The 121,896-nt window shown below is 43.4% G+C and overlaps 3 protein-coding genes and 1 pseudogene across 6 annotated transcripts; 2 read left to right on the top strand and 2 right to left on the bottom strand.

The window, feature by feature from the left end:
• Window positions 1-552: 552 nt before the first annotated feature.
• LOC119251411 (40S ribosomal protein S20-like) lies at window positions 553-1,467 on the bottom strand (annotated as a pseudogene).
• Window positions 1,468-12,211: 10,744 nt separating this feature from the next.
• Window positions 12,212-79,505, bottom strand: TBC1D22B (TBC1 domain family member 22B). Its single transcript, XM_037519619.2, has 13 exons — window positions 79,312-79,505; window positions 66,849-66,905; window positions 57,436-57,743; window positions 55,122-55,301; window positions 54,502-54,572; window positions 52,979-53,107; window positions 51,659-51,724; window positions 47,090-47,204; window positions 35,731-35,837; window positions 34,884-34,959; window positions 32,501-32,628; window positions 32,161-32,256; window positions 12,212-14,422 (listed from the first exon to the last, which is right to left on the bottom strand). Exons 1-13 carry the CDS (start codon window positions 79,365-79,367, stop codon window positions 14,294-14,296), a joined length of 1,518 nt encoding a protein of 505 aa, XP_037375516.1. The 5' UTR covers window positions 79,368-79,505; the 3' UTR covers window positions 12,212-14,293.
• A 105-nt stretch (window positions 79,506-79,610) lies between these two features.
• Window positions 79,611-105,888, top strand: TMEM217 (transmembrane protein 217). 3 transcript variants are annotated; one of them, XM_054698752.1, is made up of 2 exons: window positions 79,611-79,649; window positions 105,109-105,888. In XM_054698752.1, exon 2 carries the CDS (start codon window positions 105,120-105,122, stop codon window positions 105,690-105,692), a length of 573 nt encoding a protein of 190 aa, XP_054554727.1. In that variant the 5' UTR covers window positions 79,611-79,649; window positions 105,109-105,119; the 3' UTR covers window positions 105,693-105,888. The 3 variants fall into 3 exon arrangements, with proteins under 3 accessions (XP_054554727.1, XP_054554726.1, XP_037376780.1); XM_054698751.1 differs by lacking the exon at window positions 79,611-79,649 and adding an exon at window positions 79,688-79,715; XM_037520883.2 differs by lacking the exon at window positions 79,611-79,649 and adding an exon at window positions 79,689-79,719.
• Window positions 79,611-112,659, top strand: TMEM217B (transmembrane protein 217B). 2 transcript variants are annotated; one of them, XM_054698754.1, is made up of 2 exons: window positions 79,611-79,649; window positions 111,754-112,659. In XM_054698754.1, the coding sequence occupies exon 2, from the start codon at window positions 111,781-111,783 to the stop codon at window positions 112,333-112,335; it is 555 nt and encodes a 184-aa protein (XP_054554729.1). In that variant the 5' UTR covers window positions 79,611-79,649; window positions 111,754-111,780; the 3' UTR covers window positions 112,336-112,659. The 2 variants fall into 2 exon arrangements, with proteins under 2 accessions (XP_054554729.1, XP_054554728.1); XM_054698753.1 differs by lacking the exon at window positions 79,611-79,649 and adding an exon at window positions 79,680-79,719.
• Window positions 112,660-121,896: the final 9,237 nt, after the last annotated feature.

Genomic DNA, 121,896 nt, shown 5'->3' with positions numbered 1-121,896 from the left:
ATTTATTTATTTATGCATACAAGAACTGGGGTATAGGTTAGAGGTGTGGGGTGGGGGTGAGAGGATTCACCAGAGACAGAGTGGGGAGCACAACAGGCAGATCTACTGAAATACACTGCTGAGGGGAGCGGTGGGTGAGTCAGGAGAGGTCTGCTGTGCCATGTGGGTAGCCCCCGGCTGGGGATCGAACTCATGCTGCAGTGGCAGCAGATAGCCTCATAGTGCTGCATCTTAACCCCTTGTGCCACCAGAGAGGCCCAAGTTTCACTCTTTCTAATGTAAAGTTTGATGAGTTTTGGCAAGTACATAATGTCTTGCATAATAGTATCATAGAGAGTGGTTTCTTTGCCATGAAAAATTCCTAGGTCTTCAACTATTCAACCTCCCCACCTCCTGCACTCTTTCTGTTTTATTTAACAATGTTTCCAGGAGAACACTCCCAGCATATACATACAGTCCTCCTTCCCTTTTATAGCTGTATATTATTCCACTGGGCAGATGTACCATTGTTTATTCAATTGGTCTTCCCCCACCCTTTTTTTTTTTAACGAGTTATTTATCAGTTTGTTTAAAAGGTTGATTTAAGCCATCTGTGATGGTGGCTTCAACCTCAACTCCTCTCAGTACTGACCGACCTAATCTGTTTAATAATCTCAGAAGGACCATACAGGTCAATGAGTCCCTCATGCCTCCTCATCTGAAAATGATCCCAAGTCTTAGACCCTTCACTACAAGGGATTTTTTTTTTTTTAAGGTTTATTTATTTATGTATACAAGAGCTGGGGTACAGGCCAGAGGTAGGGGGGTGAGAGGATTCACCAGGGACACAGTGGGAAACGGAACAGGCAGACTGACTGAAATACACTGCTGAGGGGAGCAGCAGGCCAGACAGGAGAGGTCTGCTGCGCTATGTGGGTTGCTCCCTGGCTGGGGATCGAACTCATGCTGCAGAGGCTGCAGACAGCTTCATAGGTTGTGTCTTAACCCGTTGCGCCACCAGGGAGCGCCCAAGGGGTGTTTTTTGTAGTGATTCTCAAAGTGTGGGTAGTCATCTGTATTGGTCCTTTCACTTTGAGTTTCTTTTCCTTTGCGCCTCTGATCAAGACGCACACACCTTCTCCAAAGATTTCACATTGCAGCTGGTTAGAATCATTCTAAGTCAATGACTCGCCACCTCTGGTTCCATGGTTGTCTTTCTGGTATCTTTTTTTTTTTAAAGATTTATTTTTATACAAGAACCAGGGTACAGGCCAGATGTGCGGGAGGGTGAGAGGATTACCAGAGACAGAGCGGGGAACAGAATAGGCAGAACAGAATAGGCGAGACAGGAGAGGTCTGCTGTGCCATGTGGGATTCTTCCCGGCGGGCTGGGATCGAACCCGCACTGCAGAGGCTGTGGACAGCTTCACAGTGCAGCGCTCAACCACACTGACACCAGGAAGGCCCTCTGGTATCTTTGAACGCCATGGCTGTGAAACAGTGTTCTGTGGCCTTTCTTTCCCAGATCTGTGGTGAGTGGGAAGCAAGAGGTGGTGGATGACTCCTGCGTCTGAGACCGCATCTCCCACAAAGGGAGCAATGAGTCCTTGTTGATATGCAGTCCTTTTCAGTCTTTCACTAGCACAGGCAGCTCTGCAATGAATTAGTAAATACCACTGTTGAATACCTATTATATGTTTTTCATATATCATTTTACTTAATCCTCATTACTAGTCTGCAAGATATACCCAGTTACTATAAGAAACCTTGGGTTGGGGCCTCCCTAGTGGTGTAGGCAGTTGAACATTGCACTGTGAAGCTGTCCACAGCCTCTGCAGCACTGGTTCTATCTCAGCCGGCTGGTGAGAATCCCACATGGCACAGCAGACCTCTCCTGTCTCGCCCGCTGCTCCCCTCAGCAGTATATTTCATCAGTCTGCCTGTTCTGTGCCCGGCAGTGTCTCTGGTGAATCCTCTCACCCTCCTGCACATCTGGCCTGTACCCCCAGTTCTTGTATAAATAAATAAATCTTTAAAAAAAAAAGAAACCTGAGATTACTGGGTTGTTCAAGGTCTCCTTATCAAGACATCTTTGGGGATTATATTTTATTTTTTATTGTATTTCTGACATTTTTACTGAATGAATGAATGAATGAATGTAACTTAATGAGTAAATGGCAGTGTAGAGAACTGAAGCCAGGGCTGTGAGCCCCAAGGACTGTATTCTGTCCTGCCTAGCAGTGGTCCCTAAGGTGAAATGGCTATCTCCCTGATTGAGGAGAAAAGGAACCATCTGCTTTGGACAACTTGTGAGTTAAGTGCTGTTTTATGTAAACATAGGGTTTCAAGTATAGACTCAGCTATTTCTGATATCTTTAATCAAGTTTATTATATTTTATAAGTACTTATAATGCGTCATCAAGTTTATTATATTCTGAAAGTACCTGTGATCAGTAATTAAGGTGTGGATGTTTTGGAGGTAGTTGAAATTAGTACTACAGGAGATCATCTCATTCCTTTTTGGTGGAGGCTCTGGGTGTTTAACCACCTACATTCTTTTTTGTTTTTTCAAGATTTATTTATGTGGGCATACAAGAACTGGAGTGTAAGCCAGAGGTGCGGGGGTGGGATAAGAGGATTCACCAGAGAGATTGGGGAGCAGAACAGGCAGATCTACTGAAATACATTGCTGAGGGGAGCAGCAGAGGTCTGCAGCGCCATGTGGGTTAACTCACTGGCTGGCCGGGGATTGAACTCATGCTGCAGTAGCTGGTGATAGCTTGATAGCGCTGTCTTTAACCCCTGCGCCACCAGAGAGGCCCGAGCACCTACATTCTTTAATTTGTAAAATATCAGTATCCAGTTCAAATATTTATTACCCACCTGACTTTATTAAGGAGATGGGAGGAAGGAGTTAAAAAGAAGGTAGACAAGAGGGAGTGAAAGAAGGCAGTAGGATCAGGCATCAATAATTGCTCCTTGTTCTCTCACTGCAGAGTTGGTTTGGGGCTATTTATTTTGCAGGTAGTACATGGCATCAAGCACTTAAAACTGGGCTTGGAGTTATTTACACTTAAAACATATCGCTCAGAGTGGGCAATTTTGGAACTACAAAAACCACAAAAATCCCTAACTAAAGTCACCTTTGTCCAGGGTTAGGGAAAGCGGGGCAAGTGGGAGTGTTTGTAGAAATTTGAGCTCTACAACAATCTAAGCTTATAATGCAATTCTCATCACGTTTTTTGGACTCACAAATTTATTGCACCATCAGCTCTGGCATTTATTATTCAGGACTTCTTGAAGTGTGCTTAAATTTATTTCAACTAGTACAGCCTTATGACTCCCATTTCAGTAATAAAAAAGCTATGTTTTGCAAACTCTGGTTAACACTTCAGTAATGAGTCCTGACCAACATTTTAAAACAAGGGAGTACAATGAACAGGTTAGAGGCCGTCATACATAAGGTAAGTACTGTTTGTGAAATGTTGCTCATGTCTGCTTGCGTGTACTGGGTCTCAATGTAAAGTGCCTTTTTTTTCAGGTTGTGGTCCAAAAAGTTTGGATTTTTGGTTTTAGACAAGATGGAGTAAACCCACTATGATCTTTATCTGCCACTAATTACAACGGAAAATTCTAGACAAACTCCCTGAAACCCTGGAAAGTCAACAAGCAGGTAAATTAGGGAGGGAAATCAAAGTCTGAGGAAGCTATCTGTATGGGTTGAATTTCCCAGAATTTCTTCTTCTTTTCTCTCACAGCTCCGATTTGAGAGTTAGGGAGCTTTATGGTAGCAGAGGCAGCTAGAGAAACCTGAAAGAAAATAACTCTTGTTCCTCACACTTCTGACATGAAGTCCTCATTTCCCCTCCAACCAATTGTCCAATTTTTTGATACCAAATGGAAGTCCTACAACTCAATTCTGACACTAACTACCTAGAGTTAGTGCAGACCCCACAAGCTTCAGGTTCCACAGACTGCCCCCATCCCAGGTGCCAGCTGCAAGCCATGTGTTTTCACCTGTACTTCTAACCAATTGGCTACAAATTGCAGGTTCCCATAACCTCTTCCTCAAGTTTGATAATTTGCTTAATAGCACATAGAACTCAGGGAAACAATTATATTTACCAGTTTATTACAAGGCACAGCACGATGAGAAGAGGTAGGTATAGGCAGTGAGATCTGAAGGTCCCAAGTGAGGGAGTTTCTGTCCCTGTGGAGTTGGGGTGCACATGGAGGGCTTCATCAACCTGGAAGCTCTCTGAATTTTTCTGGAAAGAACTTCTTTATGGAGGCTTCATCACCTAGGCATGGTCAATCCTAACTTAATCTTCCACCTTTCTGTCCTTCCTGGAGAGTAGTGGGATGGGGTACAGTTTAAATTTCCAAGTTTCTAATCATGGCATGGTCTTTCTGGTGACCAGCCTCCATCCTGAAACCATGCAGGAGCCCACCTAGTGTCACCTCATTAAAACAAAAGATGTTCCTATTATTCAGAAAATTCCAAAGGATTTAGGAGTTCTGTCTTAGGAACTGGGGCATGGACACATACACACAAACACATGCAAACACACATACATATTATATATGTATTTCCCATTATATCACAAACCTTTCTCTCTAATGGAAAATTGGTTACTGCAAGTCAGAGAATATGGGGGGAAATCCCATTAAAATTTATATTCTCTCTTCCAGACCTTCCCAAGGGCAGGTCTCAATAGTGGAGCAGTAGTGGCAATTGTATGGGCAGCAAGAGAAATACTCATTCTGGCTAACTTACCAGGAAATGGAGCTCCTGTGAGCCAGAGAGTATAGGGGGAATCCGAGAGAGAAGCTAGAGAAAGGGGTCCCCTAAATCTGTGTATGAATCAGCGCAAACCCAAAGCAGTATAGCAAACTTAAAAAACTGAAATGACATTGGAACAGCTGCTCACAGGAGATGAGACAGAACTTGCAATTTGAACCTAACAGGATTGATTGGTTGCATTAAAACCAAGCCAAACCAAACCAATGTTTTCTAGAGCAGAAGTCAGCAATCTTTTTCTGTGAAGAGACAGATAGTAAATATTTTAGACTTTGTAGGCCACACAGTCTATCATAATTACTCTGATATTAACACTAAAGCAGCAACAGATAGTATATAAATGAATAAGCATGGCTGTGTTCCAATAAAACTTTATTTTTGAAAAGTGGAGATGGGTTGGATTTGGCCTGTACACCAGTTTGCTGACCCCTGCTCTAGAGGATTTCAGCAAGACCCAGAATCTCACACATAATATTCAAAATGCCAGGATATAGTATAAAATTACTCAAAATACAAAGGACTTAGGAAAAAGTGATCAGTTTTTCAGTGAAAAGATGATCAAAAGGCAACTCTCTCATCCACATGTGACCATGCAGGTATCTCTCTTTTCCTTTTCTTAATAAACCTGTACTTTGAAAATGTGGGGGAAAAAAAGATGATCTAAAGATGCCAGCTCCAAGATAACTCAGAGTTGGAATTATCAAGGATTTAAAACAGGTATTATAACTATGCTCCACATGGCAGAGTACACTTGGAATGAAGGGATGATGGTCTCAATAGAGAAACAGAAACTATACAAGAACCAAATAGAGATGGTGGAACCCCAAACCACAATATCTGAAATAAGAACTCACTATAAGGGCTTAATAAAATGAACAGGACAGAAAAGGAATCAATGAATTTGAAGACAGATGATGAGAAACTATTTAATCTGAAGGACAGAAAGAGAAAGAAAAGATTGAAAAGTCATGAATAGTCTTAGGGGCTGCAGGGCCGACATTCATATCATTGGAATCCCAGGAGAGGAGTAAGGAATTAATGCAGAAAATATTTGGAGAATTAATAGCAGAAAGCTTCTCAAATGTGATGAAAGACATAAAATTATAGATTCTTGAAACTCAGTGAAAAGCTAAACTCTAAAAAACAAAACCCAGACAACCCATGCTCAGACACATAATTAAACTTATGAAGCCCAAAGAAAATAATCTTGAGGGGCCTCCCTGGTGGCGCAACACTATGAAGCTATCTGCAGCCACTGCAGCACAAGTTCCAGCCCTGGCCAGGCAGGTGACCCACATGGTGCAGCAGACCTCTCCTGTCTCGCCCACTGCTCTCCCCTCAGCAGTGTATTTCAGTACATCTGCCTGTTCTGCTCCCCACCTTGTCTCTGGTGAATCCTCTCACCCACTGCATCTCTGGTCTCTATCCCAGCTCTTGTATGTATAAATAAATCTTAAAAAAAAAAAAAATCTTGAAAAGTAGGCTGAGAAACAATGTAATTTCTCATAAAATTTTAAAAATCATATGATTCAGCAATTCTATTTCTGGGTATGTATCCAAGAGAACTAAAAGCAGGGTCTCAAAGAGATATGTATATACCCATTTTTTCACAACAGCCTAAAAATGGAAGCAAGTCAAATTGACCATTAACAGATGAATGGAAAAGCAAAATATGATATATTCATGCAGTGGGATCTTATCCAACCTTTACAAATAAAGGAAATTCTGATATATGATAAAATGATGGATGAACTTTGAGGACATTATGTGAAGTGAAATAAGCCAGTTACAAAAAAGAAAAATATTGAACTAGGGCCTTCCTAGTGGCACAAGGGTTAAGACGCAACCTATGTAGCAACCCGCAGCCTCTTCAGCATGAGTTCGATTCCTGGCCAGCCAGGGAGCAACCCACATGGCACAGCAGACCTCTCCTGACTCGCCTGCTCCCCTCAGCAGTGTACTTCGGCCCATTTGCCTGTTCTGTTCCCCACTCTGTCTCTGGTGAATCCTCTCACCCCCCCACATGTCTGGCCTGTACCCCAGCTCTTGTATGCATAAATAAATAAATCTTTTTTTAAAAAAAATACTGAACTATTCTACTTATATGAGGAACCTAGAGCAGTGAATTCGCACAGACAGAAAGTAGAGGTACAATATTTCAGTTTTGCAAGATGAAAAGTGTTGTGGAGATGGATGGTGGTGATGGCTGGACATGTGAATGCACTGAATAGTGTTCAGTGTGACTGCACTGAACACTACTGACTGGTACACTTAAAAATGATAAGATGGCAAATTTTATGTTGCATATGCTTTGTCACAATTTTAAAAAAGTGATCTGAGAAAAATGAATTAAATATAGACGAGTGATTTCTCATCTGAACCAGTGGACACATGGAGACACTGGAATATGTCTTTAAATTTCCCAAGGAAAATAACCTCATATTGGGCCTCCCCGGTGGCGCAGCAGTTGAGCGCTGGGTTGCGAAGCTGCCTGCAGCCTCTGCAGTGCCGGTTCGATCCCCGGCTGCTCCCCGGCCAATGGAGGAGGGTCCCGCATGGCGCACAGACCTCTCCTGCCGCCCACTGCTCCCCTCAGCAGTGTACTTCAGTCCTTCTGCCTGCTCTGCTCCCTGCTCTGGCTCTGGTGAATTCTCTCACCCTCCTGCACTTCTGACTGTACCCGGTGCTTGTATAAATAAATAAACAAACAAATAAATAAATAAATAAATAAATAAATAAATCTTAAAAAAAAAAAAAAGAAAGAAAATAACCTCATATAGAAAAAACAAACATAGGAATGAGGGCAAAATAAAGACTATTTTTTACATAAGTAAAACTAAGAAAAATGTTAGGTACCTTCTCAAGAGGAGCACTCGAGAAAGTGTTTCAGGCTGAAGGGAAATAACAAATAAGTGTTTCAGGCTGAGAGAAACCTGGAAATTAAAGAATGAAGGAGGAACATAAATGGTGTCTTAAGCTCTTGAGAGTATGCATAACTACTTGAGAGCAAAATTTATAAGAGTATCTAGTAAAGTTTTCAATGTATGTCGATGTAACTCACACACATATAAATTATAAGAGGGGAGGGTTAAAAAAAGGAGTTCTGTGGTCATAAAGATTTTATACTTTACTTAAAGTGATAAAATATTAACTGTAAGTAGACTGTGAATAGTTAGGTATGTATATTGTAATTCTCAGAGCAACCTGTTTAAAAAAATACATAAATATAGGGCCTCCCCGGTGGCGCAGTGGTTGAGCTCTGGGTTGCGAAGCTGCCCGCAGCCTCTGCAGCGCCGGTTCGATCCCCGGCTGCCAGAGGAGGGCCCCACATGGCGCGCAGACCTCTCCTGCCGCCCGCTGCTCCCCTCAGCAGTGTACTTCGGTCCTTCTGCCTGCTCTGCTCCCCGCTCTGGCTCTGGTGAATTCTCTCACCCTCCCGCGCTTCTGACTGTACCCAGTGCATGTATAAATAAATAAATAAATAAATAAATAAATAAAATTAAAAAATAAATAAATACATAAATATATAGCCAAAAATATATCTACTGCTGAATAAAACAATCCCTTCTTCACAGTTCAGCCAGAAAGATGTGGGTTGTGACTGTTACTCAGTCTTGCTGATTACAAACAGTTGTAAAAGACTTGAGTGTGAATCCAAAATAAGCCAAATGGGGCCTCCCCGGTGGCGCAGCGGTTGATCGCTGAGTTGCGAAGCTGCCCGCAGCCTCTGCAGCGCCGGTTCGAACCCGGGTCCCAGGTCCCACATGGTGTGTAGACTTCCCCTGCCGCCCGCTGCTCCCCTCAGCAGTGTATTTCGTCAGTCTGCCTGTTCTGCTCTCTGCTCTGGCTCTGGTGAATTCTCTCACCCTCCCACGCTTCTGACTGTACCCAGTGCTTGTATAAAATAAATAAATAAATCTTTAAAACAAAACAAAATAAGCCAAATGTTCTTTAGAGGAAAGTTACAATTTCTAAGAGTTCATAGTCTCTAAATGTTTATTCTCAATTTTTTTACTTAAGTCTTTACAAACATTTTTAATTCTCAAGTACAATAGCATTTAATTGTAATAAAGCTTAGTTGCTGGCAAAAAAAAAAAAAATGTATCTACTGCTATTTTAGCAGATATATTAAAGTTCCCAAAGAAAATAACCTCATAAAGAAAAAACAAATATAGTAATGAGGGCAAAATAAAGACTATTTTTTAGATAAGTAAAACTAAGAAAAATGTTAGGTACCTTCTCTAAGACGAGTTCCCCCAGCCAGCCAGGGAGCTGCCCACATGGCGCAGTAGACCTCTCCTGTCTCACCCGCGGCTCCCCTCAGCAGTGTATTTCAATAAATCCGCCTGTTCTGCTCCTCACTCTGTCTCAGGTGAAGACTCTCAATGCACCCCCTCAACTCTCTGGCCTGTACCCTAGTTCTTGTATGCATAAATAAATAAATCTTTAAAAAAATAAAAAAATCCAAATAATCCAAAAAGTGGCAGGAAAGGGTGAAGAGAGAAGAACAAAAACAAAGGGAACAAACAGAAACAAATAAAAAAAGATAGACCTAAATACTACTATATTTATTTTTGTGTAGAAGAACTGAGGTGTAGGCCAGAGATGTGGGGGGTGAGAGGATTCACCAGAGACAGAGTGGGGAAAAGAACAGGCAGACTGACCAAAGTATACTGCTGAGGTGAGCAGCAGGTGAGCTAGGAGAGGTCTGCTGCACCATGTGGGTAGCTCCCTGGCCGGGGATCAAACTCAGGCAGTCACGGTGGGTGAGGCCACTAGGGAGGTCCTAAATAATACCATATTACTAGTATTAGTTGTAAATGGCCTAAATGCACCAATTAAAAATGAAAGATTATCAGATTGGATTATAGAACATGACCCCACTATATCTTGCTGTTAAGAAACTGACATTAAATATAAAGACATTAATTTAAAGGATGGAAAAAAGTTTTGGAAACCAGTGGTTTGAAGAGAAGTTTGGGATTTTCTCTCTCAGATAGCTGGGTTGGGTGGGACAAGTGTGGAGGGGTCACTACTAGACAACCTTAGTGTTCCTGCAGCAAAAGTGTTGCGTCTCCAGCGGCTGACTCCTAGTCTCTCCACTTGGCTGTCAATTCAAGCATGGATTTGCCCACTCATCACCCAGTAGCCATAGCTTACAAACTACCTGCTGAACCAAACTGAACAAAGTTTCTTGCTTCCAAGAATTCTAATTCAGCCTTTTCGGAAATAAGGGGATGATGTTTTGGTTCGCTATAGTTTTGGGTGTGCTCTAACTATTCTGGGAGATTGGCACAGATGAATAAGATTCTGGTCTTGTGGCAATGTTTAATGTTCTCTGACTAGGAATGAATCTCATCTTATCCATGATGAGCCTAGAATCTCTCCTTGATGTCTATGGCAGATTACAAAAATGTCTCCAACCATGAATTGAAAGTGTTGGCATGAAAGGCTTAATTCTGACTCCAACCCTCAAAGCTATAGAGACATCTGACATGCAGACATCTCCAAGACAAGCCTAATACTGTCAACAAGAAGCTCCTGTCTCTAGAAGCAAATGGGATCACTATAAACAGAGGTAGAGCCTATTTAAGTCAAATTGTAGAGATTGAGATTGCAGAAACACTGAATAAACTGGCATAAACCATAGGTCATAGTATGGCAGGATTAGTATGAAAGGTTTCATCAATTTTTTATTTTTTTTAAAGATTTATTTATTTATACAATACCTGGGATACAGACCAGAGGAGCGGGAGGGTGAGAGAGTTCACCAGAGTCAGAGCAGGGAGCAGAACAGGCAGACAGAGCAGTGGGCGTGACAGGAGAGGTCAGCCACGCCATGTGGGAATCTCCCTGGCCAGCCGGGAATCGAACCCGAGCTGCAGAGGCTGTGGAGAGCTTGACAGCGCTGCGCTCAACCCGCAGTGCCACCAGGGAGGCTGTTTATCAATTTTTAAAATAGTGATCAGATTTCAGAGAATGCTTCACTTCCTGCATAAATGAAAAAGAGTATTTGAATGAAGACAAACTCAGGTTAGTTATTTTCTTCAATTTCAGGAACAATTAATGGCCTCAGTCCAAATACTGTCAAGTAGAGATATGGTCTGCATTTTATGGCAAAGTTTAGACTTTAAAGTTAATTGTGAACAGTACTTGAATTTTAGGTCAGATCCTCCCTCCCCTGATATGCTTAAAGGAAAGTCTGCTCTTCATTTTCAAAAGTTCTCATTGTAGAGATTACTATCTCCACAGAATACCTGTTCTCCCCTTCCTCTGTGGCAATAGAGTCCTAATTTTTAGTGAGGCATAAGGCTGTTGGAATAGACTAATTCTCCAACCTCCCTTATAGTTCTGGCCTGTAAGTTGTAAGAGGAGGTATCATGAGGCAGCTTTCTGGAACCTTCCTTAAAATACTGCTGGCACATTTCCTTCATTCTTTTTTCTTTGACCCTCATTTAATACATTCTGTATTGGAGAGTAGATGTAGTGGCTAGGGGTTCTAGCTGCCATCTTGACCATGAAGACCTAGAGAAGAACTCAAGGTTCCTAAAGACTTTGTGAAACAGACTCATAGTAGTCCCTGGTTGCCTACTTCTGGACTTTCATGTGAAAGGAAAAGTAAATCCTCTTGCTGTGTAAGTCACAGTTATTCTTTTACTTTTGTTGTATGTAGCGGAATTTAATTCTAATATAGTTCCTAATGACTGAAACCAAGACATACTCTCAGGGCCTCCCCAGTGGCGCAGTGGTTGAGCGCTGGGTTGCAAAGCTGCCCGCAGCCTCTGCAGCGCCGGTTCGATCCCCGGCTGCTCCCCGGTCACCGGAGGAGGGTCCCACATGGCACGCAGACCTCTCCTGCCACCCGCTACTCCCCTCAGCAGTGTACTTAGGTCCTTCTGCCTGCTCTGCTCCCTGCTCTGGTTCTGGTGAATTCTCTCACCCTCCCGCACTTCTGACTGTACCCAGTGCTTATATAAATAAGTAAATAAATCTTTAAAAAAAAAAAAAAAAGACATATTCTCAAATGAATCCTAGGAAGAAGTTCTGGATGGAGAAATCATTCCAACCTATCCTTTGCAGCTGAAAAATACAATCAACTGCCCTTCTTGAGACTAGATACCAAGAGAAAAACCAACCAGCAACCAAAAGAATATTAATGAAGACTCTAAATGGAGGGCAGATATTTGAACAATTCAGTTTATCTGGTCTGGTGGGAAAACACTGCAGACAACCCATGTGGCCAGCCCTCCTGCTCTTGTTCCAGTGCTCCCTCTCCTGGCCTTGGTAGGCTTTTCCTCTGTTAAGTAGGAGGATGTTGGACTAGATGGCTCCATGTTTCTGTCCAGCATTGAAATTCTAATCCATTTTCTACTCTCCATTAGACGATGTACTCCTTTTGGAGTAAAGAAGTAATCCAGAAAAAGTGCTTAGGACAGTGCTTGGCACATGGCAAGGGTGTCTGTAAAAGTCAGCTATCGGGAACTGTGTTCCTCATTTCTGTAGTTTGCAGCCTCCTTCATGAGTAGGTGCTCAGCAGGGGGTTGCTGATATCCTCTGAGATGGCCTATCTATCTTCTATCGATCCCCTGCTGGCTCTATGAAGGCTGGACCCCCGTACTTAGTAGTGTCAGCAAAATGACCCAAGAAAAGGAGGTGCCTTAGTTTCCAGGTTACACAAATCCATGAAAGAAAAAATCAGCAGTGGAGGAGGAAATACACTATTTATTTACAATGCATTCACTTTTTCCACAATTTCCCATACAAACATAAAAACTAAAAAAATAAAACCACCACTTGGGATCACAAGTGTCTTTCTTTAGTTAGTCCGGTTGAGGGAGGGTCAGATGCCCTCCTGCTCTGTGAAGGAGACTATTGAGGCACACTGAGGGGAAAAGGAAAAGGGGCAGAAGAATGCCTGAGAAACAGCTCCTGATGAGAAATGTAACATGCCGTGTGGGGGGCTTCACTGGCAGAGACCCACTGGGGACACCACCTAGCTTCCCAAGAAGATGACAGCTGTCCCCTACCTCTCCATTACTAAACGCCAAGAACGGACCAGGGTCACACATCTCACGAGCTGTGTGAGGTGAATGGTGACAGTGGGGGATGTGGGAAAGCCTCTCTGAGAAGAGGCTAAACCCCAGGGAATACAGCAAACCCCCTTCCTTGGCACTGAGGAATCAGTCACAGCTTGTCTGGAATACAACGCTGACTTAAAAATGTGAAAACAAAAGCCCTCCCCAGAATGGGGAAACACAGGGGTGAAAAACATGTAGAAGGGCTTCTGCCTCTGTCGCTCTCTTTGGGAGGTGGCAGGGGTGAAGGGTAAGGAGCTCTGTCTGCTGAGGAGGGGGGAGGGAGCAGGGAAGATGCTCCACGAGACTGGGGTGAGAGGGAAGAAGGGCAGGAGAGGAAAACTGAGACACTGATGCTTAGGGTGCTCCAAGCAGCCCCTTATCTGCTCAGCTGCGCGCGCTCTGGCAGACTCACCTCCCTCGCAGGAAGGCACCCAGAAACCAACCCGGAGGTGCTGAAGTCACCTGCCCGGCAACTTCATCTGTGCTAGTGACCTAGATTGCTTTCACATGTCAATGCACATTATAAATATAAAATCATATCTGCTACAAAGAGGACATATATTTGTACAACTTTACCCATATACATAATAACACAATTTACACATCATATCTTGGAGTGGGTCATCATGGAGAAAGGGTTTGGAGAGGTAAAAAGCCCCTTGTCCCGCCCCTGCCCTGATCTTTCTTGAGGGACATTTGTACACTTGGTCACTGAGCCCTTGCCAGCTGGTGGCGATGGGGCCAGTCAGACAGAGAAATTCAGACACGTAGCTAAATGCTAGTGGGTGCGTACACCCACACCCGCACATAAATGCAGGCACACAGACATCTGGTGAGAAAGGAAAAATAAAACTCCTAGCCCTTGGGTGTAGGCCGCTTCCCAAAGTTATAAGCATCAGTGCCTCCTCCATCTTAAAAAGCTGACCCTCGCTGGCTCAGACTAGGGCAGAAGGGGAAAGGCTAGGGAACTAGGGAGGACGGGGTGGGGGGTGGGTACTGGGAGTGTTTTCAAAACATAAGGCGTTTCTTGACCTGTGATCAAATTAAACTATATCACAAAAAGCAAAGGTATCCATTGGGGTCGGGAGGCAAGAGACAGCCAGTCCTTGTAGGGACAAAGCGAGTTGAGACCCTGAGTCTTCCCCTCTTTTGTCCGGTTTCTTTGAAAGGGGCAGACAACCCTGTACCTCCTTTTTGTCCTCTCCCCGAGCTCGGCCCATCCACATGGCATGGAATACTGATAGTGGTCCAAGAGACCCATCCGGAGACATGGAGTGGTGGACAGGCACGCCAAAAAGTTAAGACCTGGGCGGCAGATGTGAGCTTTTTACAGCAGGAGTGGTTCCTGGCCGGGGTCCACGGCTCGCACAGTGGCCACAGTGATCAGATTGCCATCAGAGATGGGGCAGTCGGGGTCCCCATGGGGACACAGCACCTATCGGCGGTAGTGATTTGGGGCATCGGCAAACATGTACTTGAGTCTGTAGGCCTCAGCGAGAAGCAGCCCGATTTCTTCGTTGCCCCAGTGTATCGTAGGTAGGTTTTGTAGCAGCATGAGGAGACCCTGGAATGCAAGACATGGCTTTAATTACCCCGGGACTGCAGACCCAGGTCCCAGCAGACCCTGGAATGGGGCCCTTTTCTCCTGGATCACCTACCCAAAGGGTTTGGCCTCCCTCCTCCCAAGGAGCACACAGCCTTTGGCCTCTAGTTCACCTTCTAGAAGGCTTGAAAAGCCTCTGCTGATTCTCTGATCCACTAACACCTGCCTCTTTAAAAATATTACAGCAAATCACAACAATAAATAAGGGTATTTAAAAGAGAAAAAAAATCACTCATCATCCAAATATACCTCTCTTAATTTTAATGCACTCCTTTTAGTCTTTTTTACATGCATATTTCTTTAAATAGTTGTAATCATAATTATAATTTTATATGCTTTTTAATCACCCCTTTTTACTATAATTTTCATGTTTTTCCATGCAGCCTTCAAAAATGATTATTCTCAATGCTCGTATTCCATCATGTGGCTATATCCTAATTTACCCAGCCATCTCCCATTGGTTACATAATTTGCTTCCTTAAAAAACAAAACAACAAACACCTTTATTGATAAGACTGCTGCCTATCTTTCTGCATTTAACGTCTTTCTCCTAATCCTTCTCTTGTAACCACTGTATTAAGCTGCACTGTTCTCCAAAGACCATTCTCCACCGACCTGTCCAGCTTATTTCCCAATGGACATGCCTCATTCAATCAGTTCCACTCCATGGTTTGCATGTGCCTCTGTGGTTTATTTTATACTGTTTTTTTTTTTTTTTTTCAGTTGGAACACCTTCTTCCTTCTCCTTCCACCTATCTAAATCCTATTCAGTTTGCAAGCCCAGGTCCCTCAAAAAGCCCCAATGAGGTAGCTAATTAAAGGGGATAAAAAATGAATGTAAATGAAAAATGAATGTGAGATTTTAGGTTATCTCTATAACTTAGTTACTCGTGCTGTTGCTGCTGCCTTGTGTTCTTTCTCTGACTCTTTCTGAACTGAATAGTCTTATTTTTTCTGATTATTATAAAATTCCTGATGATAATTATACCAAGACACACAAGCTAGAGCCATAGAGACTGACAGATATAATTACGTATAATTTTGAAATTTCAGTATGTCAGGAGGCATCAAAAACTAAATTAAATATAAAAACTGTAAGAAAAGATTTATAATACCTGTAAAATACAAAAGGTTAATAAGCACAGTCATAATAAAAAAAAGGAGTACGTACAGATCAATAAGGAAAAAGGGAGAAGAATCAAGTAGAAAAGCAGAGGAGTGATGTAAATAGGTAGTGGACAGGATGACAACGGCACCCACATGCTGTGATTTCTCTTACAAGTGCTGTTTTTAGCTGATCTGAACACCGAGCACAGCTTCACAGTTTTCAGTGTAAAGGTCATGCACATCTTTGACGAGAGTTCTTCCTTTTGGAACAGAAACTCTGCTGGGCACAAGGCTACCTCTGCAGACCTGGCTACATATGGCCAATATGACTCAGTTCTGACCAATTCTTTTTTTTATTATTTAAAGATTTATTTATTTATGCATACGAGATCTGGGGTGTAGGCCAGTGGTGTGGGAGGTGAGAGGTTCACCAGAGACAGAGTGGGGAGCAGAACAGGCAGACTGATGAAATACACTGCTGAGGGGAGCAGCGGGCGAGTTGGGAGAGGTCTGCTGCACCATGTGGGTAGCTCCTTGGCGGCTGGGGATCAAACTCATGTGGCAGAGGCCGAAGATAGCTTCACAGTGCTATGCTTAACCCCTTGTGCCACCAGAGAAGCCCAGTTTTGACTAATTCTAGGACAGTGTGACTTCTGGGTTCTGTCCTAAAATTCTCCTCTCCCCTTCCCAGGAAGGGATATGAACAGAGTAGTGGAAATGGTCACCTTGCACTGAAGGATTAAAGTCATACACAAATGGAAGACAGGAGTCTGAGTCCTCACAACTTTAAAGTCAGAATGTTGGCCCTGACCGCTCACACTTAGACTTGTTAACTGAAAAGATGCACCAACTTGTTTTATGCCACTGCTATTTTAGGGACTTTCTTGTACATCAGACAAGTTTATATTTTTCTACCCAATATATCAAAGTCAGAAATGCACATGATCTTTGACCTATGCTCCCCCTGGTAGGTGGACTATGCACACTCTGGGACAAAAGCATTCACTGTACCACTGCCTCAGAGGGTGGGGGAAAGGCCACCAGGGAGTGTCTGTCATTGAGGAGTGGTTAAGCCATGGTCAACATGAGGAAAAGGCAGCACCTGCAACAGAGGAAGCAGGACCACACGTGCCAAGGTGAAAAGATATCTGAGGCATTTTTAGGTGGGAAAAAAAAGCAAGTTACAGAAAGCTAGAGTATGCTCCCATTTAGTGAAGGAGAACCTCCCACAGTATTTTTGCATATGCACACATGTACATACAAGCGTCAGAGGCTAGGTGGTAGAACAGTGGCTACCTCTGGGGAAGGAGACTTTCACTTTTTTCTCTATACTTTGATATCTTCTGAGCTGCTTGTTTTCAATTTTTACCATAGTCTTTGTAAATTACTTGTGTGATAGAATTTTTTAAAATGTTTATTTATTTATATATACAGGAACTGGGGTACAGGCTAGAGGTATGTGGGGTGAGAGGATTGACCAGAGACAGAGTAGGGAACAGAACAGGCAGATTGACTGAAACACACTGCTGAGGGGAGCAGCGGGCGAGTCAGGAGAGGTCTGCTGCGCCATGTGGGTAGCTCCCAGGTTGGGGATCAAACTCGTGCTGCAGTGGCTGCGGATGGCTCCATAGGTTGTGTCCTAACCCCTTGCGCCACCAGGGAGGCCCACAATATTTTTCTAAAGTTCATTTTTTTAAAAGAAACTGTGGAAATTTTGTTTAGTAAAAAGAGGCAGAAAATAAATCACCTATAAAACTTCACAAGAGGTAGCCACTTTTAAACATTTTGGCATATTTCCTTCCAGTCCTTTTTTCTGTACATTTTACACAGCTGAAATATTTTTCCTATATAATTTTGAATCTACTTAGCATTTACATAAGCACTTCTTCTAATATTAAAAATTTGTCGCAGACATTTCAATGGTCAAAAAATTTCCCATGATGTAGGTGGACCATAATTTATTCTACATCTTCCTGTTTTGAGCATTTAATTATTTCTGGTTTCTCATTATAATGAAATTATAATGAGCAGCCTTGTACATAAAACATTATTTTAGATTATTTCCTTGGGCTAAATTCCTAGGAATGAAATTACTAAGTCAAAGGGCATAAAAATTTAAAAGTTGCTTAATATTCATCCAGAAAAATACATTCCAGAAAAATGTTTATTTCCCTAGATCTCCACTTACTGAATACTATCATTAAACAAACTTTGTTAATTGTAATCCCTTTCCCTGAGATCTCCAGGGTTGGGACTGGAGCTCCATAGACTTAAATCAATATAGGGGTGAACCTACAGGAATAACAGCGAGGAAGCAATCAGACTTCTAGCTCCTGTAGTATGTCCACTGTAAGTGAATTAATCAGGCTTTGTACACTACAAGCCTCTGTGGTGATCAGCTGTGACCTTGATGGTGTTGATGCAGAAGGTGCTTGGGATCGCGGGTTTGGGGCAAGTGTGCCTGATTGTGGACACCTGGAGCATGGGTGTGGGTATGCGTAAGTGCACACCTGGGCCTAGAGGCCAGGGCTATAAGGGTGGCGTCACTCAGAGAACAGCCGCAGGAAGATGGCTATGAGAGGACGAGTGACTACAAAAGAGGTAAGACCATGAGAGAATGCGAGAAAGCCCAGAGAAAGTGTAAAGATTTGTGGGGAGGGTCTCCCCTGGTGGCACAGCAGTTGGGTGCTGGGCTGCGAGGCTGCCCGCAGCCTCTGCAGCGCCAGTTCGATCCCCGGCTGCCAGGTGAGGGTCCCACATGGCATGCAGACCTCTCCTGCTGCGCCCGCTGCTCCCCTCAGCAGTGTTTTTTGTCAGTCTGCCTGTTCTGTTTCCCGCTCTGGCTCTGGTGAATTCTCTCACCCTCCTGAGCTTCTGACTGTACCCAGTGCTTGTATAAATAAATAAATTTAAAAAAATTAAAAAAAAAAAAAGATTTGTGGGGAGCTGGGAGGCTCAGTTGCCTGCCTACGGCCCAGGGCCCCTCCCTGTCTGGCCCCTCCCTGCCTCCATGCATGCCAGCCTCCCTGCCTGGGGTACCTGTGTACCTGGTTCCCTGAGAGAACATTAACGCCTGAAAAATCCACTGAGTGCTCCGGAACTCTGCTTTATCTGACTGCCCGAATCAATAGTGAATCTGCCCTGTGCCTGCTGGCACTACATCCATCCTTGCCCCATCCTCAGTGGCTGGCATCTGCTTTCTTGCTTTTCCACCCCCTACATGCTAACACTCCCTCCCTCAAACCGTTGTTACTGAACTCCATTCAATCAGAGCAGGTGCTCAACCAGGGATACTCCTTCAACCCACCCAGCTGCCAACATAACTTAGAAAAAAAAAGCCTGCTTGCAGCTGATCTGAATCTCTCTGGATTGTTCATTTCTCACAGTCACAGTTCTCCCAGGGTTCCATCTAGGCTCAGCTGTATGTCTGCCTCAAAACTTTTTCTTTTAAGAGAACCATCATTTATATCTCAACTTATTTTTAAAATGTTGCCCTTGGCACATAACACCCTTCATGTCCCCTCATCCCCCAATGTGCCACCACCATGAACTCCATGACATCTGGTCCCTTTGCTCTTCTCTCCTGCTTCCTATTCCTTCCAAGTGCCCCCACCCCACCCAATGGAAAATGTATTGCTGCCCCCCCCTTTATCAACATCCTCCTTAGGGTGTCAAATTTCATTGTAAGTTTGGCAGATTCTGCAGAGGTCTCAACCTTTCTTGCACCTACCTCAGACTCTTGTCTGGTGAAGTCAATGAATCCTTTCTTTAAAATAACGCTTTTAATGACATAAAATCAAATACATAGTCAAATTGAAATATAGTTATTCGAGTATTTCAGAAACAAATTTGTGATATTGCAATATATGTACTCTGTTAATAAATTCTAACAAAATGTAATGGCAGATAACTACCTTAATTTCAAAGTAGTAACAAGCATAAACAATGTTTTTGAGACATTTGCAAAACTTAATGCGACAGGAAAATGTATGCAATTAGTGACAAAGAAAGGTACTGCTAATTTTACTGTTGCCTAAGTTCATTACTGTATAAAATGCTAACTTGGAATCTGAGGTCATTAAAAATAAAACCATTTTAACATTCATGTATAGGGACCCCCTAACTTTCAAATGTGGGCCCTAGGTTAAAGTCTCTTGTTTTTGTAGCTTGCCCCTCTTGATCCACACCACAGCCAACACCTAACTCCTCTTATACTTCCCTTTAGAGGCCAGTTTAACCCCGAGTTAACACTAAATTACATTTTAAAACTTATTGAAAAACCTTTCGTACAAATTGCTCCTGTCAGCATAGAACTTTATTCCCATTTTCAATCAACCTGCTAGGTGAGGTCAAACTGCTATCCTATTTCTTGAGAACATACCTCACTCATTCAGAAACAGCCCTGCCTTTCATGAAAGGGGAGCTGAAAGAATGATACCTACTTAACCTCCTCTAGAACATAAGCATGAAGGGCCTCCCTGGTGGCGCAAGGGGATAAACATCAGTATTATGAAGCTATCCGCAACTACTGCAGCATGAGGCTGATCCAAGGCCAGGCAGGTGACCCACATGGTGCAGCAGACCTCTCCTGTCTCGCCCGCTGCTCCCCTCAGCAGTGTATTTCAGTACATCTGCCTGTTCTGCTCCTACTCTGTCTCTGATATCCTCTTAACTCCCTCACCCCCGCATCTCTGGCCTGTACCCCAGTATGCATAAATAAATCTTTAAAAAAAAAAAAAAAAGGAACATAAGCAAGAAGATTCCAGGGCCCTGAGCCTCGGTGAAACCCTTAGGGATTTGAGTGGTGGCCCTACCTGTTACCATGGCCTGCTTCAGTCAGGCTGCCAACATCTGGATCAACTGATGCACAGACCCAAGCCTCATCCCTAGAGTTCTGGACTTTTGTATTCTAAAGGTCTGGGAGGTGGCCCAGCAATCCACTTTTCACACACTTCTGCAATGATTCCAATAGGCAACTAGGTTTGGGGTTTCCACTAGAGAGATATAAAAGCTCTTAAGGAGGGCCTCCCCAGTGGCACAGAGGTTGAGCGCTGGGCTGTGAAGCTGCCTGCAGCCTCTGTAGCACGGGTTCGCCACCAGCGAGGGTCCCACATGGCGAGCAGACCTCTCTGCCTTGCCCGCTGCTCCCCTCAGCAGTGTATTCGTCAGTCTGTCTGTTGTCTGCTCCTGCTCTGGCTCTGGTGAATTCTCGCACCCTCCCATGCTTCTGACTGTACCCAGTGCTTGTATAAATAAATAAATAAATCTTTAAAAAAAAAAAAAAAAAACAACTCTTAAGGAATAAAAACACACTTGGGATATAGGTCTAATAGTGAGGTACCAAGAAAGGAAACCTCTAGATGTCACACAGGGTGACCTTTCATTAATAAATGAAGGTAAATCCGTAAAATGGAATACTCTGTAGCCAACTCATGATTTTAATGTTTTCACAGTTTTTGTATAAGCATGTACCCATGTAAGGTGTAAAAAATAAAAAAGGGGGGAAATGATGATATATACTTTCTTTTTTTCCAATAGATCCTGCCTCAGGTTTATTTATACAAATAGCACAGGAAGCCACCGGTACCATGCGGACAGCAGCTGAGGGGCTGCACCGTCCTGCCCTCACATAGGCAGGTTTTTCTTCTCTGGAGACTTTGTGGTGTCTGGGCTCCTTTAGGAGCCTGTGCCGCAGCTTCAGCCTGGGCCTTGGTTTCAGCCTTGGCCTTCAGCCAGCAGATCCTGAGACCCTGGACCATGCAGCCATGAACACATTTCCTTAGCTTTAGGTGACAGTGTAGGCAAGTGACTGAGCTTGTGACTGCTGCCCTTTGGGATGCTGGTTTCACCTCCTTGGGCTTTATAAGGGCTTTGACCACCTCTGCATGTGCACTCATGGCCTTGGCACTGCTGGCTTGCATCTTCTTCAGGTCCTTGTGCTTCTTAGCAAAGCACGTATTCCTCAGGACCCCGGGGTCTAACACCTTACAAGTCATGTTTGTGGCTGGGGTTTCTCTGTGCCATTGCTGTGCCATTTTGGGGACTGGCTGTACAGGGTGTGGTTCTTGGACTTGGCCATATCTCTACGCAGAGAAGAGCATCCTCTGCTACCCTGACCATCCCTGGCCCATGGCCTCTGCTCCCCCTAGCCACACAGACATCATCCCTGTCCTCCCTGCAGCTTGTATCTTGCCACTGTCGGAAAGGCACAGGTGGCTTCGGATGCCATGCAACCAGCACTCTAGACAATATAGAACATACTTTTGACAATATAGAACACTCACTATATTCTGTAGTGATTCGAGATTAGAAAACAAAGTATACAAAATGGCTTCAGCAACAGTTATATACATACAATATGCATTCATTTATGCAGGCTTGTACAGTGCAGTGTCTGAACGTAAACATAACACCCTCATGTGGTCAGCTTTCAGGAACCTGGTAATTTTTTATTAGTGGTATTTTCTATAATGATTACATGGTCAGGGTAATTACCAACAAAGAGGTGAGTTCTCTAGAAGAGAGTATTCTTTGCTGGATAGGATCTGTAATTTCCAATTCTTCTAGTCTTGCTAGAAACCTCCCAAAAGCCTTGAAATAATTCTACGTAGTCAAGTTAACTTCCCCACTTCCCCCAAGGGCAGTGAGACTTTACTGGGAGAACCACTGCCACCTGGTGGCCTTGTGTGGGAACTGCAACTCCATTATAGCACCACAACAATGGGAAACCCTGCCCAATGCATTGATGTATTTGGATAGAGGTCAAGAAATAGAAACGGAGAAATCATGGCTGGAGGAAGATAGCAATTAAAAAATCAGGCAGTTTAGGGTGAAGAAGGTACACTTTCAGGGCAAGGGACAACTGAATGTTGCAAAGAGCTCACGAGCGCACTAAGCATGACACGCAGTCAGAGAAGGCACTGTGAAGAGACATCTTGTGGGACAAGCAGCAGAGTGTTTCCAAATTAATGCAGAAGGGCAATGGCCTCCATAGGAGAAAGGCTGGAAGTGGCTGAAATATCAGAAAAGGGCCTGGCCCAGGTACCTTCTGAAAATCTACAGATCCCAAAGGAAAAGGAATATGGCACAGGAGAAATTGAAGCCCTATGGGAGGGGGAAGACAACTAGGTGAGGGGGCTAAAGGAGAAGAAGGGATAGCAGGAAATAAGCCAAAAGACTCTGGGAGGGGAGACCCATTAGAGAAAGTCCAAGTAGATGGAATAATTGCAAATGAAGAGGGAGAACATCAAGGATGACAATAATAGTAGTTATCATTTATTGAGCACCTACTATATACCAGTCAGGGCTCAAATGGTTCACATACACATTGCATTAACTCATTTAATTCTCATATCAACTCTGTGAGGTATATATTATCTCCATTTTACAGATGAGAAAATTGAGGCAGATGTTAAGAACCTGCCCAGGGTCACAAAACAGTGCTGGGCTGGGATTTGAACCCAGATAATCTGGTTTTAGAACTTGTAAGTATAACCACTGTAACATATACCACTTGACAGAGTTGGAAGACAGATTGAACATAACATAGAAGAAATTAAAAAGAAAAGCTGTTTGAAGGAAATCTAGAAGAGGTGATTAATTTGTGTGTGTGTGTGTGTGTGTATGTGTAGGAGTACTGGGGTATAGGCCAGAGGGGTGGGGTGGGGTGGGGTGAGTGGATTCACCAGAGACAGAGTGGGGAGCAATGAGCAAGACTGCAGAAGTCTGCTGGGCCATGTGGGTCAGCTCCCTGGCCGGGGATGGCCATAGCACTGATAGAGCTGAGACTTAACCCCCAGGCCACCAGGGAGGCTCCAAGGTGATTAATTTTATTCAGTGGTAATGACCAAGCACAACCAAAGGTAGGACATGTAACAGCTGACAGCAAAAGAACTTAAAAGCCACATAAAATACATGTAAAATAAGGTACTGCGTACCTTATCATTTAGAATCACTTAGCAATATTGGAATTTTTTTTCAAATAGAAAGTGTATTCATGTGTGTAAAAATTTCCTAGTCAAAAAAGTATTTTAAAACACATCCCTCCTGTTTTGTGATGGTGAGTTGGCACGACATTTCCTCTGATCCCAATACAAAATTTTAAAAATGTACTTTTGTGTGTAAACTTTTTGAGAGCAAACTTCTATTCACTGATGTCCCCAGCATCGAAGAGCCTCATGCCTTTGGCAAGCTTCCCCTTGGAGAAGGCTGTGTGGAGTCCCCTCACGGCTTGTTTTGTTTTCATGTCTAGGAATCATACCCTTTCTCATACCAGCTTGCTGTGGAAAAAGGCCTTCTGTTCCCAGGGTTCCCTCTGAACCCTTCTTCTGGGCAGAATTCAAACTAGAAGTTCACTGGATGTCAGCAAAGATGGGGCCCATGCTTGGGCAATGTTCCACAGCCCCATCCTTGAATTCCTGAAGTAGTGGTGAGTGGATGTCATCAGGTTTGAGGGGTTTATTTACATTTAGTTTGTTATTTAGGCCTGGAACATCCCATGGGCTTAGCACCTTTTCATTTAATGACTGGCCTGTCTCCTACAAAAGAAAACTTCAGAGTGGAACTCTCTCCAAGGTTTGCTTATGCAAGATGAAAGCAAAGGATTCTGAGACCAGCTGCTACTTTGGTCGCACTGACTTCCTTGCCAGCTTCATTTTATATATTTAAAGAAACTTTGTTAGTCCTTGGGGTGCTTGTAGAAATCAGTTCTGAGTCATCTGAGGCTTTATTAGTGCCTCTATTTTTCTGGGGTCTCATTTTCTTCCGGGCTCTTACAGAGCTGCTTTTTACAAGATGACTTCAGACTGCAGGGTGACCAGATGCCCATTCTCTCTGATTTGGTACTTTTCCTAGACATAGTACATTACAGTCAAATAGTTTTCAGGCTTTCTGTGGGTTACTGCTTTATTCGGTCTAAATTATCTTCTTTGAAAAATGTAAATTAAGGGTTTATCACAAAATGTAAAACATTTGTTCCTCATTGTCCATGAATTAAGCCTAGGAGTGGGCCAACAGGCGCTGACTTACAACCTCTAGCAGGTGGGTGTTCTCCAAGGCAGCTGCCCCCGCTCCTTATCTGCAAGCTGCTTGGTTGCTTGGTCACGGTGTGCTCTGGGGCATGGAGCCCTGGCGTAATGTGCACGTCCATCTCGAAATGCTGGGGGAGGTTTTGCAGAAGCTCAACCTTGATGGACATTTTAAATGCAGCATAACTGCAGGCAACAAACTACAAAAATCTTACGTGTACAGCTTGATGGCTTTTTACATATATAACCACTACCCAGATGAAAGGCACTTCCTGTGCCCCAGAAGACTTGAGCTCCTCCCCAGTCAATATTCTCCCTGCAACCACTGACCTGTACCAACCCATCAAGTAGTTTTGCATTTTCTTGAATGTCACATAAAATCTTTACTACAATCTTATTTCTGAAGTTATTATGATGCCCTTGAATATTTTCCAGTGACAAAAAACAAAAAAAATAAGTCACCCTGAATGCATGCCCAAGGGTCAAAGATGGGACAATTTGAGCAGCAAAATAAATGACAGTGTCGGGTAAGTCATAAGATAAAATAAATACCCATGAATCTGATATAAATAAATACTTGAATGAATAAATGGGGATGAAGGGACAGCTCTTCCTTGGAGCGGAATGCCAATTAACACAGAAGGAATGATGAGAATAGAAAATCACCGCTAGGCAAACATCACAGCGACTGTTACAGGCGAGAACCATTAAGGAATGTTAAAATTAGCGAGTGGAAGAATGATGAGAAACTGGATAATTACATTGTCTCAAAGTGTCTCCTCAGAAGATACTGATTAATTACCAAGGGGAAGATAGTAAATTTACAGTGAAGCTGGCAGACCCACGGAAGCCAAGAAATTGGGGGCAGCACAGAGCGAGGCCAACACCAGGCACAGAGAAAGGCCAGTGGCCTCTGTGGCCTCCTCCCCAAGAGGCAGGACCCTGAACTTCATCATGACAAAATGTCCAACAACCCCAAATTAAGGAACATTTCACTTGATAACTAACCAGCGCTCTTCAAAAGTTTAAAAAAATTTCTCCGTCATGGAAGACAAAGACTGAGGAATTATCCCAGATTGGGAGCCTGTATTAGATCCTGCTCCAGAAAAAAGGCCATTAATGGGGAGATTGGTAAGGTTCTGTAGATTAATAATATTTTATCAATACAACTCTCCTGACTGGGAAATTGTAGCATGGTTGTGTCAGATGTAAACATGGAGTAGATGGGAGGGGCATATGCAACTCTACTATTTATTATTTTTTCACTTATTTTTAACAGTATTTTATTGAGGTGTCATTTTAGTCCATAGACCGTATAAATCCTAAACATAACCACTTTTTTTGTGGACCAAGTGCTTGATTAAGGTATAGTTTACATATAATAAAGTGTACATCTATAAAAGGGTATAATGGGGAGCAGTCTGGGGTGGCAAAGCATCAGCTTGAGCTCCAGTTGGCTTGCAGCATGGGAGAAAATATTTACCAACCGTAAATCTGAAAGGGGATTACTAGGTAAAATATATAAAGCTATATATTGATAAATGGGTGTATAGTATAGATACACAACTCAAGATAAAAACTCAAACAACTTGATACAAAAATGGGCAGAGGACCTGGAGAGACATTGGAAAGTTGTTCAGTATCGTTCATCATCAGGGAAATGCAGTCAAAACTGCAGTGATATATCACTCCCACGTGGTAGCACTGCTGGTTCTTCCCCCAAACATGAGATAACAAGTGTTGGTGAGGATTTGGGCCAGAGGGAGCCCTTGTGTGTTACTGGCAGGAATGTAGATCGTTAGTCGTTATGTAATGAGGTATGGAGAGTCCATGAAAAAATAAAGATAGCATTACCGTATGATGCAGCCATTTCACTTCCGGGGATATACTGGAACTCTACTAATTTTGCAACATTTTTATAAGTGTAAAAGTATTTTAAAATAAAACTTTTTTTAAAAGATTTATTTATTTATGCATACAAGAGCTGGGGTACAGGCCAGAGATTATGGGGGGGGGGAGAGGATTCACCAGGGACAGAGTGGGGAGCAGAACAGGCAGACAGACTGAAATACACTGCTGAGGGGAGCAGCAGGCGAGACAGGAGAGGTCTGCTGCGCCATGTGGGCAGCTCGCCAGGCAGGGATCGAACTCGTGCTGCAGAGGTTGCGGATAGCTTCATAGTGCTGTGCTTAACCCCTTGTGCCACCAGGGAGGCCCAAAATAAAAAGTTTTTAAAAAGGGTGAAACACACTTTTAAAAACCTGGTTTGAGTGGAATCCTGCCTCTGCCAGTCCTCGAGGCTAACACAGTCCTCGGAGTGCATGGTGGCTCTGGAGCCTGCCTGCTCTCTCAGGCCCTGGGGTGGGGTGCTGTGATTCATGGAGGCCCAGACACCCTCTCTGCTCCAGCAACCTGCACTTGTGCCTGGGACTCCCTGCCTTAGTCAGGCACCAGGATCATAGGGCCCCTCCTCCCCACAGGGACACATGCGGTACAACTGTACCCTCTGAGAGGGAGAGCATGAAAGGGAATCTGGAGGTTGCAGGTCTTCCTAGCAGTGAAGGAGACAAGCCCAGGAGCCAGTATGGTGGGAAATCATTAGGAGGACCCTGGGGGATGACTTACTCAGATTTCAAACAATCAAATATGTGCAAAACATTTACATCGTGAGAAGGAAAGGAAGCAGGTCCTTGCCAGGGAGCAGCACCCTGCTGAATGTAGCTCAAATGCCTTGGAAGTGCTGACCAGGGCCTAATGCAGGAGGCAGCAGAGCACAAGCCACAGATTTCAGGTTTCTACTACTTACTCCCTCATGACCTTGGGCCTAGTTACTTAATGTCCTGTGACTCAGTTTCCCCATTATAAAGACAGGGATAGTAATCACAACCTACCTTTTGGGACTCACAAGGATCAAATAAATTAACCCAGGTAAGCACTTACAATAGTGTCTGGCACATTAAAAGTGCTAAGAATTAGCTATTATTAGACTGAACAAATATTTGACTACTTTGACCTACAAAAGTAATTACATATAATTCAAGCTGATATTATCATCACATTACTACAGCCCAGGCTGGGGGCCAGAATTGCTGAGGGCCCCTTTACTACAAAAGCTCCTTGGCCCAGCTCCACCAGAAGCTCTCTTGCGAGCAGCCCTCAAGCCCCAGAGGACGGGGCATCTGCCTTGACAATACCTGTGCACAGCTGCGCCTCAAGTCCCCTTGTTCAGAGATCTCAGGAAGGAACCTTTTCAATGTGATGCCCTTGTCATCAGGTGTTGGTCCCCTTTCCCAGGCAGTGACCCCCAGACAGCTGCTAGGTCAAGTAGAAGCAGGTGCTTTTCCTTCTGGGGCTTTCACCACAGCAGACCTTCACCCTGGCACTGACACTCCTTTCCAGCTTTGTTTGTTCATCCGGCTGGGCAGTCTCACCTGGGATTCTCACAGTCTGACTTAGGTAAGTTAAAAACCACCTAATTAGAGACCTGGGCTCCTAATGCTCTGTCTTCACTGCTTCCCAGACTTAGGAGTACATGCAGGGAGCAATATTACTGGTAATAGTAAGTCCTCATTGCTTTGAGTACTTATACCAGGTATGCCATCTCAACTGCTTTCCACGTGCTCATTTGTTTCATTCTCACAATAGCCCTTGCAAGTAAGAAACCTAAGGCATAGAAAGCCAAGTTACTTACTTATGGTAAGTAACATAGGAAAGTGGCTGACCCCGGCCAGTCCACTCAGGAGGCTGTAGCTTAACCACTGCTCTTCTGTATAGTTCCTGGTATTGGCAGGGAAGCTGCTGCTTCCCCCAACATCGCCCCCACTAGCTCCCCAGAGAGCTGGCACTTCTTCCCTGCTGTTAAGAGTGACAAGTGGCTGATCTGCTGAAGCTGCCCACTTTTATTGCTGCAGCTACTTCACCTGGTTCCTCTTTGAGTCACTGAAGCTCTCCTTTCTCTCTCCTGGACTTGTTGGACTCTCTGGGGAGCCTGTGTTCTCTGACAGAGCTTCATTTGCAGCGACTTGAACACGAGCGGCCTTTGGCAGTCAGGATGTACGTGCCTTCTTCCCTGAGGCCTCCTACGGCTCCAGTGCCCTCTTTCTACCTACGCCATGCTGCCATCTCCTGAAAGGCCTCCCTCTCCATCCTAACAGTCAGGTACATTTTTTCTTCTATTATTCACAGAATTATAGAATTGGCAGTGGAAGTGAGAGCTTTTGCAGATTATCCAGTTTAATTGTCCATTCTATTTTGTCTAAAGAAACTGGCGAGACCCCTCTCCATGGTAGGATTGAGGTGTTAACACAGCAGCGGATATAAAGCCCACTGTTACGCTGTGGATTACTGCAGAAAGACCCTCATCTATCAGAAAATCAAACGTGCTACCCAGGAAAGAACATCTCCACGTCTAACATAGTTTTAAAGTCATAGATGACGGTCCTGTGCTCTGTCGATACTGTGAATTTCTAGCCATTCCAGGAAAACTTTCACCTCCCTGAGCTAATCTGGGAAGCGCTTTTATCACACATGACAAGGCCCTCTGAGCCTGGCTCATGATAACTAAATTAGACTTCATGCTCTCGATACCCTGCTTCACCTCAGCCACATTATCAAAATGGATAGCTTGCCCCAACACACCGCCATTCTAGCTCCTTTTCCTCATTTATCTTGGGGTGTCACATATGCTGCTTGTTGAAGCTGAGCTTTTCATCAGCGCTGGAGCCTGGCACACAGCTAGCATCTATGTGTGGGAGTCAACCCAGCCACTCTTTCCTTTCCCCCCCAAAAGCCTTTACTTGGGCAAGTCAGGTCCTGTCTTTTCATCTGTCTGCTGAACAGACTTAACCATCTAACACCAATTCCAGAGTGGTGCTGCCTGGGGATCTCATGGAGATGCTGCTGCTCTGAGAACACCACGTTACTAGTCAGAACTCAAAAAAAAAAAACTTTCAGCCATTTCTGGCTCACAACCCCTCCGCGCCTCGACTTGTCAAAGAAATGTGTGCTCATTAAAAAACCCCAAAACACTCTCAATTCAGAAATGTACAAAGCAAGGGGGAAAACAAAACCCACTGCTAACAGCCTCAAACAACCTCCAGGCCTTTCTCTCTATAGACTGTTGAGCCTGGCCATCTAACCCCTTATTTTCCTCTCCCCTTTCCTGGGTCTCCTGGAGGAGTTGACTGGCATTACCCAGCCTAACTCACGCCCCACACCCTTCTTCAGCCTTCCTCAAGTCCTATCACACTGGCTCCTTGCTGCACTCACTGGTCCTGCTCCACCTCTTGCTGCCTTTGCTCCACCTACCTCTTCTTGGTCTCTTCTGCAGGAGCTTGCTTGGCTCCTACAGGGCTCTGCCTGGTCCTCTTCCCTCATCTGTCTACACTCACTTCCTTAGGGATCTCATCCAGCAACCTGGCTTTAAGCACCATCTAGCCAAAGGCTCCTAACCATAAATGGCCAGTCCAGATCTCTTTTTTTCAGTCCAGACACATAGGATTTAATGCCTACTCTACATCTCTATTTGGATGTCTAGTGGCATTTAAAATTTGACAGGCCAGGGCCTCCCTGGTGGTGCAAGGGGTTAAGACAACCTATGAAGCTAACCACAGCCACTGCAGCATGAGTTCAATCCCCAGCCAGGGAGCTACCCACATGGTGCAGCAGACCTCTCCTGGCTCACTTGCTGCCCCCCTCAGCAGTGTATTTCAGTGAATCTGCCTGTTCTGCTCCCCACTTGGTCTCTTGTGAATCTCTTACCCCCCTCCCCCCACACCTCTGGCCTGTAACCCTGTTCTTGTATGCATAAATAAATAAATCTTTTAATGAATTTTTGACAGGCCAAAACTGAACTCCTGATCTTTCTCTGGAAACCTGCTACTACAACAGCCTTCTAAACAGTATAGTCTGATACATCCTTTTCTGTCATACTCTATATCCAACTCTTCAAGAATTCCTGTTGGTGGGCCTCCCTGGTGGCACAGGAGTTAAAGTCTCAGTGCCATAAAGCTATTGCCGGCCACTGTGGCATTAGTTTGATCCCCAGCCAGGGAGCTACCCCACATGGCTCAGCAGACCTCTCCTGCCTGCTCCCCTCAGCAGTGTATTTCAGTAGATCTGCCTGTTCTGCTCCCCACTCTGTCTCTGGTTAATCCTCTTACCCTCCGCACCTCTAACCTATACCCCAGGTCTTATATGCATACATAAATAAAAATAAATCTTAAAAAAAAAAAAAAGAATTCCTGTTGGTTCTGCCTGCAGAATATATCTAAGTTCTGGTCACTTGTCAAACCCCCATCACCACTGCCCAGGTCCAAGCCACCCTCATGTCTCTCCTGGAGGACTATAAAAGCCTCCTAGCTGGTCTCTCGGTTGCCATCCTTGCCCACACTTAAAAGTCTACATTGAAATCAGAGAAATCTTTGAAAATATAAGGCAGGTCATGTCCCTTCTCTGCTCAAGACCCTTTGATGGTTCCCTTTCCACTCAGAATAAAGGCCAAAGTCCTGACAGTACCTATAAAGTCCTCTGTGATCTGGGTCCCTAGTGATTTCTCCAGCCTCAGCGCTTCCCAATCTCCCCCCTCCCTGACCCCCGCAATGCTGCCCCCTCCTCCCATCTCTCTGCTCCAGGCCATGCTGGCCACCCTAGTGATTCCTTAAACAGCCCAGGCACATGCATGCCCCAGGGCCTTTGCACTGGCTGTTCCTGCTGCCTGGACACTTCCAGATAGTCACATGGCTTACTCCCTCCCCTTTCCCAAGTCTTTGGTCAAATGTCACCTTCTCAGTAAGCCTAAATAGACTAATTTATTTGAAAGTACATTATCCCTTCCTTACCAACTAATGATCCCTTAATCCTGTCCTACTTTACAAAAAAAATTGTTGGGGCCTCCCTAGTGGCGCAACAGGTTGAACACAGCGCTGTGAAGCTGTCCGCAGCCTCTGCAGCACAGGTTCAATTCCCGGCTGGCCAGGGAGATAACCACATGGCACAGCAGACCTCTCCTGTCATGCCTGCCGCTTCTCTCAGCAGTGCTTTTGGTCTGTCTGCCTGTTCTGCTCCCCACTGTCTCTGGTGAATCCTCTCACCCTCCCGTGCCTCTGGCCTGTACCCCAGCTATTATCTAAATAAAATAAATAAATTAATTAAATTAAAAAAAATTGTTCATCATTTTCTACTATTCTCTTAAATTTACTTATTTACTATACTTTTGTTTAAGTCTCTCTGACGAGCATGTAAGCTATGGGAAGAGCTTACTCTATGAAAATAGAGTTCTGTATCGTACTTTCCAGCCCATCCTATGCCTTCCCCCATGCCTGCCACATGGCAGGCATTCCACAACTGCTTGTCAGTGAATGGATGAATGGGCACCATGGACTGCCCAGATGCTCCGCAGTCTTTCTGGCTATCTATCTGGGCAGGGCAGCTTTACCGAACATCCTTTCTCCTCTCTTCTGCCCAGCCAGGTACCTTCTGTGGTACCTGCTGTCTGTGCAGCCCCACTGGTGGGTAACTCCTATTCTGATGCTCATTCCTAGCCCAGGCTGAGCTCCTGACACTCACCTGAAAGTCTTCCTCATCCAATATCTCTTTCCTCCACTTGATCAAGAAAGCTGCACACACGTAGAGATGAAAGTGGGAGAACCCTTCTGGTTCAGACTGGGAAGGGAAAAGACAGTTGTTAGGTCTCCGAGGCCTGACATGGGGCTGGCTCTCGGCCTCTCAGCTCCAGCCCTTCTCCCAGGTGGGGACGTGCACAGCACCCCTTTCCTGGGAGAAACAGACTTTATCCCAAGGCAAAGGCAGACAGAGAAGTAGAGAGGTAGTGGGGGAACTTCTGAACAGCGAGGAGCTGGGTGTCTGGGGGAAAGTGTGGGTGCAGAGCTCAGGGATCTCTTCTCACCTGGTATGTGTCCCACAGGCGGATGGTGCAGCGAAGGGGGAGCTCCCGCATAAGCAGGTTGTTCATCCAACGGAAAGCAAACTGTAGGTATTCGACCTCGTACCTCCTGAAGTGATTATGTACCTGCTCTGAAACAGGAGGTGACATTGGCCTCAGGGGTACCACCTAGGGGCTGTGACTCTGAAGGAGTCACAAGAATCCATTTCTTTTCATCCCTCCATCCCTTAACTGGTCTCTGACTTGACAGTCCTTTAATTCCCCCATCTCACAGCAATGCTAACTCAGCCCTGAGCACAGAAAAAAAGGTGTCTTTCCTCTTTCACAGGGCTGCTATGGCCATAAAACACGAGACATAAGGCTCACTTGGCTGCTTGACCTTATTACTCATCAGAGAAGAAGCCAGAATGAAAAAGAACCTTGGGGGTCACCTTGGCCATCCTCTCCCTGGTCACTGACAGATGGCTGCCAGCAGAGACTTAAACACTGCAAATGAAAGAGGTTTCTGACTCCATTCAAGGGCAGCCTCTCCCACCAGTGTAGTAAGTGATTCACCAGGAAGTGCTGTGCCACATTCAAGAGCAACTAGCTCCCTCCCAACTCCCACCCCATGTGTATGTGTGTGTGTGTGTGTGTGTTATTCTAGAACAACCCAAAATAAACCTGATCCCTGTTCTACATGGCAGCCTGTCAAATAACGCTTTGTAGGATTTTTTTAAAAAATCACTGTCATTCTCAATTTCCTAATCTATAAAAAACTTCTGAGGTATGAATGATCATCAGAAGATTTGGAGGGAGGATAAAACGAGAAAATAAAAGTGTTTACAATAGCACCTGGCATGTGGTAAACACTTAACACAATTTTTGAAATAACCAACCATCAAAATGATTATTTCTAGGGAGTAGAATTTAAGGAAGGGGGAGATTTTTTATTTTGTGTGTTTCTGAATTGGTTAAATTTTTGTAATGATAAGTATTATTTCTATAATTCAAAGAAGCAATAAAGCAAATTAAAAAAACATTTAAAATTCCACTCTCCACCCCATTAGGTATTTGTGAGGGCACAGAAAACAAGGATAGGACAGGTGGTGGCAGAGACCTCTGCCCTCTGGAGCCTGACGGATGCCAGCCTCTGTCAGGTAGCTCAGCACCCCTGCTAGCAGCAGTGCATGCCCAGTGACAAGATCTGGGGAGCAAAGCATCAGAGCTGCATGTGAGCCCCGCTATGTGGCTCACAGCTGGGTCAGGGTGATAAGATGGAGGGAAACACACCCGGCATGCCATGGATAGGAACCACTGTAAATACGCAACTGAGCTGGGAAGACTGAAATCCTAAGTCACAAGGGGGAGTCAGAGCAGGTGGAACAAATCAGGGAAGGTTTTCATGAAAAGAGAACGTGGGAGAGGAGAGAAAAAGATATGCAATTTCTGCAGAGGGGTAAGGAGTCGGGGGGGGGGGTGGGCAATGTTTAGGTGAAGCAGGAAACCCATGACTGAGGGAATCAGGAAGTAAGATTTATTAGTTTAGTGTGAGAACTGGTAGAGTCAGCCCTAAAGTTTTACAGCTTAGCTGCTGCATGAGATTCACTTAATAGAAGACTACACCATTAGGTTCTGTGTGTTCTTTGTGAAACCAAATTCTGACTTCTTCCCCTGGGGGGGGCCTCAGTTTCTTCAACAGCCAACAGTAGGGTTTCCCAAGTCGCCTCTTAGTTCTAACATTCCATGATGCTAAGTCAGAACCAAGGAATTACTGTCAGGCTCCTGTGCTTCAGAAGAGCCATGTCTCCTTCCCCCTGGCCCACACAGATCACAGGGAGCTCTGGGAAGTTCTGCTGTGGTGTCAGCCAGACTCGAGAACCTGGCATTAAGCCCAGGAGTCCCGAGTTACATCTTCACATGAAGGGCAAGAGCAGATTACAGACTTGATGCTGAAAGTAATGGAAAGCCACGGAAGGTTTTATAGCAGTAGAGGAAGTGGCGAGACATGACCAGAATGGCGTTTCAGAAAGATGCAGCTGAGTGGTAGACGGCTTGGAAGAGGGCAGATTAGAAGAGGTAAGTCCTTTTCGGAGGAATTCATGAACTCTGGGCCTGTCTGGACCAGAGCTGTGGCTAGTGAAATGGAGAAGAAAGAGTGAATTTGAGGGGAGATGCTGAAGGAGAACTGACAGGAGTTGGTGACAGAAAACTAAGGGGAAAAAAGAACGTAAGCTAAAAGCAGAGTTCCTACCTCACCTTCCTGTGGAGGTTTGGAAGGTGTTGCAGCTGCCAATGGTAGAGGAACCCAGAAATGGTCATGGCTAGGAAGGGCTGAGGAGAGGGCCCTGGCCCTGTGTCAGAGAAGTGTGTTGTTGCTAGAGAATACCCCCACTTCTGAACCTACCATCAATCCGGCTGACAAGCTCTTCCAGTGCCTTGACCTTCTTCTGGATTCCTGGTTGTGCAAAGGTATAGTTATCCTGCAAATGACAGAGAGTCCAGGATGAACAGGGACTCCAAGCCATTGGGCCACCCCCTTCTTCCAACATGTTTATTTTATTTTATTTTTTTTTTAAAGAGGCATGTATTTTTATTTATTTATTTGTTTGTTTGTTTGTACATGCACTGGGTAGAGTCAGAAGCGCAGGAGGGTGAGAGAATTCACCAGAGCCAGAGCGGGGAGCAGAGCAGGCAGAAGGACCGAAGTACACTGCTGAGGGGAGCAGCGGGCGGCAGGAGAGGTCTGCGCGCCATGTGGGACCCTCCTCCGGTGGCCGGGGAGCAGCTGGGGATCGAACCGGCGCCGCAGAGGCCGCGGGCAGCTTCGCAACCCAGCGCTCAACCGCTGCGCCACCAGGGAGGCCCTTCCAACATGTTTAAAGGCACAAACTATTTTTGCAAAGACAGTGCAAGCATTCTAGGGAACAAGGGAATCTGCAGAACAGCAGTGTGTGTGGAAAGCCTGACAGAGCCTTGTACTATAGAGGCAAACCGCATGGTTCGGTGTGCCCAGCAAGAAAGAGGGGCACAGGTGGACCCCAAAGTCAGGATAACGTGGAATATCCTCAGACTCCAGGGGACACTAGACCATTACCTTTCGAAGGCTATAAAGCTAAGGAAAGAGGTAAAAGTGAAACAGAGGAGGAGCCAAGATAGGTGGGAGGCCTGTTTGATGCAGATGGGCAATGAGGAGCACAAAGCCCCGAGGGGAGCTCCTGGACACGGCATGTGGCGAGGGCAGACCCGCTTACCTGGATCCCGTCCAGCAGCTTGCTCATGCACCAAAAGCTGTCGGCTTCAATGCTTCGCAGCATGTCTTGAGACAAGTTGGTCACGTCAAAGTTCTCCACATCCTCTTCTGTAAAACAAAAGGTGAAGAAAGTCCAGAGGTCTTCTCTGAAAAATGGAGAGAGAAAGATAGAGTCTAGTATCTCCAATGGATCTTTAAAGCCAGTGGAGGGCCAGGCTGACCTGATGCCAAGGAACAGGGCTGCCCTCCTCCTCCCTTGTCAGGCGGGCAACTTGTCCCAGGAAAGTTCTTAAAGATCTCATTACAATGCTGAACAGGACATTTCTCACACCAATTCCACTGGGTCCGACATATCATACTCTTCCTCTGATTTGTTCATTCAGTTTTAGAAAAAGATACTTCAGGCTTTATGTTCAGTGAGCTATAACCAGCCCCCTGGAGACAGCCTGGATAAATTCTTTGATTTCAGAAATTTAGTGAGCTGTCTAGCACACTCACATTCATATGTAGTGAGAACAGCAGGGATCAGTGAGCCTCCACGGTTCACTTTTAAGATAGAATCCCCAAATTCTGACCAGGTAGACTCATGGCCTCACCATTCAGAATTGAAGCCCATGGGAGTTACTAGAATTGAATTTCACCCAGTGGGGAATTCCCAAGATGGGCTTTGCAAAACTCCCATCCATTCGAATGCATAAGGAAAAAGAGACTCCATGGACAAATACAGTGGAGAAATGCTGTATTATCTATCCCCATCGTGAAACTTCACAAAGATCACAGCATACAGAAGGATTTGAAGTTTAAAATTAGAGACTTCTATTATGTAGATCTGCCTAACCTTGCTTCTCCGGCATTTCCCCAGCCATGAAGCCTCTTTAAAAGGACCATCTGTTAGCCTCTGATGGAAACCCTGCACTGAGCAATAGGAGTCAGAAGCTGTCTGCTCTGAGATCCAAGTGGAGAGAAGTTAAGAAGCTCTCTAGAAACCTCAAGAAGGAACATGTCATGTGATGATTCCTTCCTGCCAGAGAGGTGTAAGTAGTAAGAAAGTTATCTGCCTAGTAAAACAGACCACCTCACCCTTGGGTTCCTGTATGACCATCTGAGGCCACAAGTGGAAATGCCCAGGGCCCCCAGTTCTGCACCAAAGGCAGTTTTTAACTCAGACCCACAAGCCTGTTTTGCAAACAGCATGTTCTCTGCAGTCCCTAGTGCTGCAGGGACATAGGCATCTTACAAAATGTATTCTGACTCCAGCCCTTTCATTTATGAGAATTATTACAAAAACTTACAACCGAAAATCCTTGGGACAACATGTAGCAACTCTCAGATTCTTATCCTGTATAAACAATGTTTTTAATGAACATTAAGAGCGGTAAAAAAAAAAAATCCAAAAAACAAAACACAAACATCAACCCTTTTGAGGGTGCTTTGGCAAGAGATCTATGATGCTGGGAATAATCTAAAAGTCCAACTCAAAGGATAGCCACAGTTAGTGCATGTAAAGTGCTAACTGGTGCCCAGCACACAGTAGGTGCAATACAGTTTATTTCAGATGAAGTTTATCAGGAATTTATAATGACATGGGAAAGCATGTTTTAAGGGAAAAGAATGAGGTGCAAAATTATTGATGGTAGACTTTCAACTACTGTACATACAATATTTATGTGTTTATATAAGCATGAAGGAAAGACAAAATATATCATAAGGTTTACAGTGCTTATTCCTCCCAGTAGTTCCAGGAATTGAGGAATTTTATTTTCTTTAAGCTTTACTAGACTTTTCAAAATTTCTACAATAAGCATAATTTTTATAGTCAGAAATAAAAAAAATGCATATTATTTTAGAAAAAAAGGCAATCATTGACTACACCTGCATTTTATCACCGGAAAAGTGTTGTAAAACACCACTAAGCCTGTGGAAACTAAGACTCCAAATAAAATATAAAGGTCTATTTGAGAAGCACAATTTAAAAAACTTTCCCGAGAAATAACATCCTTCCTTTTTTCCTAACTTAAATACTTATTATGTGGTGAGTTTTGTGGAGATACCCATTATGTGGATAATGAATATAAATATTATTCATTTAGTTAAATCACACTGGGCTCTAAGGGCTGGCTCTGAATCTTCCTTTTCTGTAGGCTTCGTATTATACCACTAAGGTCCTCTAGCTCACCAGTGCATATGTACCTCTACCACTTAATGGATCTGTCTCCCCAGGACAGAGAACCATTTTCCACAGCAATGCCCCAAGGAATGCCCCCTTCAACCCTGAAGGAGAACTACTCTGGGCCACAGTGCAGGCAGACCACTTTCCAGATGCAGACTCAGCATGCGTGAGGGAAGGGAAGCATTGTCTTTTTCATGAGCATGGCTGTTCACACTAACTGTCCTAGCCCCTCCTCATGAGAACAGGGCTGTAATAAAAAAGTGGAGCCCAAAAGGAAGGTTCGGGACAAAAACTACCCCCACTTCTCATACACATTTCCCAAATGAAGATCCAGAGCCACATCATACTTTGAAGGGTCTTTTCCAACTTGGGCATTCTACAAAGTGGAAACGTGGCTAGGAGCAGGAACCACATATAGCAGAGTAACAAGAAGAAAAAGCTGGGAGGGGCACAGCTGTCACATCCACCCCAGCGACTGTGTGTTTTTTTTTTTTTTTGTCAGACAAAACATGTGGTTAAGAGCATAAATTCTAGAATCAGACTGCACAGCTCAAATCCTGATCTATCACTCATTAGCTTTGGGCAAATGATTTTACCTTCTTGCCTCAATCCCTCATCTGTTCAAGTGATAATATCAGTACCAGTGCCACAGGATATTGTAAGGAAGAAATAAGCTAATATATCAAAAATGTTAATAGTGCTTGGCATGAAATAAGCATTATGTAAATGTTACTAGTATCATTGTTATTGAATGAGGGACAAATAAACTTCTATGTTGTTTAAGCTGCTGTTATTTTGGATCTCTGCTACTTGCAGCCAAAGTTAACCTAATCCCAAAATGTACCTTAAAAATAAGACAACTTTCAGAGCTTTTTATTTCTACCTTTTGGTATTAAGGAGGAAAATCTAACAGCATGAGGTCTCAAGTTGGTAAGATACCACTCTCAGTAAGAGCACACACTCCAAACCTGCAGCTGCAGGGAGCAGAGGAACCAACAGACAAGACGCTGACCCCTTTTCTAAGGCCACAACATGGCTGTTATGTTCCCATGTTCTGCCCTTACACTTGGCCTGCTTGTTAGCCCCTTGCTTTCACAGACAGTGGGGTAGTTCACCAGCATTTCAGGGTGGGAGGAAAGTTTAGTGCTGCTCTTCTGCCTGCTGGGAGGACAAAATTTACACCTTCACTCAAAACCTGTGAGCTGAGTGCACCAGCAAAAAGCAGCAGAGAAAGGGAGACCCAGATGCTGTTAGAAGAATCATTAAACATCCTATTTGAGAAAATTCAACACATAATTGAGCTGGAAGGGGGAAAATTGTGCCAGCAACGCAGTATCGAGTGACAGCGGCATCTCTGGTTGTCATGACAGAGCGCACAGCCGCCGGGACTCTGACTAGAGGAATGAGATCTTAAGGGATATTTTATGGCTACTTAAAGAGGCAAAGCATACAAAAGGAAGAGACCCGTAAGCTCGTTATAAAAGTCAAATTGCCCATTCTGGGCTTGACAAGAACGGGGCCATTTATTAGTTGATAAAATGTACTTGAGTGGCGGCTCCAGTCAACTGTTTATTTTTCTGAGAACTCCAAGTCCTGGACCTAAATCAGCCTCATATGTACATCAAAAACATTGTGACCGTTTTGGGAAGCACCAGTTTTTCCAAAACATACAAGAGCAAACTTGTCTGGGCATTTCCCAGGAACCATCTGTGATGAAAGGGCAATTTCTGGATTCTTTGATCTGTTGGATCAGAATGATTCAGACAACTGGCTGGTACAGAAGGATTCAAGGCACCAGACTGGTCCACCTTTCTATACCATGGTCTCTCGTTGACCTGATTTCTGCCTTTGTTTTTTTAAAAATTGGACTCATAAGAATGATATTTTACCTAATATTTTCCAATCACAAAAGGAAATGGAAAAAATGAGAAAATAAATCTTTCTGGCCATACAACTGAGGAATCCCATGAAATAGGAATTTACATAGATCATCAAAAAGAAAAACCACAGATTTAAGAAAAGTGTGAAGGAATTAATCGGGCCACCTGTAGGGAATAACTTTAAGTGGTTTAAGTACTATGTAAACATACTCTGGTTGTTATTAATTTGACATTTTTTGGGCAAAAAATTGGATGGCAGCAGCAAAGACAAGGACACCATGGTCCCTCACTAACCCTGGGGAGTCAAACCACCTGACAAATGAGTGAGGAGAGTTAGTCTCTTCCAGAGGGAAGGTGGGAGGACAGATTTCTTCTGAGGTTCCCACAGAGCAGAGATACATGGGGAGGTGGTTCTGTTGCACGAGGACCATGCAATATAGAATGCGTGAGAGGAGCTGTGCTGTTTCAAAGACAGAGACACAGCTGACTGTGGAGCCCTTCCTGACACTGTGCCTGTCAATCAGGGTAGTAATTAAAAGGTAAATATTAACCAGGAAGGACGGATGAACTTTGGCTGTACACTAACTCAGGGTGGAGTGGTTAGGTGCACATATGTCGTGATACCCTGGTTAAAGTTAATACTAAAAACTGAAAATTTTCTGTTTTCCTAAGGGTCCTGTATTACACTTACTTTGCAAACAAGAGGTTGGCTAACTCAGCTTCTGGGGAATGTAAGATCCCAGATTATTTGAGCCCAAATTATATGGGTATTCAGGGTATGGGGGTAAGGGAAGGACCAGGTCCAACATACACTTAACCTGCCAGGAGCTCACAGTCAGGCACCCAGTCGTCAAGACACTGTGGAAGCGAACAGGCTCTGGGTAGTTCAGGGCCCCCAGTGCCAATGTCAGCTACCTACAGAGTTCCTCATCTAGGCTCAAATATCTTGAATATGTTGGCTACCTCAATTTCTAATGTTTCACTTATTCCTGGGTTAGATGAGAGTAAGCATGCAGGCCACTTGGCTCACTGCCAGGAATGATCAGCCTCGGTTTTACAGGATAACGTTCAAGCTGTAACTTACATATGGAGACCTTAGCTTCTTCAATAATAGGAAATCCAGCCCTGGACACCTGCCAAATGCACAATGCCATCTAGAGTCAGCTGCAAGTAGCTCAGCTCAGAGCCCTGGTTGGGCTGCCTCCATACAGATCTCTGTTGCTAGGAAACCCTCAAATATCTCACTATCTACCCGACACGAGGCTGGCTCATCTATGAAGATGGGACCAGGAGACATCTTGAAGAAAGGATTAGGGTCCCACATAGGGTGACTGCCAACCCCACTGACCAATTTCCTCCAAGCCAATAGCATTAAAAGGGAAAATGGTGGGCCTCCCTTGTGGCGCAAGGGGTTAAGATGCAAGCTATGAAGCTCTCTGCAACCACTGCAGCATGAGTTCGATCCCGGCTGGCCAGGGAGCTACCCACATGGCACAGCAGACCTCTCCTAACTCACCCGCTGGTCCCCTCAGCAGTGTACTTCGGTCCATCTGCCTGTTCTATTCCCTGCTCTGTCTCTGGTGAATCTTCTCACCCTCCAACCCTCCACACCTCTGGCCTGTACCCCAGTTCTTGTATACATAAATAAATCTTATTAAAAAAAAAAGGGAAAATGGAATATTCATTATGTGATTCAATTTATATAAAGTTTCGAGACAGGCAAAACTAATCTAGGAAAACTAATACTAATATGGATATTAGAAGTCAGTAAAGTTGTTACCCTTGAGGGGGTCAAAGGGAGAAGGGCCAGGAGTAGGAACTAGAAGGCAACACAAAGGGACTTCTGCAGGCCGCAAATGTTCCTTATCTTGATATGCTGATTATTTATGGGAGATTTATTGAGCTGTGTACCTATCATATATACTTTTTTAAATGCATATGATACGTCAATATAAATTTCACATTAAAAAAAAGTACAAAAAGAACGTCTCCTAACAACACTAATGAAAACTCGTCATTACTACAGAAGTTTGTCCCAGTCTCATGTCTGGCTACCGCACCTTGCCAGATAAGGAAGAACAGGATCAGCAAGGTGGCTATCACAAGGAAGGAGTCAGATATGAAATGGAGAATGAAGCCTCCCAGAAACTGGGAACATGGACCTCGGGTAGAATCCACAATAGCCCAGGAGCAAGACATGGAGACAGGGCCCAGGGCACCGGGGTATGTGGGAAGTTATTAAGACTCCTTTTCTCTAAAAATTGAGTATTAACAATCAAAGTTAACAGCATGGCTGACCCCTTGCCTCCTTCAGGATAACGCTCAAGTATGGCTCTGGGTCACTGCCCCCATTCCCACTCTGGTCAGAAGGACACATCCCTGTCCTTTCCTACTACTCCATAGGACCAATCACAGCCCAACAAATACCTTACTAGTTATCAATTTATTGTCTGTTTCTGCCCAGCAGAATTTAAGCACTATGGAAGGGGTTTCTTTTTTGGTTTAACTTACATACAGTAGACAACACATAAGCACATAGTTCTGAGTTTGGGCATGTGTACATCTGTGTAAAAGTGCTCCAGCCCAAATACAAAAGAGTTCCATTACCCAGAAAAACTTACCGTGCATCTTGCCAGTTAATCTCCCATGAGTCAACCACTGTTCTGATTTCTCTCACCACAGAGTATGTTTGAACTCTACTTAAATGGACTCATACAATGTGTACTTTTTGGCATCTGGCTTATTTTGTTCAAATAATGGTTTTTTTAAAGAGGGTTTCTTCCATGTGATTGCATTTATTAGTCGTACTGGCTTCTTTATTTTCAAGTACTACTCTAGTGTATGAATATCCATTCTCCTGTTACTGGATATTTGGGTTGTTTCTGGTTTTTGTCTATATGAGTGGTTATTATGAATATTCTTATGCAAGTCTTTTAGGAGCCATAAGCTTCAATTTTCTAATACCTAGTAGTAGGCAGCAAAGATATTTGTCTACTTTGCTTATGGTTATATCTGCAAGGCCTAGAGCAGTGCCTGGTGTGGTGTGTGGTGCTCAATAAATGCTTGAATGACTGGTAGTCCTCCATCTGCATCCCTCAGTGGAGACAGAACTGCTGAGCTCAGCACAGTACCAGAATGCTGTCATCTACTGCCCTCCAGTGGCCAAGCCCAGCAAAGCTGTACTAATTTTCCCGACTATCATCTTGCAAAGTTACCATGAAATTTTCATTTTTTCACTCATCTAGACATTCCTCTTTGTGGAATTCCTCACTGGACACCAAAATGAAGGCACTGGGAATATAAATATATTTAATATAGTCTCTGGTGTCAAGGATTCAGAGTCTGGTGGCAGATGGCAGGAGGGAAACATAATAATTGATGTGGTGAAGTGATACACAGGAAATCTACAGAGCTATGGAGAGAGCACTATTGGGGTGGTGGAGGCAGAGGGTACCCTAAGGTTTACAGGAAGAGGGGGAGTCTCAAGGGATGCACACAGATTAGCCCACGGGATAAAGACATTTTGCAGGACAAGACTTTAGATTAAAAGTGTCAATTTTGGGTTACTGAGTTTAGGGGGTGAGGCAGGGAGCAGATCACACAGGACCATGCACAACAAGCTAGAGAACCTGGCCACTCTAATCTTTAGGTGATGGGAAGTGCTACTAACAGGTTTTAAGCCAAGGAGCTGCACTGGCAAGTCTGTGTCTGAATGGTGTGGAAGATGAATTTGACAGGGATAAAATCAGAGCTGGGAAAACACAGTTGGCCATTCCAGCAATGCAAGCCTGACCTCGGACAGTTGTAGAAGAACAGAGAGGGAAGCAGACTCAAGAAACATTTAGGATATAAGATCAGAGTTTTATAATCGATTGGATATAGAAGAATGTGAAAAAAGAAACATGTACAATTCCTAGCATTTCCAACTTTAGTGACAAGAAATGCTGCCAACTAAGAGAAAAGGGTAGCTGGTGTGGGGAGGAGTCCATCACTGAATCTGAGGAGCCTTGGGGTGACAAAGATGATCAGTTGTCCACAAATAACCACTCCCCCTTCCTCCTTGGTGACAGAACCCCAAGGGTACCGGTCACCTGGGATTCCCATGTGTTTTCCAGCCTTACTTGCAGATAGGTAATAGACATAAGACTAAGTTCGGACAAAAGAGATTCAAACCCAAGCATTATGTACTTGCACAATGTCCTCAGATGGAAGGAGTGTGTCTTTCTTTCCTCCTCCATATTGGCCGGGATATGGATGTGATGGCTAGAATGCAACACCTATCGTGGATCATGAGGGGGAAACATTAAGCTGAGGATGGCAGAATAACAAAAGGCAGGAGCCTGGAGTCCTAAATACCCTGGAACAGTGCAGGACTCTCACCTCCTGACTTTTAATGTTAGAGAAGGAAGCTTTTCCATTTTGCAAGGTACTATTACTTAGGGTTCCCCATCACATGCAGCCAAGCTTATTCTAACTGATTCCCTATGGCACATCCAACTAGAAATGTCACACAGGGAGGTGGACACATAAGTCAGAGGTCTGGGAAAGACTTCCCTCCTGTGGCTTCCATTGTCCTTAGACTTCTAAACAAAACCTGAAATAAAAATTTTACTGTGCTGCTTCATGCAGAGAGAGAATATTATTTGATACTTAGTGTTTCATTTTGAACTGAAAGAAGTCACCAGGCACAACTCTTCTTTTGAAAAAAGGATGTTTCATGATCCCTGCCTGTCACATGGTTTCTTCATATGCATCACTTAAATAGTTGCTGTTGAGTCTACTTTGATGATGACAACACTACCAGCTCTATTGGGCCATAATATGTTCAGAGCTAGGTCAGTAATATCTTCTAAGCCAAAGGTCTTAGAAAAGGGAGTCTAAAGGTATTCTGCAGTATCAGGGGTCACCGTTCAGAGACTGCATCTCCCCAGGGGTGGCCCTCTAGTACTGTCTTCCCTGGACCTTACACAGCTAGCTTATCCACAGAGGATTCACTTCTATACAAGCAGCTGGCTTCAGCAGATAAAGAAACTGCTTGGTCGTCAACTCGCTATAGACAACTTCTGTTAGCGCAAAGGAAAGTCAGTGTTTTCAACCTTTCTACAACAGACATGACACAAAGTAGGAAGCAAGCTTAGGCGCTGATTTATAAAAGTGACGCAGTGCTTGAGAACAGATAGGAGAGGAGAATTGAAAGGCCAAACAAAGTCCGGACCCCACAGTGTTGTCAAGGCAAATCCTCTCTGCTATGGTTCAGTGAGATGGAGCACTGGGTAAGGCAGCCTGTGAGGCTGCCTAGGATGAAAGGGACAATTGCTTAACCTGTTCCACAGTGAAGGACACCTGAGGCCTCCTGAAGCAGGGAGGACTATCAGAGAGGTCATAACAACCACCTAGCAGCTGCCTCAGTAGGATAAGCCACCATTAGAGAAGGGGAGAAAAGCAGCGTTATTGTTCAGACAAGACAATCATTCTTGAAGATTGTAAAAAATATTGTATCTATGTTCAAGAAAGGCCTGAGGCTGAGGAAGTCTGAACTCATTATTTCATTACAACTTAATTTATATTCATTTACTGTTGAATAGATAAGTAAAACTTGTATACCCACACAATGAAATATTTGACCACACAAAGGAAGCCCTGACACAGGTGACAACATGAGCAAGCCTTGAAGACATGCTAAGTGAGAGATGCCATGCATAAAAAGACCTCATATTGTATGATTCCATTTACATGAAATGTCCAGAAAAGGCAAAACCACAGAGACAGAAAGTAAAGGAAAATTTAGCATAAGATATAAATGGCAGCTAACAAGGTAATTAAATATCCAATCAACTGCAACTCATGAGGATTATTTTTAACTGGCATAATATTGTTAACAAGATTTCATGACTACATTTGGACTTCAAATGTACATTCCTAGGCTCTTCCTTTAATACTACTTCAGAAAAATACTATCACAAGAAGCAACCCCCAAATCCCAATAGCTCAGATGCCTTTAATAAAGCTAAACACACACAAAATTAAGCTGTTTCCAAAAATTGACCTATTAATGTGAGAGGAAAACGAAATGTCCTCTAGTAAAAGCTTATTCATATCCTTTTAGTAGCTAAATTTTAACTAGTTTTGTTTTTGCTTAGGACCATCTGATAGAGAGGACAAGAGTGGTCGTACCCCCTAACTCCCAGTTCTGCCTTGGTTACTGTCACTTCGGGGGAACAGGTATCATTCAGTTGCTTTGACATTTTGATACTGCTTCATGAATGACCAAAAGACATCCCTTTGAGTCCTAGCAGAAAACCTGAATGGAAATGATCCAGTGAAACATTTCTTAGGTCACCAGTCACTCTAAGAGTCCCCATTAGTCTACCACTAATTACCCTCCTACGCCCCTGCAATGACTTTTTACAAAAAAGCACAAAAATCCACCAGTCCTGGAATGTACGGAAATGTTCTAGTCTCGCTCTGCCACTCCTGAGGAGGCAGGAAATCACACACCCCATCTGTGAGGGGTGAGGATTAGATGGATGGTTTTCTAAGACCTTTTCAATGTTCTGCTTCTGAGCCTCCCCTTAACTAAGTGAACAAAGCTTCAGGCCATGACAGAGGGGTTTTTCTTGAGTTTCTGAGCACAAATAATAAAGGAAACCAAACGAAAGGCAGGATCTTCAACTTCTTTTAAGACTCCTGGCTTAAATTTAGGTTGGCCGGAGGAGGAGGGGGTCGTAGAAAACTTGACACAGTAAAATCTAATCACTTCATTCAAAGTGACAAGAACCCAGTGAGATAAGAGATGAGGGGTTGGGGCTGGGCGGGAATCCAGATCCTAGGGTTCGTGGACCATCCCATTACCTTCAGTGTGAGCGGGATTCTGGTAACACAACCTTTCCTCCTCTACATAGCCACATCCTGCTCCTATGATACAGAATGTGAACTCAAGTGGGAAGGCCTAAGCACAGGCTAAGATGCCAGCTTTCGTAAAATGGCAGGCTGGGGGGCTGTGTGAGAGATGAACTCAAAATAATCCTAAAGTAATCTCAACTAAACCAGTAAGCCTCCTGTTCACTGCAGGACATAAATTTGTCACTTTGGTCTTGTGATGGAGCAGGTCTTTTTAGGTGAGATCTGTGATCATCTCAAGAGATACATTCCAGACTGCTACCCCTGCAAACAGCTTAGCTGTGAATTTTAAAGCCGTATCTCTTTTTTAGCAAGACATGCCTACTGGCTACATGCTTGAGAAAAACAAACAGACTGCAGATAAGAAAGAGCAATAGTTTGTTCAACGGGTACTCATGCTTGCTTCTTACCCACATATTCTGAGAGGAAGACGACAAAGAACGGAGTGACCAGGTCATTAATTCCCTGGACATACCCACTGGCAGGGTGTCGGATGGCCCAAATAAATAGAATTCTTTCAAAGATCTAGGAAAATGAGAAAAAAAGACATGACTGTTAAATCACAGGGCTACATTCCATCCCTCCATTTACCTACCTCACCATTTATCTCAGGGCTGCAGAATTTTTTGAAACATTTTCCAATACAGGGGAAAATGAAGCCTATATTGTAAATGCAAAAATACATTTGTTGTTTTCAAGCAGGGATAGGTACTCTCACACTTTATTTATCTTTTCAGTACCTAGTCACTGTGATATAAAATTGAGAAAAGGAAAGGTGACACAAATGGCTTAGAAAAAGGTTGCTGTGGATGTCATTAATTCACACTCTCACTTGTAGATACAGTTTCTCTACTGAGCAAAATATCAGACATGTTCTTTTTTTTTTTTTTTAAAGATTTATTTATTTATTTATATAAGCACTGGGTACAGTCAGAAGCGCGGGAGGGGGAGAGGATTCACCAGAGCCAGAGCGGGGAGCAGAACAGGCAGACTGACAAAATACACTGCTGAGGGGAGCAGCGGGTGGCAGGAGAGGTCTGCGCACCATGTGGGACCCTTGCCGGTAGCCGGGGATCTAACCGGCACTGCAGAGGCTGCGGGCAGCTTCGCAACCCAGTGCTCAACTGCTGTGCCACCAGGGAGGCCCCAGACATGTTCTGATATCTTTTTTTCTAAATCTTTTTTGGCACTACAGGATTTAGAAAGGAAATATTTTCTCCACCATCCTCTCCCTTTTTCCCTGCTGAGACGGAAGGAGATCTCGATTTAGTTCTAACTCAGCCTGACGACGAACTACTGACAGAGTACAAATGCAGGAAGTCACTTCATATATCAGGATGTAATCTCGACATTTGCTGGGGATAGAAAGATAAATAAACCAAATCCTACAGACTCCTACAGCTGGGGATCTGATAACAGAGAAGTCAGCCAGGGCCTCTGTGGGAAGGTCTCTGGGTTAGGAATGTCAGTCACAAGAGGTCAGAGGCCTAGAAAGGGAAGAAAGGAAAGATCTTTATGGCTCTGCTACAGAGTCTAGCCCTGTCCCATTCAACCACACTCCTGTCTGCTTTGATTTGGCCCTCTGTGCCCCACCCACCCCCTGCCCCATTTTCTCTAATAATACTCATTTCCTGGCTTCATCCTGGTGACCTCAATTCCTGGCCCCAACACATTCTTTACACTGCCCTTGACTGAGCTGCCTCAACTCTCCGTGAACCAGGGGCTGCATGTCCATAAAGGAGGTAGATGAGCAGAAGCTTAACAAGAATAGCAGATATTGGGCCTCCCCTGGTGGCGCAGGTGGCTGAGCGCTGCACTGTGAAGCTGACTGCAGCCTCTGCAGTGCCAGTTTGATCCCGGTCGGTTGGTGAGGGTCCCACATGGCGCAGCAGACCTCTCCTGTTGTGCCCACTCCTCCCCTCAGCAGTGTATTTCATCAGTCTACCTGTTCTGTTCCCTGCTCTGTCTCTGGTGAATCCTCTCACCCTCCCACGCATCTGGCCTGTACCCCGGTTCTTGTATAAATAAATAAATAAATCTTTAAAAAGAAAATAGCAGATATATTGTCAAGCGGATCCCCTACAACAGCTGTGAAAACAGCTATCTGTGACATCTGACCCCGGGGACTGAAGATGTCCTGTGCACCAGTACACAGGTAACGGCATGGACCAGATGGAGCCAAGAGCAACATGAGTGACCTGGTGTCTGAGTGTCAGCAGTACCAGGATGCTACAGCCAAGGAGAAGGGCAAGTCTGAGCAGGAAGCTGAGGAGGAGGTGGCGTAGAGCTGCTGGTACTGGTGCAGTGTGGCAGCTGTGTGATATCTTTACGCACTCATAACCTGTCTTGGTCATTCTGTCTCCCTGTGTGCCTTTAATTCTTTTTGCCTCAACATCACATCTATGCAGAAACCACCATTAAAGCATTTTCTTAGTGTCAGAAAAAAAAAAAAAAAAAGGAGGAGGTGGAGGATGGCAGAGATGACAGTGACTACTGTGAATGAGAGTGTGAGGAAGATTAGAGGCCTCCATAGCACATGGGCTTTGGGGCAAAGCGAAGAGGCCCTCTCAAGGGCCAGGTGCAAGGAAAAAAGTCTTCCCAGGGAGAACAACATGAGGGAAATTGTTGTATGGGTTTGCAGTTGGTTAGCTGGTGAGAAGTAGGGAACTAGACATGCAATAAAGGATGTTTTCCAGCTGGCTGACTCTGTGTTCCAGATGGCAGAGGGAGCTGAGAAACACTTCTACTGTCAACACTCCTGCTCCTACAGGCAGTGAGAGCAAAGTCCAGCCTGGAAGTAAGCTGGCCTCTCTGTCTCCCTAAACTTGCCCGCTTGCTCTCTGGGGCCATGAGGAGTGTGTGGCGCCTTCATTAGGCTCAACACACAAAGGGGGGCCCTCTTATATTCTTCTTTGTTGATACATAATCCCTTCCTCCTGAAATCATAGCTCAAGATAGACCCATCACCCACCAAGATCTCAAGGATTCCCTGCCCTCACTCTGTTTCCGCATACGTCCTGTGGGCCTGTGTCTGTCCAGACATCTCTGTTAAAAGCTCCTCCAGTCAGTCCTGAAGGACTTACTAGAGTTTCTCCTACATACTTATCAACCCCTTATGAAAACACAAATGTTTGGTGACTGGGTTTCATAAGGGATGTGCATGGAAGCTAGGTGCTTGGAATCAGGAGACCTGGTATAATCCCTCTAGTAAGGATGGGACAATGCAGATGCATATGCACCAATAAGCAGAGATGCCAAAAAGGTGGAAACAGAGGAGCACCAATCCTGACTAGCAGGGGAGACCATGGAACCTTCACTGCAGAAAAGTCTGGGATACTCTTGCCTTGTAGAAAGGAGTAGCTAGCATAGTCCTTTGAAGGAATTTCCTATACCTCTTCTACTAGTGTGGGTAATTTTGACTTACTATAGCCAATTCTATCCCAAATTTGCAAAGCAAGTCATTTACTATTCAGTAAATGCCTCGTTCTCTGCTCCTTGGTTGGCATTTTATTCTGTTTAAGGTGACTACAGTCTGCTAGACAAAATGGTGCTTCAAGAAAAATTGGAAGACTATAGGTCTGAGTTTCCCTCTTTGTATTCAGATCCAGCTCCTCAGAGAAGCCTTTTAAACAAACTACTTTCCCCATCTCCAAGTTAGGAACAAATGTGCACAAGTAAATGACATGTATCTAAACAACTCCAAATGTTCAGAATTCCTAGAATAAGGAATGAGGAAGGTTGAGCAATGGGAGGCAATGGTCGACACAAAGGGATCTTGACTGGGTTTTAGCTTCCTTTGACCTGAATCTTACAGGTAAAAAAAGGGAGTTACTCTCAAAATCTTTCTGCTATCGGAAAATCATGAGTAGAGACAGTTGTATTTAAACAGAATTATGGAAACAATCTAAAGTCAAATCGAAACTATTCTGGGCATTTTTATCACTCTTCCTCTCAGTTATAAGGATAACTGAAAGCACAATTCAAAGAGCCTTACACCCATGTCCCAGCTGCTGTGAAGTTGCAAAAGGAAATCCCTAATTTCAAGGAGTCTATAGTTAGCTTCTGCTTGAGTCAAAACTAACCTTGCAGGTGCTCACTAACTTATTAGGCCTCAAAATATCACTAATAATTTGACATCTGAAAATATACCCTAAATAATTTAAAACAGGGACTCAAACAACTATTTGCACACCCATGTTCACCGCAGAATTATTCATACTACCTCAAAGAGAGAAGGAACCCAAGTTTTCATCAATAGATGAATGAATGGGTCAACAAGACATATTCTATACAAAAATGGAAGTTTATTCTGTCTTAAAAAGGAAGCAAATTCTGACACATGCTACAACATGGATAAATCTTGAAGATGTCATATTAGGTGAAACGAATCATTCACGAAAGGACAAATATCATATGATCTCACTTATTTGGAATAGTCAAATTCATAAAGACAGAAAGCTGAATGGTAGTTGCTGGGGAGAGTTATTTAGTGGGGACAGAGTTTCAGTTTGGGGAAGATGAACAGAAGTGTTAGAGACGGAAGGTGGTGATGGTCATACAACAATGTGAATGTACTTAATGCCACTCAACTAAATGGCTAAAATGGTAAATTTTTAGTTATGTATATTTATTACGACAAAAAACCAAAAATCACTATTCCCAGCGAGTAGTTAAATAGAGCAAACACAAGACTAGGAATTCTAAGATGTGAGTTCTATCACCAGGAGCCTCAAGACTCTGGCAAAGTCCCTTAACTCTTGAAGCATTATTTGGGCCACAGCTTTGTTATGAAGATCAGATGAGAACGCACAAAAAAAGTTCTCTGAAAGGACCAAAGTTCTGCAGATGGACACCAGGTGCTGTCAAGATTAGCAGTAAACCTGCCCTCGGTTGGGAGGACGAGAGCACTCATCCACGCAGACCGGGTGCCGCCGAGGGATGACGGGTGAACGGCCAAGAACGTTTAGTACTTCCCTCACCTCCTGTACAAGTGGCTGCTGGAACAATGGAATGAGAGGATTCGTCCTTGGAATGTCAATGTGAATCTGAAAAAGAGAAGCCATGTCCAAAAACTCAAATGCCAGTCTGTTCTTTTGAAATTATTTTCTTAAGTACTAAGAATCAAGGCAGTAAGAGTGAGAACACAGTTTAGCTTTGGGAAGAGCTGACTGACACACCAACAAAGAGTCTAGTTCACCTACCTGTCCTCCCTCACTGTTCCATGATCGCGATAGCTTATTGAACAGTGAGGAAATCTCCTTGGATAAACTACCTACATCCAAGAGCAATAGGCTTCACATTCTAAGAGAATCGATTGTTTTTTTCCCTATTGCTCTGGAGTCTATTTTACACTGGGCTAGTATTTATTTAAAAGGTATGATCGAAATATGTACCCTCTTTTGCCTTACTCGTCAACAGTTCCCAAGAACTAGGAGAGCTCTGACAGCTGCGCAAACATGCCAGGAGAGGGAACTAGAGAAGGACCGCTGGTGAGGTCTTGGCATGTAAGAAATGGGGAAGGAACCCGGGGGAGTTGGTCTTAAGAACGGGTGTGCAAGTTCTGACTTCTGTTACCCAAGAGGTCACTCTGGTTGGTTTTGGCCTCAGGACTTCCCAACCGCATTCTAACAATCCTGAGTGTTGCGTTAGCAGAGGCAGAGGCCATTTCAGTTCTTGGGGTTTGTGGTAGATAGCTGCCTGCCCACAGTCTCCTTCCTTCCCACCCCTCTCCAGGCTGCAGGACCACTATGTGCAATGGAGGCGCACTCCCTGCCAAGGCTGCTGATGGCTACAGCTCCCGCAGACATGAAGACAGACATGGATGCTAAACAGCCACTGCACTGCAGGAGGACACAATCCAGAGCAACTGGATAGTCACTCCTGAGTGAGCTCATCTCTCATCATGTGTCCCATCGCCCGTAACACCCCCCAGTCTGGTCTGCGGACAGCAGTGCTGGCATTGCCTAGAAGTGAAGGTCTCACCCCAGGTCTAATGAATCAGAGTCTGTATTTTATCATCCCCTAGCTGGCATTTTATTAAGATCCTAGGTGATTTATATGCACATTAAAGTTTAAGAAGCACTGCCCCTGATCTGGGCCAAAAAAAAAAAAAAAAAATCTATTTAAAATCAGAGCTGCTGAAGTAGAAAGAGGGGAAGTAGTACAGGAAATAAATTTTAATTTCTAACAAGCACACCATAACCTCAAGAGTTGGAAAACTGATAACCCTATAGCACTTCTAGGAAATACACCTGAAGATTGTGACCCGTGAGGAAAACAGCAGTAGGTGATGACTATACCTGTCTGTAGGTATCCTGGTGATGTTCCTCATTCCGAGAGTCATAATACTGCTCAATGAAGCCAAAATACTCCTCTCGCTTCCGTTGCAGGGTCAGCTTCCTCCTCTCAGTGTTTGCGGGGAGATAGCCCTACAGACAGGACTACTAGTCAGATTGGGACAGGAACTAGTTGGATGAACCCTTAATTTTTATTTTAGTCTGAGTAGTGGCTTGGAAACGATCAAAGGAACAGAAGGGACACTGCCAAGAGGACAATGGTAAATCCCTCTTTGGTTCTGGCCACCCAGTGTTTGCCTTCTCCTCACTCAATCAGATCCACATGTGGGCAGATGAAGCGAGGCCAGCTTTCCCAGAGCTGTGTACTGCTGTGACCCCGGGCTGCACTTGGAGCTGCACTGCTGGTACGCGCAGTCCAGAGCTCCCAGAGTTGGCATGGTAGTGCAGTGAATGTGGGTCAGTGGAAGGGAACTGGACCCAAGTCAGGGCCTCTGAGGGCTGCGTGTGTGCAAGGCAACACTTCTGAGACTCAGAGGGAGACGGCTACCTCCAAGGCATGTCACAGAGGGACACCATGGATATGTGTGCTGGATTCGTTCTTCTCCACAGTAACAGTCAGAATTACCAGCTTAGAAAGCTGAATGGATTTGTGACACAGCAGCTGCAGAACCGGATACGGAACTGGCAGCAGCCCCCTTCTTAGCCAGAGTTCCAGGCCAACTTTCATTCTTAGTGTGGTCTAGATCCCACTCTCAAGTCTTACATCTCCTACTCCCCTTTCATTCCCACCATATCTACTGTTACTAGCATTCAAACTTACTAGTAGTGGCAGAGGCAGTAGATTATGTGGCTGCAAGACTGGAGGTCAGGAGCAGTCAAGAGAGACCCTTCCTCTCACAGACATTTATGTAACATTCCAGAGAGAGTGCCTGGAGAGCAGGGACTGTGCTTTATTCATAGTTGTTACCCTCTCAGCACCTGGCACTGAGCCCGGTGAACAGCGGGCCCTCATAAATCCTAACCAGATGAATGAATGAATTTTACATGCTCAGGAAATCCAAGTGTTCCTATTGCAGTGGCTGACACAGTGCTCTGCACTCAGTCCTCAGAAAGCAGGACTAGTGCAGGCTTCCAAAGGAGGCCCATAGACCAACTCTTCACAGTTGTAAAGTGAGTTTTGACCATTTGATTATTCCTCATGAAAAAGGAGTGAAGCACAGGGAATGTAGGCACTTGCCCAAACGAGTGCCAGGATCACCCTGCCTCTCACTATACTTTTCCTCTTTAGTGTTGGGAAAGTAAGATCGTGACCACCGGAATAAGCCTGTGCTCATCTACATGTGTGGGAATAAATTCTCAAGAAGGTGTTCCTTTATGCACACGAAAGAGGACTGCAGTCCCACAGATCTGGCAGTCAGTGGGTCTGGAAAAATCTATAGAGTAAGACTAATGTGCCCAGACTAACCTCATCAGGAAAGAAGGACTGTGTGAGGCTCACGCTTCTCTACATAGTGGGTAGAACTCACCGACAGGAGTCTCCAGGTTACAGGTCGAACCTCCCTGGGAACCCCTGGCCAGCTACACTTCCTCAGTTCATCTGAAAACACATAACAGCTTTGTTGGATTAGCTCTTCCCACAAATGCCCTAAAAAACCTCAACCAGCACTGCCTGGGGCCTCCCACCATTCAAGTACGCGGGCCACTGCCACCATCACCATCCTCCACCATCACCACCACCACCACCTGCCACTGACAAGCACAGGGGGAGGGAAGCCCCAAACAACAGCCCTGAGCAGCACAGTGCCAAGGACACGGCTCTGCAGTAGTGATCCTGTCAGCTCAGAGATCAGCGTTAGAGAAAGACCAGTGAGTGTGGATTTCAGTAAGAATTGCCTTGAGGTTGGGCAGACCAAAGCCAGAAGAATTGCGCTATGGTCTATAGGCCACAGAGTCCAGTCCCACCTAATTTGGTCCCTAATTTCTAGTAACATACTCTGACTTAATACCTGCGGTCACTGCAATGGACACCAGATCAGGAGATGCTGGAAAAGTAAAAGAAGGAAGAATAAAGAGCAACAGCTTTCAGGTCTCTGAGAATTCCGGTCACCAAGAAGTCTCACCTTGCCCAGGGCTCACAGGTACTCACCTAAGTCAGTGTTGTGGCTGGAGAGAAGCTGACGGAATTTTTCTAGGCGAGTTTTCTCCCGGACAGTCATTGGGGGTGCCCCAGAAGCATTCTGGTCAGAGATCCGGGCAACAAGGGGGATGATGGGTCGGAGAGGGAGCGACTGCTGTTTGTGAAGCGGGTTCCTCAGACAGGTATCACCTACGATAATTTGAAAAAGAAAGAGCAGATTCTATGAGCAGCACAGGTTCTGAGAACCTAATACCTGAGTGTTGAAGGTTGGTCTCCTCCGCCTGAGCGTTGGCTGCATGCTCCGTGTGCTGCCTGAGGGTGCCCAGCTGAGGGGCGGCCAGGGCCAGAGCACAGTGCACCCCAGCTGTGCTCCCCGCATCTGCCCAGAAGGGCCAGGTCTTTACCAAACATGCCAAGGCATACAGAGACTCCAGATGCTACAGCAACTCTCAGAACTTTTTTGTTGATATCAGAGGAAAGTCAAATGTTTGCTTTCTACCCCAACTTGGACCTCTCCTTGATGCCTCGTACTGAGTTTGGGCTGTGTCTGCCTTCCTTCCCATGTCAAGGAGCATGAAGGAGATGATGACTCTATAAAGCACTCTGCAAGAAAAGGAGGTGGCTGCTTTCCTCAAGGCCAAGGCCTTCCCTGCTGCCTCAAGGCCTGAGGGGATCAACATCTCTGGCTCCACCCATGCCTGTTCCTGGCCCAATGCGTGCCCTGCAAACCTGGTAAGAAGTCCTGGATCACTCTGGGTGGCTGCAATTCCTCTGCGCTCCTCATTGCCCACCAAAACGAAGAAGCTTTTAATTCTGCTAGGTCACAGATAACCAGAACATGGATTCAAACTTAACCCTATGTGCGGTTCTAGACATTTCTAAAGCAGACAGTGGGTAGGAGAAATAAACCGTATCGGATAACATTTACTGAGTGCTTACATGTATAAGGCACAATTGCTGGTCACATTTACATACGATCTCTCACTTGATTCTTACAATATATGATAGAGGAGACTGCAGCTCAGAGAAGTTAAATAGTTTGCAAGCAAAAGCTAAGACGCCACCTTAGGTCTATCTAACTTCGAAACCCTTAGTTAATTTGTAATTCCAAACAAAATTCACTTTAAATTCTGACTGTCCTATCATAATGGCCTATCTAAACCCAAAAAGTGGTAGTCAGAACAAGAACTAAATGGTTAATACTAACCAATCAGCACAAGTGGGTTTACAATGTGCACCTCTGTTCTCAGTTATTAACAGAGAGATAATCACAGGAGGGGAACCTCATAAACCTCCTAAAGGGTCTCCTCTGGCGTTCAAGGGCAGCTCAAGAGGGATGGTGGGAGGGAATCATCTACCCCCCCACCTGTACCCTCAGTTACATTGTGGAGATGCTTTCTATCCCCGTTAGCTGTGGCCACCTGGTCAGTCAATGCTGGGGCCCAAATCAGCAGTGGCAAGTGTGGAATGATTTTAAAGGCTGTACAGTCTAATTTCATGACACAGCTTAGTCTGAAACTGCTAAAAAAGTTCTCTTAGAGTGTGAGGCAGGACATGCTGCAGGATGAATCTTCTTCATGTTCACCTTTTACCAGTCAGCTGTTATGACTTTCACTAGAATGAAGGCACTTCCCTCTCCAGCTTAGAATAACTGGTTTCCATAAAACTCTTGAGGGCAACATTAAATACAGCAATGGATGCTTAAAAGAGTACTCTGAGAGCCCCAAACACCTGATAAGACCAACATCATCTCAACCAGTTACTGAAGCCCAGTTGGCTGAAAAGAAACAGAGGGGACATCTCATTTTGCCCCACCAAGCCTGATAGGCAGAGCACTGTGACACAGGTCCCCCAGGCACACATGGCAGTGTTCCTCAGAATAGAGAAAAGACAACCTTATGTTATTGTCTATTTCCCAGGGTTGAGGAGGCCAAACAACAGTGCCAAACATTTGTGAAACTCAGCCACTAACAACTTTAAATACAGTACTTGATATTCTTAAATCAAATCAAGCCTAAAGCAACGTGGAGCAATCAAACCACAGATTCCACCATGTTCTACCATGGGAGCAAAAAGAGAATAGTAGGCAACACTTGGGTGTCAGAAAGTGAAGCCCCAGGTCACAGAGCCAAGTATCCATCAAGGTGGGAGCAGCAAGCACAGCTATGACCAGTTAGCTTGCTGATGTCATACCTTGGGCTTGAACTTGCTTATTTTTCATCCAATGGAAGATCTGAGGGATGCCCTAAAGAAAAATTGTTTTTATTTAAAAAGCACTCTGCTGAAAAGGCTGAGGCTACACAGGGGAGCAGAATGGACTTACTGGAATTTCTGGACAGCTGGGCATCACTGCTGGACTTTATGACCTTGTAGCTGGCTGGAATGTCAGATGTTGTGGACTGGGACCGTTCTGGTTTCACTCTCAGCTTGCTGTGGTTTTCTAGGACTTGGGCTGCGGTGGCCAAAGCAACTTTTGAGTTCAGAGTTTGGAAAGAAGGTGAGGAAAAGTCCTCTTCCTCATCATCACCAATGTCCCAAGCATCACTGGTATTCCGGGCAAACTCATGAAAACTGGAGGCCTTCTTACTCTTCAGAGGAACTGCGTTGACCTTTGACCGTTCTTTAATGAAGCTTTAAGAAAGGAGACACCATTACCAAGGAATAATCTGACACATCTCACCACCTCCACTTGCTTAATGTAATGTTAACAGGGTCACAAACTACCTTATGCACAATCATTACTTTCCTAAACAAAAACACCCATGTCCATTTCCCATCTAGATGAGCCCTATGTTGAAGAGACAGATGTAAAAAGACAGCAATGCTCAGCAAACATCCCTCGTGTTCCCCTGTACTTCCCAGCCCTCTTGCACTTAGGCAAGGCCATATGACCACTCTGGCCATGGACGAAGGAAAGTAGAGAGGTAATCACTTCCAAGCTGAAGAATAAAAGAGCAAGTGTGAACATTTTACAAGCATTCTTCTATCATGGTAATTGCTGAGGTTCCAGGTGGCACCTCCCTCAGCCTGGGTAACAGAGTGACTATGTGGAGCAGAGTCTGCCCTCCCCTCCCGTCTGACTCCACTTTGGACATGTAGCAGGAACAAGAAATAAACCTTTGTTGGGTTAATCCACTGAGGTTTCAGTTAATCTGTTATGGGAATACAACTTAAACTATTCCACCGAGCAGGACATAAACTACTGGTAGAGAAGAAATAATTCTAGGTAGTTCACATATGTAGTATCAAACACTGAGTTCCAAAATGAACGACTTGTTCCTTTTTATTCTGGTGAAGTCGTTTTGCTAGCCTTAAGGAGACAGTCTCAGTTCAGTGCTACTCTGTCTTTAAGGTTACTTTTTAACAAGGTGAGGGCAGCCTCACACCAACATATTTGCAAGCAACAGGATCTGGTTTATAATTCAGTAAGGTTGTTTTATTTTTCACTGCATTTATTTTTAAGGTTACTTTCTATTTATGGCAAATGATGCTGGCAAATGGCTTTCCATTTTCAGAAGGGATATGGTTTCCTTAAAAAAACCAAATCTATTTGAGTAAATAAATGAGTTTATTTTTAAAACCACATATTTAGTAAATAATATCATAGAAAATGGCAAAAAAAAAAAATGTGAAGATGGTACATGACTCAAGTTTGGGAAGCAGCAGATCAACTCACCGAGAAAGGAAAGTATAGTCCTCAGAGTAGCACAGACCATTCCTACTTCCCTAACTTTTTCTCTATATGTCTCCACCTTAAGGCCTGGGGGCCCTTGTTCTGGTTCTGGAGACAATATTAACTCAGTCATACGCAGCATCCCTCATACCCCAAACCTTTCAGTCCTGTGTAAGCTTATCCCTAGCACTAGAATACGATGGGGTAAAAACATCATTAAATGCCTCATTTGCCTCCAGCAAGGCAGGGCAACATGTTCACCCCCTTCCAAAAGACATTTCTTCTTTTTGGATGGTAGTGGGTGCTCTACTAATCTGTCCCATCTCCCTGCATGTATACATTACTTGTTCTGAAAGACAGTTGTTATTAACATTGATAAATATATTCTGGTAACTCACCAGAATGTCCCTCGTCAGAATATCTCTATTGGTAACACCAATAAAAGAGCAAGTTATCACTGGGGCATTATTTTCAAACACTAGTCTCATGCAGAGTAAAGGAAAATATATGACACAAGAGAGAACACAAAACTACAATTGTGTAACAGCTCAATGTGCTGGAAGCAAGATACCACTTTCACCCACTAAATTAGCAAAGATTTAAAAGGCTTATTCTCAAGTCAGAAGGAGAAAGACGTGCCTAAAACTCAGAATTAAAAAAAAAAAAAAAAGAAAATGGGAGTGATAAAACCAAAATAAAACAAGCCCTAAGAGATCTGACTGTGGAACTGAGACTGCTAGAGGTGGAGGCAGTGAGAGGGTGGGAGCAAAGTAGGCAGGGGGTGTAATGGCCCAGGGTGAAGGACTGTGGGTGCTCTGGCGGTAGGGTCAGGTGAAGTGACATACATATGAGGAGATGTGAATCCTCTAAAGCAGTGTTACAACTCACTTAATAAAAAGTCACCCATGATTATTATAATAAAAAAAAATTTACAAAAAAAAAGGGGACCTCCCTTGGTGGTGCAGCGGTTGAGTGCTGGGCTGCGAGGCTGCCCGCAGCCTCTGCAGCGCGCCAGTTCATTCCTCGATCACGGGCGAGGGTCCCACCAAAACAAACAAACAAACAAACAAAAAACCTGTTCTCTTCTGTGATGGCCAGGGGGCAGAGAAACAGCCTGGTGGTGAACAAGCCTCTGGAAAACAACCTAGCAACATACTCACCATGAACCGCAAAATAGTTCATGATCTCTAACCATGAGAAAATAATCACAGAGTCAAGACAAAGATGACCTAACAGTTTATAACTTGTATATTTTTGGCTAAAAACTGCAAACAACATAAACATCTAGAAATTGTAAAGGATGAAATAAAATATGGTTCAACCACCAGATGGAATGCTACACTGTCCTTAAAACCCCTTCTTGAAGGTCTACTTAATAATACTAGAAAATGAGCTCAATAACATGAAAATTAGAACCAAGATTATATGTTTTTCATGATTTTTGTATTAAAAAAAAGTACATGCAAAGACCAAGAAGAAAATATATCAAAATATTAACAGTGTTTACTTATCTCTAGCCCACAGAATATAGGTGATACTTAATTTCATATTTACAATTCTCTGAATTATTGATGTTTTCGACAATGAGCGTATTATTTTTTATTAATCAGTAAAAAAGGGTTGTTTGACTTTCATCAATTCCCAAAGTAAGAGTATTTACAAACCCACTGAATGGAAAATTGGAAATAAACAAGAGCTTAAATTATGGACAACAAAACTGAGCCCATTGCCACATGTAAATATCTGCATGTCCAAAATCCAACTATGGCCCGGAAGGCAAACTGCATTTCTGCAGCCCTGCTGAGGCTGCTTGTCCTGGACCCCATCATCACCACTTCTCTGTATGAGGGGACCTGGGATGCACCCAAAATGCATCACCTCAGAGGGCTTAAATAAGCTCTGTCATCTAGAAAATACTGCTCAGGAGTACGTGGTTGCTCGTCACTGCTTTCCTTCTTGGAGGCTGTGTATTCTCCCAGATTGCATGTAATGAATCCTACAGAGAGAAATTGAATACTTTGGATCCCAAGGTTAGCAACTGATTTTTTTTCTGGTTGATATTTCCTAAATATCCTTATGATGTTTTAGGGATTTCTGCTCCACAAAGTCCAAAACTCAACTAACCAATTAAGAAAAGTCAGCTCTGTCTGAGGAAAGAGGCCTTCAAGGAGCAAATGGCTAGTATCACCTAGAGGGGTGGGAGTCTGAGGCCAGAAGGCTGATGAGAATCACTCACAAGAATGAATGGGGGCCTCCCTGGTGGCACAAGGAGTTAAGATGCAACCTATGAAGTAGACTGCAGCCACTGCAGCACGAGTTCAATCCCAGCAGGCATGCCAGGGAGCAACCCACATGGCACAGCAGACCTCTCCTGACTCGCCCACTGCTCCCCTCAGCCGTGTATTTCACCCGATCTGCTCTCTGTTCTGTCTCTGGTGAATTCTCTCACCTCCCTGCAACTCTGGCTTGTACCCTAGTTCTTGTATGCATAAATAAATAAATCTTAAAAAAAAAATGAATGAATTAGAAGGGCCTCCTTGGTGGCTCAAGGCGCTAAGCATAGCTCTATGAAGCTGTCTGCAGCTGCTGCAGGAGATCGATCCTCTGCTGGTCAGGGAGCTGCCCACATGGCGCAGCAGACCTCTCCTGCCTCTCCCACTGCTCCTCTGGCAGTGTATTTCAGTCAGTCTGCCTGTTTTGCTCCCTACTCTGTCTCTGGTAAATCCTCTCACCCCACCCCACCCCTCCCTACACTTCTGGCCTGTATCCCAGTTCTTGTATGCATAAATAAACAAATCTTTTAAAAAAAGAAAAAGAAAGAGAAGAACCTCCCTGGTGGCCTAGGGGTTAATTCTCAAATCTATCACCCCTGTGGCCTGAGTTTGATCCCTGGCCAGGGAGCTACACACATGGTGCAGCAGACCTCTCCTGTCTTGCCTGCTGCTCTCCTCAGCAGTGTATTTCAGTAGATCTGTCTGTTCTGTTCCCCACTCTGTCTCTGGTGAGTCCTCTCACCCCCTGCACCTCTGACCTACACCCCAGTTCTATGTATAAATAAATAAATATTAAAAAAAAAAAAAAAGAACGAGAAGCTTTCCACGGTGATGACCTCCCCACAAGAACATGCCTCTCACAAAGGATCGCCTCCTCCTCTCTTCAGAAAATGAAACACAAGAAGTGGGTGATGCAGACCCCCAATTCCTACTTCATGGATGTCAAGTACCCAGGAAGCTATAAAATCACCCTGTCTTTAGCGTAAATGGTGGTGTTGCGTATTGGCTGCTCCACTGTCCCCTGCAAGCCTACAGGAGGAAAAGCAAGGCCTACAGAAGGGTGCTCTTTCAGACAGAAGCAGCACTAAAAGCACCCTGAGCAAGATGAATGGGAACACACTCCAAGAACACGTTTTGGATTAAAGAAAAAAAATGAAACAGGAGGATGAGAGTGAAAAGGTTCCCGGGTTGCCACTGAGAAAAAGCAGGAAATCTATAAACCAGAGGCAATGATGGGAAGATTTAACACTCTGAAGCTTTTCTATGTTTTTAATTTTGTTCTCTCCAGAGGAGACCTATAAATTCATGCAAACATAATAGTTTACGTTTAGTGGCTACTCACTAGGTGGCAGGCTCTGTGCTTTTTTTTTTATATATGCCTGTTTTCTTATTAATGTTCATTCACAATTCTATGAGGCATTATTATTATCATTATTATTCCCGTGTACAGATGAGGAAACTGAGGTTTACTGAAGTCATGAACAGGCAGCAAACACAGGACTCAAATCCAGGTCTGCCCATAGAGCCTGCATGTACTCTCTAACAACTCTACCTAGAAAAACTGGTTAAAAAGAAGAGAGCTTAGGCCTAGTAGCATCTGTAGCCTGGGAAGAGGAGCTGCCAAGCAAACTGAGCATGGCTGATATCCCCAATGCTCTCACCTTGAAAGAATAATTTCCCATGCACATGGAATAGTCTACATATGTTGATGGTCAGTTTGGGAAGAAGCCACATGTGGAGATATGGTCCTAGGAGAAATGCCTCTCTTTCCTTGTGGCCTAAAAGTCACAATAAAAAATCGATCCAACTAATTCGAGCTGGGGGTGCCTTTGGTTAACAGGCAGCCTCATTTTAACATGGTCCCAACTAATTTATACCTAACCCAAGGTACAAGAATGTCACTCTGTGGTTTGGAGTTTAACCATGATTATTTCAACAGAACTATATCAAAGTTACAATCAAACTGGCCTCTGATAGACACCGTCACCACGCCTCCTTATAACTGTATGCCAAATTACAGTTTAAAAAGCACTTTCAGGGCCTCCCCGGTGGCGCAGCGGGTTGAGCGCTGGGTTGCAAAGCTGTGCGCAGCCTCTGCGGCACCGGTTCGATCCCCAGCTGCTCCCCGGCCACCGGAGGAGGGTCCCACATGGCGCACAGACCTCTCCTGCCGCCCGCTGCTCCCCTCAGCAGTGTACTTCGGTCCTTCTGCCTGTTCTGTTCCCCGCTCTGGCTCTGGTGAATTCTCTCACCCTCCCACGCTTCTGACTGTACCCAGTGCATGTATAAACAAAACAAACAAACAAACAAACAAATAAATAAATAAACATGCCTCTATAAAAAAAAAAATAAAAAGCACTTTCACAGATACCTCATTTACTCCTCAGGACAACTCTGTGAGGTGAGTCTTACAAATGAGAAATCTCAGGCTCAGAGAGGTTAAGTAATTTGCTCAAGATGGTGGAGCTAAAAAGAGTGGGGAAGAAAACAGGACTCAAGAAGTGCAACTGATACTAAAAACTCAAAAACATAGTAAATGGCCTATTTGAGAGAAACATAGTTATGTGGTGAATGGTAACTTGTTAAATGGAAACACAAACACCTCAGGATATTTTGGAAAAGAGGGGCTACAGGTTGTACTGGTACTAGGAAGCAAAAGATCAGCCACTCCAATTTTATTAATACTACACTATTTAACTAAGATAGCTGCTCACTTAATAGAAATATGACACAAATTAATTTAGAAAAACAAAGCTTGACTCTGAAGAGAAGTGAAGCATGTGGGGGGCTTTAGTAACATTAAAATAACATTTAATAACATTAAAATAACATTTAGTAACATTAAATCCAGTCACCTCAACAACTAGTGAAGCTTCTCCTGCACTTTCATAACTCTGAACTAGAATCTATCACACTTCAGCATCAATTCAGAAAACAATAAATTTAGAAGCTTGTCATATCACCAAGTGGTCAATGGAGCCGCTCTGCAGTAAGGCCAATTTTATCTGTGCTATAAAAATTATTACAGGCAATAATATCACTAATGATAATAATTTGGCATATTGAAGTCAATATACGTGGACAGGGAGCGACTTACTGGGCTTATGCAGTTTAGATGATTGAAGGCCCAATGTAAAGGCTTCTGCTGTGATGAGGATTAACCACACAGTAATTAATGGTGGTCTGAAGTGGAAAGATAATCACGCAGTGTGGAAAGTAATAAAAATGTCCAAACAAAGGTACTAAAATGTGGGCCATAAATGTTTTATAGTAACAATCTGGAATTGTAAAATGGCCCAATGCAGACCTAGATGCTGTTCATGTTGTAGGGTATTAATACCTCCATGTGCATGAAAAAGGGAAGCAATTTATTAATGATACTTACATTCCTCCCAAACAGCAGCACTAAGTGATTGCTTCTTTTCAAAGTATGACTGCACTCTGCTAAATAATCAGTGAAAATGTTTGTGGTTTTTCATCATTATTAAGGGAGAAAACAGAGTATATGAGTATGATGTATGTGTGGGCCGCTGGGAGATGGTGATACTACTTAAGACCGACCCTAAATATAGAATCAGGGCAAACTCTCTTGATAACAGGAGCAGACAAGCTATGGTGACTCTGACCCAAACATAAAATGAGGTAGCATACCCCACTGCCCTATAGGTGGGTGGATGGACAGATTTATAGCCATATGCATATCAAAGGCAATTATAAGATATGCTAGAATGGATCTACCGCCAATCAACAAATTCTGGCTGTGAGTGGAATTGGCCACAAGAACAGAGTACTCAGCAGTGATGCTTAAGCTGGAAGACCACGGTGTCAGGGTATTGGGCTGGTGTTTCTGCATTTCTCTAGACCTTTCCCTCAGCTTACAAATTAGCTGCTACAGCTTTTAGCATTTCATTTTCACACCACTACATTCAAAAGAAGGAAATATAAAAGTGGAGGCAAAAGAGGATTTCTTCACACCATGATTTCTCTCTGATCAAAAAAGAAAACCTCTCCAGAACTCTCTCTCAGGAGACTTTCTTTCACATCTCATTAGCCAGAACGAATGAGAAGATCCTCCAAAGACCAGTCACTGGGATTACTAAAGAATTATAATAAAAGGCTTAAACTAATCCTGATACATGCTCTAAAGGTACATTGTCTCTTGTTCAAGAGCTAAATAAAATTTTGTTCCTTGAGCAAGGAAGAAGTGGGGCAGGGATGGCTGCTGGGTAGGTAAAGGTGCTTGCCACACTGCCCAACAGACCAGATAGTCTATTAATGGTAAAACCAGGAAACAGAATTCATTCTATTTAATGGTAACATCACACAAATATTCCAAAAACAAAACAAAACCTTGCTCTCCCCATCAGTAGAGTTAATACAAGTCTAAACTAACCAACATGAAAGAAAAGCCCACTGTCTAAGAAATTATATTGCTTCCATGCCTCCATCACATAAATCAGTGCTACTATGTGCCACCTACCATGCTAAGAACTAAGGGCATAGTGGCAACCAAAACAAAGGTCCTGCCCTCATAGAGCTAACACCCTAGTGGTTTCTGGTATAAAAATCATGCATCTGGGGCCTCCCTGGTGGTGCAAGGGGTTAAAACAATGTAGTCTATCAAGCTATCTGCAGCCACTGCAGCACGAGTTTGATCCCCGGCCAGGGAGCTACCCACATGGCACAGCAGACCTCTCCTGACTTGCCCGCTGCTCCCCTCAGCAATGTACTTTAGTCAATCTGCCTGTTCTGTTCCCCACTCTGTCTCTGGTGGGTCCTCCCACCCTCCACTCCTCTGGCCTTGCATAAATAAGTCTTAAAAACAAAAAAAAAAAGAACAACTTGGCAGAATTACAGAGGTTTTCCACACATTTAGTTATTGTTTTAAAAATATTAAAATACTGATAATGCATATTTAAGAGAACATGTTTCCAGGTATTCAAAATACGTTAACACTGTTATCTTTACTTCCCCATTGACTGCAAAGGAAGAAAGGGTGGGTATTACACAGGCCCCAGGAAAATGAGAACCCTGGTCTCCTGCACTTCTCAAATCATTCAGTTTTCACTACAAACTACAACTTTCTCGAAATAAATCATCAGTTAAGCATGTCCAAAAGATAGAGGCCAAAGTTCTTAAACATCTGAGAAGGTAGCCACCTCCTCATTTAAATTCATAGTGGCTGAGTGATGGCCCAGAAGAGAAAGGTGAGACAGAGCAATAATTGGGGGTATGGATATACACACATACACACACTTCTTAATTTTAACTAGGGTTTCTACGTGTTTGAAAATAATTTATTAGACTTTTACTAGAGAAACAGTCTACAGGGAGCTCTTGACTCTACTGTGTGATTCTGAGTGTGTCAAAGAGAAGGAAGACCTGAAGAATGCTAGGCCTGTAGTTACAATTTATTTGCCATAGTTCTCAGAGTATAAGGGAAGAGAAGGTGGCAGACCTATATATATTCAGGTACAATAAGCCCAGAAACTATATCTCTTACTAGAAAGTCATTAATCATTCAATTTCAGGACAATATTTAATCAACAGAGATCTTTTGTCCAGAATATAGAATCCAACACCAAACCCTACATAAATGCAGCTTCCAATATAGGAAGTAGTGAACTTCCACTTGGTAATGGAATAAGTCTGTTCATCTTCTGATCCAAAATAGAGCAAAGAACAAGTTAGAAAAGGTCAAAAATGGAAACTGTCATTTCAACAAAGTTAGACAGGGTTTAGGGGTGATGGAAGAAGCACATGCATGAAAAGAAAAATAACTCAACTTACTTTTTGGTGAGCCGAGGATCCAGAGGAGGGTGCTGTGCTCCATACACAGGTTGGATGCTAAAAACAAGGAAAAAATGAAGTAAGTTGTCAGGAAACTAAATATGATGGGTGAGCACTACCTGCATTACAACATTGGAAGGGACCCTGAGAAACAGGTTCTCACCAAGAACAACTATATCCAACCTGAAGAACAGCAACCAATGTTTTCAAGAAAGTCTTTGAAAACATTCGTCTTCCCTGGTGAAGTTTCCAGGCCTAACATATCTGATTTTCTGGAGGACAGTGTAGAAAGATAACAGACTTTAGAGAGAGAGAGCAGACATCAAACGACAGTTCTCACATCCCATACCACTGTAAACATGCACTAAATTGCTTGAACACTTTGAATCTGTTTTCTTATCTTCAAAATGGGAATGTCCCCTACCCCAAAGGAATACCTGGGTTAAAAGACAGTGAAGCAACACTACTTATCAAGGAAGAGTGACCTAGGGAACTCTCGGACACTGCTGGTGGGGGATATAGAGTGATAAGATCATTTTATATGTATTTTTTACATCATTCTTCCTTTTTGTACAATGTTTGCTTTCTCCTCTCAGGTGTAGTCCCTGGAGAATTCCCACCAATTCACCCATGCACCATCACCATAGTCCCTTGTGCTCTTCCCGCCCCTGCTTTGATCCGTCTCTGCCCCCTCCCCCGCAGAGTGCTTCTGATTTATAGTTGCCGGTTAATTTTGTCTTTTTATCATAATTTTTTTCCTGATCCCTTATTTGGTTCCCCTACATTCTTTCTATAAGTGAAACCATCCGATATTTTCCTTTTTCTTTCTGGCTTATTTCTAGAGTGATAAGACCATTTCAAAAAAACAGTTTGGCCATATCTAGGAAGAATAAAATATGTATACCCTTAGACTCAGTATTTTTTAATCCCAAATATATATATCTTATCGAAATATTTACATATGAGGGTCAACAGCATCATGGCTCCTTTCAGTACCAAATTAGAAACAGTCCAAGTGTCCATCAACAGTGAATAGAGAAACAAACTGAAGTATGTTCATATAATAGAATGTTTACTATACAGCAACAAATATGTGAAGTAGGGCTACAAGTAAAAATGTGAGCCTTACAAATATTGAATAAAACAAAGAAAGGATAAAAGAGTAAATGAGTAAATACTATATGATTTTATTTATATATACTTCTATAAAAATGCTTCTATGGATAAACTCTGCGGGGAAGGAAGTGTGATAGAGAACAGACACAAGTGAATTTCTGGGGTGCTCATTCCTGGGGTGATTATTCATCAAGTCATCACGTCACAAGAATGTTTCATATACATTTCTGTTTGCATAATATTTCACAATAAAAAGAGTGTCCTAAGAACAATAATACATCAAGCCAAACTGTTGTTTCTAGTACAAAGATCACAGAAAGACACATTTCAACATGTGAGAACTCAGAGAAAATAGTTTCATCAACTCTTTTCTAAAGAAACTACTAAAGGAAAAACTTGACTGAACAATGAGATAAATGGAGAAACCAGGGAGAAAGGATTGCTGGAAAACATTTATTTGATTAACCTTAAGACTAAATTTTATATTTGAGGCTGTATGGTTGCACAGAAAGTAAAAATAATATAATTCACAAAATGTTACAATGGAACAGAGGAAAATGGACAAATAAGTACATTGATTTCCTCATCTTCCACTGACAGTCCTCAAAAGATAGCTAAAGCTGATAGCTTGAGTATAAAAGCATATTTTAAATCTAAGATACAGAAAAATAATACAATCAACTAAAAGAAGGAGGGATGGGGATGGGAAACAATAATTTCATCACTAGTCGAGGCAGAGAGTCAACAGATATGTTTGAAGAAATATGGTATAATTATACTTTAAAATGCAATCACTAAAATAAAAAATGATAAACTTTCCATGTATAGAATATACACATGGACATTTCCTTCCCAAAGCAAATACAGCCCAAGAATGAAAGATGTTTTTAAAAAATATATTAAAAATATAACTAAGGCCAAATGTATCTGTTTTCCATTGAACATCAATGGGCTGAGCTTATGTATTAAAAGATAAAGGATTATCATCCACAGTGGAATGTTTAAATCACCACACATCTCATAAAAAGAATGAAGCAGTTCTATATCCACTGACATGAAACAAAATCAGACATTCATTGAAGAACAACACAGAATTTTGCACATACAATGTCACCATTTTTTGTAAAAAAATCTTTAAAACATTCACATATTTTCATATTATTAAGTGAAGGTATTTATAGAGCATCCCTGGAAAACACAAGACACCAGGAGCAGTGCTTGGAGGAGAAGCCGTGACTGAAGTGGCAAAGACATTGCAAACCTTTTCGTACCTTTCTGAATTTGTATTGTGAACATGTATCACCTTTTAAAGAAGTAAATTAAGCAATCTTAAGAAGGTTGGAGGAGATAAACTCATGCCATTTGCAGCAACGTGGATGGCGCTAGAAGGAATTATGCTCAGTGAAATAAGCCAGAAGGAAAAAGAAAAATATCAGAGGGTTTCACTTATGGCAGGAATATAGGGGAACCAAATAAGACACCAGTGTAAAAAAAAATAATAACAGTACAAAGCACAACAAAGCAAAAACAGACCATTTTAAATCAGAGACATCCTGCAGGGGAGGAGGAGAAAGAGGGATGAGAGGGAGGGAGGGAGGAGCACAGGGGACTGAGGTGATGGTGCACGGGCGCTTTGGTGAAGGAAACTCTATGGGGACTACACCTGAGGGGGTGGGGGGAAGCAAATATTGTTTAAAAATGAACAATGATGTAAAAAATAGAAAAAAAATAATAAAAGAAATAAAAATAAATAAAATTTGAAACTGCTTAAAAAAAAAAAAAAGAAACAAAAAGAAGGTTGGGAGGTTTAAACGTGTAAATAGCTCTTTAGCAAAATTCCTGGCAGGTGGTAATACTAGCAGCTAGTAAGGTAGATATGCAAAAACATTAGAATGCTACTTGGCGCATACTCTGTTGAGTTTTTTGTTTGTTTTTTCCCTCCCTCCCTTCTTCATAATTTAATTTTTAGCAGACATTTTAAAAAATAAGTTTACCAAGTACCTTGTTTGACATAAAGATGAGATCCCAAAGTTGCTTTTAAATAAAAATAAGCCAGGGCCTCCCTGGTGGCACAAGAGCATCCGCAGCCTCTCCAGCATGAGTTTGATCCTGGCTGGCCAGGGAGCAACCCACATGGCTCAGCAGACCTCTCCTGTCTTGCCCGCTGCTCCCCTCAGCAGTGTATTTCAGTCAATCTGCCTGTTCTGTTCCCCACTCTGTCTCAAGCCCCCTTCTGTCCTACACCCCAGTTCTTGAATGTTTAAATAAATAAATCTTTAAAAAAAAACTCTACTCCCTAAACCTTTCTAAAAGGTTATTAAGTAATCTGTAAACAAGCCATTACATATACTACAGCAGAAATACAAATAATACTACTTTAATGTGCTGGCTGAGTCACCTAGGCAGAGGAAAAGGAGAGAAAAAATAAAAGGGATCAAAGACTAAAGGGAAAGTTTGGCTTAGAGAGAGAAGGCCTAGAAAAAAAGAAAATTAAAACAGAAACACACAAAAAGGCCACTACTTTGTGTTCTAACATTTGCACATACTCTAAGATGAGTACACCTGAAGTCTCCACAAATCTCTTAGTAGTAAAATATAACAAAGATCAGGGCATAAACTCTGCAGGAAGATCTCAATAGGCCGGTTTGGTCTGATAGAAAAAATAGAGATCTTTAAATTTTTTCCTTAAAAAAGAGTATTACTATTTGCCTGTAATCCATGCAGAAAACAAAACAAAACAAAACAAACACAATTCTAATTGTGCAGGTTTAAGGTACAAAGGTCGTCAATTACTAGCCAGAAAAGGAGTCTTACAATCAACTACTTGTCAAAGATGTCAACCCAGTGTGCTGGCACAGCCAGAAAGACCAAGATAAATGAAAGACTTCATCAGCAAAGGTATCAGAGCCCAAAATGAATGTGTTAACATCTTCCTGAACTAAGTTGTCATGTATCTGTACCTGAAGTACTTTATATAATTCATTGGCTTATTGAATCTCGAAAGGGACAGGCAGGAAGTTAGAAAAGGAAGAGAAATCAAGATGATTACAGAGACTAAATGCAGGTAGTTGAAAGAGCCTGGTGGTCAAGGTGCTTGATTTCCTGGCATTTAATAATTCACTTGGCAGCCTGCATCATCCCTACTGCTGTCAAGCCCAAACTCAACTCCAGAGCAGGCTGGTTTCCACACTCCATACAAGCCTTCATTACTAAATCCAGCTCTTCTCCCTTCTCCCATCTCAAAATCATACCCATCCTGAAACATTCCCTTCAAACACCACCCCCTACCTTCCATCCATGAGACTTTCTCTGATCCTCATCCCCCTATTCGCTAACCCTTATTCTCTGATTTCCTAAAATACATAAATCAGGGCTTCTAAAGCTCTTTAAAATGAAACATTTTACATAGCTATTTTAAAATAAATTGAGATCATAATATAAAGCATGCCCAACATTTACATAAGAAATAAGACATTGTGGAAGCGAAACCCTGGCACACCCCTTCCTCTTCTTCTAGGAAGCCGTTTCACTGAATCTGGCATTTCTCACTCTCATTCTGTTGCCATATTTTTATTTTCTATGCATGTATTCCTAAACAATATGTAGTGTTAGTCTGCATGTTTTCAAACTGCATAAATGGCAGCACACTGTATATATGACTTATTTTGACTCTAAACCATGAATGTTACTTTAAGTATTACTTAATTTCACAGCTGGCTAGCTGATCTCTCCAACACAATTTAAAAAACATTTGCTTTAACACAATGTAAAAACCACTTAATTGACATTTCCAAACACAAATACAAATACAGAGACTAATGTAGCAAACATCCATGAATCTATCACTCTGATTTAACAAATGCTAGCTAACATCTGTCACATTTCTTTTTAAGAAAATAAAGTGCTACTGAAGTCCCAACTGCAGACCCCAGTCACATCTCCCTTTCTCTGAAAGACAGATTCACTACCCTGAGGTATGAAATGTTCCTTTTTAATACCTTTACATATACTTGCCTCTCCATTAACAACATACTTTTTTTTTTAATGTTTTAAAGTTTCACATAAAAGACTGCCCACTATAGTTCTACACCTTGTTTATCTCACTCAACAGTGTGTTTTCACCCAGCTCCACCTTTCAGTTTTTCTGATTACAAAAGTAACATATGCTTGGTGGAAAAACTGGTAGGTCAATAATACACATCATTCTCACCATGGCAGCCGCAGTGCCAAGATTTTCAGCTTCTAGAAAGCAGCAGTGGAGCCAGTCTTTTTCTGTAGTCCCCTCAACACCTGGCAGACCCCGACACCCACCAGCAGGCACTTAACAACACTTTGTGACAATCGCACTCTGTAAAGCCCAGGCCTCTGTTTAAGCTGCCTCTTATCTACCTAGATCTATAAGCTGGAGGCAAACACGTTGAATCTCAGAGAAATCACCCCACACACCCAGAGCAAAGAGCACCTCGGGATGAGCTACAGCTTGAGCCAAGATGGAGCAAACATCCCGGTCACCCTCTGTCATTCTCATTTATAAAACCAACACTACAGGATGTATTGGCATAGCTGGCTTACGTAGTTGGAACAGTGAAAAAACCTTGGTAGGAAACATCAACAGGTGTTGGCTTGGCATTGATAACGCTGCTAAACAAATACGGGAATAGAGCTGTCCAATTTAAAGCCAAATGTGTTGGCAACTGATTCAGGTTCAGACACTCAGTGGATGGAAGTTTTCCAGAACTGGAGATCTATACTGTTTCAGTGATAATTTAGTATCTTCTAGTCATTTACTTTATCAACAAAACATTTCTGAGCTAAGTTGTAATGTACCTGCCCAGACAAGCTGGAACCATTACACCGAGTCTATGAGATTCATTAATGGATGAAAAATGACCAAATGATAGAGATGGTTTTATTGGAAAATGCACAAAGTCCTAAGTAGCTCGAGTGATTAGATACTTTTCTCAGCTTCATTCACTTAATGCTGAAAAGAGTTCCTTGACTCTAACAATAAACACATTTGCTTAAAATGGGATAAGCCAGAAGGACTGGAAATAAGAATGTAGAAAATGAGCCAGGCTTGGCTCATATTTGTCTCTTCTACTCCATCCATCATATTCTTTAGCTGTCTTTTCACTGGAAGTGCCCACACCCTGCGGTGGAGGAGGTGCTTTAATGGGGGAGTCTTGAGCTTAGCAGACATTGAGGGAAAGGGGAAGCAGTAGTAGAAAGAACATGGACCAGGAGTCAAAAATCTGCTGTTCTTTTCAAAAAAAAAAAAAAAAAAAAGAAAGAAAAAGAAAGAAATCTGGCGATTTGGGGAAAGTAACTTCCTCTCTCTGGACTCGGTTTCCTTACCCTCTATGGTGTTAAGAGCTGCATTCTAACTTTCTAGAATTTGTATCTTGCTTATCTCATTCAAGGATGTGTTTTTACCCAGCTCCACTTTTACATTTTTCTGTTTACAAAAGTAACATATGCTTGTGGGAAAAACAGGAAAGAAATGTTCAGCAGGGCTAGCAAGTTTTTTAAAGAAAAAGTACTATCAAAAGCACAAAATAGGGGCTTCCCTGGTGGCGCAGGTGGTTGAGCACCGTACTATGAAACTGTCCGCTGCCTCTGCAGCGCGGGTTCGATCCCGGCAGGCCGAGGAGAATCCCACATGGCGAAGCAGACCTCTCCTGTCTCGCCAACTGCTCCCCTCAGCAGTGCATTTCTTCAGTCTGCCTGTTCTGTTCCCCACTCTGTCTCTGGTGAATGCTCTCACCCTCCCACGCATCTGGCCTGTACCCCGTTCTTGTATAAATAAATCAATCCTAAAAAAAAAAAAAAAGCACAAAATAAGAAATCCTACCTTTGGCCTTCCTGGTGGCGCAAGGGGTTAAGACGCAACCTATAAAGTTGTCCGCAGCCACTGCAGCACAAGTTCGAATGCCCAGCCAGAGAGCTACCATGGCGCAGCAGACCTCTCCTGACTTGCCCGCTGTTCCCCTTAACTGTGTATTTCAGTAGATCTGCCTATTCTGCTCCCCACTCTGTCTCTGATGAATCCTCTCACCCCCCACACCTCTGGCCTGTACCCCAGTTCTTGTATGCATACATTTTTTTTAAAAAAAGAAATGCCACCCTCAACACCCCCCACTCTGTCCACTCTTACCTATCAGTCCTGACTGGTATAAGTGACAGAACAAAAGAGAAACAGCCATTGACATAAGTTGGGGTTGGTAAGTTTAAACTTAACACTCAACCTCAGAATTGGCAAAAGTCTTAGAGTCCACTTAATCCAAGCCTCTCATTTCATAGATAAGGAGACGGGCCATTGAGTATTTAAGCACACTGCCATAAAACTTGGCTTTTCTCCACGTATACAATATCCAATCTTACTGGACCCCCCTCAGCCAGAAACCGTGGAGTGACACTGCCTGGCACTTCTCCTCCCTCATTCCTCAAATCCAATGATCTACCAGGTCCTGCAGATATTTTGAAACTTGACCTTCACTTGCCATTGCCATTGCCCTAGCGCCAGCCATCATCATTTCTCTCTAATGATGCCAGTAACCTCCAAACTATACTCATTCTGACCTCTGGAGGAAGGGGCGGTGTTGGAGGTACTGAGGGGGGTCAGAGTGTTCAGAGATGTGTGGTTGTTGGAAGGGGGTTTGTCCCAACAGCTGGTGGGTCTTCCTAGCATTTAGAAGGCAAGGGTCAGAGATGTTAAACATTCCAGTCCAGTACAGAATTAACCCACCCAGAACACCACTTGGGTGTCCCTATTCCTAACCCCTGAAAACACTGGTCCTAGCCATTTTCCTCAGGACAACTATATTTTTACAAATGCAAATATGATCATGTCACAACCCTACCAACCTTCCACCAGCATTTTACTGCTGTTGGGATAAAGATCTAAGTCCTTAACTTGGCCTATCTTTCCAATCATGAAGGCTGGAAGATGATGGATCATGGATCTTATTCCAACTACAAATGAGAGAGGTCTGTAGAAGGACAGGAAGAGAAGCAAGAAGACCAGTTAGGAGGCTACAGCAGTAGTCCAGGCAAGAGAGGACTCTGTTTGCTGTATGGCAGTAGGGGTAGAAGTATAAGAGTGAATTCAGGATATATTTGAGTGAATTGACAAGATATGCTGATGAGTTGATTGTGGCAGGAAGGGAAAGAGAAAAATCAAAGACCTTAGGATTTTTGACCTAAGAAACTTGGTGAATGGTGGGACCACTAAGTGAGATGGAAACAATAACTTTTTGGGATTGGACAGATGTGAAAATCACAAGTTGTTTGGGCATGTTAAGTATGAGATGCATTTAGACAATCAAGAGGAGATGCATTGATTGTTCTGGATCCATATGGAAAAGTCCTCAGCACCAGAACTCAGGATTCTTTCAATTCAATTCAGGGCTCTTTCTCAGTGGTTTTCACATGCAGTCCATTGATTAACAGCAGCAATCTTATCTGGGAACTTGTTAGAAGCTCAACTTTTTTCTGAGGTCCTACCTCAGACCTGCTGAATCAGGAACTCTGGAAAGGGAGCTTGGCAAAATCTGTTTTAACAGGACTTCCAGGTGATTAACAGAAGTTTGAGAACCACTGCTCAGAATCATATTCCTCATCACCAATCAACACTTGATAGCCACAGCTATCCTGTATCAGGCTTCTTGTGCCTCCATAAACCCTCTGCCTAGTGAACGATAGTATATTTTTGTGCCCAGGATTCAACAGGGGCTCCAGACACATCACTTATCAAAGGTTTTCAATTTCAGTTTCAGAAACTAGAGCAAGAAGGAGAAACAAAAAACCAGAATCTATTGTAATCACAATTATCACTTTAATAATAGCTATTGAGTGCCACCTATGTGATTTCTATTCGTTACCTCATTCAATTCTCTTAACAGTCCTGTAGGGTAGTTACTCTGTCCCCATTTTACAGATGAGACTGAGGCACAGAGAGGTTAGGTAACTTGTACAAGGTCATACAGTTAGAAGTGACAGAGCTGGGATTTGAACCTAAGTAGACCTGTGTTTTTTATTTGTTTGGGAGGTAACACTGACATAAAACATTGAATAACTTTTAAGGTATAAATGTGTTGGCTTCATAGACTTATATATTGCAATATAATAACTACCATAGCACTAGCTAAAGACTTTATCAAGTCATATAATTATCGTTTCTTTTTTGTGGTGAGAACAATTAAGATCTAGTCTCTCAGCAACTTTGAAGTTTATAATATAGTGCTGTTGACTATATAATCACTATGCTGTGCATTAGAGTCCCAAAACTTATTTATCTACAAGTTGTAAGATTCTCAAAGCCTGCATTTTTCAACCACAAGGGTACATACTGCCTCCTATCTTCCTAGGCATTCACACAAGGGACAGTGATTTATTATTAAGTACACAGGGCTCTTATGAATAACTGAGGGAAGTTAAACAGATGTTTAATTCTATCAAGTTACCATATGACCCAGCAATTCTACTCCCACATATAATCAAAAGAATGGAAAACATATATCCATACAAAAACCTGTGCATGTATGTTTTATAGGCAGCATTAGTCACAATATCCAAAAAGTAATAAAACAAAAACCAAAAGAGTCTATCAACTTATGAGTAAACAAAAATGAAGCATATCCACACAAAGAAATATTATTTAGCCATGAAAAGGAACAAAATATTTATACATTCTACAACATGGATGAGCCTTGAAAACATTATGCTTAATAAAAGTCAGTCACAAAAGCTTCACATCACATTATTCCAATTATATTTACTATCTAGAATAGGTAATCCATAGAATAAAAAAAAATTAGTGGTTGTATTGTTGGGGAGTGGGATGCACTGTTGGAGAGTGAGCACTAGTGGATATGAGGTTTCTTTTGGGGGTGATGAAAATAGTGAAGTTGCATAAAACCACCTATACGATAAATGAATGTACTTAATACCACTATAATGTACACTTTAAAAGGGTAAATTTTTATGATGTATGACTTATATCTCAGTAAAGCTGTTATTTTTTTTAAAAAATTAACTTATTTAGAACTTAGGCTATTGTACTAAATAAAATGTTGCTTATCTGTTGTCATTAAGCTTGCTGGATAATGATCAAAGAAACTGAAAGTAATCTGCCATGGTTCTGAATTTTTACCTTTCAATTTGTAAAAGACAATAAACTAGTTTCACTTCTATGTTACCATGGGCCTACACACAGTCATCTGTGTCATTTGTTTACCCACCCAGGCGAAAGTTTTTCTTCACTGAGACTGAAAAAATACAAATGCAATAAATTCTGTTCTTGAGAAAGTGTCCCAACATTTTCCTTAAATCATAGCACTTTCTCTTTAAAATAACTTTATTTTTTTCCCATAAAAATGGGGCTTTCCTGCTCAAAGCACAGGGATGAACAGTATTTCTCTTCAACAAGAAACTATTACGAATTGCAGTAACATTTTAACACCTTAAGACAAACAATGAAAATGGGTATCTAATACTGGGGTAAGGACCTAAAAAACATTCTTTTAAATGTTTACTTGCTCTAATAATAATAGTAATACTAATAATAAACTAATATTTATAGTGTTATAAACACTATCCTAGGTTCTTTATAAGTATGATAATTAATTTAGTCCTACAGCAACCCTGAGCAAAGTATTTTTATCCTCATTTCACAGATAAGCAAACTGAGACCTGGAGAGACAAAGTAAATAATTTATCCTTAGTCACACAAGTAAGAGAGCCTAAATGATAACCCGCCTTTCTGAACTCAAATGTTTTATCACTCTATATTTATCAAAATGAAAAATCTAGAAGAAACTGAAAAGACCCCTCCTCTTCCTATCTCCCAAAGGTAATACTTTAAAAAAAAGTTGACTGTTCCTATAGTTCAATAGAGGAAATTGAGAAAACAAAAGATAGTTAATAACCATCAGTCAGTAGACCATGCCATCTCTCCATCTCCTACAGCTTCCTGATTTAACAATGTTTCCACTGACTCTGATTGCAACCTTAGGATGTCAAAATGTAATGATCTCACTATGGAAAACCCCAGAGAAAAGCAGTTAGTGAGACTGGAGAGTTCGTAAGGCCAGGAAGGAAAAGAAATCAGTTGGCAGGAAGTGGTGCTTATCTAAAAACATAAGTCTTTAACATTAATATTAATACTATAATTCTACAGCACTTTAATCTGAAGCTATCTCTGCATTCCCTCCCATTATTTTAATACTATATTATTAAGAGCTGATTCTCAGTCTATTCTCCTTATGCATAGAATTCTAAATAAAATCAGATTGTTACAGTCACTACTGACCCTCATTTTGCGGGTGTTCGCTCCCTCCTTCTCTCTCTCTCTCTGTCTCTCTCTCTCTCCACACACCCCCCCCCCCACAGGTTCAAAGGGTTATTCCAGAAGGAAAAGACCCTTAAGGATTAGGAAAGATAACATATGAGGTACAAGCATGAATTTCATCACCAAATAAACTGTGGCTGGAAGTCTTAAATTCAGAACTGAAACACACATTCCTTCTTCTCAGGACCCTGCCCAAAACAAATGAAATTGTAAATTAACAGCAGATTGATGGATGTACAATTGCTAAGCATCTCCACAAACACCAAAAAGGGGAAAAAAAAAAAAGTGCATTAGAAGATCTGCTCTCCAATTAAACAACTAAAGAATGAAAGAGTTTAGTGCATTTGCACAAGAACATTACAACGCAAGATGGAAGAAGTCACTAGGAGTTGTACAAATCCTTAGAAAACGCTAAAGAAATAACCTCGAGTCTTGGATCACCCTGTAATAACTCCTAATGGAAAAGGGTCAACTCAAGACAAAGTAACGTCGAGCTTGAGAATATCTCCTCGCAGACGGCCCCAAGTTCCCATCAGAACCTTCTGGGAAGTCAGCGAGAGATTCTTAAGTGCGGAGCTGCGGGTGCAAGGAAAGGGGGCTATCCTCGTGCAAACCACCACCTGTGCGTGATGGAGATTCCCCCAAAAGGGACATCTATTTAAAGTGAGAAACAGCTCTGGGAATGGCCCTCCGACCGATACTGCCTACTCACCCAGCTTCACTGTCCCAAGCCCGGCCACTTGCCGGCGGAGGGCAGCCCTTCCAGAGCCCTCCGCCCCCAGGCGCGGGTCTGCTCCCACACCCAGCCATTCCCACAGCTCGGAGCCTTCTCCTGCGCCTGACAGCAGCACTGCCGCCGCGGGCCAGCCCCAGCTTCCCCGGACCAGGCTCCCGAAACCAATCTTCCGGGATCCGCGGTGCCCCAGGCCCGCGGGATTTAGGGCTCCGGATCTAGGAGGGTTTGGTCCAGTCCCCCCTTCCTCTGAGTCCTGGGCTCACCTCCCCGGCAGCTTGGCACTCCTCTTCCAAAACTGCTTGCTGTTCTCGGAGGCCATTGCTCTGGCCTGGAGAAGGCCTTGTAGGCGGGCCAGGGGGTACCTGGAGAGATGCCCCCAGGACCCGGCAATCGGAGGGCCAACCCAGGCCGCTTCCCCGCCGCTGGTCACCCGCTCCCAGCTCCTGGGGACGCCATCTTGGATGTGGGCACCCCCCGACCCAGCGTCGCTGCCATTGGCGGGCTGCGCAGGCTGTGGTTGGACGGACCAATCAGGAGCCAGAATCCTGCAGGCCGCTGAAGCCGAACGGTCACGTCAGGGGCAGGGCACACAGGTAGACCGGTAAGGCGGAGCTTGGGCGATCGCAGAGGCGGGGCTGAAAGTTCCTACTCCCGGGAGGGGAGAGAGGCAGGTGAAAAAAAAAGGGACCTGTTGGAAGGAGCGGGTACTGTTTTCTTTGGGGGCGAGGGGCGGGGTGGGGGATGGAGGCGGGTGTCGGGTTCCTGAATCTAGTATATTTTTGGAAAGAGGATGCACATGGATTCGTATACACAAATCTTTGACTTAAAAATAAGGGCCCATTTTTAACATCTTCCAACTCAGTGACACTAGTATTATCCTTTCGCCTTCCCCGTTCTTCTTGGACCCCGACTTTAAAAATTTGTGAAGCAAGATCAACATGGATCCGATAGCCCAGGGTTGCTAACAGTTCAACACTTGAGTGACAGTTAGTTGCTGAGTCTCCCTGTTCTCTGTTAATTGAAAACTATAATAGGACTTGTGCTGTGGGCGAAAATTAAATACTCTTATCTCAAGTTTCGACCAGTAACTGTTGTTCTGACAGTAAGAACGCTGATGGTGACAGTGTTAAGGAAATTTTATTTATCCATCCTATTCAAGCTACCGGGTAAGATTCTTGCAAGGAAAAAGTATGTAACCACGGCATGAGTTTCAGAAATTGAGGATTGTATCCCCAAACATCCTTAGTGTCCCTTATTCATTTATTATAAACCTTTCACCCTTGAATTTACTTTCAGTCTGATTTAGATTAAGAATGAAATTTAATGTTAGCATTTTTGAGCTCTTTGAATGTCTTGGTGTGCTTTGCTTATTTTGAGTTGCCCTGGTTGTATACCACAACGACTGGGGGGTTAGGGGGGTGGCGAGGGTGGGCAGAGGAGGTAGGGGCAGGGAGGGGACTCAAGCATTTCAAACACCTCAAGAGTAATTTTTGTCCCAACAAAGAACGAATTACACTGGTTGTCCCCACACCTCCTCCTGTTTACTGCTACCACATTTCTTTCCCCGTATTGAAGAATAGTTAAGGAGCCCCATTTAAAGAACGACCTTCTTTTACGTGCCCTCCAATGACCTCTTCCTACATAGACATTGCCCCCATCTTCAAGCTTCTTTTGTCCCCTAATTTCATGATCATGCAGTTGTATGAAAGTGGCTATTTTTACTTTCTTTGAATCTTTTGTGCTTTTGTAGGCTTTCATCTTATCTTGACTAAGTCACCTTTATGGGCATTTAATCTATCAAACAAAAATCCCTCTATCCTTTTCATCATTTTAGCTGCCTTTCTTCTTTTGGCTTCTTGGTTCTTCTTTTCTTCAGCCAAAGTGACCAGCACTGCACATTGAACACCAAGAAGGGTTTCCTGAGGTTTTGTTGAAGCTGATGTTTTATCTTTATTCTGGATAGCCAGCACTTTTGCTGGCATTTTGGACTTCATAAGGGCAAATGTCTTGAAAGAATAATCACCAGCGACTTCTAGAGCCCATCCCTTGGTGGCAACCAGTAGTTCAGAGTTCATTATCTTAAAGGTATTATCTGAACTGTCTCCTCCATGTGAGTTGCCTTACACTTGTACAAGTAGCAAGTCACCTGCCATTTCCCAACCTTCTCACATCACTTTAGAAATGTTCCAGGAGTTGCTTGCTATTGACTTGACATTTCACCATGTGGAAAGCAGAGTATAATTTGTGTGCCTAGAAATGTGTCTAAATGTTTCTCCTTCTTAATGGTTTATGAAATGCTAAATTCCCAGGGGTTGCTGCTAGCATTGTTCAGACCAGAGAAACCCTATTATTCTTTCTCACCAGCACCACCATGACCACTCAAATCTAAACCAACCACATTCTTACAACAGCCTCCTACTAGGCTTCCCCACTTCCACTCTTGCCCCCTTAGAGTTTATTCCCCACATGGTAACCCATCACACTTGGCATAAAGTCTGGGCTCCTACAGACCACATGATTTGCTTCTACTCAGGTCTCCAGCCTCATCACATTTTACTCTCTTCCTTGGTTAATCTGCTCCACCCTTATTCACTTTTTTGCTACATTAGCTATTTCCTCTGCTTAGAATTCTCTTTTCCCAAGTATCTAGAAGACCTGCTCTCTTATTTCATTCAAGTATATTCCCAAATGTCTTTACCTTGGGGAGGCCTTCCCTGACCAACCATCTTAAACGGTAGACTCCACCACTCTATTATTCTTTAAAGCACTATCACTACCTGCCATGTGATGTATTTGTTTGTTGTCCATCTTCATCCTTAAAATGTTAAGTCCACTAAGGCCAGGATTTTGTCTGTTTTGGTCTCTGCTGGATCCTCCACATTTAGAATAGGGCTTGGTGTATTTACCAAGTGAGAGAATGTAGAATACAGACCATTCTTTTTTCTCGGTTGTATGTTATTTATACATATTTTTTGTTGTTGGAAAAGATTATAGACGCCATGTTTCCTAATCTTTAGTAGGATATCTCCACTTCATCCAGAAACCTATGACCCTGCCTATGCACTTGGTTGAAGAACAGTCTTCCCCTCTTAGGAAAGATTGTTCTCTTGAAACCTTTTTGCAGCTTCAGAGGGATGTACCTATACCTAGAATGATGAGGGACAGAACCTGCCCACCTAGCCAGGAGCTCAGGCAAATCAACCTTTTCCATCACAGGGGCAATAGCTGTGCTGGCCAGGTCACCCAACTAGGGATGAAAATCATTGGTTTGAGATTCCCGTGGGAGCCTTGGAGCACTTTAGATGGAGGAACTCAAGGCACTCACTGGTCCACTAGCAGTGCTTCTCATACTTTAGTGTACATGTGAATCACCTGGAAACCGCATTAAAAACTAGATTCTAGGGCCTCCCTGGTGGCACAAGCGGGTAAGCACCATGCTATGAAGCAATCTGCAGCCTCTGCAGCAGAGAGCAACCCACATGGCGATCCCTGGGCAGCCAGAGAACAACCCACATGGCGAAGCAGACCTCTCCTGCCTCACCCGCTGCTTCCCTCAGCAGTGTATTTCAGACAGTCTGCCTGTTCTGTTCCCCACTCTGTCTCTGGTGAATCCTCTCACCTCCCACAATCTCTGGTCTGTACCCCAGCTCTTGTATGCATAAATAAATAAATCTTTAAACAAAACAAACTAGATTCTAATACAATAAGTCTAGTTCAAAAGCTCTAGCCTGTGATTCTGCATTCCAAACAAGTTTCCAGGTCACATGGATGCTGCTGACCTATGAATCCATCCTTATAAATCGTGTTACTAGCATAGTATACTCTGTGATTCTTGAATTTATCTCAAGGGCTTGGTTATTTTGAGACTTTAAGTGGAGACTTGCCATATTGTCAGTTAGTGAGTTTTCACTCTTCCCTCCTTAATTTCATCTTCATTCAAAGGAGAGTAAAACAACTTAGATTGGGGCAAATTTGAGTTAGGGGAATGAGCTGTGCATGGATGAAATATGGACTCAAAAGAGGTAGGCAGACCTCAGTCCTTAGGAAAAATTCTATGGAAGAGATAAGTTCAGAGTAGAGAAGGGCAGGAAAAGAAAGAGACAGTCTGAAGGCGTAGGCAGGTCATTTCAGAGCAGGAGCTCCTTGGGAAAGATAAAAATCAAGAAAAAGCCTTTGGACTTGCATACAAAGGCATCACTGGCAGACTTGAATTGCAGCAAGGGAGTGCAATCAACCCTGTGCGGAGGGGAAGGTTAAGAAATTTAGAACAAGAAGCAACCCTCAGAATGCGCAGGAGAATGTCTGGCCACCAAAGGGGTGGTGAGGTCAGGCAGGGATCTAAGAGCAAGACAGTGTTTTCAGTACCTAACAGCCCTAGGAAGAGCCAAATGAGAGAGGTTAGATGTGTTAGAGAAAGCCAAGGGATAAGCAGAAAGACTAAAGAAGCAAGAGGCTACTGGAGTAAAAAGGAAGATAGCATGGTCAGTTTGGGGGGGGAGGTGGAGAGAAGACTAGGAATTTCTTTCCTGGGAATTTGTTTTCGAGAAAACAAATCAAAGTGGGGAGAGGGAAGAAAGAAAGCTATGTGTATAGGGATGTCCTTTGCCTTTTAAACCAAAAATAAATAGGGGGAAAGTGAAGAGAATATAAAGATTTAAACATGAGGAGTTAGTTATACAAATTTTGATGTGTGGTTTGTAAACTTGAATCATGCTGTGCTATTAAAATGTGCAAATTTGAATGCACACAGCACATCAAAGAAGTCTATGAAATGTTGTACAGCAGGGAAAAAGGCAGAATGTAAATATCTTTGCCTGATGGGTTTTGTCCAACACTGGAAGAAAACATGGAAAAATTAAGCAAATTTTGTCAGATGGCACAATTATACATCTTTTTATTTCTGGAATTTTTTTCTTTAATGCTACCATTTTAATATGGGAAAACTTTTCTATAAAAGGCCAGATTGTGAATATTTTCAGCTTTGGGGTCTGCTTGAACTCTGTTGTAACTATTTGACTGTGCCGCTGTGACATGAAAGTGTAGACAATATGAAAATAAACTAGCATGACTGTATTCCTATACAACTTTAATTGTGGACACAAAAATTTGAATTTTATGTTATTTTTTACAGGTTATGAAAGATCATTCTGTCTTTTAAAAACAATTTAAAATGTAGAAATTATTCTTAGCTCTGTATCCTTCTCGTTTTAGTATATGTGCTGCCAAAGAAAACACAAAAAAAATGTAAAAATCACGCTTAGCTCACAGGCCATACAAACAAAGCACACTAGATGTGATTCATGGGTAGTTTGCCAACCCCTGCAATAAACAGTAAAGGATATATAAGAATAAGACTAAGAAACAAATAACCCTTAAGATACAATTCAAGTCTCCTCTCTGCCCTTTCTGGCTCTTGTTCCCCCCTCCCTCTTTGCAGTGGCTACCAGGATCCTGGGTCTGTGTTAGCATCTCATGCATGTTGTAGACTCTCACTACATATGTGCATATCCATAAACATGTTTTCCATGTTTTGAAACTTTATAAATAGCATCACACTGGACATATGCTTCAGCAACTGGCTTTTTCCACTCAGCATTCTGTTGATGCATGGAGTTTTCATTTATTCTTCTTAAATGCAATACACTGTTTCATGATGTGACTCTTCCTCACTTGTCTCCAATTATTTTTATTTTGAATAGTGCTCAGTTAACATTCTTTTACCCATTATCATGTGCAAAATTTTCTCTAGTGCAGTCACTTTCAAACTATAGTTTATCAACTGTTTAGGTTTTTTTCATGGGATGCTAAAAATCCCTCACACACAAAGTATATATAAAACAAATGTACTTGCACTCAGGATCAACTTCTGGGAGAATCCAAAACTAAAATAAAACATAAGCATTATGTGGTAAGAACAAAGAGTATAAAGAATGGGGTGCAGTGATCTGAGATTTTCGAGAAGGGTCCTAGCATGAAAGACTTCTAATGATATCTAAGGATTGTGTTCCCTTTTCCTCTAGGCAATGAGACATTCATTGAAACTTTAATGGGGAGCACGACATGACCAGCTTTGCATTGTAATTTGCCTGTGACTTTAGTCACATATCCAACCATTAAATGACCTCCACTACCCTCTACTATTTTATTTTATTTCTTTAATATTTATTTATTTGTGCATACAAGAACTGGGGTACAGGCAGGTGTGTAGGGTGAGATGATTCACCAGAGACAGCGTGGGGAGCAGAACAGGCAGACTGACTGAAATACACTGCTGAGGGGAGCAGCGGGTGAGACAGGAGAGGTCTGCTGTGCCAGGTGGGAATCAAACTCCTGTTGCAGTGGCTTCCTATAGCTTCATAGTGCTGAGACTTAACCCCTTGCGCCTCCAGGGAGGCCCTTGCACTCCTTTTACCATGAGAAGGTGGGACCCTGGGGAGGGCGCTACTGATTCCAGGAGGATAAGGGGCCCCTGGAGCGCACAAAACCCAAAGTGAACCCTGAACCAAACCCAGCAGCCTGAAGTAAGAGGGAGAAAAATGGATGTTTGTGGTTGTAAACCACTGGATTTTGCATCATAGTGGTAATAACTGATAACTGAAGAAGTGAAATGGAAGAGAAGTACAAAGACAGGTGAGCTAGGAGGACTCTTTCCAGAACTGAAGAGAGTAAGAAGCTAGAATATTCCTTCTCCTCCTCTTTCCCTCCTCCTCCTTCTCTCTCCCTTCCTCCTCCTTTTACTTCTCCTCATTCTTGTGAGTCTGTTTGGATTTTTTGCTGCCAGTGATACAAGCCTCTTTCCCACATATGAAGAAATTTCCATTCTATGAAACTGCAGCAGAGCCCACCTCACAGTGTTGAAGCTGAAGATCCCAGCTACTCACTTTGCCATGCTGCTTTGTGAAATAAGTCATGTGCATGTTTCTGATACAGTCTGCCAAGCTCAGATTTTGAATCAGTTGGAATTTGTGATAGAAAGGAGCAGAAGCAGAAGGGAATCCATTCCATAGGTGGACAGTGCCAGTTGGGGCAGCAAACCCAGGGTCTGGTACTAGAAGATCTCTCAGGATCTTTGGTGATTGAATAGTATCATCCGTGGCCCAGCTCTGTGGTGTGATGCTGGCACCCACCCTGTGTAAAATCCCTGTGCATGGTACAGCAGGCTGATTGCCTTAGAGGCTCCAATGCTTCACCTCTGGCAGCATCCACATTACCTTGTCAGACCTTTCTCTTCTGAGTGACTTGACCTTGTGACTTGCTTTGGTCAATGGATGTTAGCAAACATTACACAGAGGCTTGAAAAGCACTTGTGTGGTTGCACTTGCTCTGTGTCTTAGGCCTTTTGGGTTGCTATGACAAAATACCACCAGCTGGGTGCTTATAAACCACAGAAATTTATTTCTCACAGTTTGAGAGGCTGGAGATCCAAGATCAGGTTGCCAGTGTGATAGTGTGATTGGGTCTTGGCAAAAGCCCTCTTGGGCTGTAAGCTGCCAACTTCTTGCAGCCTCCTCTTGTGGTAGTGGGAACAGGGTATTTCTCTGGGGTATCTTTTTATAAGGTCATGACACTCATTCATAAGGGTTCTACCCTATGACCTAGTCACTTCCCATAGGGCCCACCTTCCGATGCTGTCAAGTTGGGCATTAAATTCTCAACATTTGAATTTAGGCGGGGCGGCACAAACATTCAGACTCCAACACTCTCAGGGCTGTCCACTGAGAGTTCTGATGCCATTGCCATTAGAACAGGCCTAGGCTAGTCTGGTGTTGATGAGAGAGATGTGGCACTAGGCCAAGCCTCCCTAAGTTGTCCCAGCTGAGGCCATCCTAGATCTTCCCTCGGTTGACGTAAGTAGGAGCTCAGCCAAAATGAACAGGACTGTCTAGCCAACCAAGAGTTAACTCAGACTCTCCCATGAGTCCACGTTGAGGTCAGCCCAGGCCCAGATAAGCGGATCCCCACAGACTTGTGAACTAAATACTATTCTCTGTTATTGGTAGTGAGGTTTTGTGGTGGTGCATGTGGCACTGTGTGGCAACAGGTAGCTCATACATGTGGTTCTCTAGCCCCCTCGCAAGTCTAGGAGTGCGGTCTTTTCTGCTTTAGTTAGATAAGGGTCAGGATGTGTCACTTGTTGTGCCCAGCGTCGACCAGTGCAGCTCCCAAGGACACACAGACAGCCGCCGCAAGAACATAAAGGAGTTTATTACGGGCTAGAGTCCGGGCCCATGACACACACTGATGTAACGGTGGAGGTCGGGAGCCCTGAACAAAGGGAGCAGGGATCTTATATAGGGTTACAAGCAGATCTCTAAAAATTAAATCATGTTGGCAAACATTCATTGGTTACACAGGTGCATTTCCTAACAACGGTGGGTGCACAGTTTCAGTTTTTGAGCTGATTGGTCACATCAAGATGCAGCTCTATTTTATGGCTAGTTTCACCCTATTAGTGGCCTGAATTGCTCGGCTCGGCTGTGGCTAGCCGACTGAGATAAGACTAGAGTGGGGTGGGGGTCGAACTCTGGAATGCAATCTTTTCCTGGGACAGCAAGACCTGAAATTCTAAAATGGCAGTTACACACAAAATGACAAAACAATGGCTGAATACTTATACTTGGTTCCACATCACTTGCTCAACAACTTGCTTGAATATCTAGAAAGACTGAATGCAAATTAGAGAGAAATAAGGGTAAAGGGAAGATTATTTGAAGAGGGAAAGACATTACCATGTTTACAGGCAGAGGATAGGAGGCAGTTATATTTATTGGAATATAAGTGCAGCTGCAAAATAATAGTGCTTTGAATCTGATGCACCGTTACAGTGTCTTCATGCAGAAGCCCAAGCTGGAGTGGCAGCTCTGTACTGTGAAATCTTTGGGGCCGCGGCCTCTTCTTTCTGTGCTTCATCATGTCCTTGCCATTTGGTCCAAGACGTGTCCTCACTACATCCATATTTCAAACAGAGGAATAAGGGAAGGGGAAAACATGATTTTATTAATACCTGGTGGTCTCAGTCGTTTGTTCCCCTTTCAATATATTTTAGAAATTTGGTCACATGGCCACACACAGCTGCAAGGGAGACTAGGAAAGGTAAACCTGACTTTGGTCAATGACGAGTATATATAAAAATTCTGTTTCTTTGAAAGAAAGGGAAAATCATGGAATCATTGTAGTTTCTGCCATGTTAATGGAGAAAAAAGGATACTTAATAGAACAAGAGCTCTGTGATATATTTTATTAGCCGCATCCTTCCTTCTTCCTTGTTAAGAGGATTCATTTTTTGGAAGAGTAGGGCAGCTATGTTCCTGGTCTGGACATAAATAATAATGATGTGTCTAAACCAGTTATGGCAATCCTGTCCAGCCTCCCCAGCCTCTCTGCAGCTGTGGGTGGCCATGTGTCCCAGCCCTGACCAATGAGCTAGGAGAAGACTTCTGAAAAATGGTTTCCTTCCTATTAAAGTGGAAGAGAGCTTATTGGGATACTCCTGCTTGAGATGCTGGTGTGAAGAGCTGTGGAAATCAGCTATGATGACAAAAGAAAAGCCAAGAGAATACAAATGCATACCTGACCCTTTTTTGAGGATTCAGATGACCTTGAGGGAAGAGAAGGGGTAATGAAGGTGGACATGGGAAGAAAATATGCTTGAAGAAGTGAGAAGAGAAGAAATGTGTTAGAAAGTTGGACCAGGGCCTCCCTGGTGGCACAAGGGATTAAGCACAGCGCTATGAAGCTATCCGCAGCCTCTGCAGCATGAGTTCCATCCCGCCAGGGAGCTACCCACGTGGAGCAGCAGACCTCTCCTGTCTCACCTGCTGCTCCCCTCAGCAGTGTATTTCAGTCAGCCTGCCTGTTCTGTTCCCCACTCTGTCTCTGGTGAATCCCCTCACCCTCCACACCTCTGGTCTGTGCCCCAGTTCTTGTAAGCATAAATAAACAAATCTTAAAAAAAAAAAAAAGAAAGTTGGACCAGAGTGAGATCATGAGGATTTTATATACCACGCGTTGGCTGCACTGACTGGGGCTGAAGACTGTGTTCTCTGTCACAGTTTCAGGGCTGTGAGCAGGGGGCTCAATGAGCTCTCACGATGACCACACTGGTCTGAAGTCCAGAGCCCTTTCCTGAGATTCCAAGATTGGTTGAACTTGGAAGTCCTATGCAACTCCAGCAAGAAATGGGGGGAGAGGGCTAGGAGGGGGAAGGGGAAATAAGGAAAATAATGGGTCGAGAGAATTTCTCTCTATTTCCTTGGGGAAGAGGGCTGAGTCAGATTTTTATGTTATTTTAAAAAGATAAAATAATAAAAGCCATTTCTTGTATTGGAGTGTCCAGCTGTGGTGCACAATCATACTGTGATAAATGAAGCCAAGGAAAAGGGAGTAAGAGATCCTAAGTTATCTCAGTAGCTTTTTTTTGTGAAGTTAGTGGACATTTTACAAGAAAATGTAGATGTGTCTCTAAGAACTCAAGCTCAGGCCTCCCCAGCGGCACAGCGGTTGAGTGCTGGCCTGCGAAGCTGCCTGCAGCCTCTGCAGAGCCGGTTCAATCACTGGCGAGAGTCCCACATGGTGCAACAGACCTCTCCTGCCGTGCCCACTGCTCCTCTTAGCAGTGTGTTTCGTCCGTCTGTCTGTTCTGCTCCCCGCTCTAGCTCTGGTGAATTCTCTCACCCTCCCACGCTTCTGACTGTACCCAGTGCTTGTATAAATAAACAAACAAATAAACAAACAAATAAATAAATAAATCTTAAAAAAAAAAAAAGAACTAGAGCTCATATAGACACAAAATATCTATTTCCATCTTTGAAAATCTAGTTAAATTGCTCTGATATTGCCGTGCTAGAAGAAAATCCAATCTCTCATCATGGGGTCTCCTCTGGCTCTCAGGGACACTGCAGAATCCAGGTGTAGAATGTAGCAGAGAAACTTGCTGGTGCAGGGCCAGCCTCTTACCAGTGGCCACCATGGTGATGCCATGTGTGACAGTGTCATGGAAGTCCCCGAGCCCTGGACTTGGAATGGAAATCTTGAAGCCTACTAGCTCTTGCTCTGAGCCACCCTCACCCTCTCCCCTCCCCATGAATTGCAGGTATCTATCCTGATTATGGGTGGGGGCAGTAGTTAGAGAAAAAATTATTCATAACACTTGTTAAAGACTGTAAGGAAGACGTTATTCAAGACAGCAATGTAGGCCTCATAGTTGGGGAGAGAAACCAGGCCCGATGCCACATAGAAGAACAAGTGGAAATTTGTAGTTAAGTAGCAGGGTGGAGGTCAGTGAATAAAAGATTACTACAAAGAAACATCAAAACATCCTGCTTAAGGTAATCAGGAGTGGAGGATTTCACTCAACTCAGGATTCTTGCTAGAACTAGACCAAGGATAGAACTCAAGCTTGGGGCACAAACCAAAAGAGGACCCAGAGGGGCCTAACACAGGTTTGGTTCAGGGACAGTTCCTTGTAAGTGGGGCCCAGTTCCTCCCCAGGTACAGTACCCAGACATCCCTTGGGAGTTCTTGCTTGCTTCCCACAACTCAGCAACTCAGTACTCTCCATCTCCAAGACAGCCACTTCTGCTCTTTCCTTTTTTTTTTTTCTTGGCAAAAAATAATATATTTACTATATAAGGAACTCACACAAACTGGGGGGGGAATTACTAGCATCCTAATACAAGAATGTAGTAGGTAAAGAACTTAAATAACTTGTAAAATGAGCAATAAAACTGACTAAAAATACTTTCAAAATATGCAACCATAGATGTGCTCAATAAATAAGAGGCAAAAGTTTAAATAAGACTCTTCACATAGGTGAAATGGAAAGAATAAATGAAAATAGGAAAGAATTTTAAAATAATAGCAAATGATGGCAACTATATGCTCATATAGGTGTGCAATGTATTTTTGGTGGAACTGAATTAATAACAACCATCTGGTGTTTTGTTTTTAATCTAGTGCTTTTGTAATTATTTTCTTGTTTGAAATTAACTTCATGTTTTCAAAGTACACACAAACATATACATATATACATAATTGTGGTAGCTGGCCTCCAAGTTGGCCCTCAATAACCCCACCTCCTGTTGATTTACACCCTTGTGAAGCCCCCTCCCCAAAATTCCCTTTATGTGTATGACCAATCAAATGCAGCTGAAATGATGGATGTCATTCCTGAGGCTAGTTTATAAAAGTTATAAAAATGCAGCTTCCAAAGCCTCCCCTGGTGGCACAGCAGTTGAGCGCTGGGCTGCAAAGCTGCCCGCAGCCTCTGCAGCGCTGGTTCGGACCCCGGCCACCAGCGAGGGTCCCACATGGTGCAACAGACCTCTCTTGCCGCACCCACTACTCCCCTCAGCAGTGTATTTCGTCGGTCTGCCTGTTCTGTTCCCGGCTCTGGCTCTGGTGAATTCTCTCAACCCTCCCACACTTCTGACTGTACCCAGTGCTTGTATAAATAAATAAATCTTTTTAAAAAAATGCAGCTTCCAGGCCTCCCTGGAGGTACAGGGGTTAAAGACACAGCGCTATCGAGCTAACACCAGCCACTGTGACCTGAGTTTGATCCCAGGCCAGGGAGTTGACCCACGTGGCGCAGCAGACTTCTCTTGTTTGTACCCGCCACTCCCCTCAGCAGTGTATTTCAGTCAATCCACCTGTTCTGCTCCCCACTCTGTCTTTGATGAATCCTGTCACGCCCCACACCTCTGGCCTGCACCCCAGCTCTTGTATGCATAAATAATCTTTTTTAAAAATGCAGCTTCCATTTTGTTATTGTGCTCTCGCTCTCTCTTTGTTGCCCCCTCCCTCACGCCCTTCCTTTCTCTCTCTTTCCACTTGTACTGAGGGGAGTCAGCTGCCATCTTGTGAGGACACTCAGGCAACATTTAGACAGATCCAGGAGGTGAGGAAACAAAGTCTCTGCTAGCAGTCACCAAAACATTGAGGCTTTCTGCCCACAACTGTGTGAGTAAGTGTAGTCAAGGCGTTGCTCCTGGCGCATAGCCTCCCGAGGCCCACAGTGACTGTAACCTTATGTGACACTCTGAGCCAGAACCTTCCAGCTAAGTCACTCCCAGATTCCTGACTCACAGTAACTATGAGATAATAAATGTTATCTCATAAGCTTCTAAGGTTTGAGCTAATTTGTTACAGAGCAATAGATAACTGAATACAATAGTTGAGGGGGGGGATAGTCAAACATACTTACAGGGTTAAAACAAAACCAAAACCCCAGTTTTCTATTCTACCTTTTCTTAGTCATCTAGATGTTCTCAGAGGCCAGTACCCAAATGCTGGGCTGCCACTGCCAGACCTTTTGCTCTGGGAAAGAAGATAAATCTCTGTTTAACCTGTTGTTGGAGGAGCCTCTGTTCCCTGCAGCCAAATGTACTCTTAGCTGACAGAGGTGCCGTAGGCTGTAAAAGTCTTACAGTATGCATAATGTCATGGTTAGTTTCCTTCCCTGATGCAATGATGCAAGAGATCCAGCAGAAAGAAGCTGATAGCAACACTTTCTACTGGGATCATAGAAAGAAAATGAAACTTACAGGGCAGGGAGTGGGACCCCAGAACCCCCAAACCTGCCCACTGTAAATAGGTTCTGCCATCCACTGCATCAAGACAAAATATATAAGACCCTTAATGGAAAGGAACTTTAATGCAATTAGTAAACAATACAGGAAAGACAAAGAATATAGTTTCTAAGCCAAGCACCCAAAGTTACCCGTCCCCTTGTGGGTAAAAGTCCACCTAAATGGGATTGGCCCAGAGAAAGGCCCAAAAGCTTGCGATGATTCTAAAGTACCTTCCTGCGGGGACCCATAGAAAAGGCTCAGAAATAGCCAAACAAGTTTGGGAAGAAAAGAACAAAATCAAAACCAAGATAAAAGCTGCCATTGCCACCTCTCCACGGTTCTCTCATCCACATCTGTGTCGCCCAGTCCACCACCAAAAGGCAAGCGCAGCTTCTTCACATGTCTCTCTGCTCCATGCGCCTCCTCCAGATCTCTTTCTGGCTCCATCCTGCTTCCTCCCTTCCCCAGTCTCCTCTGCTGCTTCTCCTCTCCCTGCTCAGCTCTACCCTCCTTTGGGAATCTGGAACTTCCCCTTTTCTTGGGGACCACCCTGTTAGAAAACTATGAAGTTCTTACCATAATAATCTAAGATGCCATCAGCTTCAAGATACACAGTTGTTTTAGGTACCATGGAGAGAAAAATACTATTAATTAAATTATGCTCAATGTTTTCTCACTTTGAATTTTTATTTTCTACTTATCAAGATACTTTTTTAGGCTTACTTAAACATAGATTTAATATTTTTTTTTCTTTTGGTTAAATGAATTTAATTCAAAGGACCACTCTCAAGGCTAAGATTATGTTTTTTCTATTTTTTTCCTACTAGATCTTCCTAGAAATTCTTCCCAGTCATCTGGAATCATTCTTTTTTTTTTTTTTTTTTTTTTTTTTAATTCTTAGGCTTTTTAAAAAAATATTTCCCCACCACCATCCCTTGTAGACATCTCCTTGTCCCTCTCCCCACCCCCTAACCTTAGAGGTCTCAGAATGTTTAAAGAGATTTTAAAAGCATACATCAACACTTATAAGAATGTTCAGCTTTAGAATATTCAGCTTATAAGAATATTCAGCTTTTACAGAATAATCAGTAAAATGCAAAAGACTCTTGGCATTGACATTGTCAACATATAAGCTTCCGTCTTCATGCCTGTTGTCTCATAGTAACAAAATAGTTGCTGAGGCTCCAGCACACCACATTAAAATTAAGAGAATGTAGCGTTGGTGCCAGTCACATTACCTCATCTATCAGGAAAAGCAAGTCTTCCTAGAGCTCTCCAATGACTTCTGCTTACATGCTATTTGCTAGAACTATGTCCCATGCACACCCTTGATGCAAACAAATATCTTGGAAAGCAAATATTTTGCCTGTATCTATGTTCATTACCATCTTGAACTAAGTAGTTTGTAAAAAAAAGAGGAAGGAAGCTAGTGGTGCCTGCTGCTTAATACATAGTTGCCCCTTGGCATGAAATAAAAATAAAAACAGCAAATATTTTTACATAGTATAGTGCTTGCTGTGTTCCAGGCACTGTTCTGAGTGTACTAAATATATTGCCGCATTTAATCTCACAGAAACTTTATAAGGTAAAGGCTGTTATTATTCTTGCTTTATTTTAGTATTTTAATTTTACTTCATCTGCTCACAATTAGATTGATCATAATCCTTTGTGTGAGCCATTTCACATGGCTTTCAAGATTCTGGAATTTCAAGTTTTCTGTTGTTTTGAATATCTAAAATATAAATTAAATATTGAAGAATTGAAAAAAAATAATAGTTTTAATAATTTGGGGCCTCCCTGGTGGTGCAAGGGATTAAGCATAGCATTGTGAAGCTGTCCGCAGCCACTGCAGCATGAGTTCGATCCCTGGCCAGCCAGGGAGCTACCCACATGGCACAGCAGACCTCTCCTGTCTCGCCCGCTGCTCCCCTCAGCAGTGTATTTCAGTCAGTCTGCCTGTTCTGTTCCCCACTCTGTCTCTGGTGAATCCTCTCACCCCTTGCACCTCTGGCCTATACCCCAGTTCTTGTATGCATGAATAAATATTTAAAAAAATAATTTTATAGATTCCCTCCAACCCTTCAATAAAATAAAATAAGGAATTTGTCAGTAATTCAAATCTGACTATATTATCTACCTTGCCTAGGTCAGGTGATAATCATCCAGAATCCTAAATTCATCATTCCTTTACTTTCTTTTTTTTTTAAGATTTATTTATTTATTTATTTATTTATTTATTTATTTATTTATTTATTTATTTATTTATATAAGCACTGGGTACAGTCAGAAGCACAGGAGGGTGAGAGAATTCACCAGAGTCAGAGCGGGGAGCAGAACAGGCAGACTGACGAAATACACTGCTGAGGGGAGCAGTGGGTGGCAGGAGAGGTCTGCGTGCCATGTGGGACCCTCGCCTGGTGGCCGGGGATCGAACCTGTGCTACAGAGGCTGCGACCAGCTTCGCAACCCAGCGCTCAACCGCTGTGCCACCAGGGAGGCCCCTCCTTTACTTTCTTGTAAATTTTTTTTTTGGTTCCTTTACTTTCCTTATGTGGTTTTCCTATACAGTTTTATAGTCCTCATGTAGCTACATGTAGTCCTAATATTGTGTGTTTGTGCACGTGTTTGTGTGTCTATAGTTGTTTTAACTGTATATTTCCTTTGGTATTTTCACTATTACATTGCTTAGATTCATTGATTTTGTGTTTTGCTACAGACATTTATTTTGACAATCACTTAACACCCCAGAGTGTAAATATGAAACAGTTTAGTCATCCTCAAACCATTCTTATTCAAGTACCTGTTACATTCTTATCGATTTTCTCTTTTCCGGTCATTAACTTGTCTCACTATGTCAGATCTGTGTTCGTTAGTAGGTATGCTTGTGACTTGAGCAGTTTTCCTACCTCCTTTTAAAAGGTTGTGTGAGATCCTGCTTCTTCTGTTTGACTTGCCATTTTGCTTTGCTAATGCTTTGCCTTAGGTTGTCCATTATTTACATTCGGCTACCAGAGAGAGGCAGACCAATAAAGACTTTGATTTGATGGGTTTAGTGTGCACAGAGAGCCTTTAGTTTCAGCTGAGAGGAATGTGGGGAAGGCAGAGCAGGGAGGTGGAGAATGTCAGTTCATTGGTGAATGTTTCCTTGTTATGATCATTATTGCTTCCTTGGGCAACCTGGCAAATGTGGAAACTTGGAGCCTGACCACTAGGATAACCAGAGTGCCCTGTACCTTGGCACATTCTTTAACACTGACCACAAAAGTAGGCTCCAATTCCCCTCCCCTTGAATATAGACCAGTCTTGGTGACTCAGAAGGACAGAGTGCATCTTGGGGATGTAATTGCACAGTTTAGTGTCTAGAATAAAGAGCACTCTAGTAAATAATATTAAGTACTGCATATTTGAAAGTTGCTAAGAGAATAGAGCTTCAGAGTCCTTTTCACAAGAAAAAAAAATCCGTGACTGGGCCTCCCTGGTGGCACAAGGGCTTAAGCACAACACTATGAAGCTATCTGCAGCCACTGCAGCATGAGTTCGATCCCCAGGCAGGGAGGTGACCCTCATGGCACAGCAGACCTCTCCTGACTCACCCACTGCTCCCCTTAGCAGTGTATTTCAGTCAATCAGCCTGTTCTATTCTCCATTCTGTCTCTGGTGAATTCTCTCACCCCTGACACCTCTGGCCTGTACCCCAGTTCTTATTTGCATATATAAATAAATCTTTAAAAAAAAAAAAAACTTCTGTGACTATATATGGTGACAGATACTAACTAAATTTATTATGGTGATCTTTTTATAATGCTCACAAATATAGGAATCGTTATGGTGTACACCAGAAACTAATATATGTCAATTATACCTCAACTTAAAAAAAAAAAAAGGAAAAGACTAGATTGCAGTAGAAGCCATACTGTCGGATTCTGAGGTTGGGAATTGGAAATTATTCCGTTTCCCCTCCTATTAACCTCTTCATCTCAAATTACACACTTTCACTGGTCTTTCTCACTTTGTGGGGGACATTCACTGTGGGAAGATCCAGTCAGCAGGCTGTAAAGGAGCCCATATAAAGAGATCACATGGAAAGGCCAATATGGAGATGATTAGAGGCCCCCAACAGGCAGACATATGAGTGAATGAATAAGACTTCTGGGAGTGGCCCCCAATAATCATGAGCAGTGACAAATCATCCTGTATGTGCCCTGTGTAAATTCTTCATCACAAACAACATTAAGCTGGGCCTCCCAGGTGGCGCAGCGGTTGAGCATTGGGTTGCGAAGCTGCCCGCAGCCTCTGCAGCGCCGATTCGATCCCGGGCTGCTCCCTGGCCACCGGAGGAGGAGGGTCCCACAAGGCACGCAGACCCCTCCTGCCGCCCGCTGCTCTCCTCAGCAGTATACTTCGGTCCTTCTGCCTGCTCTGGTGGCACAAGGGGTTAAGCACCACACTATGAAGCAATCTGCAGCCTCTGCAGCACAAGTTCAATCCCCAGCCAGCCAGGGAGCAACCCACAAGGCGCATCAGAATCTCTCCTGACTCGCCCACTGCTCCCCTCAGCAGTGTACTTCAGTCAATCTGCCTGTTCTGCTCCCCACTCTGTCTCTGGTGAATCCTCTCACCGCCCCCCCATCTCTGGCCTGTACCCCAGCTCTTGTATGCATAAATTAATAAATCTTTTTTTAAAAAGTTACAAACTGCCCTGATGGCCTAGGGGTTAAGTCTCAGCACTATCACCGTTGGGGCTTGAGTTCAATCCCCAGTCAGGGAGCAAAGCCACATAAGGTGCAACAGACCTCTCCTGTCTCACCCACTGCTCCCTTCAGCAGTATATTTCAGTATATCTGTTCTGCTCCCTACTCTGTCTCTGATGACTCCTCTCACCCCTCCCCCATAACTCTGGCTTACACCCCAGTTCTTCTATGCAAATATAAATAACAATTTTTTTTTAAAAGCTGATGCATGGTTTGAAGAGGAGTAATGGTCTGGAAGAGGTTAGAAAAAATCCAAAAGCACAGCAACTTCACTTCCCAGAAACTTTTCTCTATAAATTGGGGGTGGGGGAAATGTATTAACAATAGAACACTCAGAGAGCTTGAGTTTTGTTTTGACTTCTTAAAAGTTAAATGGAGTTTGCTGACAGTGATTTAAGAGTTCTTGAGTGATTTGGCTCAATACCATAGCCTAACTTTAAAAAATCATTGTATTGTTAGGTTGTTTTCATTTGAAAGAAAACTCATTGTTAAAATACCTTTTCATTAAAAAATTCACCTAATATTTGTAAGAGAACAGCCCAATTGTAGATAGGCAATTTACCCACGTCTAAAGAAATATTCAAGGGTCATTCATGACTGTGGGAAGCAAAATTGTGGTATTAGTTTCCTAAGGCTCACATAATACAATACCACATGCTGAGTGGCTTACACAGCAAATATTTATTTTTTCGCAAATGGAAGGTAAAAGTCTGAGGTCAAGAGGTCAGCAGGTAGGTTTCCTTCGAGACCTCACTCCTTGGCTTGTAGATGGTCATCTTCTCTGTAAGTCTTCATGTGTGTATGAAATATCCTAATCTCCTCTGCTTATAAGGACACCAGATAGAGTAGATTAGAGCTCACATGAGTGACCTAATTTTCTGTTAAATTGCCTCTTTATAGCACAAGGCTGAGGGGGTTAAGACTCCAATATATAAATATGGGAAGGGGCACATGATTCAGCCCATATATGTCCCCTCTGACCTTTGTCCCTGATATCCCAATTGTGAATATGGCAAACAGGATTTTGAAGATGTAATTAAGATCTAAAGATAAAGAGATTATGGGCCTCCCTAGTGGCGAAAGGGAATAATTCTCAGACTATGAAGCAATCTGAGCCACTGCAGTACTAGTTTGATCCCTGGCCAGGAAACTGACCCACATGGCACAGCAGACCTCTCCTGTCTCGCCCGCTGCTCCCCTTAGCAGTGTATTTCAGTCATTCCACCTGTTCTGCTCCCCACTCTGTCTCTGGTGAATTCTCCCACCCCTGCACCTCTGGCCTGAATCCCTGTTCTTGTATGCATAAATAAATAAATCTTTTAAAAAATCTTTAAAAAAACAAAGATAAAGAGATTATCCCAGGTTACCCAGGTGAACCCAATGTAATTCCATGAGCCCATAAAAGAAGAGAACTTTTTTCAGTTAAAGCCAGAAGAGATATAGCAGAAGTGAGAGAGAGTCTGAACTTGAGGATTTGGTGCAGCATTGCTGGCTGAGAGCCCACAAGCAAGGAGTGGAGCAAAGGGCAGCCCCCAAGTGACATCCATCAAGGAAACAGGGACATGAGTCCTTCAACTGCAAGGAAGTGAATTCACCAATAACTGAAAGAACTTGGAAATGGAATTTTCCCCAATAAGAACCCGACCAGCCAGTGACAACTTGATTTCTGCCATGTGAAACCTGAAGCAAAGGAACCACTTGAATCTTGAGGCAATCTGGACTCCTGACATACAGATCTATAAGATAATAAAAATGTGATTTTTTAATTTTTGATTTTATATATTTTTTACATCATTTTTCATTTTTGTACAATGTATGCATTTTCATCTTGATTATAGTCCCCATTCAATTCCCACCCTCCTTGTTTTGATTCTACTCCCTTCTCACCCCCCAACCCCCATAGAGTGATTCTGGTTTATAGTTGCTTGTTGATTTTGATTTTTACTTTATTATAATTAGTATTTTTCCTGGTCCCTTATTTAGGTTTTCTAAATTCCTGCTATGAGTGAGACCATCCGGTATTTTTTTTTCTTTCCCGCTTATTTCGCTGAGCATGCTCCCTTCCAGCTCCATCCATGTTGCTGCAAATTGCATGAGTTTATCCTTTTGATAGCTGAGTAATATTCCATTGTGTATATGTACCACATCTTCTTGATCCAGTCATCTAAAAAAATGTGACTTTTAACACAGTTTGTGGTAATTTGTTTGTAATAGTAGCAATAGAAAACTACCAACCAACTGAAGAGTCAGCAATTTAAAGAGCAGTACTAGAAATTAAATCCACCTGGTACCTTTCATTTAGTGTGTCTGGGTTGAGTGAGTTCACAAGTCTCTGAGGCAGACAAGACACAAGTAGGTTGATTGCCAAAACTGGTTTTGGAGAGCCTCCCTGGTGGTGCCAGGGGTTAAGTCTCAGCACTATGAAGCTCTCCCTGCAGTCAGTGCAGCATGAGTTCGATCCCCGGCCAGGGAGCTGACCCACATGGCACAGCAGACCTCTCCTGTCTCACCTGCTGCTCCCCTCAGCAGTATACTTCAGTCAGTCTGCCTATTCTGCTCCCCACTCTGTCTCTGGTGAATCCTCTCACTCCGTGCCTCTGGCCTGTACCCCAGTTCTTGTATGCATAAATAAATCTTTTTTAAAAAATGGTTTTGGAGACATATGTGAGTTCAGAGCCTGGTATTGCCAGATGTACAAACTTAGGCAAAGTTAATTTCTCTAACACTAGTGTCTCTATTAGTGTCATTAAGATGATTATCATAAGTAGAGAAAAGAGGTATCATACTCCCAAACTTCAAGCTACACTACAAAGCCATAATAATTAAAACAGTTTGGTATTGGAACAAGAACAGACACAGACCAATGGAACCGAATAAAGAGCCCAGAAATAAAGCCACACTTATATGGACAACTGATCTTTGATAAGGGAGCAAAGAATATGCAATGGAACACAGACAGTTTGTTCAATAAATGGTGCTGGGAAAACTGGATCACCACATGCACAAAAATGAAACTAGACCACTACCTCTCACTGTCCACAAAAATCAACTCAAAACAGATCAAAGAACTGGACATAAGACCTGAAACCATAAAATATATAGAAGAAAATATAGGTAAAACACTACAAGACATACATCTCAAAAACATTTAAAGACTCATCACCAAAGCAAAGAAAGTCAAGGAAAAGATAAACACCTGGATTATATTAAACTGAATAACTTCTGTCCAGCAAAAGAGACATTAACCAAAACAAAGAGACACCCTACTGATTGGGAAAAAAATCTTTGCACTCCATACAACTGATAAGGCATTGGTCACAAAGATATACAAAGAATTCACACTACTCAACAACAAAAAAAGTAAACAATCCAGTCAAGAAATGGGCAGAAGAACTTAAAAGACATTTCTCCAAAGAGGAAATGCAAATGGCCAACAGGCATATGAAAAAATGTTCAACATCCCTTATTATCAGGGATAATAAGTGATTAACAGTGATCTGTGTTTACCATATTCAGCAAGTGCTTCCCATTCTGGGTCAAAGATCAATTTTTTTTTTAAGATTTATTTGATTCACCAGAGACAGAGTGGGGAACAGAACACGCAGACTGACTGAAATACACTGCTGAGGGGAGCAGCGGGCGAAACAGGACAGAGGTCTGCTGCGCCATGTGGGTTGCTCCCTGGCCAGCTGAGGTAGATTCTTAGGAGTTTATTCCCTTACCTTTTATTTTTTATTTATTTATTTTTTTAAAAGTTTTTTTTAAAAGATTTATTTATTTATTTATACAAGCACTGGGTACAGTCAGAAGCGCAGGAGGGTGAGAGAATTCACCAGAGCCAGAGCAGGGAGCAGAGCAGGCAGAAGGACCGAAGTACACTGCTGAGGGGAGCAGCGGGCGGCAGGAGAGGTCTGCGCACCATGTGGGACCCTCCTCCAGTGGCTGGGGAGCAGCCGGGGATCGAACCGGCACTGCAGAGGCTGCAGGCAGCTTTGCAACCCAGCGCTCAACCGCTGTGCCACCGGGGAGGCCCTCCCTTACCTTTTAAATAAAGTTTTATCTAAATATATGTAAGGGCCTCCCTGGTGGTGCAAGGAGTTAAGCACTGCACTATGAAGCAATCCACAGCCTCTGCAGCACGAGTTCGATCCCTGGCCCTCCAGGGAGCAACCCACATGGTGTAGCAGACCTCTCCTGACTTGCCTGCTGCTCCCTGCAGCAATGTACTTTGGTCAATCTGCCTGTTCTGTCCCCCCCCCCCCTCTGGTGAATCCTCTCACCCTCTGCATCTCTAGCCTGTACCCCAGCTCTGTATGCATAAATAAATAAATCTTTTTTTAAAAAAATTGAAAATAAAATAAATAAATATAAACCAAACAATATATTATTTAATTTAGTTGTTTTAAGTTTCATAACAAGGCTATATTGTGTACTCTCAATCTTGAAAAATATTTTAGCTAGGTGTAAAGTCATAGACTGGCAGTTATTTTATCTCAAGATGCTTATAATTCCACTAGATTTTGGTTTCCTTTTGAAGCCTAACTCTTGTTCTTTTGAATAAAAAACGCTCAGTCACTTTTGAGATTTTCTTTTTTTTTTTTTGAGATTTTCTTTTAATATTTGTTGTTCAAAAGTTTTAATACCACAAGTCTAGGTACAGACTTCTTTTTATTTATCCTTTTAATATCATATTTTTTGATTCTGTGGTTTGATATTTTTCTTCCAGCATGCAAATCCTCAGCTCATTCTTTCTCTCTTTCTGAGTCAAGATATCTTATTATAACTTCTTCTCATCCATATTTTCCATCTTTTCATCTCTCTGCACTACATTCTGGATAATTTCTCCCGACTTATCTCTTGTTAACTAATTATCATTTCCTCTTTGTCCAGTGTGCTACTAAATATGTCCACTAAATTTCTAATTTCAGGTATTGAGTTTTTTATCTCTGAAAATTCTATTTGGTTCTCTTTCAAATTTGCCAGATTATTTTCTCTGTTTTTTGGTTTCTGCATATATTTCAATATTACTTTTACTTATTTAAATATAATAATCAAAGGAAATTCTGACACATTCTACAACATAGAACATCAAAGACATTATGCTAAGTGAAATAAGCAAGTCACAAAAAGACAAATTCAGTATTATTCTACTTTACTACTCTGGATGTGATCTCCAGATATATGATATATCTAGAGTAGTAAAATTCATAGAGATAGGAAGCAAAATAGTGGTCCCCAGAAGTTAGGGGTGGAGGGGTCATAGGAAATTATGTTTTAATGGGTATAGAGTTTCAGTTTTGCAAATTGAAAAGTTCTAGATTTTGGTTATCAACAATATATAGTTAACACTATTGAATTATACACTTAAGATGTAAATATGGGGCCTCCCCTGGTGGCGCAGCAGTTGAGCACTGGGTTGCGAAGTTGCCCGCATCCTCTGCAGCACCGGTTCAATCCCTGGCTGCCGGCAACGGTCCCACATGGCGTGCAGACCTTTCCTGCCGTGCCTGCTGCTCCCCTCGGCAGTGTATTTCGTCAGTCTGCCTGTTCCGTTCCCCCTCTGGCTCTGGTGAATTCTCTCACCCTCCCGCGCTTCTGACTGTACCCAGTGCTTGTATGAATAAATAAATAAATCTTAAAAAAAAAATGTAAATGTAATGTTATATATAGTTTGCCAATGTTAAAAATGACATTAAAATTAATGCAAAAATTGTAGTAATCATAATGTAGTAATCATAACTGATGCTGTTGCAATTGTTTCTGCTATTGTATTTGATGGTTCTTACAATGCCTTGTTCCCAATGTGCTTGATTACTTTTTTTTTAAAAGATTTATTTATTTATTTATACAAACACTAGGTACAGTCAGAAGCGCGGGAGGGTGAGAGGATTCACCAGAGCCAGAGCGGGGAGCAGAACAGGCAGAATGAGGAAACACACTGCCGAGGGAAGCAGCGGGCAGCAGGAGAGGTCTCCTGCGCCATGTGGGACCCTAGCCAGGCAGCTGGGGACGAACCGGCGCTGCAGAGGCTGCAGGCAGCTTCGCAACTCAGTGCTCAACCACTGTGCCACCGGGGAGACCCCATGCTTGATTACTTTTTACTGTGTTCGAGTCACTGAAAAATTACTGGTGGAGATTCTTCAAGGGCTAGCACAAAGATGTGTTCCTCTAGGAGGAATTTGAGTTTGCTTTTGCCAAGAACTTAGAGACCCATTGGGAATTAGTTTAAACTAGATTTATTACTTAAAAGCATTTTAACTACTTGATGTAATTTCAACTACAAATCCACAGAAAGGTTAGCTATGATTACAATGTCTCAAGGAGAGTTTTCTCCCCATATATTCAGGGTACTAATAAATCAGCTTCCCCATGTCTCTTGGAAGAAAGATATGGGGACAGGTTTACTTCTGACTCACTTTTCTCTAATCATGGATCTTTGGAAGACCACAGCAAATACAAAGTCCCTCTAGTAGACGCCCCACCCTAATGAGCCCCAAATTTTGACTTCCTTCCTTTACCCTAAAAAACTCTCATGATGAAATTCAAACTTTTCCAAATAGACACTCCCCCCAGAGAAAAACTGACTTCTATGCTTGCTTAGCTCTCCCAGTTCCTGACCAACTTGCTACTAAAAATAATGAAAAATGCTGGATAACCTAACCAAATAACCTAACCAATCTGAAATCGAGCTACTATATCTTTATTTCCTTTTCTTTTATTTCTGCTTTTTTATTTACTTTCTTTCTCCTGCTTTTTTATTATTCTTATTGTTGATTAGTTGCCTCCCAACTTCCCAAGGAGAACACTTAGCCCTTATTGCTTTTACTTTTCTATTAAAAGTTTCTTCTGTCTTAAGGTTCTATATTTCCCTTAATGTATACCTTTCACTGTATTCCTTAAGCTTTAGTGTATAGTAAAACAAGTGTCCACTCATTCTCATGAACTCCTCACCCTAATGGGTCTATTCTGCTGGACTGATTTTTCTCCTGAGATACCTGTATGAAGGCTGCACAAATACAGCTAATTTTCACTCTAGCAAGGGGCAAGAATGATTGCCAAGACAGTGCTAGGAGAGGTAAGAACATAAATTTAAAACACATTTTTCCACTCAGGGTTTTCCAATACTGGCTACATATGAAAACCAGGGCCTCCCTGGTGACACAAGGGGCTAAGTCTCAGCACTTTGAAGCTATGCACAGCCACCCGCAGCAAAAGTTCGACCACCAGACAGGAAGCTAAACTACATGGCACAGCACACCTCTCCTGCCTCGCCCACTGCTCCCCTCAGCAGTGTATTTCAGTCAATCTGCCTGTTCTGCTCCCCACTCTGTCTCTTGTGAATCCTCTCATACCTCCCCATGGGTATGAGACCTGTACCCCAGTTCTTGTATGCATAAATAAATAAATCTATTTTTAAAAAAGGAAAATCAGTAGGAAGTTTTGGAAAACATTGTCTGGGTCCTACTCATTGACCCAGAGTGGGGTGTGAGCATAAGTACTTTCTGTGATTCTCATGTGAAACCAAGGCTGAGAATCCTTCTCAAAATTATCTGCTCACTGCCCCAGACTGCCCACTCCTACCTTCAGTCAACTTTGAAAAATCTGTCTTTCCGAAGCCATTATTTCCTGGTTTCCATATTTCTATCATTTCTACAGAGTGAATTGGGGGAAGGACAGCCTGGTAATTTACCACGTTGACTGGAACGAGAATCCCCCCTCATATTGTTTGTTTTCACAGGAGGTCTCAGTATGAAACAGAAGCACTGGTGTGGGATGACTTCCAGAATGGGCACCGTGTTATCAGGGGTCTTTACCATCATGGCCACCCAAATGTACCTCATCTTTGAACGGAAATTCTTAAGAAATGACAATTGTGAGGAAAATGACCTATGGGCCAAGAGTATAAGCAACATGATAAATAAGCTCATCATCTGCTGGAGTTGGAAAATTGTCTTCTTTCTGTCTGTAATCACCATCCTCATCAGCTGCTTCCTCCTGTACTCAGTGTATGCCCAATTCTACAGGGGCTTGCTGCTCTACATCATCTGGATCCCTGTTTATGAAACTGTCAACATTGTAATACAAATCCTTACTAACAGAGACTCTGACATTGCAGAGGTCAGAATCATACGCTGGTTTGGCTTGGTGTCACGTGTATTCCTACACTGTTTCTGGATATTCTTTGTCATCAACGAAGCCTACACAATCTACAAAATCAAAAGCCAGGGCAGCATACTTTCCTACAACAGACGTGTTTCTATGGTCAATGGAGAGTTCTCACATTGGAAAACAAAGAAAATCAACTTTCCTCTCCACCATTAATGAATAATGTTTGGGCCTTTCATCTCCCCTGAGAGGCATCTCTCTGAAGTTCTCTTGTCAGTTCTTTCCTTTCCCACATTTGCTGAGATGCTCAGCTGCTACAGACCCTCTGGCCCTCCTTTCAAGGGAATGTGGAAAAAAATGTAACTGTAATCACGACTGGAACGTCCTACTAACAGAGGGGTTTAATTAAAAGACTGTTATTTATCAGTCACTCCTTGAGTTCTTCTTTCCTTTTCGGGTCAATACCACGTTGTTGGTGAAAATGAAGAGGGCAAGGGAATGAAACTTGGTATGTCTTCATCAGCCTTCACCCCACAGCCCACTTAGTTAATTCTGGTGCAGGCAAATCTGTATTTACACCTCAGATATTTGTAGCTCAGAAATCTGAAATCGAGCTACTATATCTTTATTTCCTCAGATATTTGTAGCTCAGAGGATACTTTTGATGTGTTGAGTGGCTCTGTGCTATAGTTTCCCACCCCCCTATAGGGTTGGGAATACAGTCCTCTATGCTGTATTCCAGATAAGTACAAGAATAAAAGTAGAAAAAAAATATTCTTCAATTTCTGTCTTGAATCTCCCCTCCTTCAAATTTGTCAAGGAACACAAAAGGTACTTGGTTAATCTAAAGGTATTTCTTAAAATTGTGCTGGACACTGTAGGATACAAAAAAATATATAAGATATAAGGCCTGGGCCTCCCTGGTTGCGCAGGCGGTTGAGCACTGCACTGTGAAGCTGTCCGCAGCCTCTGTAGCACGGGTTTGACCCCGGCCGGCCGGCGAGAATCCCACATGGTGCAGGAGACTTCTCCTGTCTTGCCCGCTGCTCCCCTCAGCAATGTATTTCTTCAGTCTGCCTGTTCTGCTCCCTGCTCTGTCTCTGGTGAATCCTCTCACCCTCCCGCGCATCTGGCCTGTATCCCGGTTCTTGTATAAAAATAAATAAATCTTTTAAAAAAAGATATAAGGCCTTGAGGATTTTGCCTTTTAAAGAAGAAATTAAATTACTGTTAATGAATCAATTAGCCAACCATGGAAGACAGTATGAGATTACACATTATCACAGAGCAGTGAACTATACTTTGCCTCCAGGGTCAGAAAAATGTCAGGAGCTCTTTAAGGTAGGATGGAAACAAACTGAGCAAACTTCTCCTGCAAACATTACATGTTAAGCTTTGTCTGTTGGTTTGATACCTTCATTAAGATATAATTGATATACAATAAACTGCACATATTTGAACTACATATATTTGTTACGTTTTTGCTATTGGGGTCTCCCTGGTGGTGCAAGGGGTTAAGACTCAGCACTATGATGCTGTCTGCAGTCACTGCAGCACGAGTTCCATCCCCAGCCAGGGAGGTGACCCACATGGCGCAGCAGACCTCTCCTGACTCTCCTGCTGCTCCCCTCGGCAGTGTACTTCAGTAGATCTCCCTGTTCTGCTCCCTATTCTGTCTCTAGTGAATCCTCTCACCCCCCCCCCACTTCTTGGCCTGTACCCCAGTTCTTGTATGCATAAATAAATAAATCTTCAAAAAAAAAAAGAGCTGCAGGTGGCAGCTAGCTAAAGGGGTGTGTGTGGGACCTGAGGAGGACTAGCACCCTCAGTTCCCCCCACAGAGAGGGACAGCCCAGCCAATGCATGAGCAGAAGGGGGCTCTGCAGATGTGGAAAGCCCCTTCTGAATGCCCTGTAAGAAAAAGACCGGGCACCAATGTGTTTAGTGTTTATAAGTACAGTATGACCATGACATGACCACTCACCTCTGTCCCCTGATTCCAAACACCTGCTCCTGCCCCTGCTCCTTCAGGAAGTCAGTGCCATGACATACTGGAAATTGTAATGTACAGTACCTGAGATCCTAGAGGCACAGAGATGGAGGTGGAGTCCAGAAAGGGGGTAGAAGGAGAACCAATTTCCCCAGCTGGTTTTGTTGGGGTGGGGAGGGGTGGAATGAGGAGAATCATCGTTTTATTTGACATTAGTATATCACAGTTAAACCATCACCACTATTGATTTCATGAACATGTATCCTTGTAAACCCTGCTGCCAACCCCTTCCTGCACCACCCCCACCATCCCAAGGTAATGATTTTCTCTCACTGTATATGAATTTATACTTTCTAGAATTTTACAAAAATAGAATCATTCAATAAATAATAATCTTTTTCATCTGTCTTCTTTCACTCAGCCTAAAGCCTGCAAGACTCATGCATGTTGTTATGTATGTTGATAGTTCATTCTTTACTGCTAAATAGTATGCCATGACCTGAATATAACATATCTTAGTTATCCATTTCTCCATTGAAGGACATCTGGTGGTTTGCAGTTTGGGGAAATTATGAATAAGAACACTATACATGGTGTACAAATGTTTTATATGGACTTAGAATGTAAGAAACTTCTAATAGGGCCTCCTTGGTGGTGCAGGGGTTAAGGTCTCAGTGCTGTCAAGCTATCACCAGCCACTGTGGCATGAGTTCAATTCCCAGTCAGGGAGCTAAGCTATATGGCGCAGCAGACCTCTCCTGTCTCGCCCGCTGCTCCCCTCAGCAGTGAATTTCAGTAGATCTACCTGTTTTGCTCCCCACTCTGTCTCTGGTGAATCCTCTCACCCTCCATACTTCTGGCCATGGCCCAGTTCCTGTATGCATAAATAAATAAAAATAAATCTTTTAAAAAAAGAACCTTCTAATACATATACTTCCAAATTCTCTCTCCTCCTTGTGTTATTATGATCATGTGTTTTACATTTAGATGTGTTATAAACCTCTTTTACATAACTATTTTTGCTTAAATTATCTTTTAAAAAAGCAGTAAGCAACAATGAAATATCTTCTCTTCACCCGTGTTGTCATCATTTCTAATACTATTCGTTTATTTGAATAGATCCAGATTTTTATCTGATATCATTTTTCTCCTGCCTAAACAACTTCCTTTAATATTTCTTTTTCTTTTTTTTTTATAGAGGCATGTTTTTTTTATTTATTTGTTTGTTTGTTTATACAAGCACTGGGTACAGTCAGAAGCGCGGAAGGGTGAGAGAATTCACCAGAGCCAGAGCGGGGAGCAGAGCAGACAGAAGGACCGAAGTACACTGCTGAGGGGAGCAGCGGGCGGCAGGAGAGGTCTGCGCGCCATGTGGGACCCTCCTCTGGTGGCCGGGGAGCAGCCGGGGAATGAACCGGCGCTACAGAGGCCGCGGGGAGCTTCGCAACCCAGCGCTCAACTGCTGCGCCACCAGGGAGGCCCTCCTTTAATATTTCTTGTAGTGTGGGTCTGCTGATAACAAATTCTTTAAGCTCTTGTATATCTGAAAAAAATAATTTCATTTACATTTTCACAGATTTAAGCATATTTAAAATTTCATGTTTTTATATATATATACATATACACACACATACTGTAAAATTTGCCATGCTGACCATTTAAGTGTAGAATTCAGTAGTATTGAATACATTCACACCGTTGTGCAATAGATCTCTAAAACTTTTCTTATCCTGCAAAATTGAAATTTTACATCTATTAAACAATAGTTCCCCACACCTTCTCTCCCCAGTTCCTAGCAACTGTTGTTCTGCCTTCTGTCTCTAAGCCTTGACGACTCTCAGTACCTCCTATAAGAGGATCATATACTTGCTTCCTTGTAACTGGTTTATTTCACTTAGCATAATGTCCCCATGTTACAGCTAGGGCCAGACTTTCTTTTCTTTCTCAGGTGGAATAATATTGTATGTGTATATACTGTGTTTTGTGTATCCATTCACCTGTTGATTGATGTTTGGATTGTATTTACCTTTTCACTCTTGTGAATAATGCTGCTATGAATATGGTTGTCTGTTTTTTTCTTTTTAAAGATTTATTTGTTTATGCATATAAGAACTGGGGTATAGGCCAGAGGTGTGGGGGGTGAGAGGATTCACCAGAGACAGAGTGGGGAACAGAACAAGCCGAATGACTGAAATACCCTGTTGAGGGGAGCAGCGGGTAAGACAGGAGAGGTCTGCTGTGCCATGTGGGTAGCTCCCTGCCTGGGATCGAAGTCAGGCTGTAGTGGTGATAATGCTGAGACTTAACCCCTAGGCCATCAGGGAGGCCCTAAACTTCTCTTTCTGCCTCCAGTGAGTTCCTCTGGTACATTCTGTTCATTCAGAATTCACACAAGCATCTACTGTGTGCCACATACTGTTTGGTACCAGACTCACAAACATTCTAGCAAGGAAGCTAGACAAATTTTTTAAATGAATAAACTGTTAAACAAAACTTAAGAGAAGAAAATTTAGAATGCTTTGTGATAAGTGCTGTGGAAGAAGTGGCCCAGTGTCCTTAAGATGCAAGAATGAGCTCTAACCCAGAATGAGAATCAGGGGAAGCATTCTGGAGGAGGCAGTTATTGACTTTGTATCTTAAAGGATATGGGCATCCCCTGGACAACATCCAGATAGGCACAGGGATAGCCAAGAGTCATTTTAGAACCAAAAGTTTGGTGTGGACTGAGCAGAGGGGGAGGTTACACAGTTTGCCCGGGGCCCTTACCTGATACCTGCCATGTGGAATTTTCTCTGGGAGGCAATGGGGTAGATCTGGGAGGGCCCTAAGGATATGAGTATGTGAGGATAATGATCTGATTTGCACTTTAAAAAAACGTTCTTGTTCCTGTGGGAGCATAGGTCAGAAAGGGGCAAGAGTTAGGGAAAAACAGGTAGAGCAGTCAAGAGGCTATTGAAAGAAATGGGGTGAAGTAAGGCAGCATGGGGTGCATTTGGAGATGGGGCAGTAGAAGAAGGAGTCTGTACTGAGCACCTGGGTGGAGGGGACCCCTTCACTGAGTTGGGAGGGGGAAGGCACAGGTCACTTACGATGGGGAAGATGAAAAGGAGGACAGCTTGGGAAATGGTAAGTTCGAGTTCATCTGGAACTTCCAAATCGACATGACTGCTTCTTCTATGAAGTCATCTCAGTTAATCTGTAACTCAGAGTGAATCTGAGCCTTTGTTTTTGAAATATAACTGAAAAAGTAAAAGCTGTTTCCAATCAGAACAAAGCTCAAGCATATGTGTAGGGGGGCCTCCCTGGTGTCACAGGGGCTAAAGTCTCAGCAATATCAAGCTATCACCAGCCACTGCAGCAGGAGTTCGATCCCCAGCCAGGGAGCTACCCACATGGTGCAGCAGACCTCTCCTGACTTGCCCGCTGCTCCCATCAGCAGTGTATTTCAATAGATCTTCCTGTTCTGATCCCCACTGTCTCCGGTGTGGCCAAATTGTTTAGATAGAGATCATCAGTCTATGACTTAGTCCCCCCTGTACACACAGGACTTAGGACAGTGCTTATTCTGTGGCTCACAATTTCTTTTATCTAGCTTGTCACACTTTTGTTGCCTTTGTAATAAATTGGTGATCTAGTAAACAAATGGATTTCCTGAATTCTGTGAGCCACTCTAGCAAATTAATCGAACTAGAGAAGGGAGTCTGTCAGAAGCACAGGTAACTTCTGGACTTGGCACTGGGGTCTGAAGTGGAGGGCAATCTTGGGAGAATGAACCCTTAACTTACGGGATCTGTTGGCATCCTCAGATAGTGTCAGAATTGAGTTGAACACCCTCAGGGTGTCCCCCCTGGTGTCTGAGAATTGTTTCTTAGTGTGAAGACGCTTCCATACATACTCACATTGCAATAGGGTCCAGAAACCCTTTGCAGGAGCCCAGAGCTGACTATTACGATTCCGATATAGACATTTTCTAATTCCCACAAGCCTGACACTGAGAGGAGCATCCTTTCCCCCCCACCCATAAAGCATAGCTGCAGCTAGAACAGTGGAAGCAGAGGCTGCCTGAGGAGTATCTCATGCCAACGATGCGCTCACTTCCCAGTGACATGCTCACCCCCAACTAGGTAGGTCAGAACAAAGCAGAGCAGAGCAGGCCCCTTGACTTCCAGTCCTTTGCCTGTCCATGTATCAGCTCTCCATTTATATCTAGCGGCTTGGGGACTTTGTCTAGGGCTGGCTCTGCCCTCTTGTCACATATCTCCATGATCATTTTTTTTTTTCCTGCAGGAAAGGCTCCAGTAAAATAAATGCAAAATGAACATCAGGATGCTCTCCCTCATGGCAGGCATCTTCTCTATTCTCATTACCATCCAGTTCCTCATCTTTGACCTGAACCAGATTATATTCATCGGCTATGAGGATAAGTATGGCATCTACTTGGACATAAATTCCAAGGCCTTCTTTTGGATCAAGATCTATAGGAAGACCATCAACAGCACCCTCTCCTGCATCACCATCATGGTCAGCATCTTGTTGCTCTATTGCATCCACACAAAAAACTATAAGGGCTTGCTGTGCTACACTGTGTGGATCTTTGTCTATGAGCTCATCAGCTTCTCCCTGGTCCTGTTCGTCAGTGGCTCCATCAAAGAGCAGTTCAAAGAGCTGATTTACATGCAGTTGTTCTTCCAAGTATCACGCATGGTCCTGCACTTCTTTTGTGTGCCCTTTATCGCCAAGCATACATATACCCTCTACAAGGACCCCAAGACTTCAGGCAAGATATACCGTCACAGGCATTCCTCTATCAATTCAATCGATTCGTGGGCACATCTCCGTCTGAGAACGATATACCACAAGTTTAGCTGACTATGTCAGGGAGAAGAGCAAGAGAGGGAGAGTGTACCCCAACAATGGAGTGCCCCTTTTCCTAACTGTCTTCTGTTGATTCTGCTTGCCTTTGGGAGGGTCTCAAGTTTTATGCACTTAAGTGCTTTTGGGGGGAGAGAGAACTGCTTGGATCCACTACTATCCTTGTGTGTTTGTGACTTGTTTCAGCACTGAATTATATACTGCCTTGTGCGAACTTAACCATGTCATTGGTATTTACTGTTGTCTCTCATATTCTGCTCTCTGTAAAGCCTTACTTTCTAATTTTTCTTTTGTGGGTTGCCTCACAGCTGCATAGTTTTGCTGAGTCCTTTTGGAGCAGTGCTCCAAATAGAACTTTCTGTGCTGGTCGGAATGTTCTATATTTGTACTGCCCACTAGCCACCTGTGGCTATTAAGCACTTGGAATGTGGCTTTTACAACCCAGGAATCAAACTTGAAATTTTATTTCATTTTAATTAATTTTCGTTTCAAGAGGGACATGCAGCTGGTGTGTGGCTACCATATTGGAGAACACAGTCATCTGGAGTCTCATTTTACTTGTGCACATAACAATTAAAGAATCTCTTCCTAGCTTCATCTATCACTCTGCTTCCCTCATACTTTTCAGAAAGCAGTTCCTCCTGTTGCTTTAAAGCATGGCAAGAAAGCGCCAGGATTTCTCAATGTAAGTACTGCTGACATTTTGGACTGTGCATAATTCTGTCTTGTAGGGGGCTGTCTTGTGCATTGTAGGATATTTAGCAGTATCACTAGCCTCTACCCCTAGATGCCAGGAGCACCCCTCACCCTTGTGACAACCCAAAATATCTCTAGGCAGAAAAGGGAACCCTTTTCACTGTTAGTAGAAATGCAAATTGTACAGCTTCTATGGAAAACAGTATGGAGTTCCTCAAAAAAATATTAAAACTAGAACTACCATATGATCCAGCAATACCACTTCTGGGTATTTACCCAAAAAATATGAGAACACTAACTTGAGAAGATATATGCACCTTTATGTTCATTGTAGCGCTATTCACAATAGCCAAAATATGCAAACAGTTCAAGTGACCAACAACAGAGAAATAATTAAAAAGATGTTTTATATATAATATATATGTGTACATATATAATAAAAAAGATTGAATACTACTCAGCCATAAAAAAAGATGAAATCTTGCCATTTGTGAGAACGTGAATTGACCTTGAGTGGATTACGCTGAGCAAAATAAGTCAGAAGGAAAAAGACAAATGCCACACGATTTCACTCATTTGTGGAAAATAATGAAAACAAAAACAAACCTGTAAACTTAGAATGATGGTTACTAGGGCAGAAGGTGGGGCAAGAGGGGAGGGGTAGAAGGAACTGATTGTTTGATAGTGGATGGCAAATGGACATTTGGTGGTGGGTATGGTGAAAAATTTTATCTTGGAGCTTATACAATATTGTAAACACTGAAAGCTCTTTACATACACCCCCTGATGTGCTTTTAATCCTAATGTTTCCATGTTATAATTGGATGAAACTAAGACACATTTAAGGATGTGATCATGGTCACATAGCAAAAGAGGATTTGAATCTAGACCATCTGACTTCCCATATGAGTGTGGTTCCCTGACACCCTCTTATTTTTTATCAAGATAAAAATAAAATAGAGAACCTTACTTTTGACAATACTTTTCCTTCACGAAATGTTGGTAGTGAAGTCAAGGAACACAGTTTTGACCACACCCTCTAGATCAGAAGCAAGAGGAACCGCACTTCCGGGCCTCCCTGGTGGTGCAGCGGTTTGAGCGCCAAGCTGTGGAGCTGTCCACAGCCTCTGCAGCATGGGTTCGATCCCAGCCGGCCAGGGAGATTTCCACATGGTGCGGCAGACCTCTCCTGTCTTGCCCGCTGCTCCCCTCAGCAGTGTATTCCGTCAGTCTGCCTGTTCTGTTCCCCGCTCTGTCTCTGGTGACTCCTCTAACCCTCCCCCGCCTCTGACCTGTACCCAAGCTCTTGCATAAATAAATAAATCTTTTTTTTTTTTTTTAAAAGGAGTAACCCCACTTCTGTAATTACTAAGTGCCAGGTACTGTTCTAACAATTTAGTTAATTCTTCCCACCTCTCTGGGAGGGAGATTTGGATCCAGGTCAGTTTCTAAAATGAACACCAGGTGGCAGTCAGCAATAAGCTTTTGCTTCACCCTGTTTGCCTTCCAAGCCGGATCCTCTAGGGGGTGGCTGGTTGGGATTTAAGAAGCCTCCAACTGACGACTGGGGACTAACAGTGTGTGTCTCCACCCTAGTCTCACAAGGCGTGCCTTGACTGGTTGTGACTTGTTGGTACCCGAAATAAACAAAACATGGGCAGACTTCAGATTCTGAGCCCTCATCCCAGCTGCGGGCCCCTGGGTTCGTGATGCGTAGGTTAAAAGACTGGAAAGCTGCGTAGAGCAGAGACAAGGAGATGCAGAGTTCCAAGAATCACTGCAACGAGAGTTACCTGATGCGGGAAAGCTAAAGATGCTCAGTTACAGTGGTGCACCCCCCTACACCAAGACTTCTTGAAAGTGTTTTTGTCTCTGCTTCTATTTTCTGGCCTCCCATTCTTTCTAGAGCCTTCCACTCCGCCAAGACTACTCTTATTAAAGCGATCATCCACCGCCCTCTCCCATGCTTAGCCTTTTCCCAGGGATCAGCTGGGTTTTGACCAGCTGATCCCTCCCTGTCCTGAAAACTCGCTTCTCTCCTGACCTATGGGGCACCAGGGCCACCACCGGCCAGTCACCAACTCCCTGGCTGGTCTTCCTACTCTATCTACCCAACAATGGAACCTTCTGGTTCTAGCCCTGTTCCCCCCACTTCCCTGGACTCTCCTCACCCAGGCCCATCACAGGTGGCACTCACCAGCTTGGGCTTCTCCCCTGACTTGGTCCTTGTTGATCCAATTGCTCCCTCGCTGTGGCAGGCACCTCTAATCTGGTTCCCAATGATCCTACTCAGCTTATACATCCATCACCTCGCCTTAAATGTTCCAAGCAATAGAGTACGGCCAAAGATGTCACCTCCAAGATTAGGTTACAGAAAGACGGTGACCTCAGTGTTGCTTGCTCCCTCCGGGGAGGCCAGCTGCCAGGTTGGGAGCATCCCATGGAGAGGCTGCCTGGCCAGGAGCTGACAGCTGCAGTCAGTAACCCCCGAGGACCCGAATCCTATCAGCCACATAAGTGGGCTTAGAAGCAGATCCTCCCCCAGTCAAGTCTTGAGGTGACCACAGCCCCCACCAAACATCTTGTCTATAGGTGCCAGACCCCATGCTGGGGTTTCTGACCCACAAAAACAAACATAATCAGTCTTCTCTTAAACGGCTTTATTTTGGAGCAATTGATCACTAACATAAGTTATATCTCTACATCAATGCCCAGTAGCCATCTAAACATGTCCCAATCCATGCAGGTGGTGGTCTCCCATAAACCTGCCCCGAGGCCCAGTCAGTCATACGCACCTCCATGCTTCCAACTGCCCAGGCCCAAAGCCTAGGAGTCATCTTCCTCTCAGCCTTTGGCCGACCCCTCACCTTCACTACAGGTGCAGATCCTACTCCTCACCTCTGCTGCACTACCTGGCTCAAGCCTCTGCTGCCTTTTCCCTGGTTATTGCAGCAGCAGCCTCCTACCTGGTCTCCCCAACTTTTCCTCCTATAGTCTGTTCTCCACCCAACACCCAAAGGGATCCTGTCAAGCCTAAGTAAGACAGAGTCCCTCTTCTACTCTGCTGCTCACGACCTACTGAGTCTCCCCACCACACTCAGAGTGAAAAATCCCAGGCCTTGTGATGCTAGGTGCTAAGTGATCCAGTTCCCTGTCACCTTCCAATCTCCTTTCTAGCTACTTTGTCCTCCCTCCTTCTGCTCCCAGCCACGCAGGCCTGCTTGCAGGTCCTCTTACACACCTACTGCACTCTAGCTTTTGCCCTTGCCAGTCCTTCAAACTGGAACATTCTTGCTCAGAAAGACACTTGCTCCCTTTCTTGTTTCTTTCAAACATCTTCTCAGAAGTCATCAGAGGAGCCCTCTTTGTCAATGTAGTCTATGTGAGAGCAGCTACTCCTACCCTGTCCATCCCTCCCTAACCCATTAACTCTGTTTTATTATTTTTCTCATAACACATGTTACATCTGACTTACTACATATGGTTACCTCCCCCATCCCCTTAAAAACTATGAGTACCATATTTTCTTTATCGTTGTCTTCCTAGAACTTAGAATAACACCCTGAACATAGCAGACGCTTAGTAAGTATTTGTGGAATGAATGGACTCAGACACTCAGCAGAACAGAATGGCCTGTGGTTTCTTTTTTTTTTTTAAAGATTTATTTTATTTATTTATGCATATAAGACCTGGGGTGTAAGCCAGAGGCTGGCGGGTGAGAGGATTCACAAGAGACAGAGTCAGGAACTGAACAGCAGACTGACTGAAATACACTGCTGAGGGGAGCAGAGGGTGAGACAGGAGAGGTCTGCTGCACCATGTGGGTTCCTCCCTGGCTGGGGATTGAACTTGTGCTGCAGTGGCTGCTGATAGCTTCATAGTGCTGAGACTTAACCCTTTGAGCCACCAGGGAGGCCCAGGCCCGTGGTTTCTTGACCTCCACTGGTGGTTAAGGTGGATGGGCTGGTGAGCGGCCAATTCTTACTATTGCTCTTTCAGCCTCTTCTTCCTATCCTTTTCTCTCATTCACTTCTGGAGTCTCTAGTGAAGATTCTAGAGAGTCACAAGTGGGGAGAATAAGACTTCAGTTTCCTTGCCCCTCTCCTCTTTCCCTAATCCTTTTCCCTTGCACTTACTGCGGACACTAGAAACACCACCTCCTCTCCCAGCAACAAGCCTTTCAAATATGTCCCTGGGAAGGGTTATACTCTATAGAAACTGCCATCCCCTCCTGTGAAGATCCTCCAGCCTTCCTTCCTTCCTCACTTTCTTCAGGATGCTTGTTGGGGGTCCACTGTGTGGCAGGCCCTGAGCCAGGAACTGTGGATTATCCTGGAAAGCAAGACACGGTTCCTATTTCAAGGGTGTAAAGGCAAGACAGGACACAGGGCAGGTTTTCTGATCCCATGCAGACCGGGTAAAGGAGGAGTCAGAGTCCTCAGTGGTTTTGCAGGTTTTTATTGGGGTTCAGCAGGTACGTGGCAGGCAGGGATGCTGGGGGGCTGGGAGGCTGGCAGTCCTCCCAGCCCCCAGCAAATCTTGACTCTATCTGGGCTCTCTGGCATTCTCTGCTTCTGCTTCGGGCTTCTTCTCTTTTGGCTTCTATTGCTGCTGCTGGCATCCCCGTGACACCGCCCGTAAAAAGCACAGTCTTAGCCCAGGTGAATCCCATCTACCTAGGCCCACACCCTATTCCAGGTGCCCGCCATCAGGCATGCATTCAGGACAAGGATCCATCATCTATCCGGATGGCGGGAGGGCAGAAAAGCCTGACATTTTCTTTACCCTACAAAGGGGCTCCCAGCCTAGTGAGGGGCCAGGTCACTCAGGCTGTCTGTTTCCAGCATGATGGGTGCCAGGGGGAGCAGTGGAGACCTCAGAATGTATCCCAACTTTTGAAGGGTGGAGAATCAGGGAGGTCTTCCAGGAGGAAGAGACCGTTGAGTTCTAAAAAAAGGTAGTCTTGAGAAATGAGTGGAGGAAACAGAATAATGAGAACCTGCCAAGGTGCAACTGCCCCTGTGACAATAGTGCTGTGAGTTCATATCTGTCATTTCACCTCAAGCTGAAGGGGCTCTGTGCAGGGGACGATGGTGTCAAGAGGAAGCCAGCAGGTGGGAACTTCCCCAGAGAAAAGAGGGTGTCCCCTTTTCCCACGGCCTCTGTGGCCCGGAAGATGCTTGTTGCAGGGATCCAATCACTGAGTGTGTCTGAGCATCTTCCCCACCTCACTGCTGTCACCTGGCCCGTCTGTTTAGCAGTCGCCTCCCACAGAGCCCAGACTTGATTCTGTGTTGATTCTCCCCTTGAGTTAGACACATGTCCATGTTCCTGTCTGTTTCATTTTTTTTTCTCACGGCCTTTAGTCTCCAGCACCCTGCTTGCTTTGCCCTGGAACTCCTCACGTCGATTGCAACTGTTGTCTGCCTCCAAGGCCCTCTTTTTCCTTTCTTGAGTCTCTTCTCTCAGCCCTTACAGAGGGAGGAAGGCTTGATTTTCTCATTTTTCAATCCATTTGCCCACCCAACAAGCAGTTAATGAGGGCCGGTGAGAGCCGACCCCTCAGAGAGGCTGCCTTGGCGACAGGCTGAGCCCCTGACCCTGGAGTCTGCTTTTCACGTGGACAAGCTGCTGGCGAAACCCTTCGCGGCTTCCTTCCCCTTCTCTTTGGTCCCCGGGTCAGTCATTAGTAAAACAGAAAATTGTTTAAATGAATTTTTTTCATAAATGATCTATGATTTTCCTCCCTGGGAAACAGGTTTGACAAATAAATGCCTTCTGACCATCTTAATTTTGTTTCATAAACAAGGGCTTTGTGTATTTGTGCCTATGACTGTGTTTGTGTATGAATGTTTGTGTATATTTATGGATGTTTGTGTGTCTATGTACACGTGTATGTGTCTGTGTCTCTGTTTGTATATGTCTATGTTTGGATATTTGTGTTCATGTAAAAGGCTGAGTTAGACAATTATTTGGTGATTATCATAATAGCATATATTAAATATATGCAAAGGTCAGATTTTTTTCAGGCTTTATGTTTTTCTGAATTCTCCATCTGCTTCCTACCAGAGCTACCTATTTCCTCCAGAAGTATCTTCCGCAAGGGGCAATACTAGAATGCATCCTAAAAAAGAGGTGCTTGGCTTTTCTCTCACCCTAGCAACGTGCCACTCGATCCTGTACAGAAAGTGGAGAATGCAACTTGAAGCCATCCTGCTCCTCAAACAAAATTTTAGGGACAAAAAGGATCCTTTTCAAAAGGGTTAGGAGAAAGTACTTGTAAAAAGTGCCCAAATAATTAGAGAATTAATCAATTCTGGAAATAGACACAGCCCCCTGCATCTCCCTTTATCCAGCTGAGCCTTCTGCCAGCCACCCTGACCCCAGCCCGACCCCACTGTCCCACCCTCTGATCTGAGGATCTCTTGCATTTTCTGATCTCACTGAGATTGGTGTTTTTTTTTTTTTAACATTTATTTATTTATACATACAAGAACTGAGGTAAAGGCCAGAGGTGCCGGGGAATAGGGGAGAGGATTCACCAGAGAGAGAGTGGGGGGCAGAACAGGCAGATTGACTGAAATACACTGCTGAGGGGAGCAGCAGGCAAGACAAGAGAGGCTTGCCAGGCCATGTGGGTCACCTCCCTGGCCAGGGATCTAACTTGTGCTCAATGGCTGTGGATAGTTTCATAGTGCTAAGACTTAACCCCTTGTGCTACCAGGGAGGCCCCTTGAGATTGTTTTATTTAGCATTTGATTACCTTTGTACAATAACCACCCTCCTTGCCAGCTTCTCACATTCTGAAGCACACCCATGCTTTCTAAATATGTGCATGTGTATCTTCTTTCTTCCAATTTTCCATGGGCATCATGCTAAGAAGTGAAGCAAAAATAACAAGATGCAGGACCTCCCTGGTGGTGCAAGGGGTTAAATCTCAGCACTATGAAGCTATTGATCCCCTGCCAGGGAGCTACCCACATGGCACAGCAGACATCTCTTGCCTGTCCTCTGCTCCCCTGAGCAGTGTATTTCAGTCAGTCTGCCTGTTCTGCTCCCTACTCTATCTCTGGTGAATCCTCTCACCCTCTCTGCACCTCTGGCCTACACCCCAGCTCTTATATCCATAAATAAATAAAATAAATCTTTAAAAAAATAAATAAATAACAAGACACAGTTTTGGTCTTGATTCAAGAAGGGGGCAAGTGAAGGGGTTAGTACAATAGTATGTGATAAATCGGGTTCTGAACCCAAAGTGTCACCTCCATTTCTCAGTGATTCCTTCAACAGATGTTTATTGATCACACGCTGTTAGCAGAGCTGATTCTAGATGTTGGAGCAACAGCGGTGAAGAAACAGGTAAAGTTCCTGTGCTCACAAAACTTACATTCAAAGGAAGGAAGACAAGTGATCAGCATGTGAACGGATAAATAAATATATATATATTCATTTCGCCTAGTAATAAGGGCTATGAAGAAAATAAACCAGTGTGGTGTAATAGAGTTTTATCCCAGATAAGTCCTAGGAACTCTATCCTCTTGTGACTGGCTCAGGAACAGGTCACGACTCAATGGAAACGGGCAGCTAGAGGCCCTTTGCTAAGGAATGTCTCTGGGGGAGGTGATGCTAAAGAGGCCTGGGAAGATCCATGGGAAGGGCTTTCCAAGGAGAGGGAACAGCAAATGTAAATTTCCAAGCAGGGGGATAAGTTTGTTGTGTTCAAAGAACAGTCAGAAAGCCAGTGGAGCTCTGAGCATGGGCATGGAGGGGTACTGATCACATTTCATCCCTCTAATATACCTTCCGGTGTCTCCCAGTGGAAAACTAAAACCAAATGTTCCAGACTCTCTTACAGCGATGCTCCTGGAAGCTGGGCCTGAGTGTAAGCTTAAGAAGGTAGAAGTAAGGGCCTCCCTCGTGGCACAGGGCTTAAAGTCTCAGTGCTATCAAGCTATGGCCAGCCACTGCAGCACGAGTTCAACACCCAGCCAGGGAGCTGACCCACATGGCGCAGCAGATCTCTCCTGCCTCGCCCGCTGCTCCCCTCAGCAGTGTATTTCAGTAAATCTGCCTGTTCTGTTCCCCACTCTGTCTCTGGTGAATCCTCTCACCCTCCACCCCCCACACCTCTGGCCTGTAACCCAGCTCTTGTATGCATAAAAAAAAAAAAAAAAAAAAAAAAAAAGACCCTGTTCTAGTGTCACACATAAAGTGGTACTGCTGGAATTTAAACCCAGCAGCCTGGGCCCCTACAGTTAATCACAATCAGTAGCATGTGAGGCTCAAAAAAAAGCATTAAGAGAACAAAGCAGAGGAATCAGGGCAGGTTCACCTCTGGAAGAAATCACTCATCTTCTGATCAGTCCAGCAAATCTGCATTGGACCTAGACTTCATGCAGGACCGAGAAAGATGCTGGTGATAGAAAGAGGAATGAGGCCTGCTTTCCTGCCCTTGGGAGACTTACCAAGTGGGAGAAGAAGCTGACAGATAAGAACATTAATTGCTATTGGGATACTAAGGGATTTGGAGATCATACCAAGGGAAGGATGGCTGTAGGTGACTTACAGGTAAGAAAGGTGTAAAGGCAGGACAGGACACAGAGCAGGTTTTCTATCATTCTATGCAGATGGGGTAAAGGAGGAGAGAGTCCTGGAGCCCTCAGTGGCTTTTGCAGGCTTTTATTGGGATTTACCAGGTACACAGTAGGCAGGGGTGCTGCGGGGCTGGGAGGCCTGCAAGTCTTCACTCTTTCTGGGCTCTCCAGCATTCTCTGCTGCTCTCGTGGTTCTCTGCTTCTCGGCTCCTGCTTCTGCTGCTTCTTCTCTGCTTCTCTTTTTCTTGTCTGTTCGTTCCCGTGATGC

This window comes from Talpa occidentalis, unplaced genomic scaffold, assembly GCF_014898055.3.
Source record: "Talpa occidentalis isolate TD23 unplaced genomic scaffold, MPIMG_talOcc4v2.1 talOcc4.2, whole genome shotgun sequence".
NCBI lineage: Eukaryota > Metazoa > Chordata > Mammalia > Eulipotyphla > Talpidae > Talpa > Talpa occidentalis.
Note: the sequence above shows the minus strand (reverse complement) of the source record. Positions and strands in the feature narration are given on the sequence as shown.

Excerpts from the sequence above, each read along its gene's own strand:
- TBC1D22B (XM_037519619.2), bottom strand. The coding sequence starts at position 79,367 with ATGGCCTCCGAGAACAGCAAGCAGTTTTGGAAGAGGAGTGCCAAGCTG. Across the intron at positions 57,744-66,848 it reads GATCCTCGGCTCACCAAAAA|CTTCATTAAAGAACGGTCAA; the intron begins GTAAGTTGAGTT and ends CCTTTCTTAAAG. Across the intron at positions 32,629-34,883 it reads GCTTGTCAGCCGGATTGATG|AGCAGGTACATAATCACTTC; the intron begins GTAGGTTCAGAA and ends CTCCTGTTTCAG.
- TMEM217 (XM_054698752.1), top strand. The coding sequence starts at position 105,120 with ATGAAACAGAAGCACTGGTGTGGGATGACTTCCAGAATGGGCACCGTG.
- TMEM217B (XM_054698754.1), top strand. The coding sequence starts at position 111,781 with ATGAACATCAGGATGCTCTCCCTCATGGCAGGCATCTTCTCTATTCTC.